The sequence below is a fragment of the Culex pipiens genome, chromosome 1 (assembly GCF_016801865.2).
Source record: "Culex pipiens pallens isolate TS chromosome 1, TS_CPP_V2, whole genome shotgun sequence".
Lineage (NCBI taxonomy): Eukaryota > Metazoa > Arthropoda > Insecta > Diptera > Culicidae > Culex > Culex pipiens.
In genome coordinates this window covers 118,577,376-118,721,554 of record NC_068937.1, presented here as the reverse complement: position 1 = coordinate 118,721,554, position 144,179 = coordinate 118,577,376, and the positions used below count along the sequence as shown (strand labels likewise).

The 144,179-nt window shown below is 36.9% G+C and overlaps 2 protein-coding genes across 2 annotated transcripts in view; one reads left to right on the top strand and one right to left on the bottom strand.

Annotated features, from left to right (window-relative positions):
• LOC120426231 (uncharacterized) overlaps window positions 1-2,656 on the bottom strand; it is a 2,972-nt gene extending 316 nt beyond the window's left edge. Inside the window, exons 1-2 of the mRNA XM_039590965.2 lie at window positions 2,436-2,656; window positions 1-2,388 (exon numbers count right to left, since the gene is read on the bottom strand). The exon at window positions 1-2,388 is cut by the window's left edge and continues 316 nt beyond it. Coding sequence (XP_039446899.1) covers window positions 1,982-2,388; window positions 2,436-2,640 — 612 coding nt within the window. The 5' untranslated portion in view covers window positions 2,641-2,656 and the 3' untranslated portion in view covers window positions 1-1,981. The remainder of the gene's footprint in view (window positions 2,389-2,435) is intronic.
• Window positions 2,657-65,800: 63,144 nt separating this feature from the next.
• Window positions 65,801-138,264, top strand: LOC120426230 (calexcitin-2). The gene is made up of 7 exons (XM_039590964.2): window positions 65,801-66,299; window positions 112,321-112,473; window positions 117,365-117,417; window positions 117,495-117,614; window positions 132,163-132,239; window positions 135,869-136,004; window positions 137,722-138,264. The coding sequence occupies exons 2-7, from the start codon at window positions 112,416-112,418 to the stop codon at window positions 137,830-137,832; spliced, it is 555 nt and encodes a 184-aa protein (XP_039446898.1). The 5' UTR covers window positions 65,801-66,299; window positions 112,321-112,415; the 3' UTR covers window positions 137,833-138,264.
• The last annotated feature ends 5,915 nt before the right edge of the window (window positions 138,265-144,179 follow it).

Below are 144,179 nucleotides of genomic sequence, written 5' to 3'. Positions count from 1 at the left end.
AAGAGAAATGTTATTATTTTACAGTTTGGGTTTGCTTCGAACAGGAAAGTCTCCTCCCTTGGGGTGGGCGACTGATTAAATCAGATAGAAGAGTTGAGCTGGGGGTTGGTAATCCAACCAGCTTGGATTAGGAGTTTTCTGCTCGAGGAATTTGTTTTCTTTTAACCACAACCTATTGAAATTTAAGATTGCAAGGGATTTAAATATTTTCACAGCTGAAAATGATTTTTTTGTTTGCTCAGGGTATTGTTACATGACAATTCTGAAATGAAATGTGTGACGTTTATTCAAGAACCAAAAATATATTTAAAAAAAAGTCCAGACAACATAAGACGAAGCATTCAACTGGCACCATGTCCATCCAACAGTTTATAAAGATGTCTGGCAACAGCCTGTGGATTAGCTTAGTTGTTCCAACTCTTGTAGCAGCACTTTCTAAAACCTCCAGCTGGCTCCAGCGGCAAGTATTGAAGTAATCTAAGAAAGAAAAAATAACCACAACAACCCAAAAACTCTGTTTTACATTAATTTTAAAGCCTAATCATGCAACCAGTACACAGTCAAAAAATCATGGTAATATCTACACATACATCTTTTATGTCAGAAAAAATATGTAATTGTGCGTCTGTAATGTGTAATTTTACCACTTTTCTGATGTTATGTTACTTTAACAGTCTAAATTGAGGTAATTTTTAACCTTCCAAAATATCATTTTCCAAATTTACATATTTTTTTCTGTGTATGTTTTACATTTATACATGTAGTTCTTCACTCTAAGGGGACAGTCCATAAATGACTCTGAATGTTGTCTCTAGACATTGTTTTTTTTGTCTTGAATTAAATCATTATGTTTAAATAAGGTTACAGTATGAACTTCATAACCCATAGTTTAGCGATTCATAAATGACCCCTTACGATGTCCAACAACTCCTGGTGTCTGCACCTTGTTCCAGAAGAGTGAGGGAAGACCTCTTGGGCGGCTGGAACTTACAGCAAGAGTCATGGTTGACCGCCGCCGAGCCTGACTCCTGCCGGGTGTGATTATAATAATGTTTATGTTAATGCTGGAAGTAGTTGGGGGTTTCTTGCCTGATTTTCTTCGAAGGACTTGGGTATGAATAGCAATTTAAAGATGCATGAAAATACACCAAAATAATAGTTTGGAAAAGGTGCAAGAATTTTTCAAAAAAATCTAATTAATTGTGAGTCAAAAATCAATGTTTATTATGCTGAAGGCAAGGAATTGCAAAACATACGGTTTAACACGCTTGTATAGAGTACTTTTTTCCATATGCATACTAAACTAATCTAATTAAGGTTATGATGATCATGTCAGTAAAATCTTATTATCAACAAGTGCCATTGATGTCTGTACATGTGACCCCTCACTTCCTTATTCCAAGCTCCAACCCCTCGCCAAATATGTTATGCAAATTCAAACACAACAAACCATGTTCGTGCAGGATTCTTTTTTTTCCTCTCAGTATAAAAATGCCATAATCAAGCTCGCCTTTCCGTGTGCCTCGAGCAGTTTTTTTTGTTGTCCTGTAACGACGGCGAGTCTCGCGAAATGAAAGTTAGGTTAGGTTGAGTTGATGAGGAAGTACACACTTACACAAACCCACACCTACATCCATTCATGTTCACACAAATCCACCCCCAACTGGGCGATAAAAGTGCTTCTGCTGGTTACTGACTCGTCTACAGCTACTTTACATACAAACCCACGTTTACAAACTCACACTCTGATTCTGATCTAATGATTATTGTTATGGCCAATGACCACCCCCTTCCCCTCCTAAACCCCTGCACACAGTTGCTTTTCGAGCTTTTACGTCAAATTGGTAGGAAAAAAAAGTACAGAAAAGGTGATTTTCCTGGTGACTCTGGAATGCACCGACCCGAAATGGCTAGTTTGGATTTCCGGAATGAGAACTTCATTAACGGGGGATTTGGGAACTTTGTAAATTGGCCAATTTCTTCAAAACATCAACTTTAATAGTAACACAAAACAAGTTACTACAAAATAAAACGATTCACTGCTTCTACTACCACCACTTGCGCCGCATCCAAACTGGCATGACTCACACGTCATCACTTGGGAGAATCCGTCGTCCCAGCCGCGGCAGTAGTCGACACCCCCGTATCCACAGCCAGCAACGAAGAACTGCAACGTACCATTACTCACGGTAGCTGTTTGAAAGGCAATCTTCATGCACTGGAACCAGTGACGATCCGGCGTGTCCTTCGGTACCGATGGATTGACCCCAGCTATTAAACTGTGATACTTGTTGTCCCAACTCGAGCCACAAGGCAGAACTGTGGGGTTGCAGTGGTCCCAGCTGGTGCTGCTGGTGCACATGGGACAGAAGAGGACGTTTTCTGGAACTGATTTGGATGAGAATGATTTTTTTAAATCCTTTTTCGATACTTACTGAATGTATTCGTAGCTACGCTGTACGGAGTTGGTTGATTCCAGGAGTTCCAATGGTTAATCACTGGAACCGGAATAATAGGTGATCGATTTGGAGATTGGATCCCTGGACTTGGCACTGGCAATGATTTCTGGACCGTCGTGACAGGAACCCTTGCCAAACAGGCATAATATCCACCGAAAAATACCAATATACTTAAAATCATATCTGCAAGTCCCACTCTGGTAGATGTCAGCAGTAAACTGGACGAAAAAAGTGCATTCACTAGCGTGAATCTTAGGCATTTAAACACATTGGAATTAAGGAACCCCCATTGGAAGCAGTCTGATGATTCAACCAACAATGTTGACTGATCGGACTGATCATGAATCTTTGCAAGTGTTTCATGCAATACAGAAAATAAAGAATTTGAACAAATCATGTTTAGGCGTAAAAAGGCTTAAATTCTGTCTTTTCTAATAAGTCACAGACAAACAAACATACATCTTAGAACAAAAAGGCTAAACAAATCCAAACCAAAAGATATTTAATCTTGAATTCTAATCAATCAACATTTTGGCAATGAAAAGAAAGAATTGTTATGTAATGCCGCAAAGTGTAATTCCAAGTTTTATTTCGCTTTATTGAGAAGCATTTTTCTTACAAAATCAAAGCTATCATCATAATCATCATTGTTCCTACCAAATTCAGCTGTAATCCTTCAGCATGACTTTTTTGGCATTCAAAATCGCACAATTCACACGTTATCAGCTCCAACGATTCCACATTCCAGCCGTGACAATAATCGACATCTTTGTACCCACAGCCAGCAATAAACCGTGTGTTCATTGTGGAGTTCTTGAGTGCAATCTTGACACACTGGAAGCTTGCTGCATTAGGAATTGAAGGGTTTACTTTGGCCAAATATTGGTGGTACATGTATTCCGTGTTCGACGAGCACGGCATATCTTGGGCGACGCAGTGCTCCCAACTGGTGTTGCTTTCACACACTGGGCAGTAAAGGTCGGCATCTGGAGTTGAGATCAAATTAAAAAAAAAACATTTGTTTTAGCTTAATACCAGGTAATGTTTTGTGGAGACCTTAAGGAAAGCATTAATCACAGGTTCTTGAATTTTCGCAATTGAACTTTTGTGTAACACCCTTATAGCTACGCAGCATTTCTGGGTTTAGCTTTTAAAATGATCGTTGCAAAAACCTGTAACTAAGCGTAACTACGAAACCCCAGAAGGCTAGCATGATTTGGCTTGGGATGCTCATACTTGGGATTGAAGCATTGCGTATTATAAAGATTACGTCCTGTAATGAACTGTAGAATGGTCCTAGTTTGAACTACTCTAATACTTACAGTTTAATTGATGATCAGAGGGGTGTGTACTAGGTTGATTCCATGATTGAAGCCGTAAATTTGATGGAATAGCAGGACTCAATTTGAAACTTTTGGAAATCTTGAAACGTATGCCTTCCGAATTAGTACAACATTGAGTAAGAAGTAAAGCTACTAAGAGCAACCTTGACAGCTTTCTCATTTTGAAGATCGGGATAGTATTTGCACTTCTCTGTTCAAACTCCAAAGGAAACTGATAAAACTGCAAGCCAGCATGAACGAATATCGCTGCCTTAGAATTGTCGTTTGTTTATCATTAGTTCAACGGGATCGTGCTACGTTGTCGCATGTGCATTTCATTTTGTCCTTTTTGGAGAAGAACTTCGTCTTAGAACTCGTGAGGTAGCAATTCAAAATTTTTGATTATGAAAAAAAAATCCAAAATTTTGCGAAGCGAAATGAAACACCAAACAATCCAAATAACAAAATGTTTCAGGAGTTCGGGAGTCTTCATTTTGGTTTTGTAATTTTGGTTATGCATGTGACATTACAACTGCATCTTTTTTGTTATTTCTATTTTGCCACACGTAATACAAAGTAAAATTACGCCATGCCACGTAGTATTGTGTTGAGTTGGCAGTTTTTTTATTTAAGGTGAAAAATAAAAAAGAATGTGTGACAAGATGTCACGACTAGGCTAAGTTTACATTCTTATCATTAATCGTTACATTGGAACAATGGAAATTTCCGCTGAATACGTTGTATGGCTTGAATCCTTAAATAAAAATGATTGTTTTTTATGCTGGGCAAAAGTATTAAATGCTAAAAACTCAAAACAGTATTTTTAGTCAACTTGGTTGAATTTTTCACATTCAAAAAAATTATAATCAATTCACTAAAATTAAATACTTTGTATGCTGTACAAAAAGCTTCAACAAATGGAACCCAATTTTCAGTGTAAAAAGTTTACGATTCCAGAACTTCATCTGACGTGTGATTTACGAACTTCAAGCACTCAGTGCTTAAATCTGCCAGGCTGCCCATCAGCTGTCAATCAGCTTCTGTCCGTTTTAAGCGAAGGGCTAAACCCACATAACGTATTCATCACATACAAGGCAGGGCCAAATTGGGGGGCCGAAAGCTAACAGGTCCCCCGAGATTGTGCCCTTTTTGCCAGACCAAGCTTAGAGAAGTCTAGTCGAAAAAAGGTTTCTTTTGTCATTCTTCACCCAGTGTGAACAAACGAAGAAGAAAAGCTGTCATATTTTATTCAGTTTCCATTTTTTCCCTGCCAAAAAGTAAACACACACAAAGGGCTAATCCGAACTCACTGCGGACGAGAGAAAGAGTGTGATGCGCCTGGAAGGTAGGCAACGTGCCGCACCCGTTGACCCGAACGGTGCGCTGTCAATCTATTCGGAATCGCACACCCCCGGAAAACGTGACCATGTCGTCAGCTGTGTGCTATCTTGTGACATAGACCATTTTGGTCGAAAATGAGTTAATGATGACGTTTTGCTGTACTTAACAAACACTACAAGATGCTTTAACCCGATTTTGGAAACTCGCTTCCGTTTCCCGGATATCGCAATACACACTTGTGACATAGACCAATTTATCATCGAAATGATTGTGCACACTTGTGACACGTCATACATGTTGTTGGAAAATGTGGAAATTTTGTCTTGTTTTTCACAAATTTATGTTGATACACATTTTCTGAAGGCAATGCAATCTTTTGTTTTTGAAAATATACTGATTAAGTCGGTTAAACTATTGATTTAAGTCTATTTTAGTTTGTATGGAAATTCTGTGCACACTTGTGACACGTAGTACAATTTTACTTTCGAAACACACTTGTGACACGTGCTTTTCAGATTTTTGATTACATAATTTACTGTATCTTTTAACTGGTGCAACCAAATTAGTTGAAACTTGGAGCGTTTGTTAAGCGATAATATACGAACCGATTGCTTCAAAAAGTTTGGCTCTACCATTCATAGTTTTGGAAATATTTATCATCAAACTTTAAAAATCGATTTTCTCGAAAAGTACTAAATGGTCGTTGTCACAAGATAGCACACAGCTGACGATGTTCTAATATTAGATTTTCGTGCCTTTGTTTGGTGAGCCACCTGGGAAGAATACCTTGCAGGCGTAAGATTCAGCTGGTGCAACAGTTATTAGCATTTTACGTTCTTCAAAGGCGCTGCTTTCGAACAAAAAGAAAACCCCTCTTGCAGACGCTAAACCCGTGAAGAGCATCAACTTTCCGATTGAAGATTTACGACGTGTCTAACGAAATAGGCAAGCTGTACCATTTCCAGCGCCAGAAGAAAGCAAGCAACCGTTCCCGATTGCAAACCCTCAAGGCGTTTGTCAGTTGTTTTTTTTTGCTCTGTTCGATATGGAGCTCGTTTTTGTTCTCTAATCAGCGGATTTTCGATGGCGAATGAAGATTTACGAGCACGTTGACGCCCGTCGCCGACGGGAAGCTGCTGCTGCTGCTGTCAGCGGATCGATATACGCCCGTTGCAAATGATGTGCGCGATGCTACTACGCTAACCCGACCGCCATTCATCATTGCAGTTACTGTTTGTGCCGAATGGTAGCGAAAATAGAGCGAGATCTTTGGTTCTGGAGCTGTAGGGAGAGTTAAGCTGTTGGTAACCTATTTTCTGATTTTAAATTAAATTACTCGCTTAACTTAAATGTGACTTCCATTATTATAGAATAAAAAAACAGCTTTTAACTTCGATAGCAATTCTCTACGTTATCGCAAAACGACTTTTCATTCCAGTTTTGTTTTTTTTTATTAAACTTTTAATAAAACTTTCCAAATAGTTCAATCTACAACTTTGTTGAAGACACCAATTCGATCAAAAAACTATTGTAAAGATACAGATTTTCTAATATTTGGATGGCCCTCTCTATGTACAGCCCTCAAATTTATATGGAGAAAACAATGTAATGATGCAAAAATCTCCAATAAATCAGAAGACAACAAATTATAATTGACTAGAAACTTGTAAAATCGATGATAAATTATCCAAAAACATTGATTAACGCTTATTTATGCATGTTAAATCAAATAAATACTTGTTTACGACTTCTTACTATTTCTATCATTCTCGAATGACAGAACTGCCTACTTTTCTGCATAAAAAATAACAAAATCGAAAAGTAATACTTTTCGGTACAAGGACTGCTTTTTTTTAATTAACAGCATTAAAATGGATGCTATAAAGATGGACTTTTCAGCATTTGTATAGAAAAGAAATTTTGGACGTTTAGCTTTGACTCCCATTTAAAGGTTTTTTCTTACAAATTCATTGATATTTTGCAATTTTTTGAGCATAGCTGTAATGATGTTTAAAACATTTTGTGGTACTTTTATTTTCCGAATTTTGGAAATCGAGCTTAAAATTTGTAAAATTTGTTAGTTTGTAACCCCTCTCTCCCTCAACCAAGTGACGAAAACTAGCAAAAGTATAATTTGTACTAACTTAGGTTATTTGATGTGTGTAAAAAGTTTCATACACTTCTTGACTGATGTATGAATCTTTGCTCAGTAAATAAATCATGGTCATATCACTTCTGGAAAGGGGTACATCTTTTATGCCAGATAAATTTGTTATTTTACCATATTTCTGGTGTAATGTCACATTTTCAGTCTAAATCTAGGTAGAATTACATCATAAAAGAGGTATTATTCAACCTGCCGAAATTATACCTGCAAAATTTACACGTTTTTTTTTCCTGTGTAGGTAAAATATATTTTTCTGGTCAAATATAGCTTCTCTAACATCTTCCGACAGTGCACTCGTCTCGGATCGAAATTGGGTTGTTTTTATTTGCGAACATCATAAAGTTTCCATGATTTTCCACTCTGCTGCTGCTGGTTCTTTCAACAAGGGCAAGAAGACAAAGACCGAGTGACTTCTTGCGACTTTTCCCCTGTCTAGTTCTGGGGAGAAAATGGTCGTAAAACAAAAGATGAAAACGGGGAAGGTGTCGGAGTGGAATTGAAAAATATTACTGGAAATGAAGCAGAATTTATTGGGCGCGAGATAGATCCATGGTCTCCAGGGGAGGGGGGGGGGGGAGGTAGGTTGGCTGGTTAGAGGTTGTGGGAACCATTGCGATGGTTGGGATGTTAATTTAATAGTAGTTTATGCAACAAGTTGCAAAAAGAGGATTTTTTCAGCACGAGTCGTACATTTATCCAACGAGGTTCACCGAGTTGGATAAATACGACGAGTGTTGAAAAAATCAAGTTTTGCAACGAGTTCCATACAACATTTTTTGCAATTCCGAAAAACACTCATTGAGTGAAATTTTAAGTCAAATTTTCATGTATTTTTCCAATAAATCGTTTAAATAAAAAAAATGTTGAAAAGTTTTACTTTTCGAAACAAGTGCTGAAAAGTTCAACTTTTCATCACTCATTTCAGTGCTGAAAAGTAGAACTTTTCAGCATTTATTTTGAAAAGTGTTGCTATTCGATTCTGTTATTTTTGGTAGGAAAAAGTAGGCCGTTTCATTTCTTCAGAAGGACAGGAAAAGTTGACAGTTTCACAGCGGAATTGCAAAAATGATTTTTTTACACTCCATGGGTGGGGGAATTATCTATTTGAAGACTCAGAAACGAAAAAGTCTATCTCAACTAGAATTGGGGACTTGACGGTAGAGAATCAATAGAAATTATTTATTATTTAGCTTAGTGATTTAAAATATGTTGTTTTTTTAAGAAAAAAATAGTGTTTTGTTTTGTGTCCCTTTTATTTAAAGAGTTGATTTAAATTTTCTCATTTATAAATCTGTATCCATTAAGGAAGCAACCTTGTAAATTATGCATCTCACGTTTCGCATCGTTTCGTTCGCGAGTAAACCGCGATTAAGATAAAATCAAATCAGCCCATTTCTCCCTCAAACTAGAATGCCTTGATCCTTTCCTTCCTTTTTCCAGAAAACCCCCGGTGCTCGTCGTATCCCATCGAGCCACCGTGGCAGAAAAAATGGAAAAAATATGAAACCCATAATTATTATGGCTGAAACCGAGGCGTCTCTCGCGTAATTCTTGCGCCTCGTAAAATCGCGGAAGGCTCCAGAGAAAAGAAAATCTTTGTTTACCAGAAGAGCGCCTCCACGAAAGCTCACAGCTTAATGGTAATAACGAAATTAAGCCCCCATATGTAACAACTAGAAGACTTCAATACCTGCAGCATTCGCGCGAAACCGCCAACAAATTCTACTTGCCGACTACATCGTCGAATTTTTACAAGCATTGACGCCTTCTAACACGGAAGAAGAAATGACACCCTCGCAAGAGGCAGTAAGTACTATTAATAATTTAAGTATGTCTCCAAAAATTTCTTCAACGGAACAACAGAATGCGAATGAAATTCTAATTTATTGTCAGAATTTCAATCGCATGAAAAGCCCAGGCAAAATGAAGGAAATTTCTTTAAACATTCTCTCACATTCTTTCGACATTATTCTTGGAACTGAAACTAACTGGGACGAAAGCGTCCACCCTGAAGAAATTTTTGGAAACAATTATTTTGTATTCCTAGGCAATAGAAATTTAAATCTCAGTCAGAAAAAGTCAGGAGGCGGCGTCCTCTTAGCCATAAATGCCAGACTTAATCCAAAAGAAATTGTAACTGAAAAACATTTTCAATTTGAACAAGTCTGGGCCAAAGCCACTATTTCAGGCCAAGTACACATTTTTGCATCAGTATACTTTCCGCCGGACCATGCAAATAAACAGTCGTATGAACTATTCTTTAAAACAGTAGAAATCATAACATCAAAAATGGAACCGGAAGTAAAACTTCACATTTATGGCGACTTTAATCAAAGCAAAGTCGAATTTATATCTGACCAAGAAAATGAAGCAATTCTTCTCCCAGTCATTGGGGAAAATGAAACTTTGCATTTTCTCTTTGACAATATTGCAAATTATGGACTTTTCCAAATCAATCATGTAAAAAACCAAAGAAATTCATTTTTAGACCTTTTATTCACTAACTGTATTGAAGACTTTCATGTACAAGAATCTGTAACCCCCCTTTGGAAGAATGAAGTCTTCCATACAGCAATTGAATATTCTATTTATGTCCATAAAAACACTTTGCCCATTGACTGGGAATATGAAGAAGTCCTGGAATACAATAAAACAAACTTTGTAGAAGCCAAACGTAAACTACTTGCAATTGACTGGCAAAATTTATTTAATAATGAAGGAAATGTCGACGAATTAGTAGGAAAATTCTATACGGAAATTAACACTATAACATCTGAAACCGTACCTACTAGAAGAAGACGACGTAATAACACAGGCAACAAATACCCAGTGTGGTTCACTCCACAACTAAGAAATTTAAAAAATAGAAAACAAAAAGCCTACAAACTATACAGAAACAATACAAATGACACAAATCTTCTGAATTATCTGAATATTTCCGACCAATTTTTTTCGGCACTCAATTCTGCCAACGAAGAATATAATAGTAAAGTCGAATCTGAAGTCAAATCATGCCCGAAGAATTTCTTTAATTACGTAAAATCCAAATCCAAAAGTAGTAACTTCCCATCGCAAATGCAACTGGACGAAAATGTAGGCAGTAACTCAAAAGAAATTTGCAATCTTTTTTCAAATTTTTTTAAAGAAGTATACACCTCATTTTCCGAAGAAGACCGCGACCGCGACTACTTTTCATATATACCGGAATTTCCAAATGACGTCTCAGTCAATTCTTTGTCAGAAACGGAAGTACGCCAGGCATTGAAGGACTTAGACTCATCAAAAGGACCAGGACCCGACGGAATAGCACCTGCATTCCTAAAGAACCTTGCAGAAGAATTAACATATCCACTGCATCATCTTTTCAACATGTCAATAAATACTGGAAAATTCCCACAAACATGGAAAAAGTCTTTTTTGGTGCCTATTTTCAAGTCAGGCCCAAAATCAGACATACGTAATTATCGCGGAATTGCCCTTTTGTCTTGCATTCCAAAACTTTTCGAATCTATTATAAATGAAAAAATCTTTCAGCAAGTAAAAAACCGCATCACATGTAAACAGAACGGCTTTTTTAAAGGCCGCTCTACTAGCACCAACCTTTTAGAATTTGTAAATTTTACACTGAATGCAATGCATAATCGCAATTTCGTAGAAGCAATTTACACAGACTTTAGTAAGGCATTTGACAGAATCGACATACCATTATTAATCTTCAAACTGCAGAAAATTGGAATTCAACCGAACCTTTTGGAATGGCTTAAGTCATATTTGACTAAGCGCGAACAAATTGTTCGCTTCCAAAATGTACTATCGGAATCAATTCACGTCACCTCTGGGGTTCCGCAAGGATCCCATCTAGGACCTCTTCTTTTCATCTTGTATGTAAACGACATTTCCTTCATTCTTAAAAAAATTAACGTACTTGTATATGCAGACGACATGAAATTGTATATGGAAATAGGAAATGCCAATGACAGTCATGTATTCCAAAACGAAATTAATCTTTTCTACACATGGTGTAGTAAAAGCCTACTCCAATTGAATGTAAAGAAATGTAATTCCATTGCCTTCAGCAGAAAACATGAAACACCAAACATAACAGTATTATTAGGAAACCAACCAGTAGAAAAATGCAAAGTAGTACGTGATCTAGGTGTCATCCTAGACTCACAACTAACTTTTGTAGAACACTATAACACAATAATAAACAAGGCAAAAAGTACATTAGGCTTTATAAAGCGCTTTGCATTCAACTTCCAGGACCCGTATACTATTAAATTACTCTATATAACGTATGTCAGGCCACTCTTGGAATACTGTAGTATCGTCTGGAATCCATACTATGCCGTACACCAAGCACGTATTGAATCTGTCCAAAAACAATTCTTACTGTACGCACTACGTAAACTTAACTGGACTGCATTTCCTCTCCCATCGTATGAAGCACGCTGCATGCTCATAAACATACAATCATTACAAGAACGTCGTAAATTTGCCATGCTCTCTTTCATCAACGACATTATTTCTCAACGCATACAGTCAGCAGCATTATTTTCAGTAATACGCAATAGTATTCATGAACCAAGCCGTACTCTAAGACATTCACCACTTTTTAGAATAACTACATACACGACAAATTATTTAAAAAATTCGCCATTAAATCAAATGATGCGCTTTTATAATGAAAATTCACAGTACATACATTTCGACATGTCTAAACCGGAACTACGAAAAAATCTGTACAATAGAAATAATATCTAGTATGTAAGAAAATTGTAAGTAGTCTACATAAGCTTGACGAATAAACAATAAACTACCATCAGGGATGCAAAAGGCGCAATTTTTAAACTGTGATAAGATTATGAGTCGCTCACTTACAAGTCACTCATGAGTTCGCATGAGTTCACGCACGTTATCGCACAAATCTGGATTTAAAGAGTATTGTCGGAAAACTTCGCACCACTGATTTTAACTCTCAAAACAGAACATCCTTAATTGCCCTGATTCTGTTGTGAGCTTACCCATTATGGGAAACGGCCTACCGTCCCCTGGGGAAGAGAAGGAAAATTAAGGCGGTGGAACACGGTGTCGTTTGAAGCAAATTGCCTGGATATTAATTATCGCAGCAAAGGGAATCTCGGCCTCTAAGCTTTTGCAAAGATTTTAGTGGCTCATGAACATAAATTTCACGGCGCAAACGACAATATCTGACATGATTTCTGGCCCACCGGGGACAGTCTGTGAAATTTAATAGGTTGAAGCCAAAATAAAATCGCTTTAATAGGTGCTATAAATATAACGATTTTAAGATGTAAAAAGTGAAAAATGGTTAATACAAGTCTTCAAGATTAATAAGCGAAATATTGACAGATTTACCTTTTCAATGGACATTAGACAAATTACAAATTGTGACAAATTATGAGCAGAAACTTGCAACAGAGCCCACAAAAAACCCGGGGGTCGTTAAAGTGGATTGCTTTGCTTTTTTTTTAGACAAATTACTGTGACAGATGACGATTGGCAGTTCGCCATGATTTTGCTATCATGGCTATTATTTTTTTCGTAAAATCGCGATAACTCGTGATGTTTATAAGCAAACCCCTTATGTCTTTATATCAAAATTTTTGTAATTGTCTGCTCTACAACTTTGTAGAACATTGTTACACTCTAAAAAAATAACCCTGCAAAGTTAGAAAAAACACGAAATTTTAAAATGAAAAATTTTGTTCTAAATGAAAAAATGACCCTTCTGGGTCAATGTAGATTCGAAAAGTACATTAAATTTCCCATAAAATGACATGTTCCACAATTTTAAACAGTCGAGTAACGGAAAATGAGAGAATTTTTAAAACTTTTTTAGTGTTTTTTTCGATGAAAAATACGTTTTTTCGGAATTCTGAGTACGCTATCAAATTGGGCGTCTAATTTTACATAAAAGTCCCTTTGACACCAACTTGCTATCTCATCACCGTTTCAGGCTGCAAATTATTGAAAAACACCTTTTTTTTTCGCATGTTCAAAAATGGAAGGGGTCGTACCACCCCTCCGTCACGAGATATCAAAAAAACGGACCTCGGATTCGTGATCAGGGACAAAATTTACCCCTTAGGACAAAGTTTAACGCAAATCGAAGAGGGGTCGGGGCAACTGCTGTGTGAGTTGGCGGAGAATTACCCATTTAGAATTGTGCTGTGATGCGAAGCAACTATAAATATTTTCACATTACAATCCAATTTTACCCCAACATCCGTTCCCGAAAAAGGGTTTCCCCAACTCAAACAAACCATCACGACCACCAAAAGGGAAAACACGTTGCCTTTTCCGTTTCAGTAAACACAAATTTAAATGTTTAATGTGGACGTCACTTTGAAGACGACGCCGCTGGGGCGACAATGACTACATTCGGGTCGACTTCGGACGTCTCAAGGAAGGGTTCCCGGGGGGGATGTTTGCAGCAAAACCACGTCCAACAAATTTGCATAAACCCTTCCCGACTTGTTGAAAAGGTCTCCCATAAACAACGTGTTTACATCATGGGAACGAAAGCAAAACCAATTTGTCACCGTAATCGAAGCAGATATCGGACCAATTTCATCTCCCAGATTGCAATCTAATCCATCAAGTGCAAGGTTGGGACCACCCTAAGGCTGCTTCAAAAGTTGGCCGGTTCTAGGGTAGATGAGTGGTGCTGCTACATACATTAGTAATAAATTCATAAACATTTCCAATTAGGAGATAACAAAGGCATTTGAATTGATTAGGATGGCGAAGGGTTCTGGGGAGGGAGTGGCGATGAACGGAGACACACAAGTGGCACTGAATGCTAATGATTTGCGAGCTTCGACGAACTCGGTCAAGTTGGCAGCATGGCCTAGAAGCTTCTCGACCCATTAGCATTAGGTGCTATTAGTTGTGGGCTTTGGGAGGGGGGCCGGAAGAAGTATTTTGTTTACATTATTTGCTGGAGAAAGGTCGAAAAGGCTGAACTTGTTGTTGATTTTTTACGATTTATGGTTCAATGTCAGGCAGCAGCTAACCATGGTTTTCGAATGGTAAGCAAAATGTTGATTATAGCTTACAATTAAAACAATTTTTTAGTATAAATTTCTCAACTAAAACTATACATGATAGAAACATCAATTGGTTGAAAATATGCTTGCTGTAAATAATACGTTAAAAAAAACTCTCATCAGAACACTTAAGGCCCATTCCCATCACTCTAAGCGGTGGTGTCTAAATGATGCTCGATAATGTGGGGTGTTCCTTGAAATCTACTAAAACCAAGTACACCAACCAGTAGAGCAGCTTTTATGTGAACATTACTGTTTACTTTTACTTTTACCAAACAAAACAAATAAGCATGTTACAAAATATTTTTAAAGTCTAATGTCGTCAGACGAGAATGCCCTGTTGCCCACGCAATTTCTATTATCGGCCTACTTCGTTTCGTCAGCCTTCGACGAGAATAGGTAAAACGTCAAGTGACTCAGGGTGTTTGTAAGTGTAGAGAAATTGTGCCTCAAAATATAATTGATCAATAGCGCATTAATGTTGATCTCGTTGGCCAATAAATGGCATAAATTTGTATGCTTACTCGAGGCGGAACAGTTGCTGGTAAATTTATGCCCTAAACAGTTATTTTGGAGCTTTAATCGAGCAACAAACTCTACATTTGCTGAAGATATCGACAAGAATAGGTATATTTAAATCATAAAACTTATCATATTCGAATATTTCAATTAACAAATAAAACAAACATCCAGATTGAAGTCCATTATCAAAGTGACAGTCCGTAAAATGTACCACCAGCTCTTTTTAATCACATCTCAACGCTCAATATTGTACCTTTTAACAACTTTTAGCTGACGCCATCTTTCGGCCCATTGAGCCCGAAAATCAAAGGCCAAACTCCGCCAGCATTCGTTCAATCAAGGGAACTTTTAATCTTTCAACAAAGATCATAATAATCGTTTTTGCTCCCCGGAGTCACAAAGCCGCTCTCCAAGAAGCAATTAATCTTATCAACGCACTTTTCGGTGGTTTCGTTCTTATTTTTTCCGGAAGCAATTTCCAGCGAAATCTTCCGTCCGCTCGCGAGTCCTTCCTCCCGACGAATTCCGGCTAATTGTGCGGCCTTCCGGAGACAGATTTTGACTCGTGCCGAAGATTTTCCTTTTTGTGTGGAATTTCCCCTTTCAAGATTTCGTTTCAAGCTTGAAAGAAAATTGAAATTTTTTCATCTTTCTAAAGTTGCTTCCTCTTTTCTCTCGATTCTTTTTAGGTGAGATCTCACTCTTTATTCAACGTTGACAAATCTCCAGCCTCTAAACGGGAATCGCTCGAAGGGCCCACCAGGTAACGTATGCCGAAAACGCCCAAATGTATGCAAATTGCGAGAAATCGTACCGCGTCGTGTAATGACATCTGTGCGGGTAAAAATGAAGATCCACACAAAGTGTGTTCTCCTTTGTGCCTACATGTCACATCGTTATCGAAGCGGATTGTACTCTGGATGGGTTGTGACAGTCGATTGATGCTGACGAGGTCGAATTGTGTTGTGGTAAGGTTTGAAATTTGTTTTCGAAATCGAAAAAGATACCGCATCGACGACAATCTGTGTTTGCAAATGGAGAAAGAAGTGAAGTTGGCAGTGTGATTCCCACTCAGGTTGAACACCTCTTTTAGGGGAAAAGTTCACCCTCCAAAAAAAGCTTTAAATTGTTTTGCCCCAAACCGAGATGTGTCTTCAAGTACTATCAGTGTCAACGGTTCCCTTTCGACATTCTTTCTTTTGGGGGGTTCTTATTTCGAAAGGTGAGCCCCTAAATGCTTCTCGCAGCAGGCTGGTACGGTGGAGCGTCGAGATGCCACCTGACAGTTATGAGACAGTTGATGACTAGTGGCGCGAAAAACAGCACTTTAATAGCTTTGATAAGATTTTTCAAAGAGGAGCGAGTTCTTAACATTTAAGAGCAGGTGAAGTTGATGAAGTTTAATGCTAATGAGTTTTGATGGGTTAATTTGATCAGTTTTGTATTTTTTTTATCTCAAAATAATTATTTGGGAGGTTGACAGTCGAACTTAAAAATATACTTAGCACAAGCTTCCTCTCTTTTATAAAGAGAAACATTTTAGTACATTTTGCAAAACCTTAACGTCATCGTCAAGTCTAACTCGTTACCACCACAGAGTTCCAACTAGTGCACCAATCCTTTCAAAACAGTACTTCAACTCGCCTGTTGCTCCATAACTGAACGCGACACTTGGCATTCCCAGCAATCAAAAGTTTACGATAAGCACCATCAGTCGTAAACTTCCGTGTTCCAAAATCCCTTGCTCCTCGCAAGTTTCGTCAAATTAAATTTTACACCTTGTAATCTGTTCATTGCCCCCCCACACCAACTCCTCCTCAAAACTATTGTCGTAACTCAATTTGTCACTGACATTAGTAGCAATTAGGTTGCTTAATCCTCACCAGGGGGACGGGAACGTCCTTAACGAGGGCCCACAGAAAAGGACCCACAAAACTTTACGGGATTGCTCCGTCATGTACCCGAAATCACACCACGTTTCGGATTAGTCCTCGCCCACCTCATATTTAACTGTAAGCTCCGGAACGTGACCTTTTCCGGTTGCGGTTCGGGGTCAGCTATAACACCTACGACATGTGATGGGGTGTTTTAACAATCTTGTACTCGTCGGACTCGAAAATGGACTCAATTATTTCGGTCAATAACTTAAGTCGTGGTACGTTTCTGGCACGTTTCGTGACAGGGTCGTGAAAATGTTAAGGTCGGATGTTGGATTCTTGATAGTTCTTCTTTATAACTAATCTAAAATTATTTAAATTAATCTACACACAGATGCTACTCAAGTAATAACACATTACACTCAAGCAAAAGTTAATTTTGTCACTAAAAGTGACATGATGTACTTGCCAGAAAAGTTCGTTAATTTCAACTTTTTTTACTTAAATGGAAGCCGCCATACAAACTTCACTTAATTTGGTAAACATTATTTGAAATTTAAATGTTGAAGTCCGTACTTGGAATGTTCTTTGAAGATTTATTCTATTTCAGGCATTTCAACGTCTTCAAGTAAAGTTAACCGAATTTCAAACCCAAACTCAATCTACAATCCCTCCTAATCTTCCACGAAATTCTTCGCAAGCCATTTTCTCCGCAAACCAAATCGAGCGAATTTCCTCTGGAAAACCTCGATACGCCATCGAGAAATTCCTCCAATCACTGCAATTACTCTCGCAGGCGCAAGCAACGGCATCAATTTGCCCGATTATCCGCCGGATTAAACCACGTACGGGGGAGGGTTGAATTTCGGCAGACATCAGAGGTAATCAGGAAGCCGGAAGAACCGATGGAAGTTTGAGAAGAGAAAATGGGCTGAATTGAATCACCTCGGGAACGTTGGAAAATGTGAGCTTCGATATTGCGTTAAGTTCGTTTTTTTTTTTGTTTGGGAAAGTTGTCCCTTTTTTGGGGAACGCACAGGCTTTCATTAAATACCCATCATTTTATCATCATTATCATATTAATGGGACAGGCTGGATGCTCGGTTGAGATTTTTTGGCTGGGGTTACCCAATAAACGAAAATTATGAAACTTTTTGCTATGAAATGACGATAATAGAGGAAAGATAGAGTGAATTTAAATGAAATTAGGAATCAACCCATTTGAAAATAAATCGTTGTAGTTTTAAACTCGTTGCTTGTGGAAAATGTCGAACAGGACTCCAGCGAATATTTCTACTTATACAGTCCAGACTCGAACTGGGAGCGGCCGTGGCTGACTGGTTACGGTGTTTGCTTTGTAAGCAAATGGTTCTGGGTTCGATTCCCATCTGCTCCCAACGAGAAAGTTAAGAACACAGAAAATTTGAAATGATGAATATGAACGAAAAACCAAAGTCGCTCGAGGCGGGGTTCGATCCCCCGTCCTTTGGATTGGTAAGCAAAAATGCTAACCACTAGGCCATGACGACTTGGTGAGCATAGACTGGAATTAGGAATACTGTTACAACCAACCCGCAACGCCTTTCGAGGTGTATCCTAGGGTTCTACCTCTCCAACTAACATTGAGTCCAAAACCTCCCTACAAACATCTATACCACTAAGGTGACGTAGGGGTCCTTGCGCACTTTAGATAGGTGTTTACTAACGATCCTTCCCAATCCCTGAGGATAGCTTGGACCCGGCCAGGACCCCCTTATGCCCTGGGTTGTATTACACACTCATCAAAAGATGAAGACATGGTATCTCCCGTGTTGGATTATTGTTCCGGATGAGGGTCTAACACAACCACACCAAACAGTGGGATAAGCGTTGTGGAGCCTTCCGGTGGTGGGGCGTCCTCCAAATGCTAATGCTAATGCTAATGCTTATACAGTCCAGACTCGATTATCCGAAGGCCTTGGCAAAATCTCACTTCGGATAATTGAATCACGAAAAATAAAATTTTCGCTGTGTTATTTTTTATTGTTAAACTTCAATATGACCTCTAAACTGCATTAATGTCCCATATGAAAAAAAACAGCAAACTGAGAATGTACTGGATGTTATAGGGTAGCGTAATCATCAATCAGACAGTTTTGGTTTTCAACTTCCAATGATTTTTGCATTTTTTTTTATCTGCATTTTTTAATGAACTTTTTATTATTACTGCGGGCGTTAATAATTAAAGTTCACGCGCGGTGATACGACCTCAAGATAATGGTCGCATGACAGCCGCATGACAACCGCAGAACAAATTTTTGGCTGTTGTCAAAGTTTGCCTTGAGTTTTCAGCTGACTTTTTGGAAAATATTCAAAACAAACCAAGTTGACAGCCAAACCAATGCAGAATTTCAGTTCAACTTGCTGATTTTAACACTGCGGTAGTTAGGCGGCAATAATCTCCTGTCACTCACAGCTTTGGAGATACGTGATTTTATCTCGCAATAAGCAATACATTTTCTTTCTATTAAAGTGTTCTAGCATTGACCAAAATATGAGATCGATCTAATGTCTACAGCCACAGTTATTCAACTGTCTCATTGTAGACGCACTTGGCAGGAACAATGAGACACTCTATAAAAATCAAAACTTTTCGAGCTAAACATAATGTTTTAGTGTTGTAACATTGCAGGTGACTTGGCTTGAACATTTTAAAGCAATTTTGCCAACTTGAAACTTTAATTAACAAAAGTTATACTAAAAAGTATCTAAATTTTGTAAAATCCATATATTCATACCAAATAACTTTATGTTTTTGATAAAATGAAGTATAAACTCAAAAAATATGCCAAAAATCACTTTAAATTCATGTTTTGAAAGATTTCGAAAGATTTTGAAAAGTTTAATGAAGAAAAATCAAAGTGTCTCATTGTTACCCCTGGGCTGAAAAGAGTGGGGAACAATGAGACAGCCCTGGATTCTGGGTATATTCTTAATTTTGGTCAAACCTAATGAAAGGACATTGTAGTTCAACTCATTCCCTATGGAACGTCGAAAGAAATCTGAAGAAATATTAATTTTGGTGTAAATGGCATTTTACAAAAAAAATTTACCCAATAATCAAACATTTATGAATAACTTTGCAAGGGAGCGTCCATAACCATAGCCACTATTATGGCAGACGTGTATCCAGTAGACACACCTTTCCCCCAAATATAAGCCTGATTGGTTGAAACTACGACTTGTGAGAGCCATTTTATCATTGTTCCCCGTGTCTCATTGATGACTACTCTACCCTACACAGAAAAAAAAATCATGGTAATCATGTGTAATTTTACCACTTTTCTGTTGTAATGTCACTTTTTCAGTCTAAATTGAGGTAAAATTACATCATAAAAGAGGTAATATTCAACCTTCCAAAATTACACCTTCCAAATTTACACAATTTTTTTCTGTGTAGGCTCTTTAGAAAGAGCACACGATTCTGAACCAAACTGCAGCAATAACTCAAAATTAATGAAAATGCATATCGGACATTTATGCGATCATGGGCAGAAAACTACCCTAAATCGATTTTAAATCCAAGATGGCGGCAAAAATGGCGATGATGAATTATTGAAAAAATGCATTTTAATTTCACATGCAATCAACCATTCAAATTTGACTAAAATGGTGTTGCAGAACCCAAATTTGATGTTTAAGGTAAGACAATAAAAAATAAATATAAAAACATTTTTTTTTGCTCGTGATTCGATTATTCGAAACCTTCAGATAATCGAGGCTTCGGATAATCGAGTCTGGGCTGTATCGCTTCCCAAATCTCATGCACAGTTTTGTAGCTTCTGTGGTCTTATCGAACGATGATTCATCGTTTCAAACGATCCAGTTCCAGTGAGGACTAACATTCCTGACCCTTCCCCCAATATCTACCAACTGACAGGGCAGGTGCCGTTGGTGACCAACGGCAGTTGTTTGTTTTTTCTTGCCAGCGCATTCATACATCGACGTTGTCGTGCTATTTTGTCGCACGTCGTTTTTTGACGTTCCAAGAAAAAGGCGTAAACAAAACCTAGAACCGGTAATGTAAGCCATTACAAATACGTTTTGTTTGGTTGACCATTATGTGCATTGTCCCGAAGTTTGGTTGAATTTGGTTGTCGGAGTCCCGAGTTATAGTAACAAATGTTTACGGTAGTCGGGCATCAACGTGTTTCAAACGCGTTCTGACTGGAAATCCCTTTGGCCAGTTGTCACAGCAATTTTAAGGGTGTGTCAATATTGCACGACAGATTGATACTTCTTTCATATCAAGAGCGTCATCAGTTTTTATTGAATATCTCAGGATTGAAATCGAATTTTGGGGATTTGTGGAGGTCAAAAGGTGAGGCAATGAAAGTTTCACAAAATGGCGTCTTTACCTCAATAATTCGACCACACCAAAAAATATGATTGCGACCACTCTAACTTGATGCACATGTAATTTTTCGTGAAGCGTCGCAGGTTGCATTTTTCATACCTCGATTAACCCAGCTTGCAGAAATTCAGTCAGACAAGAGAAATTAATGAATCCATAAAATCCATTATCCAGCACAGATCGTCCCACGTTGGAGTTGTTACCTTTTGGTATGGAACGCTGGCCACTAGATAATGAACTACTGTTTTTAAAATGTAATTAAAGCAAATTGAATAATAATTACGCTACACAATTGAATTGTGGTGTGGCCTCGTGATCATTGATTGGCTATTACTCATAGGACCACACACTTTCGGATGTTTTAATTATGAAGCTAAAGTTGGTCAATTGGTCACTACGATGATAACTGATGAAATTTCGAACCAATAAATTAAACGAACGTTCAAAATCAAACTGATTAGAACTCAGATCACTTCCAATTAATCTTCCTTCAACAACACACCCAAATACTCCACAAGTGTCACATTTCCGCTCACATCTCATTAAATCTCCGAAACCGTAACTTTTCCCGGATCAAACAGCGTACGCTGAAGAGCCTTTTCATCAGCTTTGTCAAACCAGGTCCAGCTTTCAGCTAGCCGACCAAAGTGATAACAAGTTCGCAAACTGGTGTGTGTGCGTGAATCACCAATTCATTAAGCTTTCCTAGTGGGCACTCATTGACACGGTCTCGTCACCACCAGACACTCATGGTTCGCACTTTTCGACACGACTCCGTCGTTTCGGTTAGGAACAACAATAACAGCAAGGTTGGTTCACGTTGTTTCGGGAAGTTCCGGTGGCTGGATTAGCCCTGCAAGGGCCATATTGAGAAATTGAGAGTGCTCACCAACAGATGGCACCACAAGGTGGCACGAAAATTGCATTAAACTTTGCGTGCAATTACGCCTGAAGCTAGGCTAGCACCTATCATGATGTTGAGATGTCACTCCGGAAACGCAAGGGTTAATTCCAAGCACTCGAAAACCGCACCGAGTTTGTAAGGGGTGCGGTCATAATTTGTGCCACCGACGTTGTTGGATGGAAGCGGATTTAACGTTGATTGAATCGGACCAAAATGCGCGCGCGGGACGTGTTCCGGATTGCCCGCGTGCCATTCGTGTCGGGGTAAATGTGCTCAAGCTGAAATAAATCGTTTTGCTGGTTTGTGCAAAGTGGTTCCGGGAAGCGCGATGGAACGGAAAACGTGCCGATCTTGCACCGGGAATCGCGGAGAGTTTTGCAAACAGGTGTTTTATAACATGAGTTAGTTTTTTTGTTTGTTGGTGTTCAAACTGTTTAGCAATTTTGATGCAGATTGCAGTGGAGTTTCCGGGTGAGATCGTGCAGGACATGTTGAGCGATGTAGGGGACAGTTGGCAAACAGAAATGGATTAAAGTGGGTTTTGATTTGTGTGTTCTGAACAAAATAGTTTCCGAAGCATGAGCGATTTCATGAAAGCTGGTTGAAACAAATCACGGGTTTGTTCGGTGGCCCAATGTTAAGCATAAATTTTGAACCAATTAGAAATTTTAATCAAAGAGATATCAAATGTTTTTTAAAGAATTCGTTAACAGATAGACAGAGCTTAACAAACATTACACCCAATGTTGTATGTAATTGAAACATAAAACTTAAGTTTATTAAGAAATATTGTTGTATTTTTTTTATTTTCTAAGGGCCAAATAACAATTTTACTTACCGAAAAATACTTAAAACTGAATCCTAAACATTGACCCTTATCATTTTTCCCAAACCATCAGAAGCATGTTCTTTTATCAAGAGTGGGAAAGCATAAATACATAGTTTTGTTTTCAGCTTTAAGTTCAAAAGCCTGACATAACCTTATAAATTTAAAATTTAATTTTAAGCACTCAAAGTTTTAATCCTTCAACCAGTCAATCAACAACACAAAAGTTAGTAAAAATCAAGGGACACACTTTATGACAGTTTTAAATCTGCCAGTTACCTACCATCAGAGCACGGGTATGAATCTTTAAGCAATTTCAATATGGCGAATTGCATCAGAATAAAGTGAGTAGTGGATTTTTCCAAAACTGGGAATTCCCGAATCCCGGGATTTTGTATAATTTGTCCCGGGAATTCCCGAAAATGAAAAAAATCAAATTTTGGTCTGGAAAATTAAATTGGGTTGTGGAACTAGACGAACAGTTGAATACTTAATACCGTAAACTGGGGTGAGATTGATAGCCCGGGGTGACATTGATAGAAATTTGATTTGGCCACTAATTTTGATACATCCAATATAACATTCACATTTTTGCATTCATGTTCGATAATAAGGTAGCTCTTAGTGCTAATATACTCAAAATTCTCAAAAATGTAGAGCTATGAATTTGACGGGCATTTGAAAAACCCATCAATGTCACCCCAGTTTACGGTAATCGATACGAATTTAAAATTTGTATTCGTTATATATCAGCTTTAATTGAGATTTTTAAGGGAAAATTGTTAAAATTTTAGGTTACAGATTCGCAAAATGCCTTGCACTTTGAATATTTTCAATTAAATTTCATATTGTTTTAAAAGACTTGGAATAATATTTACGTATATTTATAATTTTAAATATGGAAAAAAAATCATATTTAAATATTTTTCATCAATCGCCGACATCTGGTCCAAATCAGGAAAAATGTAAGCCAATTTATTTGAAAATGTTTTGAATTACTTTGGTTAAAACAGGAACAGAACCAAACAATTAGTTCACCGATTTCCAAAATTTATTGTTCTTAAATTTCATGTACCTATTCAGACTATTTTCTCCAGTTGGCGGTAGTGACTTATAGATAATTTGTAAAATTTGTTTTATATGAAACATGAAATTCAAAAAGTATCTAAAATTTTATATGACTTGTATTATTTTATTTGTTGTCGTTTAATTTTTTTTGACATTTTTAAAGATTTTTTTTAAGTTTTTCTGGTCATGTGATTTAAAAAAATATAAAATAAATATATTTATGAAAAAAAAAGAAACGGAATCGACGTAACACCTTATAATGTGGCCTTCTTAAACCTTGCGGTTTCGTCAACGGATCCACAGGCGTGTATCGTTCTTTTTGCGACAAGACTCCGCCTCCCGGCTCTCCTAAGTGTGAAAGTATGGAACGGGGAGAGGGCACCGAATACCTGTATTAACACTTAGAATTTTTGCGTCTGCCTCGGGATTCGAACCGGCGACCTCTGGATTGTGAGTCCAGTGCGCGGTCCGATTGATCAACACAGGCAGACAATTTTATTTATGAAAGACTTATGTATTTAGTTTCAATCACATTAGATTGAAAAAAAAAATAGTTCACTCAAAACCCAAAGCACAACAAAGAGCAACACCAATTTATTTTTAATTTCTTTTAAGCTATTTAAAAACTGTCGTCCTTGTTAAGTGTAGATTATCACCAAGCTAATCACCTGAGCTAATTCTATGATTTTAAGCTTGAAAAACAAAACAAATATAATGAAAACATAGATTTTATGACTGTTTCAAAAAAAAATCCCGGGATCCCGGGAGTTTCCGGGATTCACAAAATATTTTTCCCGTTTCCCGGGAAATTCAAAACCCGGGAAAATTGGACGCCCTAAAAGTGAGGCATTTTCACTAGTTCTCACTGTTCTGTGTTCTGCGTGCACGTCCAACATCGACCACACACATACTTATACAAAGCGCCACCAAGAGGCAAAAGGTAATTACGAATATTTTTGGCATTTTCGTTAAAAAAAACATGCGGTTTTTCAAAAACAAATAACTAAACTAACTTTTAAGTGTAGTTTGACTATCAAACTTGTAAATTGCTGCTGATTTGTTCAAAAATTTCATATAAATAAAAAGTTTTTTGCAGCACCCCTTTTGGACGGACATTTCTGTTGCCACCTTTTGGATCAGAGGCATACACCGAAAACTTAACGCTTGCACTTTTCAAATCATTTATTGTTTCAGACTTTGTGATTTCAGCCGTAAATCTAACTGACAGATTCTCTTTCGGGATTTGTTTGCTTTACCAATTCCCCCCGCAGTAACTGGCCCAAAAACTGCCCCTAAATCAACAGTCATTTGGGGTCCGGGAAAAGTGCGCCTATAGTGCTGCATCAGTGCTTCCGGGACCTCCACACGACACCGAGAACTCATGGAAGTGAAAAGTTTTAATTGACAAGGCTTTTTTGCAGCAAACCAAGTTTGCCCTCTGGTGGTGAAGTTTCCCAGCAACGGGCGAGTTTTCCTCGGGTAAAACCTCTCTAAATGCAAATTAAATAATTTAACAGCACACACACTGTTCTGTTCTGCTCTGGCTGACAGGCAGTGTCGTTGCTGTCATTCTGGCGATGGTCTTTACTCTGAGAATGCTCTCGATAAGCTCTTGACGAGGTTGGTTGGACACGGAAGAGGTTCTATTGGGGGAAGTATTTACTCTGTACATTTCATGTGTTTTGTTTGGGAAGCAAAAGAGCACATCCGAGCGGTGAGGAACTCAGGACAATCGACCTGCTCGCTATAGGTGACTGGTTAAGGGTGCACACCTGCATCAACGTTTCAAGCAGAACGACTACCTGGTTGTCGTTCCACCTTGAACGGGCTAGGGCAGACAGGTTCAAACTTTGTTTTAATTTGAAACATTATAAATTGCAATTTATCTTACATCAAAACAATCGTTATTGTAATAGTTTCTGGTTATGGACATGAACCTTAGGACATTAGGATGATGAAATTTGAACCAACCTATCGTCCAACAACCTAGTCCCGCCCGGATCAACCGGGACAAGTGGTAGATAGTCACACCTGATGGGTCCCGTCGTCGGCGTCGTCCTTGCCAAGCCGGGCCCTCCAGTGGCCATCGACGACAAAAGGAGGACAATTAGGATCACCCCGAGGGCTTCCAGTCATAGAGGCTGCCGTGCAAGAAGTCAACCTGCTGCTTGATGTCGTCGCCGTCCCAAAGCGATTTGACAACGACTTGACTGGAGAAGACTCTTTTGCATTCCGAGAAGTAGGAGCAGTTCAAGTGGAATGGATCGAGATTGGATCAGTTTTCCGGAACGATGACGACGATGATGGGAGGTGGATTGATGGCTGAATCTAGTGGGAACTAGTGTTGGGTTTTGCATCTGAAAGTAATTCGATTATTGGGTTTCCCTGGCAGGTTCTTTAACGATTCAAACGGGTTGGAAGAGTTGCAGTTAGCGTAGGAAATTCGATTTTATGTGCTTAATATGGGGAAATCATTCTAGTTGACACATTTTTTTATAGCATTTTGCGTAGAAATTTGGCTCAACATTCAAACTCTCGATATTTTTTCTACGAGCCATTTATTTGGCACATGTGCCCAAAACTAGTTTCCCGCAAACCAGCGCAATCGATTATTGTTGGTGCGGCTATAACCTCGAAATAGTTTTGGCTCGATTATTCTTTCGTTTCTTTATTGCTTCTGGCTTCTGGTGATAGTTCCAATTAGTGTTGATTGGCTCCATAGAAAAGTGCTTCGCACATAGACAGGTGGAGGTGGGTTTTTGGAACTTGGTAAAATTTGTAGATTTATTTGGAAGTGGTTTACCAACAGTTTAATGTATCATCTTAAAATTGAGTCAAAATTTAGGCATTGTGAAAAGTTAGTTGATTATTTTTTATTTGGAACAAACTCACTTTCAGCTTAAACAAGAGTGCGTTCAAAATAATGAATTCGTACATTAAAGTGTACCTTTTCCCATGTCCCGCTGTGTTAACTTTTTTGATTCATACAGTCGGAAAACTTTCATTTCCCCGCCCTATTCCAATGGTTCATTCATATACCACCACGCAGTCACCAGAACACAAAGTTGCGATGCAAGCATGCGTGTGAAAACTTTTCGATTTGAATAACACCCGTGGCGGAAAAACTTTTTCTTCTCCTGTCGGTTCACCACCCCGCGAAAAAAAAACTCGTTTGGAATTCAAATGTTTTGCTTAATTTGTATGACTTTTTCACGCTTGGGGGGAATTTCCCCCAACCTCACAGATACAACAGACATTCCATCAGCAGATTCAGATTCTCTTCCAAACGCGGAAAAACATTCCAAAACTAAATGATAATTAAATTTATAAACCCTCCTCGCTAATTAACACTTCCGTTTCGAATAGACTTAATCCAGAAAACCGAAAATTTCGGTAGACTGCCGGGAAAATTAGCCCCCAACCGGAAAGCGCGATCTATTCTCACGTTGAGCGTAATTTTCCAACCCCCCTTCGCAATGGGAAATGGTTCGTGTGGTCCGGTTCGAATTGGTTAGTGAGTGAGTGCGTGTTTTTTGTGTGTGTCGAGCTTGGACAAAAGCGACCGATTAGTTGATTGCACGCGATTGGCATTTAGTTGGTTGGAGAGCTGGAACTAACTAAGTTGACGTGAATGAGTGTGAGTAGGTGTGTGCGTTTGCAGGTGTGATTCTAGGATATCATGGAACCCTTTTCTAATGAAATTTTGCGACTCATGGATAGGTGAACAATTGATGAAACCTCTGGAGAAATTCTTCCAAGAATGAGTGGTTTTTTTTTTGAAATTTATTTATTGATTTGGATTCATCCTTGTGAGTTCTTTTTCTGAGACCAAAGAAGTCAAAGCCAAAAAGACTATTGAAATATTCAAAAATCTGTATCTTGAGAAAGGATTTTCTGTTTGTTTTCGTGTCTTTGGCAAAGAAGCTTCGGAGTTTTTAAAAAAAGAGTTACACTCTTTAAAAATAACCTTTTTTTTATTCGACTATTTACACAAAAAAATAAGATTATGCAAAACCACATTTGGATAATCTCATTGTTGGATAAATTTTCAGATATCAAAAAATCTTTTGAGCTTGTGCCGTAGCTCTGGTCAAAATTAAATAAGCTGTGTTGCCAATTTTTCCAAATATTTTTTTATTTTCATTCTAGATTTAAAATTATATTTGCAATTGAAAAAACTTAACATAAACTTTTTCGTTTTCGAGTCATATCGACTAAAAAAATATTTTTTGTCGATGGCGTGTTTTTTTTACTTGTGAAAGTTATAACCAAACCTCACCATCCATAAAAAGAAATCTGAAAGATTATTTAGTTAAATTATAATACATTTGCTTCAAACATTCTGAAGATAAGACCAATGCCTGCTGAGATACAACCTCCATACGATAATCACACAAGAAAAAGATGTATTTCTCTACATCACTAAAATAGCGTTTATTTTTTAAACGACGATAACTTAGCATATTTGCTTCTAATTTTCAATGCCAACAATTGAAATTTTTCGATCGTTCAAATCAAAATATTTTCAAAATTTTCATGCCAACCCTGACATTTGAAAAGGCCCAGTATTTTTTTTTTTAGAAATTGTCAAATTTTTTAAACGAAAAGTTGTTTTATTAATTCAGTGGTTATTTTTTTAAAAGAGTTTTTTTTTCGAGAAGTCTTAAGCAAAAACTTACTACTTTGCCGTCAAATAAGATACAATTAAATGCGAGCAGAAATTCGTTCGCAAGATAAACAATTATTTCAATACTCTTTTTGTATGAACGGTTTCTGGATAAAAAATTACTATGTAATGACAATTCGGCATCACACAATGACATGTTGGTAAATGGTAACTTTTTACGAAATTGTTTATAATTTTCCCAAAATTAAAATTTGACGATTTCAAACAATTTGAGCTTGATTGAGTACAGCTTTTTAAGGTCACAATTTGAAAAATAGTATTTGAACTATATATTTATAAACTTTATGATTTGACATTATGATAATTTTCATGATTTTAAAATGGTTATCATTGCTGACCGCACGGCGTGGCTGTAGCAAATTATTTTAAACCGAGATAACCAAAGGTGCCTTAAACGTAGAAAGTTGTGTTTTACAGACCGGAATCAGAATCTGTATAAATAAAAATATTCTATCGGTGTAAATTGAGCTATCACAAAAAAAAAGGTTTTTTTATTTTTTTTGTACGGATGTTCAAATGATTTGCCCTGTAGGTGGATCGATTTTAAAACAATATTTGTTATAGCAGATTTGTAGGGGAAGTTCTTGCGTTTAAATCCCTTTTTAAAGTTAGCGAATTCGTTTTGATTGTGTAGATCTTTTCAGTTTTTGACGCATCGAAACAGTATCTTTAACTAGAGGTGGGCAAAACCGCTCTTTTTTAGGAGCCGCTCATTTTCGTTCGCTCTTTCGCTCTTTTTCAAAATTTTGATTAAAATGTTATTTTAAAGAATTGTGGGATTTTGCGAACTCTTTTCTAAATTCTAATTTAATCGATGAAGTCTATAAACACTGAAGTTATATCAGGCTAGAGATTTTTTTTCCATAATCTCTCAGCTATTTAGAAGGTTTTTGGTAATATTTTACAAGCTATGCAATTTTAAATGCTCAAATTTGTATTCGGATGATACTTTAATGTACGATCAGTTATATAAAGAAAAGTTTTTTCATTTTGTTTAGAAAATCATTTACTTTTGGAATTTCAAAGAAAAGTAGGAAACTGAAAATAAGTTTGAAAACTTTAGTGGTGTTTGGCAGCAATGCTATTTTGGGATTAATTTTTAAAAGCAATTATTTTTCAATTGAGAATTGCATTTTCAATTCTTAAAACAAATTTTGTGATGCAATTTGTTCGAAATTCGATAAATTATATTTATAACAAGTTTCAAAATCATTCTATCTTGGAACGGTTCTTTCAAAAGACCGGAGTTTAAAAAATGAACCGCGGTTCTTTTTTTATGAGCCATGGTTCGTTCGCTCTTTTAAGTGAACCGGCTCTTTGAGCGGCTCGCTCTTTTTTTGCCCACCTCTATCTTTAACACTTCAGCAAATATGCACAGTATAGTGTAAAGTAGTTGGCTTCATCCATAAAGTACGTAACGCTAAAATCAGCCCAAATTTACCCCCCTTTGTCGCGCTTTTCCTATACTTATAACATGCAATGTCACGCTTGCTCAGACCCCCCCCCCCCCCCCTTACCCTTCTTTAGCGTGACATACTTTAGGGATGACGCCATTTAGTCAATCTTATTTTTTTAAAGGATGGTCAAATCCATTTATTTAAAGCTTTTTTTTTTTTTTTTGAAAAAAAGAGTAGGTATGTAAATAAGCAAGTATCCACCTAATTGGATAGTCATGAAGTCATTTTCAGGGGACTGAAAGGACCGCAAAGCATGCTTCTTGAAGGGATTGATAAATTTATTGACAGCTGGAGAAATATTGATATCGAGAAGATCGATAGCCTGAGAGTCGACTGTATTACGACAATTCGCCAACTTTTTTGATGGATGTGTATTTCCTACACATTTTCAAAGTGCCGTCAAAAAGGTTTCTAAAAAGTTGAACTTTGCAGAACAATTATTATAGATCATTATACCTTTGTGTCACTTTAAAAGTACACGAATAATAAGTGGTATAAAAATGGAGTTGCAAAAGGCTATTTTACCATAGCATACTTACTTTTTGAATTTCTAAATAGTAGTTTATGCAACAAGTTGCAAAAAGAGGATTTTTTCAGCACGAGTCGTACATTTATCCAACGAGGTTCACTGAGTTGGATAAATACGAAGAGTGCTGAAAAAATTAAGTTTTGCAACGAGCTCCATACAACATTTTTTGCATTTCCGAAAAACACCCATTGAGTGAAATTTTAAGTCAAATATTCATGTATTTTGTCAATAAATCGTTTAAATCAAAAAAATTGAAAAGTGTTACTTTTCGAAACAAATGCTGAAAAGTTCAACTTTTCAGCACCCTTTTTAGTGCTGAAAAGTAGAACTTTTCAGCATTTATTTTGAAAAGTGTTGCTATTCGATTCTGTTATTTTTGGTACAGAAAAGTAGGCTATTTCGTCGTTCAAGAATGACAGGAAATATAAGTAGTTTCACGACGGAATTGCAAAAATAATGTTTTGTTTACACCCATAACAGTTATATTTAAGGATCCAAAAACACAAAACAAACCAACACTGTTTAGCTTATCTAACACCCATTGCATTGTAGATAGAGGTCATTCTGGTCAGTGTTTCCATCCCAGTATCGATAATAAGTCGACAAAAAAAGACGAACCAAGCGCTGATTCAATTTCTTGGTCGCTGGGCCAACAGCCAATGAGTTTCCATCCTGGCCTATCGATCCCCGGGGAAACATTTGCGCTTTACAACTTGTTTGCCGGCTCTTTCGAGCTTTTGTGCCTTTTGCTTTGTAGAGAAAAAAGGGTTTGTGTTGCTATTTGAAAAGTTTTCCAATGGGGTTGAATTTGAATAAAGAGTCGTTGAAATTTATCTCGGCATTATTTTGGAGCATTTTTGAACTATTTTGGTTAAAACTTTTCGATCTTCAAAGTTTTCCAGCTATCTTTCAATGAACAACTGAATTTGACCAAAAAAGGTAGAGTGATTCATTACGTTGAACAATAAAGTCATAATTCGCCATATTTCTCGATCTCGATCGATTCTCATTCCTTCATAAATCTCAAAGTTGACGATTATAACCGTCAAAGCTTTCATAATTAATCCTGCCAGCCGTCACACCTGCTAGACACACTCCCTAACCCAAACCTGAGTCCTAAACTATAGCATTTAAATCCCAACCCCACCGGTAAACTCGCTCCTACCTTCCAAATTTACTAATTTCCGGTTCTGCCAGCGACGGTAGGCCTCCCATCTGAGAGCCCCAATGTTTGTACTAGCCACCCCCTAATTAAGAATCATGACTGAAAAGGCTCACTTTTCCAACTTGCAACAGGACGAAGGACAAAAAAATAGAAAGAAAAAAACTCGTCTTGTTACTTGTTCTGAAGTTCGGTTTCGTCGAAACACGGATTTTGGTTTGTTAAAAGAGGGAGGAGAGAAACCCCTGACGACATTGTACGCCAGTTTTACGAGCTGTACACGAACCGGCTACCTTCTCCAGGAGCCGGAACATCAGAGTTCGCGTCGAGCATGGCCAACTTTCGGCAGCTTGACTTTCGACCATGTCAGGTGCACGGTCCAAAAATGTCCGTTCCTGACATTCTTGCTGAAAACGGGGGGACGGAGGGAAGAAAGGTTTTCTGCGAAGTGCACACTGAAAAAAATCTCAACAGATGTCGCTTTCTCGCGATTGACGCCAAAAGGTAGGCATAAACTCGTTGAAATTGAAACTTTTCACAGTTTCGAAATTCAAAAACGTAGCCGCTGTGGTCCACACACTACCTTTTTATTTCCTTACTGTTACACTCACTCGAAAAAAAAAACGAGGATGGGAGTTTCCAGCCAGTTCAACAATGTCGGAGCGGCAAGTTTCGCTCCAGGTGGCGCCATCTGTTCGTCAGGAGTGGAAACAGCGGCGGCATGTGGAGCGGACCGCCAGGAATATTTACATAAATTTTCATGAAGATTTTTGCACGGTGCGGATAAAATATGTGACGACGAACCGGTTTGCACACACGTGGGTCTGTGCGGGAAAGCACTCTCTGGTAGATTAAGGAAGGACAGTTGCCGAGGTATTTTTCCGCCTCATTTTTATGCCTCCGAGAATTGTGGATAGCAAAGTTTTAAAATTGGGTTTTGTTGAATACCAAAGAGATAGTGAAAAAGACAAAGGATGAGTGTTCAGGCAAAACAGTGAACATTAGTTTAATGCCGTTATTCCATGCATAAAATTAGGTTGGGAGTCATCCACAAACCACGTAGTCACTTCTGGAAAAGAGGGTTGTTTGAAGTTTCTTATTATTCAGATATATGAAATCTGAAAAGAAAAAATATTAATAATTGTTGTAATAAATCACATACCACTGCCAAACCAATATAACAACATTCAAACTCAAACTCTTCGAAAGGCAAACTTTCCACCAAAAAGCTGAACAACTCAGAGCATATCAATTTACTGCTGACCGACACTAAGCCTTCGAGAGCAATTAGTGCAATCAATCTAACAATCCCTGGAAACAGCACTCTCCTCAAGTGCAATTCCATAAAATGAATTGCTCTTTCCGGTCTTTCCCCTCAATCCAAACACCGAGCAAAGTTTTATCTTTATTAGACAAATTACATCTCAACTAGCACAAAACAACTCTAATCTCCTGAAGAGGAGGTTGCACTTGTGTGTAGCTTGCCTCCCAAAAGTTCGTTCCATCACTGCCAACTTTCGTTCAAACGTCCGGTTGTTCCGGTTCAACTTTTGGACTTCTTTTTCAAATAAAAACCAAGAAAAGCGATTTCTTTTAAACTATCTCATCTTATTTGCAAAAACTCCATTAGGAGTAACAACAGCTCCCACCGTACACTCCTTCTTTTCAAAGTCAAACCCCTTTTTCTTCGGACAAAGGGAAGCTGGGAGTGAACCAAAACATAAAATTGAGTATTTAGTTTCACTTCCTTTTAGTGAAGAACACTAATACTGAGGATACTTGCCAGGCTACGTGAAACTTCTTGAAAGCGAGTAATTTAAGAGGGCAACGAAATGCATTCACGTCAAAGACTCTGACCTGTGACGCTTTTGGGCCATCAGCTGTAAGCCGTCCAGTGAGAAGAGTAGCAAAGTGCATTTTCGGTGCTGAGTGCATTTTGGAAGTAAAAGTCAGCTCTGTATTTATTTGCTCTGCCCACGGGAATTGATGTTCATAAAAAAAAACGGGCGAACTGGGTTGACCAAACAAGGAAATGTGAAAAAGGACATAAGCATAGTGTAACGAGGCCCACATCCGGGGAACCGGAGCGACTAATTTGGTCCTTTGAGGTTAGGTTGCTTTTGGAAATTCTGAGCGACATTAAAATGAAACAGTAAATACTTTTTTTCTAAAACGCTTTGGTCAAGTTTTAGCACATAAGATTGATTTATGAAGAATTCTTAAGAATGTTTGAGAATTTAAAGGCTTGATGAACCTTTAACTACAGACAAACTGCCGTAAATTATTGAAAATTTTCATTAAAAATCCCTCCATTACTACTCAATAGCGCTCGGGTTGCTTGACTGTAAATGAGCAATGGTTTCAATTCAATTCAATTCCAATTGGCCTTGCTTCAGCACTTAATTTTAGTCCCAATTTACTCAATTTACTAATGAAATTATTACTCCAATGAAAGGTCAAACATTAACTTTTTTTAATAGGTATAACCCAAACAAAGGCAAACAAGTTTATGCTCTTGCATCTCCCCCTGAGAGAAAAGCACTCAAAAGGATTGTTTTCCTGCAGGAAAACAGCGCAGAGGATGGTTTGAAAATGTATGATCTTGGGGCAGTTTGCCAATTGATGAGCCTCAAACTCGCCAAAAAGATTAATGGGCTGTAGTCGTGGTCGTGAGCGGAATTTGGATAATGTTTTTAAAATTTGATTAATTTTTTCAATCAATCACTTTTTTTAATCCAATCTTATATAATTTTTGAACATTCAGTGCTTCACGACTAAATGACTGATTTGAATCTAGTCAAATTTTAAATAATATATTAAAATTTACTAAAATGATCAAAATCCACCTCTTCGCTCGCGAAAAAAATTGGACACGACGAAACTTGCTCTGATAAATCTCTCACTCACTCATTCGCTCTCCCTTTCATGCCCTCGCTCGTCTCTAAGCAAATCAATTCATTTAAATCACTCAGTTTTCGTTAAAACTGAACCTACTCAGAAATTAGAAAACATCGAAATAATCTGTCAAATTTAAGTGAATTACACTAAATTTGCTTAGAATTTACTCATTTGTGAGTAAGTTTTGATGAGAACTGAGTGATTTAAAATGTGCATGCATAGACACGAACGAATCGCCTCAATGTTATAGAGTTTTTGTTACTCATGATTGATTTCGGGCTGACAATTTAAGCGATTCAATCGAAACTGAATGATTCTTGAGTTAAGTGGTCTTTAAACGCAAGTAAAAAAATACAACCCAGACTCAATTATTGGATTTTATGAAGCTTTAGATATTGTAATCAAGATTTTTTTTTTCAAGCTCTAACCATCAAATTCGAATTCGGCGATCCATTTAAGTCAAATTATCTAATAGTAATCCAATATCTTTTAATCTACAGAATACAATATTTCATCGCCACCGTACCATTATGGCCGCCATCTTAGATTTGATAATTCTTTTAATCACTGTAGTGTAGTTTAGAAACCATACTTAAGCTCAAAAATTAAAAATAAGAGAACAAAAAAAATGTGATTCGATAATCCGAAGTGAAATCAAGATCTTCGGATAATCGAGTCTGAACAGTAAATCGGTTCTTTGAGCCTAAAATTATGACTTATAATTTTAATACAATATTTGTTTTAACGCAAATTCAAGGCTCAAAAAACACTCCCTTTATAATAAAAATATCATAGGATTGATCTGTTTTTTTTTTGTTTGTTTTATTCATGTTTTTTTTCATTTTGGGTTTTTTTGTTCAAATTTTCATTTGTTGGATATACGATAGTTTCAAAAATAAATTTAAGAATAAGTTTTTAAAACTTGAATCCAGCAAAAGATTAACCAAAGTCAACGATCCAAATACAAATTTGACTTCAATTCAATATCCAACCTTCAAATCTCACAAACTTAAACCAAAAGCTTTCAGCCGAACTTTTTGTGTACTTATTCAAAAGCTTCCACAGCGGCACGCTCTTGGCTGCACCCACTGGTCATGGAATCGATATACCCCATCTCCCTCCCCCAATTCCACCCACTCTCACCCAAAAAGTGTGATGTTTTATGCATGATGATGATCCAAATCAAAGCGAAAGCAAATTCCCTAAGCAGAATTTCGCTTCGTCACTCGGTTTCCTTCTTCTTAAGGTGGGTGGGCTTCTTTTCTAAGGATTGAGTTCTTGAGAAAAAACACTGCTAAAAATGTTATAACTTTTTTCGGAATTTTTTGAAAAGTGTTTTTAGAACAAATTTCGCACAATTTAGTTTTTTAATAATTAGTAAAAGTTGAGCACCATGTAAATTTTTGCACAATTTCAGGAAAATAACATCAAGTTGTATTAAATAGTAACTATTTTGAGAATACTCATTTCTTCTCTCTAAACGTATACCTCCCCGAAACGACCCGATCAAGCCCAAGTGTACTCACTTATATCGGTCCATCCCCAAGTCGTGTTACAAGCGCGATTGTGCGACGACGAAATCCGATATCGATCAAAAGACTGTCATATCACCGTTATCGAAATTAATATTCCGGAACTGATTGAATTTTGTCAGGCGCTCACGTTGACTGGGCTTTATGCGCGACCACGCAAGTGGAAGCATACTTCCAGGGGGGGGGAGGAAAAACGAGTAATACAAAAAAGAAAAGATCTGTCATCGTGTAGCGAGCTTTCGGGCGCTCCTTCTTTTCCCCAAGTCATAATTGTACTTCATGAGAGGGCGGAATGTGAGCCAGGGGGAAATAATGTGAATTTTTCCACGACGTTCTAATGAAGTGTTGTGGTTCTGGGGAGGTTTATATTTCTACAACATTCTTCTTGTGCAAATCACCGGAAGTGCCTGGGGATTTGAAGGGCCAAACTGGTGCCGTGTCCCGCCGTAGCAAAGTGTGGTCGGTCACGAAATCGTGCTGGAAATTGTATCGAATGTTTACCCAGCTGCAAGTGGCACCTAGATCTCAGCTTGCATGCAAGGTTTGACGCAAGATTAGCAAATCTCAGTAGCTCCATCTAATGACGAGCATGCTAAGGATCAAACTGTATGCATTCAGGCGTTTTTGTCTTGAATTTGGCTCTAGAATGATTAAATTTCCACTTGTTTGGTTTTACTCCATAATCAAAATGACATCAAATGCAGCTTGTTATGGCTTTTTTGCGGTGGTTGTGGTAGAATTCTATGAACGAGAGCGAACTAGCGTGTTGTGCAAATATGATTTACTGGACAAACTCATGGGAGGCACAAGGAGCATGTTTGGCATGCTGTTACGGGTTGTGGTTTCCATCGAGCAATTAAAATGAACCCTGTGGTATTGTGTTGATTTCAATGACCTGTTGCAACTGTATACATTTATTTCCCTAGATTTTGTTAACCTTGTTGGGTGAGTTCCCTTTTTTTATTGGATCAAATAAAAAAGTTTCTTTCATTCATTCTTCCAATTTTGAACCATTGTCAAAGGCCATCTTCTTTCAAAATATGCTATTTTGTCAGCCCAACTTTCCACCCGAGGAAACCAATGAAATGTCAATTGCCATATCTGCTCGCACTTTCCAAAACGTTGCACTTTTCAACAGATTTGCTCCAGTTCTATGTGCAGAGCACAAAACTCGTTGCGAAGCATCCTACAGAGTTGGAAAATTTGAATAATGTGTGTCGCAAAGGATTTGCCAATTTCTTGTTCAACTTTTTTGGCTTCTCATAACCTTCAGAAAAAGTTTCCCATTTATCACCCGGTATGGACGATTCTTTTGTTTGAGATCAAGACAGAATTATTTTCATTTCTAGTTTGAATCGAATTCGTCATTTTGAAAAGCTACTCTTGCAAAAAAATGCATAGCCCAAACGCAGTCGAGCAGAAACCGTATTGAACAGTATTAAAAATAAATAAATATTACTCAAAGCCGAAACGACACTGTAGCACTGGATTTGTCGATTTGGGAAATGGAAAATTTCCCTCGAAAGACTGTCACATAGTCAGAGTGGCGCTAATCCGCCAGCGATTTTCTTTTCGATTTTTCTACTTCCACGTTTTCCTTTGAGAAATGAATGAGAAAAATAGCGATTTATTTGTTGTTTGGAAAAAGCAGAGAATAGAATAGAAAATAAAGTCATTTTCCATCGGAAAGGAATTATTTGTTGATCACCGTGACGAGATTTGACAGTGATGCCAGCGTAGTTTTTGTTTATTTTTTTCCGTTAAATGATCTTAAAAAAAACAACAAAATAATATCCAAATGTTTTTCCTCTGTTTTGTTTCTCTCTTTTAGACTTCCACGGAGGTAACAGTAATCATCCTGTTTGGGACCATACGCTTGAAAGCATAAAACAACCAAAACAACACCAAAAATGGCCGCCATCTCGGAATTCCGCAAGAAGAAGCTGCTGTACGTGTTCCACGTGTTCTTTGGTAAGTATTGCTTCCTTAATTTGATTGATTTTCATTTTCCTGATTTAGTTTCATTTATTTAAATTCTTAACTTTACAGTTGAAATTGCCTCTAGAGAATTAAATTTGCTTCTCGAAAATGCTGACAACAAATTTTATATTCCAAGTCTCAAATATAGATATATTAAACTATCATTTTCAAAAACCCATTATCAAGGAAGTTTATCTGATTATTGTTTTAAGATAAAGACAAAAAATTAGATTTTTATTGATTTTTTTAACAAAAAACTATCAACAAAAATAGCGAAATATAAAAACACCATGAAAATTTTCTTAAATTTAATTCCTACTTAATTACTACAATCATATTGTACGATCAGTTCCTAACTCGACTCGGTCGTTGGAAATGACCGTCAGCTCAACAATCGTCAAAATAGGCGGCGGGCCAGATGCGGACATAAAAATGTCAAAACCTCTCCCCCGCTCCCCCCTCACTTCAACTCACCCTCCAGCTGCAGCTTTGTTGACAAACAAACAGAGCGCGCGGTCGCATGATGGTGGCATCGTGCCAGAATTAGGGTTGATCATGTAGTTAAAAATTAAACTTTTTTCACGAAAAATAAGATTTTTCCACAATTATTACTGATGTCAGAGAATTAATTAATGATCCAAATTTTTATCCATATTTTTTTATAGAGTTAAACTTTTTCACACCAATTGGGAACCCCTAGGTTTATTCACGACCGTTTCCAATGACCGTGAGAAGATGTGAAATCCAGCTATGAGCTGAATCGACAATATTGAATCAGAAAAAAAAACTTGACCATGTATCTATGCATTAGTGTTTGTGAGTGTTTTCTACGGTTTGAATATCAAAATAATTGTCCACTGTAATGAATACTTTCGTAAAGTTTAGATATTCTAATGACGCTTTTGATGATTCCTAAAATTTGAAAATCTGGCAACCCTGCCAAAAATGAAAACAAATCGATGACTTAATCGTATCGCAAAAATGATCAGTCCAAAGCTTTTTTTTTGCAAACAAGACATGTACCTATGGTTTTTAATATAAAAGAGACTAAAATATAATCAATTTAAAAATTGTTGTTTAATGTAAAAGCTACATTCCAAAGTTAACAAAACCTTGCAAAACCATCGTCTGACACCTTCTCACCAGAGTACTAATCAATCAACTTGCACTACACCATGTCCCTAATCAAATCCCGTATGTAAACTCATTATTCAAATCACTCAATTGTGTTACATCTCTTTCGATGTACCTACCTACTCTATCCCTATGAGCTTGCCTCAAGTACTGTGTGCGCCATGTAACAACGAAAAGTAAATTGCACCTTCAACTTGATGGGGTGGGGAAGAAAATTGAGAGAATCGAACTTGGGCCAAGAACAAACCCATCAATTCACTTATACAACGGTTTTTCGAGCGAATAATCCCGGAGCCCTGATGATGATGCTGGTTTAGGGAGGGCCAAAAAAGGAAAGTGTGCAGTAGTTCGGGAGATGATGTAGTTATTGGTTTGAAAATAGAAGAAATGTTTTATGGAAATAAATGTGATTAAAGCATGCTTTTAAGTTTTACGACCCATCACCAAATTTCCCGCTCTATCTCCGCAGTATATAATGTGTCTCATCCCGGGAAGCTTACTTTATCAGACGCCATAAATTTCCGTACCTTGAACTCCTTCCTTCATGTTGACACCCTACCACAGTTTATGTCTACACATACATCATCGTATAAATTCGCGGAAATAAGCTCCCGGCTGTGGCTCTTTCAGATATGACAAACTGGTCCCTTTTCCGGAAGGGATCAACCCGGCAGGGATAAGGAAATGCGACCAATTGTCGTAAATTCTTCCCTAACGGACTAACATTCCTTCCCGTACAGACCCGTCCCCATCCTTCACCGTTTGACAGGACAAAAATGCGAGGTTTAAATATTATTCCAGCGAGACCGTCGCCACAGATTCACTCCCAAATTCCTTTGGCAGGTGAAACTCTACCGTCCAACTAGTCCCCTCCCCTTTCGCCCGAAAGTCAGCAAAAATCAATCAAAGTCACATTTTTGTAGCACCCGCGTTTACTCCACTTCTCCGCCAGGGGGCCAATAAAATCATCATCGTGCCAAGTTATTTTACTTTTTGTTTACTTCCATGCTTTTTTTTTTGGTAACCGGAAAAACACATGTCTGAACAGGACTTTTTCGCGAGCGCGCTCAACAGCTGCTCGAACTGGTTGAAAAGATGTGATTTTCATCATTTTGCTTGTTATTTTTATATGTATTTGCATGTTTACCAAGCAGTTGAATCGGAAATTGATTGACATAAAAGTAAACACAGACTCCACTGAATTGTAAATGGATCAAAATTCGATCACAATTGGTGATGAGATGAGAATGAGATGAGAATGAGATGAGAATGAGATGAGAATGAGATGAGAATGAGATGAGAATGAGATGAGAATGAGATGAGAATGAGATGAGAATGAGATGAGAATGAGATGAGAATGAGATGAGAATGAGATGAGAATGAGATGAGAATGAGATGAGAATGAGATGAGAATGAGATGAGAATGAGATGAGAATGAGATGAGAATGAGATGAGAATGAGATGAGAATGAGATGAGAATGAGATGAGAATGAGATGAGAATGAGATGAGAATGAGATGAGAATGAGATGAGAATGAGATGAGAATGAGATGAGAATGAGATGAGAATGAGATGAGAATGAGATGAGAATGAGATGAGAATGAGATGAGAATGAGATGAGAATGAGATGAGAATGAGATGAGAATGAGATGAGAATGAGATGAGAATGAGATGAGAATGAGATGAGAATGAGATGAGAATGAGATGAGAATGAGTTGAGAATGAGATGAGAATGAGTTGAGAATGAGATGAGAATGAGATGAGAATGAATAATTTTAAGCGTTTATCTCTACAAAATAGAATAAAATACCTTGAAAACTTGACGTCTTTTTTCCTCGCAATGAAAAACCACAGGTGAGATTCTCTCACAAAACTGTCAGCCCCAGTCTCATCTGTTTGGTGGTGTGGCAGCGAGCTTGAGTTATGAGTTTGCATCATGTCATGGTCGTTTGAGGAAATAAAGTGTTGGAAAATAAAACGCTGTTTGCTGCAGGTGTGCTTCCCCGTGTTCATGTGAGGGAAAATTTGAAGTAATATTTTGGTTGTCAGATTATGGCGGTGAAGAGGAAAGTTTTTACTCGCCTTTGAAAAATGCATGTGGAAAGCTGGCGATAAATTGCCGGGGAGAAATCAGAGTAAACTCAGCTCGGAAGAGTGACAGCTGCTCCACGAGTTTTTATTTGCGTTTTTAATAAGTCTTAGATGGCACTTACTTTCGAAATGTGCTGCTACCCTTTTTATGAGTTTTTGGACAGTCAATTAACCACGAACCCAACTCTTTTTTTACAGACATCAACCAGAGCGGTGAAATTGACCGCAAGGACTTCGAGCTAGCAATCATGGTAAGTAGAGACTAAACAAACAGAGGACTTTGTTACTCGAAAAAAAAACTTCTGAAATCATCCCTTCAAAATCAACAGAAAATCTGCGAACTGCGCGGCTGGCCGGTTGGAAACGCCAAGAACAAGGAAACCCACGACTCGATGTTCAAAATTTGGGACGGCCTGCGGACGAAGGCCGACTCCGATAACGACGGTCAGGTGAGTGAAGTCAGCCGTGTAAAAAAGCTGTCTGGATGCTTACCACAGACAATGGGACGCCGTTATTTAAAATTCCATCAATCATTCATTTAACGGTCAATTTGAAATTTTGAGTGAAGTAAAAAAAAATCTTAAATAGCAATCATAAGTAAAAAAAAAACAAGTAGTATTGAGCCCTTTTCAAATGTTTTGTTCGAAACATTTATCAACCAAACAATCGAATCGTCTGATATTTTCTCCTTTTTCATTACTCAGTTTCACTCTTCCTGGCAAAGAATGAAAACCTAGTTAGAATGGGTGGGTGGTCTGGCTCGTAAAAGGAAAAGTAAATTTCGCTAACGAACCAGCTCGGTGAAATTGAGTGGTTAACCCTTATCATTGGTCATGGAGAGAAAGGGGGCAAGGGATCTCCTTCCCCAATACGGTTCGGGCCCCTCGGGGAAGAAATGGTTTGTCGAAGGGACAAATGGGTTGATTTCTTGATTTGTTGCCGATGATTGATCGTTGGGTTTCGGAAGGGGTGCGTTTCGTGGGAAGACTAAAGGTTTCACTGTGAAAATTTTCTTTAAAAATTAATGTTGGTATTGAAAAAAAATAAGTAAAATTTTATAAAAATACAAAATATTTTCAAATTTTATTTTAAAATAAAGAATTTTTAAACTCTATTTGAAAAAAATAAAATAAAGAGACTTCAAAGGAAGGAAAATTACTGTGTAAAGCTATACAAAAGGTAATTTCTTATTACTTTCCCAGGACAGAAATCGAAACCGAACTCCGGGGGTGACACTTTTTAAATTGGGTTGGGTCGATTGAGAGTTAGATAAGGTTCTGTCACGAATTGAATGTTTTGTGGGGCTAAGTTCAATTGGGAAATGGAAACAGTCTTGAATCGAATTTTTGCTCATTAACAAATCAAGGATTGTTTTCAATTAAACATAGACTAAGCTCTAAAAAGAGGAAAGAAATTTAATTAGCAATCTCCTGCTGTACTTCAGGATATTTAGCTCCCAAATAACAATACAAAAGAGTATACGAGGAACAATTGAACGGATCAAATTCACTTGGGATGATTTCAACTCTTCTCGAAATCGACGATTTAATGCTTTGTTCATGATCGAATTCTTGATAGCTCCCGCGAATCGATTGTTGTTGGACCATGAAAAAGCGCTTATTTAACTATCCAGAAGCAATGCACTCGAAAATAATATAAAAGCAAAAGAAACTTAATTAAAATTCCATGATTTATTATATTTGCCGAAGGAATTTATTTTTACCTCATGATTTTCTTAAACTCTGGAATTGTTAAAAATATATTTTCGTCTTCTCATTTACTATAATTATTATTTTTTTGTGAATAAAACTTGAGTTTTCTTAAGAAAAAAAATAAGGATATTTATGAAAAAAAAGACTGAATAAAAACTTATTCAAAAATTAAAGATGAACTTAAGAAAAAGGCCAATTCATTTCAAAAGTTCCGGTCACAACTTGCTCTCAAACAAAACCAACTAATTTAATGTCATCAGACTTAAAGACAAACATCGTTGTTTGCTCTTTCCCTCTCGGAGTCCAAGTCCAAGCCTTCCCAACCCGGAAACTTTAACCAACTTTGCCCGGCAACTTTCCGTTTGTTCCGTTCGGCGCTGCCGGCTGCTGGCGGTGACAATTTAAATTTCAGCTTCAGCACCAACTCGGCTCATAATGAGTGGAATGTTGCTTCCGGCAGCTTTCAGAAACAAACTCAACGCGCCAGAACAAAATCCGGAGGGGACGGGCTCAGAAAGACAGAAGATTTGACAAGACGCTGACTTGGCCACAGCTTGGAGCCTCCCGGGGTGGGCACTGTAAGAAGTTTACGATTGATTTATTTGAATCATTTGAATCATTTGATTCATTGTATTTATTTTAATTAATAATTTATTTGATATATTTGGTTCACTTGAATCAATTAAAACTTTTGAATCATTTGAATCATTTGAATCATTTGAATCATTTGAATCATTTGAATCATTTGAATCATTTGAATCATTTGAATCATTTGAATCATTTGAATCATTTGAATCATTTGAATCATTTGAATCATTTGAATCATTTGAATCATTTGAATCATTTGAATCATTTGAATCATTTGAATCATTTGAATCATTTGAATCATTTGAATCATTTGAATCATTTGAATCATTTGAATCATTTGAATCATTTGAATCTTGAATCATTTGAATCATTTGAATCATTTTGATCATTTTGATCATTTTGATCATTTTGATCATTTTGATCATTTTGATCATTTTGATCATTTTGATCATTTTGATCATTTTGATCATTTTGATCATTTTGATCATTTTGATCATTTTGATCATTTTGATCATTTTGATCATTTTGATCATTTTGATCATTTTGATCATTTTGATCATTTTGATCATTTTGATCATTTTGATCATTTTGATCATTTTGATCATTTTGATCATTTTGATCATTTTGATCATTTTGATCATTTTGATCATTTTGATCATTTTGATCATTTTGATCATTTTGATCATTTTGATCATTTTGATCATTTTGATCATTTTGATCATTTTGATCATTTTGATCATTTTGATCATTTTGATCATTTTGATCATTTTGATCATTTTGATCATTTTGATCATTTTGATCATTTTGATCAATTTGATCATTTTGATCATTTTGATCATTTGATTCATTTGCACCAATAAAATTATTTATAACAAGATTTCCGAATTCTTTCACAGTGCTCCCAAAATCTGCGGTTTTCACGCATTCCAAAGTGGTTAGGGTGGCGCTAAAATTAAATTTTCCCCTCATTACCATCACTCGCGCCCGTAACCGCTTCAGTTGTGGCGTGGCAGTGCAAACCGCGCCAGCAACTCTAATTTGGCGGGAAAAAGTCTAATAAAACGCGAGTCGCGAATTGCTTCACCGCTCCCGAAAAAACAAAGCCAAATTTGTGTGTTGCAGGCGAAGGAAACGAGAACGGGCTCGTAAACATTTTTGTGGCACACTTTTCGCTGGAAGCGAGTTTTTTTTCGGGGTTTATATTATTTCGAGGAGCTTAACAGTGGAAAGAAAACAAATTTTCCGGCTCACTTGCAGTGAAAACAACGCGTTAAAATAATGCTCGGATAATAAATTTCAATTGAAGGGCACGTTTTTGTGAGAATTTTATGCAAATGTTGTGGAATGATGATGCTTTTAATGACAACACTTAATTTTCATTATCGACTGTTAACATCTATATCGGGCTGCAATGTTTCAAATGTGGATGTTTTTGTATGGTTCAATCATCAGGTTCACATATGTTTGTCTGTGATTTTGCTTTTCATGTTTATTAAATCGACCGAAACCGTCAATTAATTTACTCAACTCATTTAATTGACTTGAGTAGCATGAGACCAAGATTTTTCCACCATTTGTCACGTTTCATATTTGATAGTAAAAGAGAGCTTGTTTTCCTCCGCAGTCTTCAATCTTTGGTCAACGAGAAAAGTATTTATAACGAAGTCGATTGGTCACCACGTCTGAAAGTCATAAAGCAAGCTCAGTCACTCAAGGAAAGACACGTTTTTTTGCTCTCTCCTGAAAACAGTAATAAAAATGGTCATGGTTAAAGATCTCAAAGTTGAGTGATGTTGATAAAAGATGGGGTAGCAAAGTACGTGTCCGAGGAAAATCGGAAAAGTTTTTCGGAGAAAACGGGGTGCGTACATGCCGTCGACACGCTGTTAGAAGAAGTTTTTTGGGACATTTGCTTTGGTTTTTTTGTTTTGCAATTTTGACCTTTTTTATGAGACTTTAAAGTGTATTTTATAAATCGGTATGACCACAATTTAAAACATACCTTGGCTACAAGGTTCTAAAAAAAAGAAAATAACCACAATGTCTGAGATACCAAAACCATTCCAACACAAAATAAATCCCAGCAACAGCTCCGTAAAGCACATTTACAACCCCCAGAAAGCAACTTTACACCTGAACACTCCCGGATCAACATCTCTACAACCCACCCCCCTCAAAATCCGAGATCTTTTACAAGACCATTTTAGAAACGATTCATCCTCAGTTTTATGTGCTTTCCCTTCCCAGCAAAGTAGCTGCCGAGCCGAGCCCAATTTCGAGTGACAATTCGTTACGGCCTAGCCTGGAGGAGAGCTTGAAGGTGGAGAACGTTTTGGGAAATGGTGCCATTTATCAAATCGGTGCGTGCCTTGCCCTATAAATCTACGACGACGATGACTGGGACATGTCTTCCCTCCCCACGTTTATTGCCCACCGTCGGTGCCTTCTGGGCACAAAACGTGATTATGACATTTGGTCACATAAAAACAGAAGTACAACAATGGGAACGGGACCTAAAGGAAGATTTGTCTTTTATTTTTTTTTTTTTGAAAGTTTAGCAAGAAAATTTTCAGGTGAATGGAAAAGAATTGTCGTAAAAGAATGAAAAATCTCTAAACTTTTTTTTAAAGCGACCAAAGAACCCAATGTAGACATTCAATGTATCTGCTCACTCCAAAAGATGTCGCAGCAAAGCTTGATCAGGATAAACTGAAAGTTAACATTTGGTTCTGAGGTCCTTTATCTCTAACATGTCTGAATCAAAAAAAAAATACGTTTGGGTCCAGATCTTTAAAATGTTGGGCTTGATTATACGAAGATACCACCAAAATTTTATTTCGAATGATCGAATTTTGGTTCGTTTTCCCTAATATTCCAATATGCTCGTCAGCGAATTTTTCGAATTTAGCTTACTTTGAGCCACTGTACTATAATTTGATCCTTAGTAGGTATACCATGGAGAGAACTAAATTTGATGAAAATATAAATGGATTTTTTTATTTTTTAAGCTCCAACTTTGACGACGATTGGAGATCCCTAAAAGTTTGTTTAATTAACAAATATTAATTCCAGGCATATTTCTCAAATTGTGTTGAGAATCAAACATTTACATTTGAGATAATTATTGTTAAAAACCATATCCACAAATAAATCATCGATTTGAGCTAGAGCTTATTTTGTGAGATTTGTAGAGGGCTAAAATAAGTAAAAAAAATAAAAATCTGACAACAAAATTCTGCAAGTCCCGGCGAAAACAACACTACTCGAACAACAAAAAAAAAATCCGAACGGGCCCAAAATAACACATTTTTCAAAAAATCAGAACTCCGCATCATTTCAACCAATTTTGGGCTCTCTTAGACGCAAATGAAAGGTGATCAGTTAGGCTTTTGTGGAAAATTAGTTTGATGTTTTAAAATCTAGCCTAATAATTGAAATAGTATGTAAACTTAAAATGCTGTTTTAAAGGTCTCGGGACTCAAGAATTTTTGTTTATATTGGTTTCCTTGGAAAATATCACGTCAAATATGAAAAAAAATGGTGGAGTTTCAAAAACAGCATCTGAGTTAGGATTTTTTTTTAAATAAACTATGGGTTTTTCTACTTAAGCTCAACTTAAGCGATAACCTTAACTTTTTTTAGAACTATTTTTTATTGTAATTGAATGTCGCAACTTTAAAAAAATCAGTTGAAATGGCACGGGTTTTTGATTTTTAAGTCACCCTATTGGCTAAACAAAAAATGCGAGTCTTATTATTTCGACCAAGAAACCATCACACAAATTCTGGGCCAGATCGGACAAAAGAAGGGGGAGGGGGGTTAGGTTACGGATTGTACTTTTCGAATCTGCAAAAACCCAGAAGATCCTTTTTCTTTTAGAAAAACATTTTTCAATTTAGATATACGTGTTTTGGTAACTTTGCAGGGTTTCTTTCAGAAGGTATCACTGTTCTACAATGTTGTAAAGCAGACAAAAACAATGATGAACGAACAACAGAGTTTTGCACCCTTTTTTGAAAATGTGATTATTTTGACTATTTTTGACCAGTTTGTCGAAGTTTCAACCCGTTAAACGCAATCGACTAGAGCGTCCGATTTCCCGTCCCGGGAAAAAAGTCCCAGGAATTCCCGGGATTTCCCGAAAAAATATATTTCCTGTTTCCCGGATATTTGTAAATTTCCCGGGAATAACCAAAATTTATGCGGAAGTATACTTTTCCCCAACTTTTTGGCACCAATGTTTTAAAAATTAACAAAAAAAAAAGAAATAATGCGAGAACCTAATTTGATTTTATTTATTAAAATCTTCTGTTATGGAATGAAAATAAACTTTTATTTGTAACTTTTCTTTAACAAAAATTGTTGTGATATCATTTGGAAATAAGATATTAACCCCTTTCGGCCAAGATGAAGATTGAGATTTTTTTTAACGTTTTTGTTTACCGTGACCAAATTGGATGAAAATTTAATTGATATCATTTAAGTTTTCAAAGAGGGTTGTGCAAGAAAAAAATGTTTAATAAAATTCGAGAAATTACAGCATGAAGTTAAAAATTAAAAAAGCAGAAGCGCTAAAGCTTCATAAGAGGGATTTTATGAAAAACATGTATCGTTTAATTTAAACCACTTTTTGCACTTTGAAAATTCTTTGAACCTAAGTCATTTATTAGGCTGAATACCGTGTAACAAAAACAACTTTATATCTTATCAAATAAATTTTGTTGCACTATATTAATCAGAAGCAGAATCACAATTTTTTTTGATAAATTTAAAATTTTCCCGGGATTTCCCGGGAAATTTGGCTAAAAATTTCCCGTTTCCAGGGAATTTTGTAACCCCGGGAAGTTGGACGCTCTAGACTCGACACAGCCCCTAAAACGCAATCTTAGTAAAAATCCATAAACATTAAAAGGTTCGTACAGCCACAATTTTTTTTTTTCATTTCGTGTGAGTTGGTGGAAAATTAATCACATACAAAAGGTTTTTATGTGATACACATTTGACTTAAAATAAATTGCACAATTCTTGAGAAAAATTCTTGTGTCAACACAAAAAAATAGAAGTAAAATGGGGAAAAACTGATGCTTGAGGAAAACGGTAATTATGGTGTTATTAAATGTATACTACCGGAATCGTAATTTAATGGTGTGTAAAATATCCGTTCTGTTACCAACGGAAATCTCCAGGGAGCAATGGCTGAATTTTAGAACTAAAGTCACACCAGAAGATGACTTACCCAGGTAGATCGTTAAAAAGTCGTTTCAATACAGTACCGTGTGGGGACTAATTTTGACGAATGACCAACATCATGGGAGGTCGTAAATTGGACAGTTCGTAATCGGATGAGTTCATGCTGGGAAAAGGTTGATGAAATAAACTGATTGTTTTTATGTTTATAGTTTCAAATTATTGTTTTCAATTTTTCTTCGGGATTGTAACGCGCATCAGAATAAATTACATGGGTGGTAAGATAGCATGATCACAACGATACACATCACATATTGCCCCAAAAACAAAGGAGACAAGTCTTCCTCCAAATCACACCCCATCCGTCATTAATAACACATTAACGTCAAGTTGGCAAACAAACGTTCCCTCGCTTATTCACCACATCACACCGCGTTTTCTCATCAAACAGTGTTTATCAAACAACTCTTCGCGCTACAATTTTCACTCTACTTTTCCTAAAACTCTCTTTCCCCTTTTCAAACATCCGCACAGATTTCGGTTGACGAGTGGTGCAACATGTGGGACGCGTACGCCAAGAACCCCAACTCCGTCCTCGACTGGCAAGTGAGGTGAGTATCTTTCTTTAGCGGGACTAATTCACCTATAGGTGGTAGAAATGAAAAAGTAGACATCAGCCAATCTTGAAGTACTTTAAGCAAGACGTATCTTAATAAGCAAAAAAATTCAAGTAATTTTAATCTCTTTAGAACAATGACAAAATCCTTCAAAGTTGAAAAGAGGGTGAGGATTTTCATTTTCTCAAAAGTTTTATTTTCCCAAGTTGGCATCTTCCCGCCATCGTTCTCATTCTCTGTGACTGCTAAGAGCTGGCCCACATTTTCCGTGAGCAAACATAAAACGATGAGACGTGAAATGGTTCACCTCTAAATTTTTAATTAACAATAATTAACAAAAGCGAACCGCTCGCGGTGCCCGCGGTGGCGGTGGTTTTACGGATCCGCACCTTACGTTTAAGGATCCACCAAGCACGCAGCTGAAAGGAGGTTATGTTTACTCTTTACAGCGGGGTGGAGCTCATCTGGCGCCCACGAGTTTTCATTCAACTCGAGCAGTGTAAGATGATTGTGTTTGCTTTGAATTGGTTTGTGTGCGCGGTAGAATGGAGGTTTTGTTTGATTTTTTCTAAGATAAATGAAGCAATTTTTGATCATAATATCAACTTAAACTTTTGTTCGACACATAATGTTAAAAAGTTTTAAAGATATTAAAATAAAATAAAAAAAAATTGCAAAATGAGTCCAAAAACTGCAACAATTACCCCTGCAAAAGCTCAACAGATAAGGCAAAGGTGGAAACAAACGGCAGGAAAGCTCGCCGTTCCTGCAAGAGGACGATGACGACGACGCCATTGGAATACAATAAAACAAGTTTTATTAGCTTTGCATAAATTACCGGGCGCTGAAATTAAGGGGGTGGATGCGATGCGATGCGAGCTCGAGGAGAGGAATTAAAGAAAAACACATTCCGTAATTAAGCTCAAGAGTGGGGTGAGGAGGAAGTAAAATGCTGGAAAATTGCGCACCTGAATTGCTTCGTACGGCCAAAGGAAGCATCCCCTCGCGCATGATGCCTCGAGTGAATGATTTAATCTCATGAATATAAATCGAGCAGCTGGGTAACCCTTTTTAGAAAAAGTGAATTTTAATTGCTGCGGTAAATTAGGTACAGATTTAAGTAATTTGGAAAGGTGTTTAGCGGTACTTAAAGAGTAATTACACTGACCTACAAAAATTGACAAAAAAGACTGCGCAGGCTCAACTCGATTGGAAGCATGAAGTTTGGGGTCCCCAGAAACATATACACTTTGAATTTTTCACAAAAAATTAGACAGGGTCGAATGGTTTTTCTCCAAAGTTTGTATGGAGAATTAGGGCGGTTCGTCGCTCTTGTATACAACCAAAAATTGCATGCAATATGTGAGAGTTGCGGACAGCACTAATTCTCCATACTTTGTATTCGGCCCAGTCTAAATATTTTTTAAAAATTCAAAGTGCACGTGATTCTGGGGGCCCCAAACTTCATGCTTCCCCTCGAGTTGAAACTGCGCAGAAATATTGTTGGTCAGTGTTATCAATATCGTTTTTTGCATTTCTTACAAAAGAAAGGTTTAAGGTTTGCTTATGGAAAAATGCTTTTTTCATAAATCTAAAAAAATTCGTGCACGGCGAGGATTCGTCCCAGGAAAAAATCGTATTACTAAATTGAAGGTTTAGATGCGCTCTTTCGATTGAATTTTGGCCCGAAACCCGGAACTCAAAGTCTGATTTTTGAGAGCTCTTTTTCTGAAATACATGAGCGATGTCTGTATCCGCTCTTAAAAATTTGTGTCTTCCGTCACTGGAAAACCGCTCGTAAAACCCACAATTTTTATAAGTCAGATCTGTAGCCGTAGGGTCGGAGACGAACATTTTATTTTTCGATTCACAATTTTCGACCAGTACATGTGGTCAAAGCCATTTTTAGAGGTATTTTTTGGACTATTTTACAGATAACACTATCAAATATCAAGAATTCAGTTTCAAACAAAAAGCCATTCGAAAACATGCGCCATAAACTGTTTGGGCCCAAAATTTGAAGCTTTTCCAAAATGTATTTCCAGAGATATAGCGTTTTTAGTGTTTTTCGTCTTATTTTTACCCAATTTTTTCCTATTAATTTTTTGGATTTATACAAAATCATATACTGAACATCAAATTCGAAATCCCGGCTCGTCAAGTCGAAGCTTCAACGCCAGCGCTTCTACGCTTGCGCGTTTTACGCTGTGCGTGAAAGTGTTCTTTCTGGCTTCTCATAATTGATCGACAAAGTGCAATAGCGATACATATTTTTTTAAGTTAATCATAGACTAACAATTAAGACTGAATACCCTTTATTTTTTTCTAATAATGTCAATCCAATATGATTTTCTTAGTTAAATTTAAATATATTGCGACAAATAATGTACTTCTGAAATTTAAAAAAAATGGCATTTGAGGTTTAGCCTAAAAAGATTCGAAGCTTTAGGTAAAATTCTCACTGGATGGTATAATTATGTTTCTGAAAAATTAATTGCACCAATATATATCTCGGAGTTTCATCATTTTGTAAGAAAGGCTCTATTTCACCTCTGGTGATATTAAATCGGGTTTTTTATACTTTAGTAACTTATAGTTTACCAACTACTCATACTCATACGGATTGAATGAATTATTTTTTGTTTGACAAATTAAATCGCAGGTTGTTTAATAATTGGTTGATTATTCACTTTTCTTGAAATGGAATGTTTATTTAAAATGTTAAAACCAGACCCCGGAACGATATTCCAAGTTAAAATGTCATAAAATCGAAATTTTTATTTTTAAAATATTCCAAAGGAACATCTAACAAAAAATCTACATATAAATAAATTCTATCTTTGCATCAGCCAGTTGTGAATACTCGTCATTTTAAAATAAAGATTTAAATTTAATCATGCAGTAATAGTTAACCAAGTTCCTAAAAGTGAAAAATCTAGCTAAAACGTCAGTTGATTTTTCCATCATTCAAGCTAAAAAATGATGTGGTCTTCAGACTGGCTAGAGTAGAGTGTATTTTTGTTGTAAATCTTGTTTGGTTTTTGCTCTTTTATACAGATCCCGACGAAAAATCAGACGTGGTCAACATCGACTTTAAAAATGTTCCACTGTGTTATTTTTTTAAGTTTTATGCTTTATTTTTTTTTTATATTCTAAGAACATGACAAAAAACATTGCAAGAAGAATTTTAAAATATTGTCCCATTTTTTGTATGTTACCTGTTAAATAATCTGAAGATAAACAATTTGAAGAACCATAAACTTGAATCCTAATTGATTTTTTAAAAAGATGGTTAACCAGGTTCATGGTAACATAATTGGACTGGGAAAAACTCGTCATTTTAAAATCAAAGATTTTCACAAATCCTATATAATTTTGGTCGCCAAATGTATGCAAAGGTTGAAGCTTACTCGTTAGCATTTTTTCGAACTCCAATCGGTTGAGCTTTATCTCCAAGTCTCACAGCTCGCCCAAGAATAAATCGTCCAATCACGACCAAATCTTCCTGTACTGTCTGCAGGACCTTTGTGAGAGAGAGGAAAAAACTAATTCCACCTCCCGGCTCGTAAATCCACACCTGCGATGGCATCTGCTTCTGCACCCCTAACCGTTCCAAGTTCCATTTCTTCACACAAATGGAGCCGCTTAGTGGCCCATGAATAATGTACCATCAGGTTGTTCGCTTGCCGGGTCAAGTCGGGCCAGGTGTGTGTGTGGTTCTCGCCGGGTTACATCAAGACACTGTCGACTTCAACCTTTAAGGTTAAGCTCCTGCTGCGATTGCGGTTTTTTTTTCCAGCGCGCGCTCAGCTTCAAGTGCCGCTGGTATTGAAATGGATGGCAGCGTTAGTCCCCCCATCTAACGCCGGAATATAAATACGAAAGCATAAAATCCGCACACTCTCTTAGGGGATAGAGCAACCCTTAGTGGAGGGGGAGGGGAGCTGAGAATTTTTACGAGCTGTGCAAGATTTGATTGGAGCTCGAGCGGATGGCGCCGGATATTACTAGTCGTGCGTTTGCCGATGTTGTCGATGTTGTTGTTCTGCTTCAGGAAGCGAAGAGGATCTTGCGGATCTCATGGCTCGGTTCCGTAAACACGCGTGTGAACTTTGCTCGGATGGTAGAGATAGATAAATATTGACTAGGTTGTGTGTGGTTGTACAATTCTCGATGGATTCTGCGGAAGGTCACTGTGGGCTGAGGTAACATAGAATTTACATCTGGGTAGTTCTCCACCAACTCACACAAAATCGGAAAAAGTTGCTCCGACCCCTCTTCGATTTTCGTGAAGCTTTGTCCTAAGGGGTAATTTTTGTCCTTAATTGCGAATCCGACCTTCATTTTTTGATATCTCGTGATGGAGGGGCGGTTTGACCCCTTCCATTTTTGAACAATCGAAAAAAGACGTGTTTTTCAATAATGTGCAGCCTAAAATAGTGATGGTTTGAAAACTTGGTTTCAAACTTTTATGTAAAACAAGCCTTACTCGACAATCTTCGTCCTGCCTTTTTTTCGTTTGTTGACGTTTTTTTGCTTTTTTGCTTATTCAGCCTCCTGTGATCAAAAATTGATTTTACGTAACATTCTCCATACAATTTGCCGATGCTCCGGAATCGGTTACAGAGTGGCCAAAGTGTCAATTAGTTAGCGTATAAACCTTCCTTGGGCTTATACGAACCCAACGCAACAAAGAGCACCTAAATCCGACGCTCCGTATTGAACTGATTCGCGTTCGAACAAAACCGTCGAAATTTTTTATATAGGGGAAATATACCCATTTTAATCACTCTAAGCCGTTCGACCAATTCTCATCACTTTTGCCGTTTTACGCTATTAAATCAACATTTTCAGATGTATCAACAATGGAGAGTTGCTTGCTCACTTTTATTTGAGCTATTTATTACTTTGGAACAGTCAAAAACCCTTTATGAAAGCTGTAATTCATGATCAAAGTGCTGATAGGCCGATAATAGAAATAGGCTAAGAAAGGGTATAGTTCCCCTATATAGAAAATTAGACGCCCGATTTGATGACGTACTCAGAATTTCGAAAAAACAACGTTTTTATCGAGAAAAATACAAAATAAAGTTTCAAAAATAACGCGACTTTTCGTTACTTGATTGTAAAAAAAAATATAAATTTATTTTTTGTTCGATTCTGTGAAAATAAATTCATTTAAAAATTTCGTGTTTGTTATAACTTTGCAGGATAATTTTTTTTCTTGCAAAATTTTATTAGAAGGAAATTCATGCGAATGGAATGATACGGAAGTACATTTCGTTACAATTTTTAAAATTGTTAACAATCAATTGCATTAAAAAAGTTGTACAAAATGAAAGTTTTTTTGAAAATTCAGCATTAACAAATTTTAGTAATTTGTATTTGTGTTTTTTTGCGTTTTTTATGCGATTCCATCTGGAACAAAATTACTTCTCCAATCTTTCAATAGTGTCGAAATTCCCAACTTATTGTAAAAACAAAACATAAAGAGGTGCTAAAAAATATTTTTGCAATTACGTCGTGAAACTATAGTATCTTACTTTTCCTGTCAATTAATGCCACGCAGATTTTTATCACTAACGCCAATTCCTCCTAGAAAATTATGAGCGTGCAAATCGGGAACTCATTTTTCATAACTTCATTGTTTCAGGCGTAATTTTGTTCAATGATGCACGTTCCTTGTCGAAAAATCATTGCCAGCTACTTCGAACACAAAAACCTGAAAACTGTGGATTGACTGTAAAAGAAAACACGCGTAAATTTTTCACTCGAAAAGCATTTTTCGGAATAGCAAAAAATGTCATAACCAACTCGTTGCAAAACTTGATTTTGCGTTGTGGATGCAAAATTTTCAATTCAGTCAACAATTCTTAGACACCACACGGAAAAAAAACAATTCTCGAAATCGTTAAGTTCATGAATGTGAGCTCCACGAAGGAATATATTCACGTTTAAGGCTAGTACGCAGATCGCAAGGAAAGGGGTCAAGAAACAGCTTTACGAACAGCAGAACAAAGGAGAGGGAACGATTTCTTGGGGCTTTTCTTCACCCTATCTGGCTTGCTTTCGCTGCCGCTGCTGCCCATTTGAAATTTTTCTTGACCGATTCCTTCCGAAGTGCGTTTACCGCTTTATAGTGCAAATGCACCATACTCATGAATAATTTCCTACGTGGTTCTTACATTCGTGAACTTAATTCGCTATAAGCGATTTTTTTTCTGTGCGCCTTAGTTAAAGCTCCAATTAGATGTTATTCTATTGAGCACTAAACGAGCTATTATTGAAATCACATTACGAAAACGAAATTAGAAAGGCTCAATGATTTCATCTTCCATTGAAAGTATCTGGGTAATTCAATAGTCATTTTTCGATCCTTCTTCGAGTCCTTTGATTAATTAAGCTACCGGCTTCGTTACACCGCAAACTTCAAAGCAAACAAATCTTACTCTCTCGAAAAGCGATCCTTTCAATCGAAATCATCCCATCAAAAGTCGGGAAAACTCCCCACTGAGCAGCCCACAGTCACCGGATAGCTCTAACCATTTCCAGCGACCCTTTTTTAGAAAGTTCCGCAGTCACACTTTCCTCGTTTGGGGGGCTTCGCTTTTTAATCAGATCGTGAAAATAGTTTTTAATTCAGTTAGCATACGATGTTTTTCTCCGGAAGGGGAAGGGAGAGGGGAGGGGGAGCTACTTTAGCGCAGAGATAACATCATCGTAAAGAAGAGTGAAAGACGGTGGCATCCCATTTTTAACACCCCTGTTTGCATTCGAGATGCCAAGTGGAGTAATTTGATGGCTTCTTCAGAAGGCGTAAAACAGGGTAGGATATTGCTGGTTTTGGAATGCGTTGGTTAAGATTTTGATAACCTGGGAAAAATTTATGATTTTTTTTTCAGGTTAATTCAGAACTTGAAATTGAAAGTTAAAGGCTGATACTAGTAGCTTTAATCTGTTAAATCAGAAATTTAATATTAAAATACTGAAAACAAGACAATGAAAATCGAAACAATATAAGAAAAAAAACTAATTTTAAATTGTTCCGTTCGATGAAGCAACCAACCGAAAATATGGCTAAAAACTTCATCTTGTTTGCCTACCGTTAGGAGTAAAACCTAAAATGTCGCCACTAGATGGCAGGAAGAAGAGCCACCCAACTCACCACATCGTTTTAAGCTCGTCGTGTAGCTCAGTGAAATGAAGTGATTTCACGAAGATGTAATTGGCAAATTATGCCTTCCTCTCATCCTCTCACCGCCACCCCTAAATGCAGACTACGAAAAAAAAACCCACAAGTTTGCGCTTCACGGTTGACTACATTTGGGCGATTTCCTTCCCCTCGTCCCTCTGTTTGATCGTAATGACAATTTTCTTTCCGCTTTTTTTTTGCTACAAAGCTCATCTGCTGCGGTTTGCCGCGTAGATTAAGGAGGATTGGTTTTCAAGTTCAGTAAATTAAACATGGTTCGTAATAGCTGCGGTCCACCGAGGGGTCCATAAATAATGTCACATTAGTGCACACTTGACCAAGCGGAAGCTTATTCTTCGGAGGAAATGTTTTGGGAATCGGGACAGCTGCTGGAAGCATTAACCCTCTGCCAAAGATTTAAATTGAATTTTGAGGCTTTGCATCGAGTATTTATGTTGTGTCTGGTTCGATTTATGATACCACATTATGAGGCAGAAATTTCACCCCCGGGGAGGAAAGATTAAGCTACGTTCTTAATGTGACACTTTGTTTATTTTCATTGGCGGTTTGGGATTACCAAGCGAGGTCTAATTAGTTAGGCGCTGGTGCCAACTTCAAAAAGCGATTCTCACCCTCAGGGGAGCAATGATTAAGAGGTGTGAACTAAATTGGAAGCACTGTTATTGCGGCTGGGTTTGGATTATGTTTTATTCGAAGTTAGGGTTACCTTGATAACCTTTCGATACTAAAATAATTTGCCACCCTAACCGAGTTTTCTCCTTATACTTTCCACTTTCAGATACATGAACTTTATGTTCGACCTGGAAGACGCCTCGAACGACGGCACCATCGACGCGGACGAGTTCTCGACGGTCTACTCGAGCTACGGCGTCGACAAGAACGAGTGCCAGGTGGCCTTCAAGAAGATGTCCAAGGTAAACTTTCGCAACGACACCACAATTTATACCTACCTGCATTTCAATGAATAATATGGTCAATTTCTCTCCGTAGGGTGCCACCGAGGTCAACCGGGACCAGTTTGCCGTGCTGTGGCGCGAGTACTTCTCGTCGGACGATCCGGCCGCGCCCGGAAACTTCATCTTTGGCAAGACCACCTTCTAACGTGCTGGTCCTGGATGGCAGCAGCAGCAGCTTCAGTGATTGGAAAGGAGGTGCTTCCCTCGCATGCACCAAATCGCACACATAGCTCATCATCGAAAGGCATTTAGCAAATTTTGAAACAGTTTGAGAATCGAGTAAAAATTACCAAAAATTTAAAGATTGTAAGAAAAACGCACCAAGCGTCACCATTTTTGCGAAGAAAATAAAATAAAAAAAAATATAAAGTAATAATTGTCCCGCGGAGGTTCTGCTCCCGTTTCCTGCCAATTCTACTTTCTGGAGTAAACAAACTTATTAAAATCAATTCTACAATAATGTATTAACTGTTAGTACTCGGTAGCTGTATATTTTAAAGATAATTTGCTACATAAATTTAAACTATCTTAATAAAAAAGACATCTAATGCAGTCATTTGTGATGAGATATGTAGCATATGAACCCTCTTTGCTTCCATAATGTAGTTAGTGCGAACATGCTTAGGTCGTTGTTTATGTTTTTTGTTTATATCGGTTAATGGTCATCCCAATTTTGAATTTTAAAACAGATGTTTAACAAAAGCAAAACAAGATTTAAGATGTCATCGCTATAATAAACGTGTGTATCGAATGTGAGTTGTTTTGGTTTTTTGAAAGAAATGTTCCTTGTGTACACTAACTGCTATCGTTCTGAATAATTTATATTGAGCTATATTTGAAAACAGATTGAGAAATTTGTTCCTACAAAGTGTATAATAGTCAATATTAGATTATAGACGTTCTTCTTTTCTTTTTTTTAAAGATTATGTTACTTGGATAATTTTCCGTCAACTCACACAGCAATTGCCCCGATCCCTATTCGATTTGCGTGAAACTTTATTCTGAAGGGTATTTTTGTCCCTGATTATTGTAGATTCGAAAAGTACCTACATCAAATTTCCCATAACATGACATGTCCCATTTTGTTTACAGTCGATTAAGGCTTCATCCATAAAGTACGTCACGCTAAAATCAGCCAAAATTTACCCCCCCTCCCCCCCTTTGTCACGCTTTTCCTATACTTACAACACGCAATGTCACACTTGCTCAGATCCCCCCCCCCCTCCCCCCCTAGAGCGTGACATACTTTATGGATGACGCCTAACGAAAAACAGCTGAATTTCTGAAACTATTTTTGATTTTTTTTCCGAAAAAAATACGTTTATTTCAGAATTCTGAGTACGACATCAAACCGGGCGTCCAATTTTAAAAGTCTCTTCGAAACCAAATTTCTCTCTCATCACCGTTTCATTTTGCAAACTATTGAAAAACACGTCTTTTTTCGAATTTTCAAAAATGGAAGGAGCTCGGATTCGTGATCAGGGACAAAAGTTACCCTTTAGAACAAAGTTTTGCTCAAATCGAAGAGGAGTCGTGGCCACTTTTTCCGATTTTGTGTGAATTGGCGGAGAATTATCCATTTGGAATTGCAAAAAATAATTATAAAGGGGAAATTCTCGTATGTTTGATAGTTTTAAATTTTTCAAACTCCACACTATTTTTTCTTGATTGTTCATTAACGAAGCGATGATATTATTTGTTGTAAAAAGTGAAAATCGCTTTTAAATTACCATTTATTGGACCACTCTAACATGCCGTGAGCCACACGAATGGTGTTATGAAAAATGCGGGAACACTCAGTAAAAATTTTAACCTAATCCGAGCACTTTTGTTTTGGTTTGTTTTTACACACACACACTCACACACACACACACACACACACACACACACACACACAGTATATGTTGTTTACAAGAAATTATATAACAAATATGGTTATTTAGCTCAGCTCAAAAGTTATAAACGATTTTTGACATTTGTATGTTCTATAGAAAAATTGTTGTGATGTCGGTCACAATTTCTTTCTTTGAGTGGTGATTTAGACCACTCTCGATTCTTGGTCAATCCTAGGGTCGACCTGATAAACACACATTTTTATGAATTAAAAATGAATACCTACTAACCGAGCACCATGCCTTTCTACCTAAGGTAGAAAGGCATGGTGCTCGCCATTGAGGGCACAGAAAAAAAAGTTTGATTTTGGAATGTTGAAAATTTGGTAGGTTGAATATTACCTCTTTTTGCCTTCCTCACCTCAATGAGGAAAGGCTATAAAATCACTCGAAAAATAAACTTCTTTATTCGACCTCGTAAACCCACTTCCACGTATACCTATCGACTCAGAATCAAATTCTGAACAAATGTCTGTGCGTGTGTCTGGATATGAGTCCTGGCATCGAAAAATATGCACACGATTATCTCCGGACTGGCTTAACCGATTTGGACCGTTTTGGTCTCATTCGATCCGTCTTGGGGTCCCACAAGACCCTAGTTAATATAATGAAGTTTAGAAAAGTACTTCAAAAGTTAGAAGAATAAAACCCATCATGCGTTGGTTAGCGGCTTCGGCTACCGATCCCTCCTGGGTGCTAAGGGGCCCGGGTTCGATTCCCGCCCATCTCCTCTGGGTGTTCTGTGTTTGTCCCGTTGGTTAGTAAATTCAGTCTGAAAATACGGTGTGATGTCTATTAAAATCTATCACCATTTCCTAATGAATATTACCATCATTTTTTGTCTTTGCGTGTAGTAGTGCGGTTGTCAAATCGCTACCTCTGACATTGTCACTCCGATGGATGCTGACTTTATGTTTTGGTTTTACAGCTTTAACTGAGGACACATCGGATGTCAGAGCGTCGTTTTTTGACATCCATTTCCAGAGCCTCTGATACAGTCATCCCACTTATTCCGAACACCCACAAACTCGTATCACTTTTGTGATAGTTTGTCAATAGTATGCCAAATGCAGCTTTTCTGTCGCCTTCTGTTATTAGGACCTTTATTTGAACATTCTCTTGCTATTTTACTAGTAATACACTGCCCATGTTCGCATAAATGTCCCATATGCAAAAACAGCAAGCTGAGAAAAATGCAAAACAAGTTTGCCCACACGTAAGGCTACGTGTTAAGTTTTCGCGAAAAACCCGGATTTCCTCTTCATTTCTAGAACAAAGTACTGGATGTTATAGGCTTTTCTGAAAGAGCACACGATTTTGAACCAAACTGCATAAGTATCTCAAAAGTGATGAAAATGCATATGGGACATTTATGCGATCAGGGGCAGTACAGTAATAATGTTTAAACAAAAAAACTGAATTTCAAGACTATTTTATCTAGTGCAGCAAAATACTGCATTTAAATTGCCTGTTCCATGATTGTGGGATGGGCCTCATACAAATGTGGAACACCTGATTTAAACTGATATTTTCACAAAAAGTTATCAGACCATTCATAAAACATCACTTAGATTGAGTTTCACTGGATTCAGTGTGTGAAGTCATTATCAAATAATAACTCTTTCTATCCTACACAGAAAAAAAAATGATGGTAATATTCATCAGGATATGGTGACAGATTTTGTGGCTAAAAAAATGATGAATTTTACCCCAGAAAATGATGAATTTTCATCAGTTTTTGATGAATATTCATCAGGTTCACATTTTTATACATTTTTTATGTAATATTACTCAAAAAAAGAGGTAATATTCAACCTACCAAATTTTCAACATTCCAAAATTCAACTTTTTTTTTCTGTGTATCAAACAAATCTTAATACATTTCACTTACCTTATACACTTCCTTAATCTTACTTCATCTTAGTTAATCGCTCCAATCTCACCATATTGCAATGCCCAATTTCCGGGAAAACTTTTCCAGCAAATAAATCACCTCCAATAAGTCTTCGTCCTGCTGGGGCATCATCGCGTACCAGCCAGGTGCCTGATAGCTGCTGCTACCTGGTGACTCCCAATTTCTTTTGGCAAACCGATTTCAACATCAGCCACGCCAACAGCAAAAGTCAGTCGCGCGTTACGCAGATTTGTCAGCGACACTCTCTGGTCTGGCTGGAGTCAAGCTCAAGGTTAGGCTGCTGATGCCGGTCTGGATGGTCCTTAACCTATTAAATTTGCCACTGCGCCGATACATCGGACCGGAGAGGGGGGGGTTTTGGACCAGTGCCAAGAGTCGTAGAACGGGTTCTCTGTGAAATCGTGATAAAATTGAATTGTTTGCTTTGCTAAAAATTTCATCCCAGAAGTTTTAAGATTGAATTTTAAAATAATCTGAAAAATAATATTTCTCTTTGACTATCACTTTTTCCTAAAGAATTCAGAATCATTGCTTTGAGATTATTTGGCGTCTGCTGGCGCTGGCTGCTGCGGGCATTTCGCGTGAGACCAAAACCGTAAATCTCCTGACGCAGTTCAGAGGGAAGCGAGAGAGGCTTGGACTAGCCTCCAAGGCAGCGGACGAAGTCTACTCCGGCAAGTCCCTGCGCCGCCAGTAAGCACCGATAAACGGCCATTTGGACCGGGATCAAAATTCCAAAGATGTGAAGCGCAGTGATAAGAGAGCAGCCGAAAATTCTAAATTTGTTGACTTCCGCCCCGGGAAAAAAGGGGTTCCCCATCAGTTCATAAATCCTCTTGGGGTTCACCTCGTTTGATGGCTTCCCCCAAAAACCGGCACAATTTATTATCGATTTAACCATTCACGTCCGCACCTGTGGGAAGGTTATCAAACTCTTGACGGAGAAATCCGAAGCGTACTTGTCAGAGGAAATAAATCCGATGATTAGTTGCAAGTTGGACTGATTTATGGTCCACGTGTGCGGAGAAAGTTTTCAAAGCGCGCGAAGAACTGCAGCAATGCAACGAATTATTCAGTTTGCACAAGATTGGCAGGAATTTATGTCTTTTCGGTAAAATCTGCATTTCAACACGGAAGTTTCAGGAAGTAACAGTTTGAAACGTTCGTCCAATTCCCTGGAACAGGTGTGCTAGGAGGAGTTATGCAAATGTATCTCCAACAATGTATGCTGAGTTTTTTTCTTTTTTTCAAATGAGTAACAATATGTTAGTAGATTCCTATTGAAATCAAAATGAGTTTTTATCCAGAGTATTTTGTAGCTTTTGCTTTCTTTGTACGAAACGTAAAAAAATGAAGCAAAATGAATGTTTGAGTTCTTATGTTTGAAAACATCTTTTATTTTTGGTTTTCTTTTCAGCCCTTTCATCGAAATCGATTCTGTTTTTTTATATAGAGAAAGATAGGCCGTTTCGTCGTCCACGAATGACAGGAAAAATAAGTTTTTCACGACGAAATTACCAAAATGTTCTTAAGACTAGTCAACAGCAAAAACAGGCAAAATATCTTAGGATGACATTTGGTATTTAGTATGAAATGTTTTGTTTCTAGATAGATTAAAAAAAATGAAAACGATTTTTTCATTGATATTTTGGACAATTTCTTTTATAACAAAAAAAAAACAAATTCCTAATTTTATTTATAAAGTGCACCCATCCTTTGGCATGCTTAGGGTTACTCTTGATTCATTTTTTTAGAGAATTATTCATTATGGGACCATCCAAATATCCCTCTCCCCCTCTCCTTAGGAATATTTCCATACAAAACAAATCTTTTTTGAACGAAGCGTTTTTTTAAATCATATATTCAATTTGAAATGTTAAAGACGACTCCAAAATTTTAAAAATATTGTTTTCCGAAGGATCAAGAAATTTTTACAAACGTTTCATTTGTTAACATTGAAAGAAGGACCATTAACTTCTGAGATATTGGTACGCCTAGTAACATTTAAAGTTTAAGAAGGCCATAAAAGCCTACTTAGGCTGTATGAGGGTTTTCAGAACCAAAAAAAAATTGTATTAGTTTTTCTCCATAGTATGGAGAATTAGTGCTGTTCGGTTCTCCTACATATAGCATGTATATTTCGGTTGTACGCAAGAGTGACGAACCGCCCTAATTCTCCATACAAACTTTGGAGAAAAATCATTCGGTCCTGTCTAAATATTTTTGTAAAACTCCAAGTGCACGTGTTTCTGGAGACCCCAAACTACATGCTCCCCCTCGAGTTGAGCCTGCGCAGTCATTTTTATAAATTTTGGTAGGTCAGTGTAATGTTTCGAACCTTCTTGTTTATGATTCCATATGAATTCAGAATTTGGAGAAAAAATGTTGGTCATTGTTATCAGAAGTTCTTCAAACTAATTTTGAATACAGTCATCCCTCATATTTGGAACAGTTTACAGAACGTCCAATGTTCAAAAAATAATAGAATATTAATAATTGAACATAGTGATTTGCTTTTACCTTTATTTGAAAGCTTTTCTTGTGGTCTTTCGAAAGAGTGCTCATTTTAATGTTTAATGTAATAAAATGTAGAAAACATTGACTCATGAAATCCACAACTTCGGAACACTTTTTTCTTACAGATGTAAACAAACTTGGGTTCTCTTCAGAAGTATTTTTTCAACAAAATAATGACTACAAATACTGAAACCAATAAGTTCAAAGGTCAACAATTGTTTTGTAATTGGTCTCACCATTTTTTTTTGTGGAATTTTCAGTTCAAATTAGGTCTTTCGTAATTGTGGGAGGTACAATAATATCCCAGGCAATTGGGTCCTAAAATGAAGCTTAGATTGCTGATTTCATTGTTTACAGCGATAAAGCTTATTTTTCTGAGTACAATGACCCTTTGTACGACCACAAAAAGTTTAAAATGGATTTTTAAATCAATTTTGAAAATTAACCTCGCAGTCCTTCTTGACAGAAAAGCTCCTACTTGACAGCTCGTTCCAAGTGGACCATAATGGGTCCATCGAAAAAATGTTGTCTTGTAAAATTTTTTTTTGCATTACAATGAAAAAAAAGTGATCAGAAATGGTTTTTAATCGTGTTTTTACCGTTGTGCATAAAAATTTACATAGGACTTTAGTACCCAATTTGGAGACAGTGTTTAGCTGTGCTTGATAAAATAGTCTTGAAATATGAAGTATTTTGTTCTAAAATATCAACCTTTACTTGTAAAAAGCAATAAGAGGATCGAAAGAAAAGTTGATTTTTTCATCCTATTTATTGCAGATTGCAGCGATTTTTAGACAATCGTGCAACTTGTGGAAAGCTCTATACAAAAGTGCACACCTCAAACTACAGCAGAAAAAAACTATCTAAGACACACTCCCCTGTTTGAAACTGTTCTAAAGTGTTCGAAAGCATCAAAGCTCAGTCGAGACACGCACCACTATAGGCGAGCGGGGGGGAGAAGGGGGAGGAATTCAAGTGTGCAAATATTTGGTGTGCAGATATTATTTGCAAGGGTGGAGAATTTGGTGCAAAGTTTGCAATACAAATTAAAAATAAAAATTATATTTTATTACAACACCCTGCTCGGGTCACCTCAAAAATGCATATTTACGACTCCATACACTCACCCGAATTCTGTAAAAACCCGAGGAAATAAGAACACCCACAATTTCCACCCACTGCCACTCAGAGTGCATCCAAAAGCTCTCACTTTCCCCTCCGAGAACTTCCGCTCATTCTCGAGCGCGCGGAAATGCTTCGTCCTCGTTCGCTCTCTTCTTGAAGAGAACACGAAGCTTTGTGAACGCACTCCCAAACAAAAGCGTGCGCCAAACTCTGCGAACGTGTTCGTGTTCTTTTACGCTGTGAGAGTGAAGGATGCTGGAACAGGTGTTCCATGGACCGACCCACCGAGGGTGGGGTCCGTTTTCGGCGATATCTGTCTGGGGTGCGCGCCTAAAATTTGGCCGAAAAAACCGTCGTCATCGGAATCATCATCGTCGTCGACGACGCTCGGCAGTGCAGCATCCCCCCACACACGGGGACAATTTATGCTGTCAGAAGCTATAAAAGCGTTCCTCTGGCCGGAACGGAGCTGCATTCGGTTCGCGTCTGGCTTCGTCGTTGGTGCATCTCTGCTTGCTGACCCGGATTTCGGTCGTCCCCGCCTCGAGCTTCACAATTCGGCTCCCGTGAAAGTAGGCCAAAAGTTTTGCGTGTTCCCACAAAGCGTCCCGGAACGCCGGTGTGTAAATCCTGGTTCTTCCTTCTACACCGCTGTCAAAATAGGCCAGCTGATTAACAGCCCTCCTCGCGCCACTGCATTCCGTTAAGCTGGTGTTGGTGCGGGTTTCACTTTCCAAAGTGTTCCCACCCCTGTACGGAACGTGCCCGCTGCTGCTGCGTGTGTGACACGGACGCTCTATACAACAAAAGAGGAACGAGGTTCCGGCTGGAGGACGACGACGACGACGGCAACACGAAGATACAAGTTTGACGCGGCACCGTGCGAAAGCCATTCAATCGTGGCTCGTCGAAGCGGAAGGATTGGTTTGTCCCAAGTTTGAGTTATCTCCCAGTCGTGGTCTCTTAAGTGTTGAAAGTGATAGTTTGTGGTGCAAGATTAAGTGCTAAAGAGTTCAAGATAAACGCAAAAGTTCAAAAAGCTTTCTTAAGACTTCGGTAAAAAAAAAGGATTGTGCGATCGTTCCCGGGAGGTAAAACAACGCCGGAAACAAAAACGCGGCAGTCCAAAAAGGATTTTCCGTTAGGGATTAATACGGTGAGTGGATTTGGGGCTTGTAATGCTGGGTTTTATTGTTTTTTTCGATTCTTTTTCTTTCATTTCGTGTTCAGTACATTTCTTTGGGAGAGTGGGCGAGCAAAAAAGGTGAAAGTTAATTGATTTAGTGGGATTCTTTGGGGTCGGCTTAGGGGTTTATGTGGTGAACAAGAAATCTGTGAAAAAAACTTGTTGAAACAGATATTTATTTAGAATTATTGTTTCGTTAGATATTCCATAAATATCACATTCAATACAAACATAACATCGATAATACATGAAAATTTTATAATCCGTAGTAACAGTTCAATAGGGCGAATCTGCGATTGTAAACAAGCAGTCTATCCCCCTCTTACTTGACGTGAACTGTCACTTGAGCAAAAGGGATATACTGCTTGTTTACAATCGCAGATTCGCCCTATTGAACTGTTACTACGGAAATGTTCTCGAAAAAACTTTACATACTCATATCAGATCTTCAATCTTTTGGATACGTTGGAAAGGTCTTTTTGATTAATCAATGGGTCGCATGATTGATCCGGACATCATCTCCATCGAAATATTGGAAATCCGGCTTCAAAAGAGTGATTAATTAAAACTTAAGTGATCATAACTTTTGATAGGGTTGTCAGATCTTCATTTTTGTGGACGCGTTGAATAGGTCTTGAAAAATACTGTTTTTTTTTTAATTTCTAGAAACGACCAATTTTTTTTTTCAACTGAATCGAATTTTCAATCGAAGAGTACGTAATATATTTTTAAATATATTAAACAAGCCTTACCCGACAAACTTCGTTCTGCCTTTTTTTCGTTTTTTGACGTTTTTTTGATTTTTTGCTTATTCAGCCTCCTGTGATCAAAATATGATTTTACGTAACTTTCTCCATACAATTTGCCGATGCTCCGGAATCGGTTCCAGAGTGGCCAAAGTGTCAATTAGTAAGCGTAAGAACCTTCCTTGGGCTTATACGAACCCAACGCAACAAAAAGCACCTCGATCCGACGCTCCGTATTGAACTGATTCGCGTTCGAACAAAACCGTCGAAATTTTTTATATATATAGATAGAAGATATATTAAAATTGATTGCTCAAAGAAAACACCCCGAAAAAATTGTGCACGTCTGAGAAAATTTCCTTCAATTTTCTCTCTGAGACGTTGAACTCACGATATCTTGGAAACTACTGTTTCGATTTTCAATGTTAAAAAATGAAACTTTTGTGAAATTTCTTGATCTCTCCAATTAAAATAATTTTAAAATAAAGCATAAACTTTGGAAAGGTCTGTAATTGATTACACCGACCAACAAAATTTCTGCGCATGCTCAACTCGAGGGGAAGCATGAAGTTTAGGGTCCCCAGAAACACGTGCACTTTGAGTTTTTCCAAAATATTTAGAATGGTTTTCTCCTAAGTTTGTATGGAAATTCGATTCGCAATTTAAAAAAAAAATAATTATTCATTTTTCAAAGCCTCAGAGAGAAACTTGTCGGAAATTTTGTTAGCTTTTTAAACATATTTTTTCAGGGGTTTTTCTTCATAAAGTAGGTATTTTTAAAACGAACAATTTTTAAATTACCGTAAAAATATATTGATGAATTTTTTTGACCACATTTTCGATATTTTTCAAAAACTCACTCAAAAGCTGTATTTTTGAGTCACGTAAAACATATAAAAAATCGGAAATTGAAAAATACATATTTTGGGAATCTTACCTTATGGGGGAAATATACCCATTTTAATCACTCTAAGCCGTTCGAACAATTCTCATCACTTTTTGCGCCGTTTTCCGTTATTAAATCAACATATTCAGTTGTATCAACAACGGAGAGTTGCTTGCTCACTTTTATTTGAGCTATTCATTATGTTGGAACAGTCAAAATGACTTTATGAAAGCTGTTATTCATGATCAAAGTGCTCAAAGCCGATAATAGAAATAGGCTGAAAAAGGGTATAGTGTAAAAAGTCTAATATGGGGATGGGGTATTTTATTTTAGAATTCAACTATTTTTTCTGGTTCGAAAATGATTCGAATTTTTCGATCAGAAAATCCCATCTCAAGATACAGATTTTTATATACTCACGTACCCATTTTGATTAACCAACCCGAAAATTTGTATGGAAAAACTAATAATGCAATATTGCTTGCTAAATCAAAATATACAAATTAAATAATTGCTAAATAATTTGAGAAAATTTATTGACCTACTATGTACAGCTATTTAAAAAAATGATAGCACAGATCGGAAAAAAAACTTGAAAGTTTAGAAAACGATATTTTCATGAATTCATTGACAAATTTTATCATTCATAGAAACTTTTATAATGTGATATTTTTTGCTGCAAAATTTATAAAATTTTGCTTGACATTTAAAATAAAGATATTTGTATCTCCCCTTCATAGACCATGGCCACAGAACTACATTTTTGAAAAAAACATTATTATATTATTAAATACATAATTAAATAATAAATAATTGTCAATAATAAGCCGACCTACCGTGGTCATGAGGTTACGGGTTTCGCCTTGTAAGCAGAAGATGATGGGTTATATTCCCTTTATTCTCAGCAAAGTCAGAATCCATTCAAAAAGTTTAAAATGCTCACTGGGAGTCCTGACCGGTAGGGGATGGGTTTCGACCTGCGGCGTATTGGATTTCCAATTCGGAGGTCGTGAGTTCGATTCTTGTACTGCAATAAAAAAAAATGTAAGATCAAATTTAAATTTATCTCTAACATAATATTGGCTTATCAAACCATATAATACATAGAAATTTATCCAGTGAACCAAACCCGACTGATAATCCACAAAAATGTGCTCCCAACCCATAATCACTTCATTGCAATCACCATTCCGAGACGAGAGCAGCACACAAGAACGACACACACACACATTCAAACATTCCTTCCTGCGCAATTGTGTAGGTGCACACTGCACGGCGAGCACCACTGCAAGGATAATCAGATGAACCACGCCGGAAGCGGAAGTTATAAAGTGATTGTGCACGGTTCCGCCTGGGTTAACTGGAGTAGAGGTTTGAAAATGGCTTTCATTAAGAAAATTTGAAGGATTTTTTTTTAACTTTATGGTACAAAAATATCGAGTTTTTGCTTTTGAAAAATATATGATAAACCATTTTCGAATGTTACTCTAGAGGTGCACAACCTGGAATTTTAGAATTTAACTCACGATTCCACCGAGCTGTATTACCAAAGAACCAATCGTTGTCCCCACACGGTTCAGGTGATCAGTTCAAGAGGGGTGTGGTTCGGGCAATCGAATTGGAAAAAGATTGTTCTCGAATGGTTGGTCAAATTTTGCGCACGTTTATCGCCCTAATTCAACTTAATCGACTATCAACTAAGTTCAATGGCACATGGCAAAAAGCGCTTTCGCAGCTAATTTATCTAATTATCCATTCATTATGTCAACTTTTGCGCTTTTCGATGCGACAACTGTACAAGACAAAAACACGAACCACAAAACAGTGCTCTCATCAGCAATTTGCAGCACGTTTTTGCCTTTCCCTTCAGCTAGGCTTTATGAAAATTAATAACAATCGTTGTTAGAGCTATGCGAAAGTGACGTGAAAAGTGGGTCACGTACCATTTTATTAATCCAGTCCATTAATTTTCACTAATGGACACCAGAACGAACGAAAGCAGTGCTCACTGAAACACCACAATCAGAAGCCACCAGGACCCTGCTAAACTTGAAAGGGTGAAACAGCATCCTATCTATCTGGTACAGGCCCGTAGCCAGGGGGGGGGCTACCGGGCTGCAGCCCCCCCCCCCGAAATTTTCCCATATTTTTTTTTATTATGTACTATCGAAAAAAAATAATCTAAAATCGATGATTGTGTGTTCTCTTTCATTCTCCCAGATATAGATTTTTAGATAGAGAATCTAGAATACATTGATCAAACTATGTAATTTTTGCGTCCACTGCCGGGCAAAAACTTTGTGGAATATAGATCCAATATTTAACAATTGAGCTGCATATTTGAACATCGTTTTACTTTGGTGCAAAATCTATCCTGCACTGAGACGCTGGGCTATCTTTCAAAGAAGAAAGAAGAACAAGTGTCTAAAAGAGCGCCTAGGTCAAATAATGTTCAGCCCAGCCTCGATTTCCCGCAGAACTTGCAATAATTTGACTTCGAAAAATCGAATCACGAAAAAAATGTGTGTTATTTTTGATTTTCGAGCTTAAGTACGGCACTTTTCTAAAGTGATTTTGAGAAAGCGGTCATAATGGCGGTGATTGAATTTGACTGAAATGAGGTGGCAGAAGCCGAATTTGATTTTAACATCAAGTTAATAAAAATACCATTTTTATTTTTCATGATTCGATTACTTCTTTTGGGGACCTTCAGTATATTTCCAAAAGGTTTGTTTGCAACATTTTTCAAAATATACCTTATTTTTCACAAATATTCGGATTTTGTATTGGAAATCTTGAGCATTTGATATGAAGAACATTTTATTAAATTTAGACTATAATCAGAAATACCGTCCCAATTTTCATGTTTAAAGTTTTTTTTTTAATTTTTGGTGAGTTTTATATCTGAGGCCTTCGAGTGAAATGCTTGAGAGATGTCTGTGTATTTTTTAATGTTTACCTTCTTGTGAAAGAGTATTTCTGAAACCAAAAAGAGTTCTTTTGGTCACATTTTTTAGTTTCCACCGTGGTCACTCTCCAATTTTTATTCAAAATTTCTAAAATACTTCTACTAAGTGAAGCCTTCACAGAAAGAAATCCTGTTATTCTAAATTGCCGATTTTGCCAACATTGAAATTTTTCCAAAATCTACAACATTTTTTTTCGATTTCGCTGTAAATTTTTTCAATACTGACAAGATTGTTTTTCAAAATCGAAAAAAATGTTTACGATTTTGGAAACATTTCAATGTTGACAAATTCAACAACTTAGAGTTCCGGATTAGCTTGCAGGATTTCTGTCCGTGTTAATAACAACGAAATGCGTATCAGCTTGAGGGAAAAATTTTAAATGATTAAAATATTCAAAATGGAAAAAATCATTGAATTAAAACTAAAAATTCCCAAAATATTGTTTCTATTATTTTGAATACTTTTTTAATTATTGAATTTATTATGGAGTTTATATTTGGAAAGTTTTTTATGTGATTTTTTGAATTTTCTCATTATTTAATTTCTGATTAATATTTTATTTTTATACTTTTCTGTTTTCAAACTTTAGTCTTTCTGAATTTTTGAATTTCCAGCATCTTAAGATTTATAATTTCAGAGTTTTAATTTTTAATAATAAAAAATTCTAAATATATTTTTTTAATTTCATATTTCTGTCCCTCCTGCAACTTGTCCGAAAAATCGAAGGACAAATAAAACATTTGTTTCAAATAACTTCACACCATTATGTAGAAAACAAAATGAAGTGCATTTTCTTGCGTCAAAAATACGACATGTTTTGCCTCGCTGAAAATATTTTATTTTTTCTAAAATTTCGATGTACAGTACAGAAAAAAAGTTTTCGTCACTAGCCGGATATTTTGAAAACTTTGGATGCAAAACAACTGGTACAAAATGCATTTTAAAACACATTTAAAAAAATAAAACCATATTTTATAATTTATTTTTTTTATATATTTTTTATTTGCTTTTGCCCCGCCCCCTCGACATTGGCCAGAATCGAGAGATATAAATTTAATCAAAAATATTCGCAGCGGCCTAATTTTAAATTTGAAAATTTCACAATTTAAATAATTTTATATTTCATTTTATTTATTTCAAAGTGTTTTTACTTTGTATTTTGGAACATTTGAATTTAAAAATTCTTAAATTACAGAATTTTGAAATCTCTAAATCCGCTAAATTTTAAATTTTCTATTTTTTTTAAATCCGCTAAATTTTAAATTTTCTTTTTTTTTAAATTTTGCGTTTTTTTTTTTCATTTTAAATGGACTATATTTTTATTTATTATTTTATTCTACAATTTATAAATTGGTGAGTTTTTCAGTTTTTTCCCGAAAATTAAATGATTATTTTAATGGCTTTCCCTAATCTTTAACTTCACTCTCAGTAAAAAACAAATTCTATCCTTTAAATGTTTGACTCTGCGTTTTTAGGAAATTATGTATTTTTAATATTTTTTTAACATATACAACATTTTTCAAACGTTTCTAATTTTCAGTCGCATTCAAATCAACAAACTCAAGTTATTTGATTTTTTTCATCAAAAAATATTGCACACAATTAGCGCGCGAAGAAACGTCAAACGCCACTTTTTGATTATGTTCCCTTTCAGCTGCTTACCGCCTGACAAAAATATTTTCGTGACCCTTTCGTTGTCCATTGCTTGAGCGTTTTTTATTTGGAATTTTACGTTACTACCGTGCTTCGTACTAGCATGATAGGGCAAAACTTTTTTTTTATTTCCTTTTGAATGTTAAATATGGTTCTAGTAGCAAAATGTCAGACGTAGATTAGATTTACAGGAAATATCTCATTGTTTTAAACATTCTTATGTCAAGTTTTCTTGACTTTTCATTGAACCAGATTTCGTAAATAAACAATTTCTAAATCCTAAAAATTGTAGGATTTCGTTTCCAGAGTCACGATATTATATAATTTTAAATCATTTTTATTAGTTATATGAGGGAAATGAAAAAAATATTGTGATATGTATTTTTTTTATTTTGCTAAAAAAGATTAAGAGAGCATTAGCCGTTCCTAGAACCAACTCAACCATGTTTACCAACAGTTTAGTAAAACATTCATATTGCTCCTATTTTCATGTAAAATCATATTTTCTATCAAAACTCATTTCAGATTAAAAAACAGTTCGGAGAGCAATAAAAGTAATTGAAGATTTCAATGTGTTAATCGTAATTATATGAGTTATAAAACGTCCATTGTAGAAGGGAAGATATTTCGCCAAATAAATAACACTGATGTGGTTAGTTTGACTGTCCAAAACGTTCTGATTTTATTGTAATCGAAAAGTCCCCCAGGGCCTCACACACGAGGTACTGAGGTTTTGCTTATTGAGCATTAATCGAGCTACTTGCTTTAATCGCGGCGAGGTAAACGAAGTTTAGCTTTGTTCGCAGTTTGGGTTACTGTTGTCGGCTGTGCTGACTATATTGGTGGCGTCGATCAATTATGCGGAAAGCAATTTCCGTAACTTATGTATTTATATTTTTCATCTTACAATTTTATTTTAAATTTCAAGAAGCTGTGTCTCAGGAACGAGTAGAAAAATCTTTAAATCAAATTCTCATTTGAGAACTTTGCTTAATTGTTTGTATACTATTTTCAATACATTGGATAGTGTTTATTTTAGCTTTTTTAATGAAATAGTGCTCTTTAAAGATTACTGTGAATTTAGGATTTTTGGTCAAAAATCGGAAAAGACGTATTTTTTTTAAATAAATGTTTTTTTTTATGAATTCATAGATTATTACATTGAACTATATAACTACATACAATGTTGACAGCACTCAACTATTTATTATTTGCTATAAAAAACTTTAAGAAAGGATCTGATTTATATTTTTTCAACAATTTGGAAAAATTTATCAATGCTCAAAATTCTGGAGCAATTTTTTAGCAATTTTTTTTGGTTTAATCGAGGAAATCAAACTATGATTTTAGCTTGCTTTCAATAAATAGATTTTTTTCAGCAAATATTGTGGCGTTTATATTTTTTTAGCATTTCTTAATATCTCTTTATACATTCAATTCAACCAGTAATTAAACTTTTTTTTGTTGGGAGAGGTTTCATTAGTTTAAGGAAATAAGCAAAAGCTTCAATAGCCTTAAATCAATTTAAATAAAACAGTGTTAATGTTTTTTAAAGAAAATTTCAAGAAAAGTTAAGTTATGAGTTTTATTTTATTTAAAAATCGTGCTTCATTTTTTTACAGTTCATAGTCTTTATTTATTAAATTTGTCATCAAAATATACACACAGCTAAAAATTTAAATCTAGACGGTTTTAAATTAGAAAGTAGAAATTTACCAATTTGTTCATAAGTTTTTCATCCAGATTTGTAGAAAAACGAAATTATACATAAGTGAGATAAATTAACATTCTTCGGGCATTTTTTTTTTTTATTAAAAATTTATTCAGGGTATATTTTAAATTTAACGATAACTTGCTAGCGGACAGTTTTTCTTGAAATTCGTTGAAATTTCAACAATCCAAGAAAACGTAGGAAAATCACTTTCTTTTCAAGTCCTTTTACATGAAAAAAGTGGATTTTTGATGAAGCATTTTCTTCAATTTAAATATTTTTAAACATGGATGAAGCTTTTTAAAATCTTTTTTGCATACATTATTTTACAGTTTTATAATTCGTCTCAATAATTATACCGTTCACCAGGTGAATTTAAACAAATGGTATTTCTGATTTGCTGATTTTCATATCCTTTGAATTTTTGATCCCGAGCCCCCCCCGAACAAAAATCCTGGCTACGGCCCTGATCTGGTAGAACTTTGGCAGAACAATTCAAACTTCAAATCACGTTCGGCACTGGCTCGTCTGATGGGGTGTTGGTACCACTTGCAGAAGGACTTATTTCTTGTACTAGGACATGGTGGACCAGAAGTGATTTCCAGTTGGCGAAAAGTTTTGATTATTCTGCACGACTATTGTGAACTGCTGCAGATAGACGATTTCTATGATTTGCAGCTGCCTAGAAAATAAAGGTTAATCAAAACACATCTGAATTTAAAGTAAATTAGTAAATGAAAAAAACTTCTATATTGGCAACACTGCCCTACTTTTACTACAGAGCATAATTGTTCCAAATAAATTGTCTCTTTCTCCGGCACACCAACAAATGAATCGCCTTCGAAAAAGTTGTTTGTTCTTAAAATTTCCCAGGGACCTGACCTCGGCACACTTTCACCTCATCCCCGGGGAGGGGAGCCAAAATTTATGACGTTCCATTTGGTGCGAGTATAACTTTTTGCAAAAAAAAAAACAATCTCCAAGCAGAATGATATTTTTGTCTTTGCGTATTTAGTCCAAAAATTGTCCACTTTATATTAGCAGGACGGCATGTTGACTGCCTTCCGAGAAGTCACTTGGAGGTAGAAAATTACTTCAACTCGAAGAAGGACGCACAGGGCTCCTTTTTCGGGAGGAGGAAAATTGCCTTTGTTCGACTTTCAAAAAAAAATAACAAGAAGAGCAATACGGGAAAGAATAAAGATGAAATGACCTCAGGAACGACTTCCTCCCAGCATCCCCTTTTACCTCCCAGTTGTCAAAAGAAAACTTTACTTGTTTCTTGGCTCTGAGTGTATGTGGTATGTTCTTTTGTGTTCTTGGCTTGTTTAAACTTTTACTTGCCACAGTTGGACCTGTGGGTGCAGATAGTGAGACAGACTATACTCTCGATACGTTGCTGGAATTGAAACGAGCTCGTATTAAGAGAGGGAATGTTTGATTCAGATTTTTTTTTAACTTATCAAAAAAGAATTAAAGATTTCATCTTTAGCTGCCATAAAAGTTGGAAAAATTGACATCAAGTAGACAAAAATTTGTTTTAAATTAATTAGTTATAGAATAACTTGATGATGTTGCTTTTTACTTTTTAGGAACTGTTTGTTGAAATTGGAATGTATTGACTAATTTTCTTGAAATCATAACAAACATTTTTAACCACAGTCAAGTATATCAAAATGGCAAGTGTTTAACGTGAAGGTAAAAATGCACAACTATAACACATATTTTTAGCAAAAATAATAAATTGCTCAATCACGAAGTAAACATTTAACCCTCTACAACCCAACCCCGCCTTTAGACAGGCTTCGATCTAAAAAATTGCCAAAAATCCATCCAACCAATTTTAGATCTTTAAAAAGCATTGGAAAGAAGAACTCTTAAAATTTTAGAAAATTTTAAGGTTGAAAGTTTGACTTGTTTTATGTGACCTTGCCAATGTTTTTAAAAATGTAACTTTTTAGGGGTCAACTTTGGCTGTGTTTTTGACTAACATTTTCTATATTTAAATTACAAATAAGTATGCAGTAATGTTTTTTTGTGTCCCAGATTTTGCCTCAATGCATTTTTACAATTTAATTTATAATTTATTTACACAAAAATCGAAAAATGTATGTAAAAACATAAAAAAATTAGATGGGCAAAATGTAATGATAGGAGGTAGTAGAATTGGCCAAATACTACCGAAAACAAACATAAACTAAACAAGATAAAAGTAAATTAAAACACTAAAAATAATACAAGAAAAACATATAACAAGAGAAGTGAAGTTTTTCGTAGAAAAAAAATTGCTTAAAATGACCTCCTGAACACGGAACAAATAAAAAAATCGAAAAAAATGGGCAGTAGAGAGTTAAACGAAAAAAACAATTCTGCTGAGAGCAATTAATTAATCCACCGATCTATTGATCAGACTAGGCCATTTGAGGTTAGGTTGAAAATCACCCTTTTTTGTAGTCGTGTAAATAGTTTTTTCAACAACTAAATGAAACTTTGCTGTTTTCAATACCAAGCTGTGGGACCCGAAACTGGCCCTAGTTAACCACATCCGGTCAAAATTCGTTAAGCCAAAGCCGAAGAAATCAAGTGCATCGTTCCGATCGACTGATTTAAAAAAAAACTGTAAAAAAAATACTACAAATTTGGTTCTGAAACAAACAATTTAACCAGATTATAAATCTTTCAAAAACAAATATTTGAAATTCTTAACAATAAAATTTGATTTTCCACCAAGATGCACTTAGATGCAAAAACTGCTTTTAACGTTTCCTGGAACCCTCAAAAATATTTAAAAATTTGATTTTCAAAACACTTTGATGATAGGGAGAGTTGAGTATCACAACAAAACATTATTTTTAAGCTATAATTTTTATATTCAATTTGTTGAAAATGGACGGCCACATTACCAATTAAAAAGACCTTAGTTTTGGGACTTTTAATTTTTGTTTTTAAATGAAATGTCTAGGGCAGACTAAAAAACATTTTTTTGTTTTTGCATTTTTTTTTTTAATTTCTTATTAACAACAGATTTGAGTTCTGTGACCCCATTTTAGTAAAATTTGATTGCCTAATAAATTTCCATCACTGCCATTTTTGTCGCCGTCTTGGATTTTAAAATCCTAGATCACATTACATTCAAAAATAAAACAGCAAAAAAAAACCTTCGTGTAATCGAGTCCGGACTGTACTCATTTCAATAACTTGAATAATTAAATTTTTAAACCTTTTATCGTCATTTTAAAATTTAATAACGAAATGTTGTGAGCAAGAAACAATCAAATAAAATTTAAAAGTTCTTTGAAAAGAACAAGTTCACAGCTAAAAATTATGCTTACAAAATCCAATTCTTAATTCTTGTGTCCCCAGTCCGACTTACCCCACAAACAGTTTCCAAATTGTTGGAAGATATTTGGTCAACTTTTATTTTTACGATAAAAAGAGTTTAATCAAAAATTTATCGAAAATATGTCATGTCACTCCAATAACCTTTAGTGCCATCCTTATTCCTTTAAACATTTCTCTGTAGGCTGTGACAACATAAAGACATTGCAAAATTAATTTTATGTTTTTGTCCCTCTTCAAAATTTCGCTGAAAAATCAGTGGGCAAAAAAATTATTCACAAATATTGAGAAAAAAAACTTGTCCAATTGATTTATTTTATTTTAATCAAATAAATACCCAGCCTTCAATTTTTGAATTTGGTCCCACCACAGACGAAAAAGTAAAAAAAGAACATTTTCATAAATTCTTATATATTTTGCCTTTTTTTTAAGCTGCAAAACTGTAATGTTGTATTAAGCTGGTGATACTTTTCGCCTTTGTTTTTAGATAATTAGGCATGAAATTTGAAAAATTGTTTTTTTTTGCTCTCCCCCTCGATCATGACCAGAGCCGAGGGACAAACACCTTAATTAAAATTTGTATAAACTTTGAAGAAGACTACAAACTAATCAGAAAATTCGTTCCAAAGATACAGCATTTTATAAAATTTGCAAAACATTTTTAAAAACACCGACCAACAAAATTTCTGCGCAGGCTAAACTCGAAGTTTGGAGTCCCCAGAAATACGTGCATTTTGAATTTTTCAAAAATATTTAGACTGGGCCGAATGGGGTTTCTCCAAAGTTTGTATGGAGAATTAGTGCTGTTCGCTACTCCCACATATTGCATGCAATTTTTGGATTGTATGCAAGATCGACGAACCGCCCTACTTCTCCATACAAACTTTTGAAAAAAAAACCGCTCGGCCCAGTCTAAATATTATTGAAAAATTCAAAATGCACGTGTTTCTGGGGACTCCCAACTTCATGCTTCCCCTCGAGTTGAGCCTGCGCAGTCATTTTTGTAATTTTTTGTGAGTCAGTGTAATCAGTCTGGAAAAAAGTATATGAATTTGTATTGAAAACAGAAAGTTGTGAATTTACTTCGTTTGAAAGGGTTTGAATTCACAAGGTTTCATCCAAATCCAAATATTTTTTTAAAGAAATGTGGAAATATCTTTTGTTTGCTTTTATTTGTTTGCAATAAATTTAAATTTCTAGACAACAATAATGTAAAAAATTACCGGCTCATTGAGAATTGCGCACCTTTAACTTAAATCACAGAAGACCAACAAATTACAGTTCAAAACACGGTGCGTGGGATCTAACCAAAGCGGTCTTTTTGAACCACGATGCTGCGTGTCAAAATAGCATATGTTTTGATTTAATATGCCTAGATGTGCGCGAAAAGTGCACGTATGCAAAAGTTAAACTCATAATTATGCGCGGAAATTATTCATGATGATTTTAATGCCGGCAAATTGCCTAATTGAAATAAGCTTATTTTTGCCTGGTATGCGGTTTGTGGAATGTTGAAACTGGTGGGAGGTAATTATTTTGCACTACGTTCCGGCCAGAATTATGTCGGAGTAGCTCGATGGAGTAACTGAATTTAACTGGCTTAGACGGAATTTGCATAATTGTATCTGGACCATGTAACCGGACAAATTGCTGACGTGACTGAAATCATGGGGTTTTGATTAGGTTTGCATAAAAAGACAAAATGTCGAAATTTTAAACTTAAAAGTAAAACAATTTAAAAGATACCATTTTCACAAACCATTCTGGTTCCATAACTTGATCCATTCTACTTATCCACCCAAAAACATCTCTTGGGTGAACTTCGGATCGAAAGGACCACGATAATAACGGGACGTTGCTACTGACTGGGCCGGGGGTCCTTCAAGGGGAAAAAGCCACAACCCCTTTCAAGTGGTTTTTGGGTTTGCGTCTTGGGCTTTTTTCCAGAACGTTCGCGCTGGCAACGTTTTTGCTGACAAAATTTTCATTTTTAAATGCACTGTAAAAATTGTCTTCTTGAGTTTTAAAAAATATTCTTTTTGTTTTTTTTTTAAACAAAATAGCTTCACAGAAACCAAAGTGTTCCCCCTACAATGTGAATTTAAATTCTGTACCGGGTATGTCTCCCAGAACAGGTCGACCCCCCCTTAACTTGCCCAGCCGTGTTAACTGTGCAGGGCACGTTCTCATAGCCAAGGAGGAATACCTACTTCTTATGCCAAGGAGAAAATCGTGTTCCTTTGATTCTGGCGACAACAACGTGGGGCCACCACGTGGTCGTGACCACTTTTCGGTGGGCCACAAATCGAGTGGAAGAATTTTTGGGCACTTCGAGGAAGGAATTTTCAAGTGTTGGTACGATAGTTTTTCTTTTCTTTATACGTTGGTTGGTTCTTTATGCTGGTGACATGAATCATAGTGCCGGCTGGTGTGAGGTTCAAAGGTTGCCAGGTTAACCCTCGGCAATGTCTTGCCTGAGTTGAGCACGTCTTGAAAAGCTTAACAAGCTTATTTTCGTTAAATTTTGGAAACGCAATTCGTGACAAAATTAGTTTTTAAATTAAAAAATGTTTATTTTATTTTGATCCGGTTTCAAAAAAAAAGCAGTTTATTTTTTTTCCTTTTGTCCAATGTTTTGGTTACACTCGACTTTGCATTGAGTCCTAGTTGTTACATCAACTTTAAAACTGCAAAAATGAACCAACCACGTTTTCCAGGAGAAGCCTCTCTTAGCAAAAAATTCTCGAAAATGGACGATTGACTGCAGCACTGCTGTCACACAGCTGTGTTTTACTCGTAGTGGGTGGCACTTAGGTTGTTCCCAGTTCCTGCAGAAAGCTTTACTGCTTTTTTTCAGGTGAGCCACCCCTTATCAAGGAAACTGGCACTCAGAGTGCACCGGAAAATAAGCCGATTTCGGCCATTTTCTTGCTGACAAAGCACATTTTGCGACCGTATTTTCTTGTTCACTGCAAAATTTTGCAGTAAGTAACTTAGGCTTGTTTTTTTTTTGTGTCATTTAAGGCGATTAATTGCGGAAAATGGGCTATTTGCCAAGGCCAACATATTGATTTACGGTAACGTTTTGAACTTGAAATGACCAACCCACGTTGGTCAATCAGGAACACCAAATCAGATTCCAATTTCAAAACCTAAATGGTAGTACCATTTGCCACTTTAATTAGTGTCACTAATGAAACGCACACACACACACAAACACACATTTGAAAGCTATCACTGTGAACGCAATAACCAAATACCATTTCTGTGAAATCCAATCATGGCCGTGGCGGTTTTGTCTACTTTACGCACGCAGTCCTGGTTTGGTAAATTGTGGGAAACGAAGGTCAATATTTTGCGTTTTGCGAGCTCAATCAACACTTGAAGCTCAAATTGGATCGGCTCTTCACTCTCCGTCATTGAAACGGTATTTGGTTAATTCAACAGCTGAAATTACACCTAACTTCTCACTAAACATTGAACTTTTTGATTGACTTAGTTCAAAACACGATTAATTCAAATTATCTGGAGGAAAGGAAATAATTTGCAGTCTAAAATTGTATTGGTCCTTAAATTTAGTGCCTAAGAAACCTTTATGTAAAATTGGACGCCCGATTCAATGGCGTACTCAGAATTCCGCCATTTCGTGTGAGTTGGTGGAGAATTAATCAATTTAAAACATTGTTTTCTTTAAAATGATTAAATCAAGCCTTTAGCTATCAATTTTTGTTTTCTTTTTGACGAAGAACTTCGTCTTAGGGCTCTATACAGGGTAGCAATCCAAAATTTCGCGAAGCGAAATGAAACGCTTTGGTTTCACCTCCCCTCTCGGCAAATTTCCCCTCTTCTTAGCGCACGCTGGTTGGTTGAACAAACGTTTCCCAATCAGTCAATCGAGAGACGTGAGATTGATGTATCTAAAATCACCCCCACTCTACCTCATAATTTTCGGATCGTCGACGGGCAACAAGCGAATAAGGAGGTATAGGAGAATGGGTGCAAAAAGGCGGGGCATACGTCCCCGACCTAAATCAACAAAAAGCGGCTCGGTCAGTCCCGAAAATTCATTCTGCTGCTGGACGTCGACGAGTCAACATCGGGAGCAGATGGCCTGGAGGCCCGGTAGCAGACGGCTTGGAGGCCCGGGAGCAGATAGCCTGGAGGCATAGACATGCCAGCCGGCATTAGCGGGAGGCAACCACCTGGAGTGGCCGGAGGCCCCGGGGATGTTCCGATATGGGGACATTTGCGGAACCATAAGAGTTGGGGCAATATGGGTATCAAACTTTAGGGATTTTGATACTGGACATGAAATTTGACATTTTGGCAGTAGTGGCCACCACCTGGAGTGCCCGGAGGCCCCGGGGATGTTCCGATAAGGGGACATTTGCGGAACCATAAGCGTTGGGGCAATATGGGTATCAAACTTTAGGGATTTTGATACTGGACATGAAATTTGGCATTTTGGCAGTAGTGGCCACCACCTGGAGTGGCCGGAGGCCACGGGGATGTTCCGATAAGGGGACATTTGCGGAACCATAAGCGTTGGGGCAATATGGGTATCAAACTTTAGGGATTTTGATACTGGACATGAAATTTGACATTTTGGCAGTAGTGGCCACCACCTGGAGTGGCCGGAGGCCACGGGGATGTTCCGATAAGGGGACATTTGCGGAACCATAAGCGTTGGGGCAATATGGGTATCAAAATTTAGGGATTTTGATACTGGACATGAAATTTGACATTTTGGCAGTAGTGGCCACCACCTGGAGTGGCCGGAGGCCCCGGGGATGTTCCGATAAGGGGACATTTGCGGAACCATAAGCGTTGGGGCAATATGGGTATCAAAATTTAGGGATTTTGATACTGGACATGAAATTTGACATTTTGGCAGTAGTGGCCACCACCTGGAGTGGCCGGAGGCCCCGGGGATGTTCCGATAAGGGGACATTTGCGGAACCATAAGCGTTGGGGCAATATGGGTATCAAACTTTAGGGATTTTGATACTGGACATGAAATTTGACATTTTGGCAGTAGTGGCCACCACCTGGAGTGGCCGGAGGCCCCGGGGATGTTCCGATAAGGGGACATTTGCGGAACCATAAGCGTTGGGGCAATATGGGTATCAAACTTTAGGAATTTTGATACTGGACATGAAATTTGACATTTTGGCAGTAGTGGCCACCACCTGGAGTGGCCGGAGGCCCCGGGGATGTTCCGATAAGGGGACATTTGCGGAACCATAAGCGTTGGGGCAATATGGGTATCCAAATTTAGGGATTTTGATACTGGACATGAAATTTGACATTTTGGCAGTAGTGGCCACCACCTGGAGTGGCCGGAGGCCCCGGGGATGTTCCGATAAGGGGACATTTGCGGAACCATAAGCGTTGGGGCAATATGGGTATCAAACTTTAGGGATTTTGATACTGGACATGAAATTTGACATTTTGGCAGTAGTGGCCACCACCTGGAGTGGCCGGAGGCCCCGGGGATGTTCCGATAAGGGGACATTTGCGGAACCATAAGAGTTGGGTTGATATGGGTATCAAACTTTAGGGATTTTGATACTGGACATGAAATTTGACATTTTGGCAGTAGTGGCCACCACCTGGAGTGGCCGGAGGCTCCGGGGATGTTCCGATATGGGGACATTTGCGGAACCATAAGCGTTGGGGCAATATGGGTATCAAACTTTAGGGATTTTGATACTGGACATGAAATTTGACATTTTGGCAGTAGTGGCCACCACCTGGAGTGGCCGGAGGCCCCGGGGATGTTCCGATAAGGGGACATTTGCGGAACCATAAGCGTTGGGGCAATATGGGTATCAAACTTTAGGGATTTTGATACTGGACATGAAATTTGACATTTTGGCAGTAGTGGCCACCACCTGGAGTGGCCGGAGGCCCCGGGGATGTTCCGATAAGGGGACATTTGCGGAACCATAAGCGTTGGGGCAATATGGGTATCAAAATTTAGGGATTTTGATACTGGACATGAAATTTGACATTTTGGCAGTAGTGGCCACCACCTGGAGTGGCCGGAGGCCCCGGGGATGTTCCGATAAGGGGACATTTGCGGAACCATAAGCGTTGGGGCAATATGGGTATCAAAATTTAGGGATTTTGATACTGGACATGAAATTTGACATTTTGGCAGTAGTGGCCACCACCTGGAGTGGCCGGAGGCCCCGGGGATGTTCCGATAAGGGGACATTTGCGGAACCATAAGCGTTGGGGCAATATGGGTATCAAACTTTAGGGATTTTGATACTGGACATGAAATTTGACATTTTGGCAGTAGTGGCCACCACCTGGAGTGGCCGGAGGCCCCGGGGATGTTCCGATAAGGGGACATTTGCGGAACCATAAGCGTTGGGGCAATATGGGTATCAAACTTTAGGGATTTTGATACTGGACATGAAATTTGACATTTTGGCAGTAGTGGCCACCACCTGGAGTGGCCGGAGGCCCCGGGGATGTTCCGATAAGGGGACATTTGCGGAACCATAAGCGTTGGGGCAATATGGGTATCAAACTTTAGGGATTTTGATACTGGACATGAAATTTGACATTTTGGCAGTAGTGGCCACTACCTGGAGTGGCCGGAGGCCCCGGGGATGTTCCGATAAGGGGACATTTGCGGAACCATAAGCGTTGGGGCAATATGGGTATCAAAATTTAGGGATTTTGATACTGGACATGAAATTTGACATTTTGGCAGTAGTGGCCACCACCTGGAGTGGCCGGAGGCCCCGGGGATGTTTCGATAAGGGGACATTTGCGGAACCATAAGCGTTGGGGCAATATGGGTATCAAACTTTAGGGATTTTGATACTGGACATGAAATTTGACATTTTGGCAGTAGTGGCCACCACCTGGAGTGGCCGGAGGCCCCGGGGATGTTCCGATAAGGGGACATTTGCGGAACCATAAGAGTTGGGTTGATATGGGTATCAAAATTTAGGGATTTTGATACTGGACATGAAATTTGACATTTTGGCAGTAGTGGCCACCACCTGGAGTGGCCGGAGGCCCCGGGGATGTTCCGATAAGGGGACATTTGCGGAACCATAAGCGTTGGGGCAATATGGGTATCAATCTTTAGGGATTTTGATACTGGACATGAAATTTGACATTTTGGCAGTAGTGGCCACCACCTGGAGTGGCCGGAGGCCCCGGGGATGTTCCGATAAGGGGACATTTGCGGAACCATAAGAGTTGGGGCAATATGGGTATCAAACTTTAGGGATTTTGATACTGGACATGAAATTTGACATTTTGGCAGTAGTGGCCACCACCTGGAGTGGCCGGAGGCCCCGGGAATGTTCCGATAAGGGGACATTTGCGGAACCATAAGAGTTGGGGCAATATGGGTATCAAACTTTAGGGATTTTGATACTGGACATGAAATTTGACATTTTGGCAGTAGTGGCCACCACCTGGAGTGGCCGGAGGCCCCGGGGATGTTCCGATAAGGGGACATTTGCGGAACCATAAGAGTTGGGGCAATATGGGTATCAAACTTTAGGGATTTTGATACTTGACATGAAATTTGACATTTTGGCAGTAGTGGCCACCACCTGGAGTGGCCGGAGGCCCCGGGGATGTTGCGATAAGGGGACATTTGCGGAACCATAAGAGTTGGGGCAATATGGGTATCAAACTTTAGGGATTTTGATACTGGACATGAAATTTGACATTTTGGCAGTAGTGGCCACCACCTGGAGTGGCCGGAGGCCCCGGGGATGTTCCGATAAGGGGACATTTGCGGAACCATAAGAGTTGGGGCAATATGGGTATCAAACTTTAGGGATTTTGATACTGGACATGAAATTTGACATTTTGGCAGTAGTGGCCACCACCTGGAGTGGCCGGAGGCCCCGGGGATGTTCCGATAAGGGGACATTTGCGGAACCATAAGAGTTGGGGCAATATGGGTATCAAACTTTAGGGATTTTGATACTGGACATGAAATTTGACATTTTGGCAGTAGTGGCCACCACCTGGAGTGGCCGGAGGCCCCGGGGATGTTCCGATAAGGGGACATTTGCGGAACCATAAGAGTTGGGGCAAAATGGGTATCAAACTTTAGGGATTTTGATACTGGACATGAAATTTGACATTTTGGCAGTAGTGGCCACCACCTGGAGTGGCCGGAGGCCCCGGGGATGTTCCGATAAGGGGACACTTGCGGAACCATAAGTGTTGGGGCAATATGGGTATCAAACTTTAGGGATTTTGATACTGGACATGAAATTTGACATTTTGGCAGTAGTGGCCACCACCTGGAGTGGCCGGAGGCCCCGGGGATGTTCCGATAAGGGGACATTTGCGGAACCATAAGCGTTTGGTTGATATGGGTATCAAACTTTAGGGATTTTGATACTAGACATGAAATTTGACATTTTGGCAGTAGTGGCCACCACCTGGAGTGGCCGGAGGCCCCGGGGATGTTCCGATAAGGGGACATTTGCGGAACCATAAGAGTTGGGTTGATATGGGTATCAAACTTTAGGGATTTTGATACTGGACATGAAATTTGACATTTTGGCAGTAGTGGCCACCACCTGGAGTGGCCGGAGGCCCCGGGGATGTTCCGATAAGGGGACATTTGCGGAACCATAAGAGTTGGGGCGATATGGGTATCAAACTTTAGGGATTTTGATACTGGACATGAAATTTGACATTTTGGCAGTAGTGGCCACCACCTGGAGTGGCCGGAGGCCCGGGGATGTTCCGATAAGGGGACATTTGGGGAACCATAAGCGTTGGGGCAATATGGGTATCAATCTTTAGGGATTTTGATACTGGACATGAAATTTGACATTTTGGCAGTAGTGGCCACCACCTGGAGTGGCCGGAGGCCCCGGGGATGTTCCGATAAGGGGACATTGGCAGAACCATAAAATTTGGGGCAATATGGGTATCAAACTCTAGGGTTTGTGTGTTGTGTCTTTAACACATGGTTCAGAATGACTCTTTGTAATAAATTTTATTGTTTGCAAAATATTACTTGAAAATTGTTCAATGCCGAAAGTTTAACAGAGAATTGATGCAATGATTTCATATCAACTGGCCCGAAAATTTTGCCATTACGATTAGCTGAAGAAGCGTTTGAAAGTTTTAAACGTTATCAAACGTCAAAATACCATGAGACCATCTTTGAGCAAAAATAAATAGATCTTACGTAATAACTATTTCGTGATTGATTTTGTGGCAAAGAAACGCAAAAAATTAAAAACTATAAAAATTTCATTTACTTTTGTGTCCGAAGTTCTTCGTCATGATGGTTATGCCTGTAGGATTACCACTGCACCTTTTTTACTATCAATTTTAAATACAGTACTTCGCAACACAGTTAGCCAAAAGTTCGCGCTTTCATTCCCTCAATTAAATTAAAGCACAGGTTTGCCTTCTGCTTGAAAACAAAAATCACCAGACAGCATCACGAAATTGAGAAAACAATTTCCGCCATTCTCACGGCTGACAGGCCACCTTGTTGTGCGTATGGGAAAATTAAATTATTCACTTGGCAGCGTCGCCGGTTCCGGGGCAAAAGTTCTCGTCGAAATTGTTCGCATGCCGTTCGGCGAAGCTGACAGATTTATTCTTTTACCGAATCAATGTGACGCTGGCGTTATAGTTGAGGACTTGTCTTGGAAATTATTTTTGTGCAGTGAATTTTATAAATTAAAATAATATTCATAATTTTTTTCAAATTGTTCAACCATCAAACTGCACTTCCAAACTAGTTTCATATTACAACCAATCCCTCAGACAACCTAAAACCATAAAAAATCATCTTAATCAGAGCAAATCCTACCTCCTACTACCCATTTGCCACAAGCGCAACCCTTAACAGTGTGGACGAGCTGTCCGTTTGATTCAATCATACGCCATTCCCTGCCATGTAAAGTTGTGATGCCATGAAAGGCACTTTCCCTCGAGAGTAGAGGCTTCACGTAACGGAATGGATGCTGGTTATAGAAATTAATATCTTCTGCATAGGCCTGAGCGAGGAAGTGCAGAAGGAGAAGGCTGGCACTTCCTTACCCTCCCGGGAAATGCAACGATGGCTTGGTAAAACATGCTGTTGATGGTGGTCATCGCATCGCAGTGCTGCTCTGTCAGGTATGGCGAACACTCGTTTGCATCACAACCCTGCGAGCATCGCGAGGGAAGTCAAAGCCATCGATGCAAACGATATTTACATGAATATTTTTGCACAGTTTGTAGCATCTAACTTTTTAATTGCAATTGAATTTGTGAGATCGAAATTCCTTTCGAAAACATTGAAATTTATACATGAACCATCATTTTATGGACATGAGGGTTCCCTCGCGAGGCGAATCTTTTCCATGCCTGCCTTCTACTCACGATGATGATGACGATGATGATGACGGTGATTATGAGTGTTGGTTGTACTAAACTCAGAGCAGTGTTCCGGGCTCTCATCCATCTGCTAGAATTACACCGTTACACACATTTGCTTCGGTGAGGCTCAAACATGCACACATACACAAATATGACACTGGCGATATGTTTATGAGTGGTCGGACACGGTCATCATCGCATGGGATGAAATCCTGCTGTAAAATGGGGTTGCAGCGATGCAGGGGTTGTTTGCATACGGTCAGTGCTTTGGAATGAGGAACAGAAGCTGGAATGGTTGAGCTTCTATGGAAACCTGACGGAGATGGATACAGTACATGAAATGGTATGAATTATTACGACTAACATCAATCGAATCAATTTTTAAAATTAATACTTTGATGTTGTACAAGCATCCAGTTACAAAGTTCATTGAAATTCACAAAACTTTTTCAAAAGCTCGAACTCTACTGAAAAGCTTCAAAGCCCAACGAGCAGAAAAAAGCTGGAATTTCCTGAATCAAATCTGCTCTACATCATGCTCGTACCCATCCAGCAATGACTTGTACAAATTCCCCCATCGATCCGCACAGACAGCAGCAGAAGCCACACTTAACCTGCTGGCTTACCTCTAGCTCTCTCTCTCTGTGGCGAGATATGACTGCGAGGGATGCTTCAGAAGAACTCCTGCTGTTTGACTTTGGCAATGGCAGCGGAAAGTGCAAACAGCTGCCATTGTTAGAATTGTGTGAACACTCACTCACACACAATCTCATACACACACGTTTACGCTTACCAGAGTTAGTCGTGCAATAACTTCCGAACAATAAAGCTCTTGGAGAAACGTTATCGCAAACGCTCACAAGTGTGTGTGAATTATTGCCTCCGTTCAGGATGAGGCCTCGGAAGATAACTTCATGTTTGAGGGAAAATTTATGCTTTATGATTTGTATCCAAATTTTCGCAATTCGGTGCGAAAGCTTAAGAACAAATTTTGTAAAAGTGGATAAAAACAAGATAATATTTAACAGCATAAGCTAACTTGATCAATCGATGTGACTGGTGCCTTTCTTTCTCTTAATCAAAAAATCGTATAATGATCATAAACTCATATATTAATTTAAAAAAAAACTTTCTTAATCTGCCCTTAAAATTGACCCAAATTGTCAAGATATCAATTTTTGTTCATATTTCAGGTTTATATGATAATTTTATGTAGAAACTCAAAATTTGACCAAAAATCGATATTTTGACACTATGGCTCAATTTTCAGGGCAAATTAAGCTTCAGCGGGCAAAATAACATGGGAAAACATATAGTTGACCAATTTTTAAATTTCGTTAGGGTGGTCTCATACACTTTTCCCTTGAAAATTAGAAATATTCAAATGAAGATATCTCGAGTTTAAAGACAGAGAGATTTTTTTCAGCAGTTGCTAGATCTCCCCTTTCGAAATAAACCTGGTACTTAAAATTTAACCTGTGATTTTTCGATATATTTACGTTTTAAATTTGCATCTTTTTAACCTTAAAATGGCTGTAACTTTTGATCCTTAAGTTTTTAAGTTTTGCTGGTCAAAAAATAAAAATGTTTGTTTTTTAGAGCTCTAAAAGTGTCCCAAACATCAGTTTTCTCTAAAACTTACCCATTTTTTATTTTTGAAGGTTTGCGTAGATTGCGAGATAAAATTATATTTTTTTTTTGCTTTTTGAGTGTTTTTGACTACCTCTGACTCAAGGCGGTTGCAAAAACACCCAAAAAATGTTTATTCAACCTTTAAAAAAAATCAAGATTTGAGCTATCGAGCTATGACTGATGGCCAAGTTTCATTTTAAAATATTTAGTAGGGATTTTTGAAAAGTTTCGAAAAAACACCTTAAAAATACTATTGTTAAATCTTCCTCTGCCAAAAATATGTTCAAATAGCTAGATTGTTTTTACCATTTTGTTAACAATGTTGATCAGACCTTTGTGTTGCCTTTCAAAGAATTAAAATTAACATAAAACTCATATTTATGTCTCCAAGTGCTCATTCAATTGACAATATCTTGGAAACTATTGATTCGATTTATGTACAACTAATCTTTTTGGAACAAATATTTTAGGAAATTCAAAATCACGACGAGATTTATGAAAAAAAGTAAATAAAATGTTTCAAGCCCGAGCTTCGAGTGTTTTTTCGAAACTTTTTAAAAATCCCTTTTTTCGTTAAATCACAACTGGCCGGTATAAAAAAAATCCCTCATGCACTTAAGATCCAAAATTGGCACTGCAGGTTCTCTAAACACATAAAAATGAGCAAAAAAAAGTTGGTTCAATGTTAGTTTGTTTTTTTTTTCAACATGTTTCCAAAAACTCAGTTAAAAAATATGGTTATAAATAGAAATTTTCAAGGAAAATATTTCTAGAATCGAAAGTAAACAATTCAGAATACCTACTAGGTTTACTATGAGTACTATGACTTTTTGCTGAATATCAATTTTTGGAGACCCACAGATCGGAAAACGATTGATTATCCTTATCCCGCAAAAACATGCAACACTGAAAACAAACATCTTTACAGAGGAGCTGGCTGTGCTCACCATTGCAATTCAATATTAATGGCGTACGTCTGATTATTGCCAAACTGTGATGGATTCCTTGACGACGACTTGTGAAATCAAAGTTGAGCAATTCTCTACCAAAACCGGAAATGGATTTTATTTGTATTTTTTTATTTGGCTCAAACTTTGTGGGGGCCTTCCCTTTGGCCAAATAAGCTATTTTGAGTCATTGGTTCACCCATACAAGTCTCCTTACAATTTTGGCTTCTGTCCATACAAAAATGGTATGTAAATATTCAAACAGCTGTAACTTTTGAGTGAATTTTTTGATCAATTTGGTGTCTTCGGCAAAGTTGTAGGTGTTGTTGAGGACTATTGAGAAAAAAATAGGCACACGGATTTTTTTTTGCATATTTTTTAATCAACTTTTATTTCACAAAAACTCAATTTCCTAAAATACGTATTTTTTTTTTATTTTCGTGATTTTTTGATATGTTTTAGGGGACAAAAAATCCGAAACTTTTGAGCCATAGAGAAACATGGTCAAAAAATCTGCCGCCGAGTTATAAATTTTTGAAAAAATAGTGATTTTTGGAAAAAATCAAAATTTCATGCAAAAACAAATTTGCCGATATTTTTTAATGCAAAATTGAATTTGCAATCAAAAACTACTTTATAGTTTTTTTGATAAAGGGCTCCGTTTTCAAGAATAGCCACCGAAAGTTTGATTTTAGCGAAATATTTGCAGTTTATCGATTTTAAAAAACAGTGACCATGAGTGAACATCTCTAAAAATATTTTTTTTTGAAATGTTCAGAAAATTTGCTATAAAATTGACTAAGAGACAATGAAGATTGGACCTCGGGTTGCTGAGATACAGCCGCTTTAAGAAAAAGAAACACGAAAATTGAAGTTTTCTAAGTCTCACCAAAACAACCCAACATTTTCTTATGTCAATATCTCAGCAACTAATGGTCCGATTTTCAATGTGAAAACATGAAACATTCGTGGAATTTTCCGATATTTTCAAAAAAAAAAATAGTTTGAAAAAATAAATAAATCAAGACTAGCATTTCAAATAAGCGTAATATGTAATGTTCGTCTCGATTTAAAAAATTTCAAAGTATTTTTTTCGAAATTTTACTAGATATTTTTTCAGGAAAATACTTTAAAAATTACAGAAAGCACAAAAAGTAATAAAAAAAACGTTAATACTTTCAGTGCTTCAACAATCCTGCTACCACATGTAAACAAATCGAATCCCTTTGATTTGATTTGTCCCACGCCATTCCTTCAGTTTAACTCAACCGTCTTACAATCTGCAATCCACTTTGGTAACACACACGTTACCACATGAAGCTTCAACGAGCAAAAAAAATCATTCTGGAATGTGTGACTTTGCGAAAGCAAACTTTTCAGTAGCGAGGTTAAAAATAAATAAAGCGAGCGAATTTAAAGCAAATATTGTGTTAAACCTCCTCCAACTGAGAGAAGGAGAGTTACTTTCTGAAAAGGAGTGTTGACATTGGGCAAAAAAAAGTTTAATTTGCGGAGTGTTATTTTTGGATTCATTAATCACGATAAATATTGGCTCCATTCATTATGGCAGTGTGCACTGCAGTGCGTGACATTTGCTAATGAATTGATTACCATCATCTGGGGTGAAATGGGACACATGGGGCGAATTGGGACAGCTGTTTTAGCCTTGTTACTGTACAATATTTTGATATTTTTGATTGGTTTCGGATAGAACAGACACAGAACATCTGAAATAGTGCAACGTTCACCAAATGTCAAGCTTTTAAGTGCTCTAAAAACTGCTGTCCCTTCAGACTGCAGTCCCGATTCGCCCAAGATGATGGTACCTATTTGTGTTCTGTTGAAGAAATAAACTTCAGGTTTTTTTAATTGTTGTTTTTGATTTTTTTTAGAAAAATGTTCAAGTAAAATGAATTTGATTTACTTTATGATACCCTTTGAAAAACATTGAAGTCTTTTTCTCCTGAAATTGTTTCTATTCTATCTCCACGACTTCAAACTGTTGCCACATTTTAGCAAATCCTTTCCACCGGTCATCGCTTGAAGAGCCTTTCACCTAGGTAACCCTACAAATCCCTCTTCTACTACTATCTGCCGAGGAGATTTTCCTGTGCCAGGTGGGAAGCAAATCGGATTTAAGGGACATAATCTCCCCCTTTTGCTTGACGTGTCATTCTCAGCAAAAAAAAAAGAACTGAAAACTTCCACTTCTGTGTAAGATGAATTGGAGCAAACACACGTTTTTGGCCTGGCTGGCTTTGGTTATGAATTTGTGTTTAAGTTTTTCCTGCCCTTTTTTCACCACTGCCAGGAAAAGTAGGTATGAATGGTTTCAGGACAAATATTTTACATTTTGTCGCAGCCGCAGCACAAAAGTGGACGAACGTTTTAGTGAGGAAAAGTGCTCCTGCAACTTTGCATACTTTTCCGACGGGGGATGTCCAAAAGTGGGAGTCTTGTCTCTACTACTCTTGGCAAAGGGGACCGACCCAGGTTGGGGAAATGTGGGAATGGAAATGTTTTAATTTGTCATAATTTATTTGCATACACACGGCAAACATAGTGTCATAATTCAAGCCAGGAGAGGAGAAAAGCTCTGTTATGAATATTAAATTGTGTGTTGGGGATTGCCGCTCTCCCTCAGAAACGTCGTCCGTGGTTGAGAGGGTGCACCCTACCCTGGGTTTAGCAGGGCAACGAGGCTGTTGCCACGTGCTTCGGTTTTGTGTGGGCTTAGTGGTGAATCCCTTTGTTGACAAGCTTTATTGATTCTGGAAGGAGGAACGAGAGCATTAAAATAAAAAAAGTTGGTGAAAATATAAAAAATGCCAACACTGCCCTCAACTTTTTTGACCACAAAAAATACAAAATTCTGCAGAAATGCTGACTGCAAACTCTCAACATCAGCATGGTTAAGTTTTGCTTGAAATAGTTATGGTTCAACTTGTACCCTCCTGGAACGCAAACTAATCCTAAACTTTCCCCGAGATGCTGATGCCAGTTTAGTGCCAGCTTAGAAGCAACCCAGCAACATTCGGCGCCACACACCCTTCCCGGAAGAAGAATCTGGGCCTGCAGAATTAACAACTTGTGCGCAAAGGCGTCTGATTTGCAATGCAAATTGAATACATATCTTTTGCTCTGAAAGATTGATTTATTTGCATGCGTTCGGCAAGAAGCGGGATTTAATTAGAAAAGCCCTGAGCAATTTTCATAATTTAAAGATGAAACGAGCGAGAATCGATGCTTAAGAACATTTCATAATAGAATTTGAAACAAAAGCTCGGAGGCTTGAAGCTGTAGACAAAACTTTTAAAACTTGTTTAAATTACTTTTAAAATTCTAAGAATGCTATACCCAGAGGGTTTTAAAACATGAAAAAGATTAAATTGGCTTTAGTAAATAAAAAACTAAGCAATACAACTTAAAGCAAACGTTTTACAGCCTAGAAAAATGAAGAAGACCTCAATAAAAACCGCTTCTAAATTGACCCCCCAGGAAAATCCGCAAAGCAGTCTCATAACAATAACAATAATCATAATATCGGAATTTTCCGCACAGCACACACCTTTCGGAAACCCACAAACGATACCATTTTCTACCTTGAATGGGATGGGATGGGTGGTTTGCTGGCACAAAGCGATAAAATTTATTCAAAATATGGCAACGACTTTAAGATTTTCCGTGCACACCGAAAAGGGTGGTTGGATTTTTGTTCAGTATGCGATCGATCTATGAAGGAAATCTGCAGAATTATTATATATTAACTAAGAAAAAATCGCTGAGAATTTGTAACTACCCTTACAAATAACTCAAAATTCAATTTAAATACAGAAAATGAATTTAAGGGTAAACATCAACCAGGAGAGTTGTTGTCTTCTTCTTTTTTTTGCATTTTGAAACCCTCTCTTAAAACCATGTGTTTGTTGACATAATTCACTTTCTACTTCAAAGGTTGGATCAAAAATTATATCGAATGCTCTCCTTGATATGTACCGTCGATGGTTATTTAAACAAGGATAAAAACTTTCATTTCAGCTTGAAAAACACATTTCAATGAAAAATAAAAAGAGCTAGCTGTCATAAAATGCTGTATTCCGTGGAAATTGATGCATATGTTCGTGCCACCCCATACGCATCTCCAGGATTGAGGTATATCATTGTCACTCAACTCTTCAAATTATTTATTAAAGCACTTCCTTCCCCTTTTGCTCGATATTGAGCACGCAAAATGGGTCATACCTGGCCGCATAATGTCAATCAATAAATGTGTCTTTTGCCAATCAAATATTTAAAATATATTAAATATATTGATTTTTTTTCAATTTGATCCAAAATGAAAATGATGAAAGTCTTAACAGTGTAAATGCACACACATCACATCACATCAGATAGTTTTTTTTTTAAAGAATTTTTATAATTTGAGCATGCTTTATACAAAAGATCCAATGCCATAAGGTCGAATGGACAGAAGGTTGAAAATGGGACATTTCCCCTTCAGTCAATTCACCGAATGGAAATGACCAGTTCTTTGAAAATGAATTGTTGATTCGTTAATAAACAAATTGGTTTTCCAAAAAAAAAATATTTCTAACATTCACAACAAAACAAAACATGACCAGCTTTTGAAAAATTTTAAGAAATATTTTATTTATTTCTGCGAGCTTTTGTACACCCAAACGAAAAATATATCTCAAAATCTGCAACAGTGGATTTGCTGCAGAAAATGTCACATTTTATAACATTTTTTGCAGCAAGCCCGTAGATCATTTTTGCCCGCGTGTAAACATTTCAGCGATCTGCAGTTCTCTCCAACACATATAAAGCTGGCCCGTCCCCGAGCAACACTCCAAAGAGAAGAATATGTTGGTGCTCTTTCACCCACATTTCATCAAGCGTCCGTGGCGCGGTGGTAGCGTGTCGGATCAATAACCAAGAAGTTGGTGGTTCAATCCTCAATCTGTTAAAGTTTTTTTTTTGTGAAATACAACCAAAAAGCCGTCGGTAATGTCGATAATTATCGGTAACGGGCAAAAATGTCATACCCCTATATCGCAAAAAATGCATGAGGACAGATTTCATGCAAATTCTGATATACTTTCATGCCGCCATGCATCACAATCATGCGACCGCCGGTTGGGTGTATTGTTTTCAAAATAGTCAGTTCTGTGAAGATAATTTATTTTTACAAGCTCTGTTTATTTGTGATTTATTTTCAGATATAACAAGTTATTTCAAAATAAATTGGTCTTGAAAAAAACTATCAATGAGTGTTCAAATTCTATTTAACATGCCTACTTCTTTGAAAATAGATAGGTTTTACAAAACTTATTTCTGTAGTTTTTGCCTTTTTTTAAACAAAAGCAGTTCTATAAAAAAAATAGGCTTAAAAAATAATATTTTTTTTTGTATTTTTTTAAACATACACAATTTTGCAGAGAATTTTAAGAGTAGATGGTTTTAGATTTATTTTTGAATGTTTTTGATATTTTTTTGGCATGAAAAAAATTAATAAATAAAGAAAAACAGCATGAAAACGGTTTTGAAGTTTTTCTTAAGTTTTTTTTGCACTTTATAAAACATAAAAAGTTTTTGAAAAACATTAACTTTTTTTATCTGAAAAGCATTTTCTACAATAGTACTATTGATAAGTTAAGCCATATTTTAAGTTATTTCTAGAAGGTTTTGTTTTGCATATAACAATCACGAGGTACAGCTAGAATATTCAGCAAAAAAAATATGACGATTTGTGTCATCCATTGGATAAAAGTTATAATTTAATGCATGTTAAAAAAAAACTTTCTTCTTTGTGAAGCACAAACTGCCAGCTGTCATACCATATCCAGTCCGTGGGAACCATTGCAGTTTTTTTACGCAGTGCAAATAAAGTACCACGTATCGTGGGAATTCTGTAGAGTGTCTGAATTAGATATAGTCTCTCTTAATATGTTTTAATTATTCAAAAGCATTGTTCTTCACTTAAAAAAAAAAACCATGTCCAATTTTCGATTCAGAGTCAAATTTCATTATTGTTCCTGATATTGTAATGAATTGTTTAGTTATTTCAGCAAAATTACGACCTTTAAGCTGAATATGAAAGAATGACCACAACCCTAAGCAAAAGCTGCCACAGCTCAGCTACATTCTACCGCAAAGCTTCTGTGGCAGCTCATCTCGGCAGGGGATCTCTCTTCCCGGGATCCCAGCAGGGCATTTCCGGAACTATGGAGGACGCCTCTAATGTTATTTATTTGCCGTTTCCACCACAGAGTTCTAGGAATAGGAAAATTGTCAACGACATTCGACTGCGAGTTTGATTTATTTTATTTAGGGCTGGAAGAATTTCATACCGACGTGTTATTTATTGCTGGGAGATTAATTGCACTGGGAAATGATCCAAATTTATGGGACCGGATGCTTCCAGGTTCAACATCTATAATTAGCAGTTTATGTCTTCCTTAAGTGGTACGTCTTTGGGATTAATCAATATTTGAATTTTTAAATTTAATTCTTAAATCGCGATAAGTTGTTTGTGGAACTTTAACATGAACCAGCTTAAGTGACTAATTATTCCAGTGAATTCGTTCCTGATGCTGGCAATAAATTCTTCCTTAATCACTGGCAAAAAGTTCCACTTGTAGCATTTAGGGCGACTTGTACTAAATGAAGTTGAAAAACTTGTCTACCGTCAATAATTGTTACTTTAAATTTTTGTCAATATTGGTGATTCTAAAAAAATAACTTGAAACAAGTACAATGTTACACCATCTGACGGTATCCCCAAAAGTTTTCCCAAAGTTGAAAAGGTGTTGACGGGTCGATTAAACCTGGCTGATCTTTTTCCTCTCCATTCATCCTCCTTTCGTACACACCCGGCTAGTCCCTTGGAAGTCGTTCTAAGTAGGGCTTTAGACCTTCAAATGAGAAAAAAAAACGAAAAGTAAGAGGTTATAATGAGGGTTTGTTGGAAAATAAAAAATAAAAACAACAGCCAGGCTTCGTTGGGACTTTGGCGTGGGTGGGCTTCGGCTTTCCATTGTACCTGAATGACTTAGCAGCTGTTGTTTTTTTTATCTTTTTCAACTGCTTAAAATGGCTCCCCAGGGGGTGAATGGGAGAGGCAAAAGTGAGATATTTTATAATAGCATTCCTAGAAAGGTTCAAGTCATGAGGATTCTTTGTCATCAATTTTGATGAAATATTATCCTATTGATGTTAGATTTCATTAACCGATTCTCATCTCATTGTCATCTCATTCTCATCTCATTCTCATCTCATTCTCATCTCATTCTCATCTCATTCTCATCTCATTCTCATCTCATTCTCATCTCATTCTCATCTCATTCTCATCTCATTCTCATCTCATTCTCATCTCATTCTCATCTCATTCTCATCTCATTCTCATCTCATTCTCATCTCATTCTCATCTCATTCTCATCTCATTCTCATCTCATTCTCATCTCATTCTCATCTCATTCTCATCTCATTCTCATCTCATTCTCATCTCATTCTCATCTCATTCTCATCTCATTCTCATCTCATTCTCATCTCATTCTCATCTCATTCTCATCTCATTCTCATCTCATTCTCATCTCATTCTCATCTCATTCTCATCTCATTCTCATCTCATTCTCATCTCATTCTCATCTCATTCTCATCTCATTCTCATCTCATTCTCATCTCATTCTCATCTCATTCTCATCTCATTCTCACCTCATTCTCATCTCATTCTCATCTCATTCTCATTCTCATCTCATACTCATCTCATTCTCATCTCATTCTCATCTCATATTCTTTGCATTCAGTTAAAAAGTCAGGCAATTTTCCCTTTTCCTTGACTTTCCAAAACGGATGTGATGCCAACGGTTGTCATTTCTTGAAGTGTCCTTCTCATGACTCTCCTGCTGGAAACTCTTCTCGAATCAAGAAGTGCTCGAACACTAGAACAAACCCCGGGTGTGCGAGCAACGGAAGTTATAAATTCAACTGCTCTTCTCCGGTGAAAGCGACTGTCGTCGTGCCAACCTCTCCAGGTTGAGCTAGAAAGCACCATTAAATGCAGGCTGGTTTAAATCTTCAACTTTTAGTGGTGTGACAGTCGGTGAGAAGTTGAGACTAGCTAGGTTGATATGGGAGGATCTTGAAAGCTGCTTTATGAGCTTCATTGGAATACACTTATTTGTGGTTGTTCAGGATAAATTTTTTCACCGCTTCTTTTAATTTACCAAAAAAAATCCTCCGTCAATTAGCCACAAATTTCAACCTAAATTAGTCCCCAACAATCTGACCCTCGACCAAGTACCAATCCCAGCCAGAATGCTAATTTTCTCGATGACAAACGATTTGTCTTTCCGACGTTTCTATCGCTTTTTTGTCAAATTCAGTTGCAGACAGGGGAAAAAAATGCCCGAAAGTCCTCGTCGTGTGCCGCGGTAGCTGTCACTGCCAAAAACTGACTTCCGGAACAAGCCGTGAAACAATAAAGCTTTTTCCTTTTTCGAGGGAGAGGGGAAGGGAAAGAATTCCTCTACCTTTCTTCAGGGTCGAAAGGAAAAAGAAAGGCTTTGCTTTCCTATCACACTGGACGGCTATTAATTTTCCCACGTTTTTCTTTCTCATCAAGTTTAGGGTGACCTGAAAGTTTTTTTTTTGGTAATATTTTGGTTTTGGTTTTTTCCGTTAAATTACTTTCGTCGATTTTTTCTATTATCTTCTTTTTCTATTTTTTTAATTATTCCCATATTGTTTTGGTCACCGAGCCACCCTATCTAGACTTGCACTGGCGTGCCGTGACTTGTCGCCCTTTTTGATTGATGTCAGTCGTGCCCTCTAGAGGCGTTTGACGTGGTTTTATTTAATTTTTACCTTACGGCTGGGCTAACTGTATGTCTCTTTGATACGGAAATTAAGGACAAAAATGGCTTTTTATTTTAGTTAGTCCTCAAATTTCCGAATGCAAAAAAATAATAATTTTAGTCTGGCTGACAAAAATTATGCATCATTTTCACAAGAAGGAATATATCAAAGCAATTCTGATAGCAATTCTAATAGAATTACAGCAATCAACTACATGGCATATTGAATTCCAGAAAATGTCCTTCCAGCTTTTTCCTGTCGTTGTACTGTTTGTGTGGACTGATTGGGCCTTTGTGAGTTTGGAGCTTGTGTATGAAAAAAATGCATTATTACTTGCATTATTATAAAGCTATGTCAACTGAAAACAATTTAAAACGCATTTTTCTGTATTGATAATCATATTAAGCTTGTTTGGGCTGGATTAAAAATATTTTGAATTTTCATGAAATTCCAATGTACCAATGTTTCTTGCTAAAAAATAAATGTTAGTCAATTCTTAGGAACTTTTGAAACTAATGATTGCAAAACAACTGGATTGGTGTATAATGCACTTTTAAACACTTTTTTCAATCAAATGTTAAAACTGTGGCTCTTAAATTCAATATTTAAACCATTTTTTTTTTTGCTGAAAAGTACTCATGTGCTGAAAAGTTCAATTTTTTTGCTCTTGTATCAAAAAGTAATAATTTTCGATACTGTTTTGGAGTTTGACACATTTCCTTCGCTTCGCTTCGCTTCGCTAGGAGACGGTGATTTTAGCGGATTGCAGACTGGATTTTCGCCATGTGATGTGATGATTGTCTAAGCCCAAGTTGCCTAGGAATCGATAATTGGGAATAGAACCAATTCCACCTGAACCAGATTCTCACCACCATGGCAGCTGTCCATTGCCGGCCGCTCCCATCTCCACCGCGCACCAGGGACAAGGAAAGGGAATTGGAAGACGGGAAGTGTTGATGCTCCACTTTTTTAAGAGTATTAAGGGAAAATCTCCACGGTATCCTCAAGTAAGTTTCGCTTGGAGTTGGACGGTTTTTGGGAAGGTGAATGGTCTGAGGAGCCACCCTAGGCGAGTGGTAACGACCGTTGGCATTGTTGTTCGAATTCTTCGTGTGTTCTCATTTCTAATGGGAATGCTTTCAATTCTTCTCATCTCTTATTGGATGAATTCTATCAGTCGCCCAGGCTATTTATAGCGAGGTAATGTAGGTTCATTTCAAATGCGCCTGCATGCATGCAATGCAATGCATTCTTGTATGTTCTGATATTCAACTTGCATTCAACTTTATTCTCGTCCGTTTCTTGGATTCAACTATATCAGTCTAAGTCCTACTAAAGCTACTAATGCTCCACGGTAAAGTGGAAAGCATTTTGCTTGCCAATCCTAAGGACAGGGGATCGAACCCCGCCGTGAGCTGAAGTTTTTTCATTTATTCCAAATTCAATGAGTCCAGAACTTTCTCGTTGGGAGTGTTTTGGAGTTTGACACATTTCCTGATGGCAAACAACATTCAAGCGCGGAATTCAACCACTTTAGCCATCCAAGAAAAAAAAGTTAAATTAGTTTTTGTGTATATAAATCAGGAAAATATATATTTGAATTTGTTTTATTGATTTTACGAGTTAAAGAAATTCTTTGAACAATTTGCAAAAAAATAGTGGAAGATCTGCACATGACAAATGTTTTTTTTTTATTAAAAAAGAGTCTCAATAATTTGTAAATGTCTAAGTTCACAATACCTTAATCTTTTTACTTTCTAGGATATTCTTCTTCCAGGTGTCATAAAACCATTTCGCCATAGCTTGTTGTTCTGCCCTTCTAGTTTCGTGCCCTTTTTGCTTTACGGACTGGGGTGCGCATTCTGATTAGATTTCCATTTTCATTTCCACCGGCTAGAGCCATTGTGGCCGGGGTGGCAAACTCGCACTAAGGAGAACGAGCCAAAGCTCGTTATGATTCAATCAAAGTGAAATTAAGCTTGCTTCATTTTTGGCACCACCACCGGCACCGTCCTCTTCGTTTGCGTTTGCACGAAAATGAAATTAGAAATGGTATACACGGATAATGTCCAACTTCTTAAGGAAGGGGAGCAGGAAAACAGGATAAATTATCCCATTTCTAATTTATGTTCTCGACGGACGTGCTGGTGTTTTTCCTGTTTTGGGCTTGGTTGCATCGAATGCTAGTTTGCTTTTTCCGGTGCTTGGTGTTGGCAAATTCAATTAAAACTTGGCAACGGTTCTCAATTTTGGACCTAGTGATAATGACTATACTCTCCAATGAGAGATTGCTAAAAGTGGAACGAGATACTGACGAAGCAGATTATTAATGGTCATGGTCGAAATAATTTCATTATTTTTAATTTATGTTGATTGATTTCTTACGCAATCGGTCATCGATCAGTTTTCAATTAATATCCTGAGGACTTTTTAATGTTACCGAATGAAGACATTTTCTTAAATTATAATTTTCAATAAGTAACGATTCCAATTAGTTTATTACTACCGCCAATAGATCACCAAATTTATAATTGCAGAGTGCACCCTGCACAGAAATGCAATAAAATGTCTTCCTTCCATCCTCCACCTCGAAAGACCTCTATGTTCCCGAGTGCACTTTGCAGCCTGCAATCTGCCGTTATTATGCACACACCAAGTCCATTAAATTCAGTTTAAAACCTTCTGTGGGTAGCATCCTTTTTCCTGGCGTGACCGAACGAGCAGAGGATGCACCAGTTTGGGGGAATAACTTTTAAAAAGGGCATTTTTGTCAATGATGGAACAAATGATCAACACCATTTTTGAATAAATAAACAAACTATTTAAATCAGGGGTGCTCAAAGTTTTTGGAGGCCGGGCCAAATTTGAAGCTCAAATAAGCTTGCGGGCCAAATAAGATATTTATAAAAAAAAAATACGTTATTTTAATTTATAAGACTAGAAAAAAAATCTATCAGCAGAAGTTTTTTTTTTTAATTTCTATCATTTTTCAACATTTTTTTAATTAAAAATAATGAAAGACACAAAAGCTTTTAGCTGAATGTACTTGTGCTCTCCGTGAAATTTTACAGTTTTTTTTTATATTTTGAAAACGGTGACATGTAATCTGCCTAATTTAGTATGGGCGTAATTTTATCTTAAAATCAAGTGTGACTAATTAAATATCGTAATTTTATCTTTGAATTACGTGTGACTAATAAGAAATCTTTGAGAGCAAGAAATTTAACAATTCCATGAAACAATTTTTAGAAAATGTTTTAAGCACCCGTAAAGATGAATTGTAAATGTAAACATTTTAGCAAAAAAAAATTATTCATCTAATTTTTTTATGATCCAGAACATGCTCAAAATGATTTTAAACGCAAAGGATTGCATTTGTGCTAATTGCACTTAAATTTCTATCGATATTTTGAAGTTTTTTTATTGAATTAAATTTGCCCGTGAGCCAATTTGTAATAATGGGAGGAGGGGAGGGTTCTCGAAAAAACTATGTAAAATACTTGCAACAGCCTTACTCCTCCGATTTCAACATTTAATCTGCCTTAATCCTGAAAGCCTGAATTTTCAAAAAATGTTCGATGAATATTTACTAGTTTCACTCACATTGAAACTTGTGAAACTGTGTCCTAAAATAGGGATCAAAACATTAATAAATCATTAGTATTTTTATCAGCAAAAAAAAAATTAGCATAAAACTTAGAATAAACCTTACTTTTGAAAAAGTAAAAAATCACTTTACAAGTGATCATCGGGCCATTATACATGATTATTCAAAATGGGTCCGCGGGCCACAAAAAATCACCTCGCGGGCCACGTTTGGCCCGCGGGCCATACTTTGGTCACCCCTGATTTAAATCAACAATTTTAAGGAAAAATTAGGTAATCAGAATATTCTGATGTTAAACCCTTTAAGAATGTTTTTGAAAACAGTTAGGGTTCTGTTCCTTCCACTGCCCGTCATGCCGTTGCATCTTGTCGAACAGCTTCAGCCCATTACCAGCAGCAGCGTGTGGCAAAAATGTACCAGCACACAAACATCGAACCTTACACACATACAGCCCGTAATTTGCCTCCATGGAAAGTGTAAATTTATGCCCGCACATAGAACACACGTTATATCATCACCTCCCTCTTTTTTTTCCCCAACCAGCATCGTATTAAGTACTCGATGAAGTGTAATGTTAATCCTGCTTTGGGAGTAATGAATATTAAATTTAATGTTCCACCGAAAGGTAATCTTATTTGCATTTCCGCGCGGATTCAATCACAATCGACTCCCGCTATGCGACACGTTATTTATGAGGAAAATTTCACCCAAACCACCCCCAAGTTACCAGGTTGAGCGACAAGTTTTCCAATAAACTTCAAACTTTACAATGTGTACCTTTGCTGTAAAAGCAAACGACAACATTTTTAAAATCGAAGAAACGTGGAAGAAGTTGTGTTATGATGTTTGGCAGGGGCAACTCCATCAAAGGGAAAAGTTTTCGTCGGTTTTAATGGTAGAACAAATTCCGTTCGATGATTTACCATTTCCGGTAAATATTCCGCTATGATTGGGGAACGTTGCCTTCGATTGGGTTTTTGAAGTTTTACATATAAATTTATATTTTGTGCAATTTTGCCAATTTATAGAAACACAATGTCAACTGAATTGACAAATTTGAAGGGAATTATTAAATGAGATTTTTGAATTATCATTTTCAACAGTCATTACAGACCAAACCTGCCCACCAACGGTCTTCTGTGCGGATTCAGGTTCAAAATTGATTTATTTGTTCCTAGCTTGAAAAAAAAATCCTGTCTGATCCTATATACAGTGAAACCTCTTTTCACGTGGTGCGTTACGTTTTTCTATTTTGTCCATTTCTCTGGAACGACGCAACATTTTTGCAATATTTCAAAAGCAATTTGTAGGTTTTGATCAGACTACAGTTTTCCAAAAGTCTAAATGAAAGTTCGAGTAATCAAACCACCAGGAAAAAATGTGTTCGTTCTTTATTTATTTTTTTATTCTGAATATCATATTCGATTTCTGTGACCTCAAACTATTCAAACTATTGAGAAAACGTTTTTTTTTTAACTGATTATCTGACGTGACATTTTTGCAAGGACTTCAAGTGATCACGTCTGGATTGTAAATTGATTGCAAAGTAGAAAAAAAATTAGTTCTGCTTGGTTGAAAATGTGATCATGGTACACAGCTAAAAAAGTAGTAATCCAGCTGCGTGTAAAAGGCCTGTGTGTAAAATAAATATTGCATTATTTTATGCAATTTTATGTGATTTTACACCCTGAAATATGTAGCCCATCAGTATGGGAAACCTACTTGACCGAAATGTCATGCTCTTATATGCGATTATCCTTAGGGACCATCCATAAACCACGTGGACACTTTAGGGGGGGGGGGGGGTATGGCGATTGGCCACGCTCCATACAAAAAAGATTTTATTTGTATGGACAATTGTCCACGAGGGGGAGGGGGGGGGTCGAGATTACCAAAAAAGTGTCCACGTGGTTTATGGATGGTCCCTTACAGCATTTCATCGGTCTGATGGCCGAATGGGCTAAGACGCCAGTCCTTACTGATGGTGCTGGGTTTGAATCCCGTCGGATGCTACTTTTTTTGTGTTTGCAAAAATTGTACATGCAGTGTGTAATATTAAGTGTTTATTTTGACGAAGGTGATGTGCATGTTTTTGCATGCGATTTTACCATCGGATTTTTTGCTGTGTATGTTATCTCTCTTTTGTGTAATTTCACCAGTAAAAACGAAGTTGACTTTATAGCTGTCGGCCACCATTGCTAGTACCAACCACTAGTGTCTTCCTTTTTATCTACAAGGACTTCGCCGCCCTGGGCTCCTAAGTGTATGAAAGTATGGCACGGAGCGACGGCGCCGAATACCCATATTTACACAAAGAATTTTAGAGCGCCCACCGCGGGATTCGAACCAGCGACCTCCGGATTGTGAGTCCAGTGCGCGGTCCGAATGATCCACACGGGTGGGACGTTCAGACACCAGTGCCTGAAGTAAAATTACACATTTTTTGACACAAAACCATGTTTTGTTAAAATCATAAAATCAACAAAATGAATGTAAAAAAAGATTAAGCATAAAAATTTTATGCTTGAAATCCATAATTTTTTTACTTAGTATTTTTGTATTCTTTTACACTTAATCCCGGTGGTTGGTCACTCTTTCGTTTGACACTTTTTCAGTTTGTAACCATAGGTTGATAAAAGTCAAACAAAAAAAAGGCGAACTGTCACTTTTTACACGGCGCTCACGCACACTATCAAAACAAAGTTTGGTAGTTTGTGTGAACTCCATGTAAAAGGGGTGTCAAACTAAAAACGTGCGTTAGTTTGACAACAGTTGATGTCAAACCATCGGGGTTTGAATGTATAACCATGTTGGTAGATTCAACGGATACGGAAACCACCCAGTCAGGCTGTGCCATGCCCAACTTTCTGGTGCTGAAAAGGGAAAACTTTGAGGACTAAAATTGCCACACACACACACTATAACCCATTCTTCTCAGCACAACGGGAAAATTACTCTCAGTCACTGTGTTGGGTAATGGCTTAATGTAGTGCGCTCGTTTTGGCTCATTTCCCTCCGTGTTTTAATAAAGTAACTCGCTGAGTCGTTTTGAGAATGTCATTATTCTGAATTTTAGGATGATGAGTTAAATTTTGATAACAGTTGAATGAATGTTGAGAGAAAAGTTGTTCATCCAACTGCAAAAGATGAAAGAATTAACGCGCGGATACACCCTTTCGAAAACCTCCTCCAGAACCCGAGAAAGCACCATGAAAAGGCACAAGTCCAACCACGGGACGAGAGGACATTTCCCAAACAAACATCAATTCATTAAACCGAGTCGCGATGAGTTTTCCACCCCCTCCCTACCCCCTGGTTGCTTGTTACAATGTAATATGTGAGTGTCAGCGTGTGAGTGTATGCAAATATGTGTTCGTTGCCGAAGAAAGCAGGCTTTCTGCTTCTCCGGGAAATGTCAAGCCGTTTGAACTAATGGATCACGGTGCGCTGTGGTGGGAAATTTTCCGGTTAACCCTCTGCCGTCAGTTTTGCTTCGGAAGGAGGATCCCTGGAGGAAATTAGTTTGTCAGTTGGGCGTTTAGGACTCCAGGACGAACTTCTTGTCTGTTCAAGTGTGTTGTGCAGACATTCAAAAGATGGCGTTTCGTTAGAACAGGAAAAGGAACAGGCAAAAGTTTTAATTGGTGTAGTTGTAGAAAAGATAAATAGTCTTAGAGACTTTGAATGGAGATTGCTTTCGAAGAAAACACCTATGATGTCAGATTTTTGTTTTGTCAAAGGAATCAGATGCCGTGAGCAATATAATCTTATAAAGCTAACTTTGAACAGGTGCAAATTTGTGACAACATTCATTATAGAAGATCGATTTTATTCCAGATCAGACATTTCGATGCCAACATTTCAAAAAGCATCATGTACAAACCATCCTTTTTGAGAAAATCGCATTGAAATGTTGAGCATCCATTTTCAATTCCCATTTTAATATAAAAGCAAAATAAGATGTTCTAATGATAACAAACGATGAAAAACGTTGCTTTTATTGTTACTTGATCATCCAAATTCAATAAAACATTATTTCCGTGATTTTATTTGAGAAAATCAAACATAACTTCTTTTGAAATCACCAACGTCTATATCACCCTGCTGTCATTGAGGGGGGCGCTTTGTTATGATTCGTTTTTCTTCACCGAATGTACATGGCGCTTTTTTCATGTTGCTTTTTTTTCGTCACGAGGTTCATGTAGTCTTTTGTTTGACAGGTTGACAGGGCTTTATAAACAGGAACTGCTGATTGCAGAGATTTTGTTTATGTTACTTTATTTAAAATCATGATTAAACAGACTTTACTGAAGTAACTTTTGCTCATTTTTGGTGGAGAGGTAGCTTATTAGGAGTACTTTCAGAATATGCAATAACCCAGAAAGTGTCAAAATGTACATGATGCCTTTTGAAATGTTACCGTCGATTTTCATAGGAAACAAGATGTTGTCCTTGTCAAACGCCACCCTGCTCTTTATGTTCTACTCCCAGTTTGTTTATGTTTGCTTTCATAAGTTAGATCTGTATAATTTCCTTTTAGTCAAAATCCTTAAAGTCGTGAAGTGTTCATTTTGTCATTGTTCTGTTTAGAACACATCCAATTTCGCTCAATCATTCATTCAACAGTAAATTTCTTCGATGGTGAGGCTATTCATGTCCAGCACCGGATGGAACTCCAGTCAGCTGACAGTTTTTCCCAGTATCTTTTTTCCAATTAGCACCCACATGAATCCGGCAAACAGCGGCCAACAGCAGACACATCACTCCGGTAATTAAATGGGCAAACCTATCAGCAGCTATTCCGGAGGCAGTCGTTATTCGCACGTATGCGATCGGGACGCCCACTGCCAAGGGCACGCACCTGGCTCGTCCCAATCAGGGGACACATAAAAACACCCTCCAGGTTGTCGCTGAAAGCGTCCGGAGAATGAACTGTCACATTATCTGATTTGGTAACTGGAGTTTTTCAATTCAATTCTTGCTTTCACGATTAAATGTTTATATTACGAATGAAGTTCGCTTTTCCTAACCACATATTTTTATTCAAACTTTTTCTTAGATGTAGAACATTGTGATGTATTTTTTAAAGTAAATTAAAATTTAATTTAAATAAAATTAATTTATAAAAAAAATCTAAACATCAGATAAATCATCAATCATTAACTCTTCTATGGACCAAATAAAGACAATTACCCAAACCCATTCATGCATTCGCCGCATGATATTTTTTCCGAGATTCCTAGTGTTTTGATTCGCACGGAATAACACCCCCGGGTAGGCAGACTCAAATCCCATTACCTTGGAGACTAGTAATGATGTTGTTGAACGTTTGATATCTGTTTTTTTTTTTTCATCCAACAAAAGGCCAACAATTATATGGGAGAAACGTTTTCATAACCGGCTCTGTTGCCTGTTGAAATAACTTGAACTTTTATGTCTGCATTGGAATCGGATGCTATATTTTTTGCAATTTTGTTATGACGAAACGGCCCACATTTCATCGCCAAAAAAATCGGTACTGAAAAGTAGTTTTCAACACCCATTTGAGTGCTGAAAAATTCAAGTTTCTTTATTGTATCGAAAAGTAATTTCTTTTCTACACTGTTTTTGAGCTCGAGAAACAAACGTATCTCAGAAAAATCCTATTCAAAAGTGTTGTTCTGAACTGCCAAACAAATAAATTTGTAACTTGTTGCATAAGTCGATTTTATCATATCGACAGATGTAAAAATCCTCATTTTGCAGTTGCTGCATAGACAACTTTTTGTTGTAGCAATAAAGTCCTTCAAGCTTTATGTCCTGCTGGAAAGTTGCCTCAATAAAACTAATAGAAGAATAATTTTATTTTAAAATTTTTAAATCGACATCATTAGCCGGCATTAAATTTATCACCTTTCCTTTCACAAACATTTTCACCACCAGCTTCGCACGGAGTTATTCTTTTCACATTACTTTTCCCACCATCTTGGCAAAGCAAAAGAAAAAGCTCTCATTTTCCCCTCGCTGAAAATTGACTTCCAATCTTTCGCAAGCCGTTAGCAATCAACAAATAGAGGAAGCAAAAAGCGAAGGCTAAAGTGTGAACAAAAAAGCTCTCGTACTTTCCTCTCGGGATTAAGAAAAAAAAAGGTCGATGTGAACTTTGCGCTAACCTATTAATTATCGGAAAAGTGGCGAGAAAACTAAGCCGTTGCCGGGTGGTGTCAGCTTAACGAAATGTTATCTTTTGTTCCGCCTGCCAGGGTACTTTTTAAACCGATTTTAATTGTTTTTAATTATGGTGAAGCGGGTGCTTGGAAAATTTCCTAATTTGATTCTATAAAAGCTTATGCCAGAGCAAATTGTAGTTTGAAAAGCCTCTCCATCATGGCGAAAAATCTAGTGGGATCAACATTTTCCGAGGAAATCACTGACACTTGAAACTTTATTGATGAACTCTGCTTTTGCGATGAAAAGCCATGATTGTGAATAGCTTGAATGTGATCTGTGATGTTTCTATTGTTCGATTTCATCATTAGAGAAACCCTGTTTTCCATGGAATTTACAAGTCCTCGTACATAATTGGATTTAGACAGATTCAAAAGCTTCGATAGAATAACTTTAGACAGAGAAGATGATTGTAGATCTCGGTATGAGGCGATGCCTTTTTAAGCTTGAAAATAATGTAATTGGGTAACTTTCATCAAGAAACTTAAAAATAGTTGTTGTTATTATTTAGTATTTGCGAGATTCGTTACATTTTTCTAATTTGTCTATTTCTCTACGCAACATTTTTGCAATCTTTTAAAGGCATTTTGTAGATTTTTTTCAGATCTACAAAACGCTTATAAAGCATGCCAAAATATTGTATGGTTTAAGAGAAATCGACGAAACAATGAGCGTAACGCCACCGCGTTAAAAGAGGTTTTTTCTGTACCAGTTTATACTGTGCGAATTTTCTCTGCTCTTTAAGTTATGGAGCAACTTTTCCAGGAACTCAACCTCTCGATAAAACCGATTTCCCTCTAAATCTAGCATTCCCTATCGACCCTTTTCTCGTTTGCTCCTACCGCCTCTAATTAAGACTAATTGAGATCCAAACAATCCCCTGAATGAAAAGGTTTCAGTCTGCTGCAGAGAACCGCCGAGTGAAAGGTTCGTAATTGCTTGTTAAACTTCAGGTAAAAGGAGCCGCGGCAATTCTGTGAATTGTCGGATGGAATTTTCTTGTACTATTGTTCCATGCCAAGTGTAATCTCTGGAGAAATTCTGGTGGAGTTCAAGGAGAGTGAATGAACATCATCATTAACATCATTTAAAAGTTTGGGTAACTCCAGCTTCTCAGACAAGTGGAAGAATGATTTGTTTCACTAGTCACTACTAAATGTCACTGTTTTAGTGGCTTTGCATTGTATGCAAGTTTAAGTTCCTTTATTGCAACATTTCAATCAAAATTGAATGCGTTTTCTATATGTCAATTTTTCAGCTGATTGTCAAATTAAATAGAAAATTACATTAGCCTAAAATGTGACGCCTCAAGAAAGCCAACATCCTCTAAATTCAACCATGCGCAACATTTCGCGCACAAAACTAGGTCATTTTTCGTCCCTGTCAAAGTTGGCAATGTTAAGCCTCCAAATCTGCTAGGATGACTTTATCTTTCCTCACCATCTAGGTTGATTCTGGTACTGACAGAGAAAAAATATATTTGAAAAGATTCTTTTATGAACTGACATCTTCTGCACGAGTGGGGGGTGCCACAGGTAACAATATACCAGCAGCACAGTATACAGACACGTGTCAACGTCAACAGAAACCTCCCCACACCGCCACAAGAAAAGCAAACATGAATCTTTCGTATGCAAATCAAACCGAACCTATTTTTCAGGATTCGATACATTTTTGTTGGGTGGTGAGGATGGGAAGATTGACATGTTTGCCGTTGGGGTAAGGTGATTGATATTGGGCAATTATTTGTTTGATTTAAATTTGCCACTTGCCAAAGACACAATTCTGATAGTTTAAGAAAAAATCTCAAATGAACTGTATGTAAGATACATGACCAGCATAACAAAGTACATTGAAAATTACGATCTACAGTTGCTTGTCTACATTTTGGGTAAAGTTCGAATGATTAGGATTACTCTATCAACTTATTATGTTTGTATTCTACACAGCTCTGTGTTGCGTAAACCCAATCAATTGACATTGACTAAATTGATTGTTTAAAATTCCATGGACAATTATAAATTAATCAAATAAATGCATTTTCCGTAAAAAAAACTTAATTTGCAACCTTCGACAATCTCGTACCCCTCACATCATCTTTTTCTTGAATCCTAATTAGCAATCTAATAAAGGAAGCTCAAACTAATCGACTTCTGCACCCACTTCCGGGAATGACGGCGATACCCTATTTACCAAGAGTGGTGCAGCATTGAGGTTGATAAATCTCATTACCCAGCTGGTAAAAGCTCACGTTTCTTCAAAGGGGAAATCTCATTTCTCACATGCACTTGCCTTGCGCTCTTTGCCCCTGCCCATCCGTCCCTTTCCCGGTTTGACAAATGTAAAAAGCTTCCTCCCCATTAGCACTAAATTGCTGCCCGTCAGATTCTGTGGCATGCATAAGTTCCTGGGTGGTGATGGTGCACGTGTTAGCATACAAACACTATCACAGCATCCACGAGAAAAAAAGGACTTTTAGATTTTTTGCGATTATGTTTATGTTTGGTCTCTTTTTCATGTGTTCGCCCTTCTTTAAGTTGTTTTGTACTTTCATAAGTCAAGCAGATTTTAACTTACTTCGGTTTCTAAAATGTAATATAATCAAAATGGGGTGAAAAAGATCTTCATGAGGCAGAGTAAAAGGTCCGATTCCCATTCCATTTCCGGATGGATGAACATCCCGCCACACCCTCGGCACGTTTCCTCGATTGTTAAAGTAAGCATACGCCTTTTTTCGCGAAAAAAAGTGTGGGGGAGGGTCTGGTGAATGAATTTAGGTGGCAATTTATTTTGGCGCTGACGCGAGAGGTAGAAAATAGCTGGGCGAGGGAAAAGTTTTTCCTCTGAGAAAACCAAGCTTTTTTCGGTTTGGCTCAGTTTTGGGGAGTGGGAAATGTTACCTTAAGCGTAGATATTTGTGTACATTTCTCAGAATACGTTAATTCAATTTGATGGGTTATATGAAGATTTTGATTGTAAGATTTTCTTAACTTCTATTTAATAAAATATTTGTAAAATTATTTAATTCTCATGATTTTTTAACCTTTTTCACTTTCAGCGAGCTTTAATCCCCCGGTCCTGCTGACTGCTGTTCGCGCAGGTGTTTCTAGCCCCCCTCGCAAGACAAGCGACACACCACAAACCGCCTTAACCATGTCGATCTCCGAGTTCCGCAAGAAGAAGCTGCTGTACGTGTTCAACGTGTTTTTCGGTAAGTTTCGCAAAACTAAATCCTGGTGCTGCTGCTGCTGACAAAGATTCCAACCTGAGAAATCTGCCTTCACATTCGGGGCACCGTTGATCCCGACCAAGCAGACGGATGTACGTGTTAACGCGGGATGCATAATTTTGGGCGCTTGAAAATCTGCTTCTGCTGATGGTGGTGACATCTAGCGGGATTTTTTGAGATTTTTTGTCGAGAAAGCTCACATTATTAGTTCAACCGAAAAGTTCCGAACATGGACATTTGTGAGATCTTCTAGTCTTACGTAGTTTTGATGGTGCCATTGTCAAGGTGTTTTACGATCGTGACATCAATTTTCATGAATGTGACAGGAGACGTTTGTGTACTTTGGTCTATGACAGGCTTTCATCTCTACAAGAGATATTTTTGTGCAGAACATTATTTTTTGGAAATTCTTACGTCTGTAGAGAATATGATTGTCTAAAAAAGCTGAAATGAAAGAACACATAGCAAAACTACTAAAATATCAACTTTAAAAGCTAAAACCAGAATAATCGAATATAAAGTATAACCAAATTTGAAAAATTGGAAAGAAAACATTTGAGTATAATATAAATAAATTTAAATTTAAGGAATTTTCATGACCCGTGCTAAAAAGTTTGTTATAGCGCTTTATGAGTGCTGAATAGTTCAACTTTACATCGGATTTTTTTATGTGTCTTTCACGCACATGCTCGAACCGTCTATATCGTGGATGGGTGGACTCGACTCGACTGGAGAATTGTCTCCGCAAAATGGCCATCAGTTTTTATCACCAAAAAGTGTTTTAAGTTCTCGTTCCTTTATTTTCTTGTAAAGAAGAATCACTCATATGTTCACCCCTTTTCGCATAACGCATAAACACAAAATTGGTCCCCGAAAGTTCATAATCTGATGAAAAGTTCGAGGTTACTGCAAATAAACTTTCCCTGTGCAGAAGTGCACCCGGCCGAGAAGAAATTGTTCCACATTCTTCCACTTCCTGAGTGTGATTTTTCTCTGATATTTGCCTGGGAACAGTAGCAGTGCAGTCCAAAAATACAAAAGACAAACTTTTTCACCCCCATAATGGAGAGCATAAGTGGCGAAAGTGATGGCAAAAATAATCCACTGCAGCTTACCAAACTATTCTGATGGTGGTTAGAATAGTTGGTTGATTTAAAGTTTGGACAGTAGGCTATTAGTGTTTAAAAACATTTTGTTCAAGTCAAAACGCAATACCTTAATGTAGGGATTATGGGTTGCAGGATTGAATATGTAATAAATTATTAAATGAGTATTTATTATAAGATTGAATTACTCATAAATAAGAGTTTAGAGCGCAACAAAAAGTACACACCTTCATGAATATTGCCTTGTTAGCTGACAGATTGCGGATTGAGTGCGAAAGCGCGCTAGCGAGCTGCGAGAGAGAACAAAGAGCGAGAAAACAACGAGATGCGCGCGGCCGGCAAAAGAGAGAATGAAGATTGTCAAATCAGTTTTGTGGTTCATTTGTGTGGAATAAGACGTGTTGTTTGTTAGTTGCAAAATTCTGTGTTTTTATTATAAAAGAAAGTCCCCGATCACGACACTTACGAAACCCTAAATTAAATTCAAATGGCTCAACTGCTTGGTCGAACAATTAAGGTTGCACAGCAACCAAGTCTTCTTATTCAAAAAATGTCAAACTTACGGACCTAATCTTGCAACAATCTGATTGTATAAATAAACAAGCTTTGCTACATTTTTTTTTGTAGACAGTAATATAGGGAATGATTCAAAAATTGTATCGGTAGTTTCCGTAGTTTTGAAGATACTAAAATGTCTGTAACAAAAATCTTGGTGCAAAAGCTCTGCTTAATGTGTACCGTTAATTGCATTAATTTCAACCAGCAGAAAATGCAACCGGAAAAATTGAAATTGATGGAAACTTCACTGATCGCACTCGGTTGCACTTTTTATTGCTTCTTTTATCATCCCTAACCCGTCAGTCTTCTTTGTTCACCCAAATCCTTCGTCCTGTCATTGTCCATACGAAATCTATCCTGATTTACGGTCCTGTCCGCCTTGAAACCGATACCCGCTCTCGGACAGTAGTGAAGCGTCCTTTTTTGTACGACTCAACATTTTTTTGCTGCACTTAACTAAAGATTCACTGAAGAGGAGCAGTCCATTCGAGGACGATTGTGCAAAAACAAAGATGTGTGTGCGGTTTCTTTTGCTCATTAGAGTGTTCGTAAACTTATGGAATTGTAAGATATTTGGGCAATAGGTTTTCACTTCAAAACCAAATGCAAGAGGTTTAATACGTAAAATTAATAATAATTTAATTTGATGCAAAATCCAAAATCTGGATCCAACAATTCAGTTTAGTTGCCAAACGATTGTAAAATATTTTCCCTTTATTTTATAAGGATCAGATTTAAGCTACTGCAGGAGTCATATAAGATTTTATTCTCCAAAAATCTAACTTACTTAATGCATTCATGGTAAATAAATTTATCAATCTTGAAGTAAATAGTTTGTAGATAATATTTTTTAAATAAAACACAAGCTCTTCCCGGCAAACTTCGTCCTGCCCTTGTTTGGTTTCCTGACATTTCTTGCTTGTTTGCTAATTCAGCCTCCTGTGATCTAAGTTTGAGTTTACGCAACTTTTCCCATACAATCTGCAGCTTTTCCGGAATCGGTTCCGAAGTGGCCAAAGTTGTCACTTTTTGTCGTAAGAACCTTCCTTGGACTTATACGAACCTAACGCAACAAAGAGCACCTCAATCCGACGCTCCGTATTGAACTGATTCGCGTTCGAACAAAACCGTCGAAATTTTTTATATATATAGATAGAAGATAATATTTCTAGATTAAATTTTCAAAACAACCTATCCCTCATGGGTTTCCTATGCAGATAGGGCCTTTTGAAAATTTAATCGAGATTTCAGGTCTGTTTCCTAAATACTATTATTATTTTTTAATAAATCCAACATAAAAAGAATAAAATAAAACTGAATTTTTGTAGCTGTAACTAACTGATATTATTTTTATTAATTAAGGCCGTTGCATTGGCAAATTTTCTTAGATATTTATGATAAAAGTAATTTTTTCACACACTATTTTTACAAAGCAACGTATTTTTGGGGGAAAAAAATCAAATTTGAATTCTGCAGTATGATTATCAAAAAAATAGGAATTTATAAAAAAAAAATCTGAGACTTTCAGCGGAATTAAAATTTAAAAAAAAATCAAAATTAAAAATAAAATGCTCCAATAACAAGTGGCCTTCAAATTTGAACACACATTAATGAGATCTGGTTTCATACCTGGAATTAAGGCTGAATTTCATCAATTATGATAATTTAAAAGCTATTACTTAAAAATAAAAAAAAAACAACTTGTTTTTGGCAAAAGATATTTTGCAATACTTATTTTTTAATTTTTTAACACTTTTGAAATATCCCCTTTGTATTTTAAAAAGTTGTTATAAATGAAGGGAAGCTTGATTTTGATTTAGTAGAAAAAAAAAAGATATAATTTACTAGGTATTTCAAGTGAATTCCAAAAGTTTTTCATTTTAAGAGTTACGAAATTATTATTTTTTCTCAAATTTAGCAACTTTTAAATTTTGTATTCATTTACATGATAGGACATAAGCAAAATCAAACATTCCTCTACTAAATTTAGGAAGAAACAAGAATTTACTAATTGGAAAAATGAAAACTATAAAATACTCAAAATTTGACAACACAAATTTAATTTTCAAAACATAAAATTTTCGGGAAAAGTCGGGAATCTGGAAAAACGATTTCAGTGGCTCCCCTGTAAACTGGGAAATTATTGTAGAAGGAAGTATTTTAATGAATTTCCTTTTTTGTTTGGTCAAATTTATCGTGAGTAATCTGGATATACCCGATAGACAATAGAAAAAAGAATACCAAAATTGTGGCTGAGTTTTTGTAATGTATTACCTTGTTTCATTTTTGTTATACATTTTTTTTAAACAAAATTCTCATAAGCTTATTATAAAAATGTGAGTAAAGTTGGTTTGTTGATTCACATGAAGCAATTACTTTTTTCTGATAAAACATATACATCAGGACACCCTAATCCCGGTGCAGCCCGAGACGTATGTGATCCGTACCAATTGGTAAAACTGCACGACAGCTTACACCATTTGTTATCATCTTGGGTGGACAAGAAGCGTTATCCTTTGAAAAGAGTGAGGAGAGAAAGAATGAAAAAAAAAACCCTGTCCACAGTCGTCCACTGGCCCACACTGAAATAGATCCATGAAGCAACAATGTCTGCTCTAGTACAAATCGTACGCTGGAAAATCCCATACTTATCCCCCAAGTGGAAGGATGATTCCTTTCTTGGTTTTGAAATAGTCTTTTAGAGAAATTTGCCATAACAAAAACACAATACTTTTCTTACACTCCAAATAAGCACCCAGTAGTGGAGCTTTAAGAGCTCTTCGGACTTGAGCCGGCCATGTTACGTTAAGCCCTATTCCGCCAGCGCCGTGGAAGCAAAGTGGCTCGGATTTGTTCCCGGATTGCACTCGATGGAGGAGCGTTTAGGATTGGTATTTGAAGCAGAGCGTTGGTGGGACAAATCCCGGCCATCAGCGTGCGCTTGTTTGAAACGACCAAGACGAGCTGACGAAGTGGATGAATGTCGTCAGCCCATCGCTGCTGGCCAAAGCTGGGGACGGTAACTAATACCCGGTTTCGGTTAAAGCGGGATCAGTAGAGGAAAATGTCCGCTTTTCAGTGGAAATTGTTGCACTTTTATCTCGTTTCTGTGAGTGCAGATTCGAAGATGTTTGGATTTGTCTGTAGTTTAACTAGTATTTAGGTGTCATTTCAAAATACTAATTTTAAACATTTCTATCTATTTTCAGACGTGAACCAGAGTGGCGAAATTGATCGTAAGGATTTCGAGATGGCAGTGGAGGTAACAAACCAAACTTATGAAATTGAATTATTCTTCAATTCTGAAACATTTGTTTTCTTTTCTTTCATCTCACACAGAAAATTTGCGAACTGCGAGGCTGGCCCGTAGGCAACAGCCGGAACACGGAAACCCACGAGTCCATGTTCAAAATCTGGGAAGGGTTGCGGGCCAAAGCCGACAAGGATAACGACGGTCAGGTAGGTCAATCTTGTTTTATTTACTAATTGAGTTTTTAAATGGAATAAATTTCTAATTATTGAATATTTATCCGAATGATTACAAAACAAAAAAGCATTTAAGGAATTTACAAAATTTTTATTGGAAAAGAGGGTTCTCTTTGAGTTCTCTTCAAACTTGGCAACTCAAAAATGTGAAAAATGGTAAAAGAAAACGTTCTGGTTTGTTGTTTTTTTTTTGGAATCTTGAGTGTTTACCAAGGATATATTTCAATATAAATGTAACAATTGGAAATAAAATTGTCAGGGAAGCTTCGATATATTGAAGATTTACATCAAACTAAAAAAATGCCAGAAGTTTAACTAAAATGACAATTTTTCAAGACAATGTTGCCAGATCATGACACTTTTTAATGTTTTGTTTGTAGCAATTTGTATTGTGTTGCCAAATTGTGAATATTTGCACCTCAAATCAAATAAATTAAAAGAAAAATTCTGTGGAAACCATCTGCTCCGCAATTCAATTTAAGCTTCAGCTGGCAAATTTTCGTCAAAAATGTGTCACAGATGAAAGCCAGCAGCTGGCAGCTGCTCGGTCAAATTAATTCTCCCCACTTCATAAAACGAGTGACGCACGTGTACCTAGGGCACCGATATCCTGGAAGCAACTGGCAAAGTTTGTGCAAAACCTAATTAAAAAGCGCTTTTAATTTCTCGCTTCTGCTTAAGCGTCTCCGCAAATTAGAGCATGTGATGAAAATCTGGGATAGCTTAATCTTTTGAAATTACTGTCTGGTAAAATTGTAATAACTTGAGATCATTTAATAAGTTATTTATAATTTTTCATTTTGAGCAATCTTTTAAAATTTCTAATAAATTGAAAAGAATCATATATAACGTAAGGGAAATATATCTATTTTAAGCCTAATAAGCAGTCGTGTTTGAATGATGCTGGATAATCTTGAGTGTTCCTTGAAATTTACTAAAACCAAGTACACCAACGAGTAGAGCAACTTTTTGTGAACATTTCTGTTTATTGTCACATTTCCTACAAGTTATTCTATTCCTTTTACAAGCAATTGAAAAAAATATTTCCAAAATGTATTCTAATCAAACGAGAATGAATTGGGCAACGCCCATTTTTATATTTTCAGCTTAGTTTTTTTACTTCCAGCGCTCTTTTGGGCCTGCTTAGTGCTGCCACAAATTGATGAAACACTAAGCGAGCACTCACGAAAAGTAGCATTTATAGAGAAAATTTACTGGCATCACTGGCTCACTCCAACAGGCGCGCTGGTGGTGTTGGTAGCCACCCATTGTTCTTTATTTGCCTTCGCTTCTCGCTCGGTTTTCTTCAGCCTTCGATTAGAATGGGTATTCAAAAGTCAAACGTCAAAAGACTTTGCGCGTTTGTTTTTTTGATGGCGCTTACTAATTATTTACGTGTTTCTGGATTATTTTTCAAGTGAGTGACTAACTAATGTGCAAAAGAACATGTTGCCGAAAGTTGGGGGCAGTTTTGTATCAAAGCGCCGTGAAAAAGTAAGCGAAAGCGATAAGTTGATTTTGGCGATATTCATTAAGCGTTTGAGGGTTTCTCGCGTGTGTCACTGTGTGTGCCAACAAAATGACGAGAAATGGTCTCGCAAAATAAAAATTATGATCAGAGTGCATTAAATTTGATCTTTTTGGCCAGTAAGTAGCATACATTTGCGTGCTTACTCAAGGCGGTGCTGTTGCTGGTAAGTTTATAGCCTAAATAGTATTTTTGGAGCTTTAATCGAGCATCAAACTCTCCATATGACGAAGATAGGTGTTTGATTGGAAATGGTATATTTCCCCTACTAAGAGTTTTATGGAACTGACATTTTTACCTTAAAATTCGTTCATGTCCACCAAATGACATTATCGCTGTGCTTCTTTCTAGAAGAAATATTTATGACCACCGGAGAACAAACCCACCGGTTGCAACCGGACGTTGATGGCCGTGGGAAACGCTTCCATCTGGTTCACATTTCTGCAGGATTCTTGATGATGGTTCGTGCACGAAGCGAGTGAGAATGCATCCTGTCCAGTCACCGGAAGAGGTGTACAATGGAAAGTGTCCATCAGATGAGCTTTCAACGAGGTTTTTTCACCTGGGACAAGGGAAACAGATTTCACTGCAACGTTCCTTTTTGAGAGGATTGAAGATGAAACTCTCGTTTCTAAAAACCCGATTTAATCCCACCAGGGGTGAGATAGAGCCTTTCTTACTAAAGAATATAACTTCTTTCAATTCACAACATCGACTTGATACAAAAAATCTTATGATGAAAGCAAGGTATTATTAATGATGTGTTATCTAAAAGAAATTGAAAACGCAATTTTCACCAATAGAATATTTTTAATCGTACAAATTCTTAATCAAACAAGCGTTTATGACAAACGCTAGCATAGCTAGCTTCCAATGCGTGACGACACACACCGCGGATTTGGTTTTCTAGTTTTGGTACGAGCCCAAAAACCGAACAAAGCAGGCGCAAAGCAAAACCGAGTTATGGCCTATCTACAATCACTTTACTTAGAATAGTTAAGTTGCGTAGAACAGATAAATTGCTTAGAAAAAGTACGTAACTTACTGTCGTCATCTACAATCAACTTAGATAACTTGCTGGGCTGTTATACGTTGCTATGCAGTTGTTTGTTTACCTTTGATATAGAAACGTCAACTTGCCGTAGGTTTTGAAATTTTCCAAACCATACGTCAAGTCACCAATATGCTTACTTTATCATTGTGGAAGATCAGATTCCTTTGCATGGCTTCAAATTCCTACGCTAAGTACAATTTTCTAATTAAAGTGATTGTAGATAGGCCATTACCCGCACAGTGGGAAGCTTGCCATTCAGCGTCTACGAAAGTGAGAGAGTCAGAGATAGCTATTTTAACAATCGCACCACTACACACTCAACTTCGAGAACCTTAGGAAGATAGCCATTGGCGTTGCGAACATTGAAAACTTTGAAAACTTAGAAAGCTCCTATTGGAATCCAATGAACTCTGTTAAATTAAACTTACGAAATCACGACCAAATGAAGCCTACTTAAAGGCGATTTTAGAAGCACACGGGAAACGAATTGTTTGTAGCGGGATGAATGTCCTAAGTCAAAAAAGTTTTTGCATAAACATTGGACAGTTATGCAAAAACGGACAGAGCAAAAGAAACCGAAAAGCTACGATATCTTACAAGTTAAAGCAAACATCGGTAGACAAGCTACTACAAACGAGTATAAGTCGAACCAAATCATATGTGCGCCAGCATTCTTGCGCCAGTATTCGAAGCTCAACTTGACAACTCAACTTGACAACTCAACTTGACAACTCAACTTGACAACTCAACTTGACAACTCAACTTGACAACTCAACTTGACAACTCAACTTGACAACTCAACTTGACAACTCAACTTGACAACTCAACTTGACAACTCAACTAGACAACTCAACTTGACAACTCAACTTGACAACTCAACTTGACAACTCAACTTGACTTGGCGACGAAGCGTCGAAAATCGATGCAGTGTGATTTTTTGGCGATTTTTCGGATTAAAATTCATGCTGAATCGACATATTTACGAAGCTGGAAATGACGTCCAGCCTTAAAGTAAAACCTATACCTTTCTTTAGTAAGAAAGGCAAAAACATAATTTACTTAGTTTCGACCCATTTTCTTTGAATGGTTATATTTAGCTCACTTAAAACTAGTTCAAATTAAAAGCTGTCAAAGCCAACCGGCAAAATTGGTTGGTATACCCTACCCATCCGCGAAAATCTGACCCAAATCCATCAACAAATCTAAATCGTTCATCAAAAATCCAATCATGACACCAAACAAAACGAATATTTCAATATGTTCAACCCTCGTCACTGTCGCATCACAAGAAGCGATGAAAGCGACATGCAAATCCTTTGATCTTTTAACTCTTTTCTGAGAAAATCTATCTACTTTATTTTCAGCAGTGTGTGGTTGTGTGTGCGGAACTGAAAAGCATTGGAATTTCACATGAATATGATAAAAACTGAATAAAAAATAATGACAATTTTGAAGCTCTGTCAATTTATGTTCAAAGTCAATGCTCTGCTGACAATTTTGCAAATGAACTATTTTTGAATTATAAAACCGTATAATAATATTGATGAATGAAATACGCCAAGAATAAAAAACATTCGAATTTTCAAGATTTGACCACAAGCCTTTTAGTCGGGAATCAATCTTTTAAAGGTATTAGAATACGACCAAAAAAACAAACAAACAAACTGTGTTAGATTGCCTGCATGAAAAAGTGCGAGTTTTTTGTCGTAGTCTAATACCTCCTTAATTCAAGATAACTTAATGATAGCTTCTTAATTTGAACCCTCTTTCTGCATGATCCTTGGATTGCAGAACAGCTGTCATTCAGTGTAAGAACATGGTAGACGCATTCGATTATAGAAGAATTTGCGTTGGGTGTAACAAGACATAAATAAGGAAAGCAGTTTTTTTCTAGGAAGATTCTTCTCTTTTCAACCTCAAACATTACATCACGTCACCCTTTTCCGGATCTTGCTGAAACGTTTGACTGACTTACGAGGGTGAAGTTTGGCGGTGGCAAAAACGATTTCCGATGGCCAGGCTCAACATCTTTATGGCAGACACGGTCCTGGGGATGGTCAAAGCGACCCTTGGGCGAATGTTTTCTTCCCGGAAAAAGGATAATTCCTCCCCGGGGAGGAGGAAGCTCAAGGCAACAAAACATGTCAGATTTTTTGTTCGGGTCAAAGCTAAGGAAGGGACTTTTAGGGGTTGACTTTGCAATAGGCAGTATATTGTTGTGAGTCTTGGATCAACTTTTCTTTATAAGGGATAGTGATAGTGCTAGGGTAGGCAGACCTATTTTTGTTTGTTTTTACTATTCCAATTCTATCTTTCAATATGGAATCAAACTGCAAATGTTTCAACACATTCTCTTCAAGTTCGTGATATTGTTCCACCACCAAACTTTGATCGGGACCCTCCTCCCAGAATAGTACCCCACAGCCATCTTTAACCCGGCAGAGACACTGGCAAAGTTCGATGATGGAGTTGGGGCTGTTAAAAAGTTGGGAAAATAGTTTCTTTACGACCGTTTTCACCCACTTGGGATCGTAAAGCACCGAAATGAGGCTGAAACATAGGGTTTGCTGAGAACATTGTTACGCTGCTTGGGATGTAACTTTTGAAAAGGGCTTTGTTTTTTTTCAAGTAAAACAAACGCTTCTGGACTAGAAATTAGATTTGAAATTGATGTATATTTACAAAAAGATTAAACATTACATTGAACACAAAACAATCATCAAACAAATGATATTCTCAAGTAATGTAGCCATCTTCCATTCTAAAAAAAATGAGAATAAATAGAAGGAAAACAAACCATGACAGCAGTAGTAGCGTCCGGAATCTCATGGGCCATAAATTTCCTGGGAACGAGTTCATCGCTGGCTCGCTGATCCAGTGTTCCCAGAAGGATGAGCAGCAGCAGAAACGAAAACAAAAACTCTTAAAATTGTTCTAAAATTCATTCTAGCGAGAGCGGTCGTAACCATTGAACCAGCGCTTCAACGTTCCGTTTCCTGACCAATGGCATTTCCTCGCCGGATGGCGAAGAAACGAGAGTTAGAACATTTGAGCTAGAGAGGTTGAACCGCTGGGTCAGACTGAATACACAAAATTTGAGTTAGGGGCACGGAGCACAGGGCTGGGAGAGAAAGGTCAACATTTTTTTTAATCCCAGGAGTATCTGTTTAAACATCACGTACAGTATACAGTAGGGTGACAGTAAAAAATCAACCTCAGGGATACCCTCCGATTCGATTCCTTAGGCAAAGATAAGTAACTGTGAAAATTTTGAGCGAAATCGGTTGAGATTTAAGGCTGATATGCAGATCGGAAGGAACGCAAAACTCCATATAAAAAAACGCCCAAGAAACGGTCAAGGAAAGGGTCACGAAAAGACAGTCACTATTACTAGTACTAACCAGCAACCCTTAGGTTGTGAATTCACTGCACTGTCAGATTAATCCACCCTGGCGGGACCGAATTGAAATAAACCGGAGTGAAAATAAACTTGAGAATAATTATACAAATATTTATTTTTTTACTGCAAAATTTAATAATAATGTGATAATCGACAATATAAATGATTCAAAAATAAAATTCGAAGATAAGGAAGACTAAATATTTCTGAATTTTTTAAATAGCAAAAAATATATTAAGGAAATTCCAACCATTTTAGAATCTTTATTTTGAAAATCAAAAAAATATATGCAGGATTGAAAAAATAATAATATTAAAGTCGAGATTAAGGAATTTATACATTCAACAGCTCTAAAAATAAAAAAATCAAAACCTGAAAAATTTTAGAAATTACAAATCAAAATTTCAAAAGTTAAAAATTCGAAAACACATATGTACGAAAAACCCGAAATCCTAACATTCAAAAACTATAATTTTTCAAAAATTCAAAAAACTCAAAATTCCAGAGCAAAAAATGTGTAGTTCAGAAATTTAAAAATTTAAAAGTAAAACAAAAAACAATAAAATTTTGAAATTTAAATATTTCAAATTTAAGAATTTAAAAATTTTGCACCAGCCTTATTTCCTAACTTCCTAATTTCCTAATTTCCAAATTTCCTAATTTCCTAATTTCCAAATTTTCTAATATCCTAATTTCTTAATTTCCTGATAATCAAATTTCCTTATATTCGTATTTCCTATTTTCCTAACTTCTTAATTTCCTAATTATCAAAATTCTTAATTACCAAATTTCCCAACTTCCTAACTTCCTAATTTCATAATTTTCTGATTTCCTTATTTCCTTATATCCTAATTTCTTAATTTTCTAATTTCCTAAATTTATCTAATTTCTTGATTTCTCAATAATTCAATTTTCATTTTTTTATAATTAATAATTGTTGTTTAAAGTTTTTGAATAAACATTTTTATTCTATTTAATTTTGACTTTTGAATATTTTTCAGCTTTTTATTTTTTGCCCTAAAGAACCTCAAGCGCACACACCGTCAAACGCGCTCATAGCGAACTGTCAACTTTTCTTGGGGGGGGGGGGGGGTCACGAAAAGAACACGCAACATTTCTTGACCGCGTTCCTTCCGATCTGCATATCGTACTTTAAGGGTCGCTTTTATCGTTAAAGTTTGTGAAAACGACTTCTTTAAATCGCTAATAACTCATCAGGGTTAACTCGGATCGTTTTGCCGTCTTCGACAAAATTGTTAGTCATAACATTTTACTCAATATTCCTACTTTTGGTGGAATTTTGATTTTTTTTTTTTTGCTTTTCCTCAAAATGTTTTGTGGTTACTCCCATACAAACTTAAACGATAAAAAGCGACTCTTATACCTTGACGGATTTCGCTTAAAATTTGCACAGTTACTTATTTTTACCTTAAGACCTCTAAAAAATTTCCAAAATTTTAAAATTTCTGGTCACCCTCGTATACAGTCAAAATATCATTGTAATATTGAAATCGAGACAGACAGATTTGAGTCAGAAGCCATGGATAATATTGATAAAATTAATAATAAAAATGGAACATTGAATTTCTCATAAAACAATTTTTGACAGTTAAGGGGTTACATATATGTAAATCGGCAAAAATTTCAGAGGCTGGTTTGAGCACACACTTAAACTTCTTTCAAAATCTGTTTTCAATGAATTAAAATATACATTTTCATCTATTAACAAAACAAATTTGAAGACATTTGGTTGTATCATTGCCGAGATATAGTTATTTAAAATTAGCAGTTTCAAAAAACGGGTGCCCCGATATCTCAACATTGCTTTGACCAAAACGGCTTGAAATTTTGGTGAAGACTCGATAAACCGGTCCCGTGTGCATGACGAAGGCCGATTCTCAAAAAGTTTATTTAAAAAAAGATAAAAATACTTTACTTTACTTTACTTAACTTTACTGTTTTCATATAAAAAATCGCCAGTTTTTGATTTTTGTATTTTTTGAAAATTAAAAATTTCAAAATCGGGCTTCGTCATGCACACGGGATATGTCTTGGGAGTCTTCATCCAAAATTTTAACCAATTTGGTCCGTCCCATCTCGAGGTATCGTGGCACCCGTAAATCAACTTGGTGTTCAGAGAAAACCGCTCAGAAAGTCAGAAAGTCTCTAGTCTTTAACTCAGTTAAATCATGAAATATCTTCATGAAACTTTCGGGAGTGATTGAAAATCATCTTTTAAGTGAATTTAATAAATTTTCTGTAATATACATTTTGTGGTTTTCTACATGTATGTAACCCCTTAAGTAACGGGAAATGACAGCGTTTTTTAAACTACCATTTCAGTTTTTTTGATGAAAAATACTTTTTTCGGAATTTTGAGTACGCCATTCTATCTCTTCATCAAATAATGGACCTCGGAATCGTGATGAGGGACCAAAATGACCTCTTAGAGCAAAGTTTCACGGAAATCGAAGAAGATTTGAGGTAACCGCTGTGTGAGTTGGCGAAAAATGGCCCATTTTTTGTATGGAAATTTTGTTCCGGGGGGAGGTCGAAAATCATTTTCTACGTTACGTAATAAAAGAACGCTCCCTGAAAGGCTACAACTTGGAAACAGCGTACGATATTATATGTAAAGTAAATTTTTGTCTTATGTTTTGGACAATTGAATTTAGTTGATTTTTTAAACGTAGCTATTTTACATATCGTAAACTGGGGTGACTTTGATAGGTTTTTGGAATGCCCATCAAATTAATATCTCAACATTTCAGAAAATTTTGAGTATGTAAGCGTTAAAGGATAACTTATTATCAAACATACAGGTATACAAAACTCTGCTGAACACACCAAAATGGTGAGGATCCTTGGTAACCGAAAATGTACCCAGTTTCATCCAATCAGAAAAATACAAAACAATAATCGGTGTCCGAAGCGTCAGAGAATGTTCGTTGGTTGGCCCGTTTTATTATCAAGTTTAAATTTGCTTTAATTACCCTCTGCTGCCAACCAATCAGCCCATATTCATTGCTTCGCCATACTCATCCTTTCCAGTTCGTCTGAGCCAAAATTTAATTCAATCCAGCTGCAATTCGTCACACTGATGATGGTCACTTCTCCCACAATAGGGTAACTGTCTTTATTTTTTTCTGTTTGCAATTTTTACAGTCTTAATTGAACAGCACAGCATTTTTTGTGTTTAACACCTTTAATTTAACGAAAAATACATTTTTTAATGAGCTTCAATTTATCTGATCCGCCCAAACTAGGTCCCTCTGGCCCAATTTTTCGCCCAATTTCGTCGGCTGTGGGTTCAATTCTCGGGGCCACACAAATGCGAGAAATTATGCAAAACCCAACAATATATGTGCGCCGACGTCTGGTGTGGCCGGGTGTGTGCGAGCTGTGCAAATAGTGGCCAATTAAGATGATCTACATATTAATGAGCGGGGAACAACCCGGGTAGTGTGCCGGCCATGGGTCAGCAAAGTTTTCCCGTGCAATTTGAACTCGCTTTTTGTGGAGTTTTGGTTGGGAGAAATTCATTCGTGAGGGATTATGACTTAAATTGAAATTGAAAATGTTCGGGTTTTGTTATCTCAGCTCTAGTGAGTCTCTAATACTGAGGGATAGCTTTTCATCACGATTCTGACGTATACTATTTTTTCTCCGCATTCACGGGAAAAACAAAAAATCAAACTGAAATTTAAGTCTTCAAACCGTAATTTAAAGCATCCTCAAACTTCCCACCAGAACCGCGAAAATCGCTTCGAAACAGGTGAAAATCCTCGAACGAAGACGCAACACTTGGTGGGGAAAAGTTTTTCCCAAGATTCACCGCAGAAAGCTAAAGAGAAAAAAAGTGCAACAATTGCAAATTCCCCACCAGAGAAGGAACTTTTCCTCACAGTCAGGAAGAGCTAGGACGGTAGCTACGGACAGGATTTGCATCGTTTCCTGCCAAGGATGATGTCGGGGCTAGAGAGGATGACGATGATGAAATTCATGCGGCGTAGATGAGCGCGAAGTCTCGATAATTTTTTGCAAAGATTTGCGGAAAATGTGCCTCACGCGCGGCATCAAGTTGCTGCTGCTTGCGGAATATGATTAATGTTGGGAGGGGAAAGTTCTGAACGCAATTTTTGTTTGCTTTGCAAACGGGAAACTTGGTATTCAGAGCAAGAAAATATTGAGATTGAGATTTAAAACGCTGGTCATGTGTTTCATTACCGTAAAAATACCAGTCAGTCAAAATTTACATGTAAAGTAAAACTGCCATGCTGCACAACTCAATCACAACCGAATTCTTTCAAAAAACTTATCAACTCTACCATCACCAACCGACACAATGTAATCAACACTCTGTCAGGTCGCTCGGTTGAATCGAATCATCTTTTCAAAAGCTAATTCAATTACCCGTCTCTATGAAGTGCGCAAAATTAAATTATCCAAGACTTTCCTGCTCGTCCTTGCTCCTCTCTTCCTTTTCGATGGAAGCCGATATTCCCACCGGATGGAGAACGATCTTGCGACCTAGATTATGAGCAACAAACCCCTCTGCTGCTCCTGACCTCGCTTTCATATTGTTCCTTCAAGATGACGACGACCGTAGGGACGAGCTTAACGCTAAGAGTTTGTGCTTGCCCTAATAGACCGAATCCTTTCGGAGGGGGGGCCGACAGAACGATAAATAGCTTTCGAGAGCATATTGGAGAACGTTAAACAGCTTTTAATGGGTTTGTAGCATAGTTGTGAATTATCCCTCCGTTGAGGAGTCACTGGAAGTAGAACTACGTACCGCCATCTGGGGCAAAACGGAACACATGAGGTGAATTGGGACAGCAGATTCAGGCTTGTTTCTGCAAAATATTTTTATATTTTTGATTAGTTTCGGATAGAACATGCACTGATCAACAAAAATAGTGCACCGCTTTCCAAATTTCAAGATTTTATGTGCTCTAAAAACTGCCGTCCCTATTCAGACTATAGTCCCGATTGACCTCAGTTGACGGTAATCTAGAATCATAACATTTTGGAAACATCAACTTGAGTTTTCAACATTTGAGCTCGGCTCAAAATCGTGAGGAAACCCTCCCGAATCGAGTGTGAGATACTTCCATTCACGGACAGGGGAGAAATCCCTCAAGATTTTTGAGAGGGAGCTCCGCAAGCTCAAATCGAAGAAAAATCACGCACACTTTCGTATAATTAAACATGTGTTGGTAATATTTTGGTTCGGTGGCCCTTGTTAGTGTATTAGTGACTTAAGCGGTGGGTTTCTTTGTATTGGTAACATCGAGAATAAAATGGCTTCCCTTGCTTTTCTCAAAAAATACATGAAAAATAAACAAGTAATTTTCGCAGAAAAACGTTACGTTGGTGCCTTCCTCACATTTTGAGTGCAATGCTAGGTAATATCTGAGATCCGGTCTACACAAAGTTCATAAATAACTCTTAAGTACTTATAACTTTTGATAGGGTCGTCAAATCTTTAATCTACTGAACTCGTTGGAAAGGTCTTTTGATTACCTATCTAACGACAGGTCGCATGATAGATTCGGACAACGCTTTTGTCAAAATATCTGAGATCCGGCCTCTAAAAAGTTCATAATTAACTCTTAAGTGCTTATAACTTTTGATAGGGTCGTCAGATCTTTAATCTACTGAACTCGTTGGAAAGGTCTTTCGAATACCTTTCTAAAAATGTATAACATGGCGAGGTTTCTTACAAAAACCACCCTTTTTACAATCTTCCAAACTTTTGTTAAATTCGTATTTTTAGCATAACTTTTGAAGTACTTAACTAAACTTTATCATTTTCAAAAGCGACTTATGAGACCCCAAGATGGATCAAATAAGACGAAAACGGTCCAAATCGGGTCAGCCAGTGCCGAGATAACTCAGTGGAAATTTTTTCGATCAACATCCCACCACACACACAGACATTTGCTCAAAATTTGATTCTGAGTCGATAGGTATATATGAAGGTGGGTCTAGGAGGTCAAATTAAGAATTTCGTTTTTCTCGTGATTTTATAGCCTTTCCTCAGTAAGGTGAGGAAGGCAAAAAGCTTTATTAACAACATTTCAACATAAAAACTATTGTTCAATACATTTTGTACATCTCTTCTTCGGCTGGCAAGGTGCCAGCGGAAGCTGCCTCCAGCCGGGTGCGGATCACTCCATCGTGCACTTTCCGTTGTTACCGGAATCTACTTCCCGTGTTCATGGCCACGGATTGTCCGCATCATGGAAACAGCTCGACGTAACTTGGCTCGGGGGACTGCTTGGCCTTGGACGCCCCAACGAATCCTCGAACTTATCGGGTGGCTGGAAATTCAAAGTTGGTTTAACCTCACGCTAATCTTTCAAATCAATATAATTTTTCTTGATTAAACTCACCTACTTTATTCCCATAAAATTACGTCGGAAACATGATCGCAGCAAAAAAAACGCGTTTCAAGCAGAAAAAATCACAAGCGAATTCGGATCCTAATACGTGAACGTCGTACAATTCCCACAACCCATTTTTTGAAAAATTGGCTTTGTAATTGATTTATCATAACTAGGGTTAGTGAAATTTCACGATTTCGCGGAAAGCGTGAAATCCGCGAAATTTGGCTTTTTCCGCGAAATCCCGTGAAATTGCAAGTTTGTGTGAAACTGTAACGATATTTCTCAAAATAATTTATCAAACTCAAATAGGAATAAAAATAATCTTATGAATTACTGTAAAGTTAAGCGAGGTAACACCCTGGTTTAATTACTAATATAGAGTTAGTGATTTTTGACGATTTCGTAGACGGCCTTTACTTCGTCAAATTTATCAATTTTCTCAAATCATTACTTTAAATAACAAAATAATAAATATTTGAGCCACACAGACTATTTAAGTAAATATTATTAGTTTTCAATTGAATAGCTTGAAATCTAAAGCTATAAGCTATTGAACCATTTGAAGAATTGTTCAGTTTTTTAGAAATTAACTAAATTTAGTAATATTTTCAAACATTTAGCTGCTATTTTATTTGAAAGGTATTGTTTGAGTAGAATAAATAATACAGCTTTGATTTATTCAAATAAAATGAAGATTATTTTTTATCTTTAAAATCACCTTTTAGAACATTTCAGATATTTTTCTGAGTCCTGTTCAATTTTAACAATATTTGAATATTTGGGTGGATGATTCCCGTGAAAGTTCAAAAATACTCCTTTTTTTGTTTTTTCTTCTCATTTTGAATTGAAAAATTCGATTTCGTTACAAATTATATTATTTTTGTCTATTGATTTTAAATTAAGTTTTTGATAAGTTAGATGAAAACTTTAAACATTATTTTTAATGGGCTAACTGTCGCAGAAAATTCAAATTATTTTAGTCATTTTGGTTAAACAAGTTTGTTCAATCTAGCTTTGATATGAAATTAAAAAAAAATGTAAAATGATAAAACAGAAGCAAATCTGCGAAAACATTTTAGCTTTATTAGTTGAATATTAAAAAAGCAGTTCAGTAAATTAGAAAACGCATGCCCTACATTTTGTTTCGAAGATATATAGCAGGTGCAAACTTTTTTGAAAATTTTGAGATTTTTTTTGTGTCACGTTCAAAATAAGGTACTTTTTTTAGTTTATTGAAGAATAATGTATAAGCATAAAAAGTTGTTTCTGTGATTTAAATATAAGATTTTCAGAGTAATAAAAGCATAAAAAGTTGTTTCTGTGATTTAAATATAAGATTTTCAGAGTTATTCTAAAAAAATCACGTTTCGCGAAATTTGCGTGAAATTTGGTGTTTTGAAATTGAGGTCCCCGTGAAATTTGCATTTTTTGAGCGTGAAAAATCACTAAGCCTAATCATAACCAACAGGCTAATCCAAATCTGATAGCTTTTCCCCTACCAACATTCCAACCAACAAAAAAAATCAATCAATTAATAGACACTTTGGCCAAGATTTTCGATTTTATTACCCGCCTTAATCGATATCTGCTCCCTTCATCATCTGGGCACGTTTAACGACGCATTGGTTTGTTATTCTTGGGGCAAAGTTTTCGTATTAACGGAATTAAGTTTGGTCCCGCCGTTAATTTCGGCATCTTTCGACGAGGGGGTGACTTTACGACTTATTGATGAGGTTATCATCAAGTTTGGTGGCTTTTATTTCGTGCAAAAATCATCTGCTTTGGGTTAAACCATGGGAGGTTTAAGGACGGAAAAGTAGTTTGAAAATTTATTCAAAATCACATTTGAATGGCATGTTTGTCTGCTTACATTACTCAGCTTTGAGTCAACTTTTCGTGGAGAGCAAATGTGATGTTGTTATTGTAGAGTTCTGCGAGAAGTAACGCGCAAACGTTTCCACTGAGTAAACATCGCTATTTGGTGGCTCCATCAACGGATGTAAGCTTTTGCTGGCGAAACATTTCAAGAGGGAGTAATGATCTAGCTTGGCATAACCGAATCACGATGCTGCATTTTCCGGCTCCCGCTGAAAGTTTCCTGTGCCGCATGTATAACTTATCTCTCTATCTCGTTCTGGTTTTTGCAGGTCTCGGTCGAGGAGTGGTGCAAAATGTGGGACGAGTACGCCCGGGATCCGGACTCGGTTCTGGATTGGCAGCTCAGGTGAGTTTAGAAAAGGATGTGACTGACGTGCACATTGTCAAGAAGCAATTTATTTTTAATATTTCTAAATTTCGCGTCTTTTTATTCTGTCATTACTCAAAAATCCTTATTTACAATTTTTCTGCTGCGACTCTGTATCTTACTCTGACTTTAACTTTAACTCCTATTTTTCATAAAATTGTTTTTAAAAGGTCTTTTTCGGTACAGGGACCTGGTTTGAACCGAGTCGGCTATTGTAATTACATTGTTCTTAAAGCTAAGAGTAATCACAGAAGATCTTGCTTTCGTAGTCTTTTACTACTAGTCCTAATCTCCTACTCCACCTCTAAGTCCATTTTTTTTTTGTATTCGTCCTTGGAAATCTCAAAACGACTTCTATTACTCTCAGGTCGTGTTTCTTAGATAAAACTGAAAAAAGGCAACCCTGCACCAAATTCCTTACACTTAACTTCATCTCCCAGTAAACAAGTATTTGCAAAATTTAAAGCTGCTTGCTGCTGCTCCAACAAGAAGGCAACTTTTACGAGGTGCAAAATTGAATTTCCAATATCCAATCTGCTTGCTCCAGTTTTGGCGATCCGAGCGTTCCTTGTCGAGTATTTGCGGAGCCTTATTTGGAACATAGAAAATTTAATCATCTCCGACCGAACTTCAAGCAAGGTGCTTCTTTGGAGGAAGTGAAAAGTTGTTTATCTACTCCGAATGAGCTGCACTTGAACTGCGATGCCGCAACACATAATTTTGAAGCTTTAGAAGAAAGAACAGTGCCATTTGACTCATTGCCGTTTTGGAATTTGAATATCCAATCATGTATCATGTTAAACCCTTAACTGTTTCACACTACAAACCTCAAATAGCAGGCATCAGAAAGGAACGATATCAATTTATATGCGTGAGTAAGAGCGGTGTTATGTCAGACTGGTTAGAAGTATCGTCGTTTACCGCAGATGGCTTTGTGGTAGAATTTTACAAATATTTTAGCAGAATTTTTAAACTCAATCTTTTTATTTCACCTCTGAGCTCCATTCTATGCACATTTATTCAATTAAATCGTCTTTCATTAAATCCAACAACGTTTCACGTACTCATATTGATTTAATATTCCAGCAATTTTATCATTGGAAAACCCGCCCAAATTGATTTATTTAATAACAACACAAGCTCGGGTTTTATCGCAAAATTGTTTGTTATTCGACGTTGTTGTTACAAGCCAACCTGGAAAAGCATCCCTCGCTGATTTTTAGCAAAAGTTAACCCATCGCGATTGCGGGTTTGATTGGATTCCGGTGACTTTAGGGAAGAAACCAATAAAATCGGAAAACCATCCCTCGGCGGGGGCCAGCAATAAATGTAAACTTTTCCGGCCCGTAAATCATGCGGTTTCCTGTCCAAAAATGTGGGAGGTTTCCCACTGTGAGCGTGATACGGGTTGTTTGGAGCTCAAATATTGAGTTTGGGGGATTTTTTTTAAATAAATTTTGAACCCTTCTGTCATGTTGATTTTCTTTTAACAATTTTTAATATAAATGTTAGAAAATCTACCCAGTAAAAATAATTATTTGGATGGCTGATAATTTGGGTGGTTGAATATTACTCCTAATAGAGTTCAACAGTAATATTCATTTTTCGGCAAAATACCGAAAAATGGACCAGGGATCATAATTACCCTTTTAGGACAAAGTTTCATGCAAATCAAAGAAGGGTCGGCTTGATGCTCAAAACAGCGTCATTATGAAAAAAATGCAATCCGAGATTTTGGGATCTATCGACCTATCACACCTCTGAGCAAAAAAATAAAAACATTCGCTGAAGTAGTTTTCGAAATACAGCCCTTTTAAGATGTTACATCCGATTTTTTTCTAAGAAAATCTACAATTGCCTTACAATTTCGATATTTTAAAGGATGTACAATTCGAGGTTATTATACCATTTGCTTCTGATGACTGTTGAGTATATCTGGGCCAAGTTTCAGAAAGTTTGCTGATGTAGATTCTGAGTTTCAGATAAGTTGTTAGGAAATTGTTGATTTTTTCGAAAAAGTTGAAAATAATAGAATATACATCGGCAAGCCTTTTGAAACTCTGTCCAGTTATACTCAACAGTCATCAGAAGCAAATGGCATTATTATCTCGAATTGCATATTCTTCAAAATGTCGAAATTGTAAGGCAATTGTAGATTTTCTTAGAAAAAAAAATAGAATTTAACATCTTAAATGGGCTGTATCTCGAAAACTACATCAGAGAATGTTTTCAGAGGTGCCCTGAGGTGTAAGGAATAGATAGACCCCAAAATCTCGGATTGCATATTTTTTCATAATAACGGTATTTTTAGCTCCGTGGTCGGGCCAACTGCTATGTGAGTTGACGGATATGTATTTTTAAGCAAGCGGGATTTATCGTTTGATTCAAACTGAGACTTTCACAAATCAGAATAAGGTCGTTGCAAATATTTTTCAAAGTTTATGTCGCCCCCCTTCAAAATTGGTCTGAAAAATCAAGGGGCAAAAAATATGTTTTTGAAAAACTTCAAAATTTTAATGCAAATTTAAGTTTAACCAACTGAAAACCAGTTAAAATGCGTTTTTCCACGTTTATAATCATATTTAGCATGTTTGAACTTCTTCGAAAACATTTTAAATTTTCATGAAGTACCAATTTTTTGGGAAAAAATTTCCATCAATACCTCGATATTTTCAAAACTAATGATTGGAAAGCAACTGTACGCCTGTAAAAAGCATTTTAAAACACTTTTTTCATCCAAATATTGAAACCTAGGCTTGTAATTTCAATTTTTATATTTTTTTTATTTTTTTGCCGAGGGACATAAACTTTGAAAAATATTTGCAATGGCCTAACAGTTTATCAGATTCCATTAAATCCAATCACAGATTTATCAATTTTCAACAAGTTTATTAAAAAAATGGTGTGCCAACACCATTTCTCAAAGTTGACTTGTCAACTATAATATTTAGTTGTCAATCTTTTGCAAGACTCACCACTACTCCAATACACATGAAATAAGTTTTACGCAATCCAAATCGAATAACGGCCAAACTTTACGGTCTTTACGGTTAATGGCATGCTCTCAAGTGACGCACATGGTTATTAAAATCGCTAACGACAAGCGCTCGACAGAAACATTTTTACCAAAATTTTCTTGTTTAAACGCAAATGAATTCAGACACTTCAGTCCACCCCCAATTCTCGGGGTGGAAATTTTCTTAACAACTGTTAAAACAAAAATCTTCAACCGCAATTTTATTCCAGTTGGTGGCCTTTTCGGGCTGGCATTTCCCTCGCTTCGTTTGGTGATTCACCATAAAACTTCTTGACAGAGCAGCACACAAATGGGACTCCCTCCTGGAGCATTGAAACCAAGACAAGACATTCAATTTAAATCTGAGGTTTCGTTAGCATTTCACCCCTTTTGCTTTCCTCGAGGCCCAATCAAGTGTCAACTTCTTCATACAACACTGAGCACAAGTTCCTTTGAATTTCGTTTGCACTCCAAGGAGTCATACCTACTAAATTTTTAATATCAGACCTTTCTCGTTTCAAAGCTCAAGCTCAAAAGCTTTTATTTTTCGCCAGCTGATGATGTGCCATTTGTTTTCCTTGTTTTCTTCCAGATACATGAACTTTATGTTCGACCTCGAGGACGCCTCCAACGACGGCGGCATCGACGCCGAGGAGTTCTCGATCGTGTGCTCCAGCTACGGCCTGGACCAGCAGGAGTGCCGGGATGCGTTCGGCAAGATGGCGCAGGTGAGTTTACGCTGTTGGTTTGTTCTTTATTTGATTTGCTGTGTTTTATTATTTTATGAAGTGTTGTTTATCGGGATTCATTCCGCTAAGGAAAGCCAGTTGAAGTAGTTGTATTATCTGTTGATATTTAAAAATATCTCAAAATCCCTCCTACAATCTTGTGTGCAATCTCACCGGCTCCTGCCTTGTTTATTCGCTTACAAATCGACTTCGTCGTGCTATCTTGTCGCACCCGCCATTTGAAGTTGGTTGCCGGAGTCCCGAGTTATAATTACAAATGTTCACGGTAGTCTAACTTGTACGTGCGTCAAACCCGTTCTGACCTGAAATCCCTTTGGCCAGTTGTCGCACTTACATCAATTTTCAGGGAGTGACAAGATAGCACGACAAGATTGAAACTAATTTCACATGTAAAGTGACAAAAATGCACGAAGTTTTTTCGGATTTCGTTGAATATCTCAGGATTGAAATCAAATTTTGGGGATCTGTGTTGGTCAAAAGGTGAGGCATTGTGAGCTGCACAAAATGGCGCTCTTAACTCAATTTGGCTCAAAATGCATCTACGACAAGTTAGCACGACGGTGACGAAATCGGATAACGATTTGACCTGGATTGCGCGGAATGTGCAATGTCGTTCAAATCCGTGGTTCCATTGATCGAATCTGCCACACGCGGTGATTTGGCGTCCCATTTCAAAGCACCTTTTCGCCCTGCTCTGTGATTTCAAAGCTCCGGCTCAGGATTTGTACCCGTTTTTCCGATCACGATAAATATTTATTGAATTTTCATTAAAATAACCTGCCTCAACGCCGGGGTCTGACTCCCGGGTGCTACCTTCAAAGCGTTCCCTGTGGCCATGGCACTGTGGGCACTCGTTGAAGGACTGATGTCCACCAAATTTGTCAAGAATTCCGAAAATTTTACCATTGACTATCCCACCGTCCAGACCACAGTCAGGTCGTTTAGCTCTCGTTTAGCATTTCGCCAGCTGCATTCCACGTGGCGTCGTCCCCGGGCCACCATATAACCTGGATGTTCCACCTAGAACCGTGCCGTGCGGTGGCTGCGCCCTAGTTGGACCACTGCCAAAAGCAGCAATCCCGGGAAAAGCCAAGCCCGAACGAAGGGACACAACACGGTGCGATTTTGGCACTGTGGGTGATGCACTTGTTTTTGGAATGCCGCAGCAGTACTATAACACTACAGTAGCTGAGCCCCGGAATGGACACCCACTGGAATCTACTTGAAGTGTGGTTCTTTTTTTTTGTCTGGTTTGCTCGGCTTTAGATTGGAAAATTGTGCAAAATCAATTAAATTCCCGAATTGGGCTTTTTCACCTCAAAAGTGGTTCGCAATGGTGTGGCAAATGGAGCCATTTGCAATTCTGTAACTGGGGCTTTTACATCTTGCTTCATTTTAGGTTTCAGTTTTGTATGTATTTTGTTCAAAATTTAAATTTCGGACATGTAACCACGGAATTTAAGTTTTCAGGATGATTTGTGCTATTTGCTATTCCTTTACCAGCAAACCCCCATCACACCGCACACCGTTTGGTACGGTATGTCCACGCATCCTTCCTTCCCTGTTGATTCTTTGGATTTTGGGTCCGTCCACAGAACCTATCTTATTCGAGAATTGCAATCATTATTAAAAGACAAAGACAAAATTGGGGCATAAGATCTTTCACACTTCTTTCTGTTTTCCTTGTTCTCTCCAGGGTTCCGAGGAGGTTGACCGGGAGCAATTTTCCAAGTTGTGGCGCGAGTACTTCTCGTCGGACGATCCCGCCTCGCCCGGTAACTTCATCTTTGGCAAGACGTCGTTTTAACGCAGCTGTCGATGACACATTTACACACAACAGCAACACTACAACACAAGTTCCCGATATCACTTTCTCTAGCTGCTAGAGCAATTTGATAATATGTATTTGAACACAGGTGGTAAGGAAAGAAGGGACAAGTAAGCAGAATTTTTCAATTTATAACACAGAAAAAAAAACAATTTTATCGAAATGATTAGACATTAGTTTCGTTTTTCATTATCGTGATAAATGATCGTAATGTGCACTCAGAAAAAACGTAACATCACAAAACAGAACAAGGCATCGAGGTCCGCAAGCAATTCAGTGTCTCGCTACTTTATCAATATTTTCGCCCCACTTTTTGGTGACCCCCCCTGGGGTTTGCATCAATCACGCCAGTTGAAACACCCCTCGGGCAAATGACACCAAAGTGCCGTTGTCGTTTAAGGGTGGATTTTCATGGATTTTTTGATGACCGACATCGAAAGCGGCTTTCGATGCTCGTGGTCAGATTTGGACGAAAACGCAGTTTTTTCAATCAGGTTAAGTCACAAAATGACTGAGAATGATTTTTTAATGTATAATTAATAATACAAACAATTATTTATTGCCGGAAAGTCGCAAAAATGCGATTTTCCTACTTTTCATTTTCGATGCACGAGCATCTTAAGACGACCGACATCGAAAGCATACTCACGACCATGCTTTGCTAAAATGTCAGTGCATTGAAACTCGATGCTCTTCCAGTGCTTTTTCATGTCACAGCGGCACCCTGGACACAAACCCAAACTAACGCTTTGTAACGCTGCGAACGAGATGGGAATGAAACTTGACGAAACTTGACGATCTGTCAAAAATCTGTGTTGTCAAATAAAAACAGCTGATTTTGTTTTCGGTTGGTCGCAGTCGTCTTAGTAAAATAAAAAAAAAAGGCGGTTTGGTGCGCAAATTTTGAAAAAGGTTAGCATACACAACTTCACAGGCTAATCACAATCAGTTTTAATCAAATATTGCTTCATGATATTGCAGATTTAACCCGAGCCATGCAATGTTGGAGCTGGAAGACCTAGAAGGAAATTGGCGTGTTTGGCTAGAGGGCAGGCGGCTCCAAGAAGGATTCGATCGATGTTCGTGCTTTTCCGGCAAGAAGAAAGATTCAAACGTAACCGGAAAGGCAAAGGCTGTCAGCTACTGGCCGTGATGAGCAGCTCCAGAGTGGACAACAATACCATGCTGATCGCGCCCGCGCTGTCGTCCAGATCGTTGGCGAGAAATCACCAGGAGGTGCGGGAACAACAAGCGTTCACTACGTAAACACCCACTCCAGCTTTGCGATGAAGCAACGTTCGGGTTGGACTTGTTTACGATGCTGAAGGGAATAGGAATGTGAAGGGACCCATGCAGTGAAGGAGATCCTGCGCAACGCTCCATAAAACTAGGTTATCGTGACGTTCCTAAGTAAGTTGACGGTGGTCAATGGAAACGTCGAACAAATCGGCGAGTTCCAGGGGAATAAAACGAAGTCCATCGGAGGTGGGGCGGCCAGCCCGTTGCTGAGGAAAAGGACGGCCAACAAAGAAAGAAGATGAAATCATGACGATGAAAACGGAAAAGTAGGCCTTGAGAATGGATCAAGTTGGTGGGTCAGTCAAAAATAAAACTTTGTTTTGCCAATTTCAAAACGTTTCAACTCATTCAAAATATTGGGGAATAAGTCAAAATGGATTAACAAAGAGCATAAATCTAATAATTTAACGCTTTATAAAACATCCGAAAGTGTGCGGAGCTAGTGGAGTCGATCGGGAAGCCGGTTTTGGAATCTGAGATAAAACCCGAATGGGAAATGGGAGCTGAGGACTCTTTTTAATTACCCGGATTCTTAGATGAAGTCGTTTAATTGAGAAGGTAGAGCTGGAGTTGCATAATCTTCGGTTACTGAAGTCGAAGCCGGATTTGCTAAATTTTCAGAAGCCGGAATCAAAGTCGCATCTAAACTTGACTCCGTTGGCTTCAAAAATAGATTAGTTAGTTTATATTTTTAAAAGAAAATATAAAATTTCAATTTCTTGTTTCTAAAATGTCTAATATTTCATTCTAATAAATTTTATAAATTTTATAAATTTTATAAATTTTATAAATTTTATAAATTTTATAAATTTTATAAATTTTATAAATTTTATAAATTTTATAAATTTTATAAATTTTATAAATTTTATAAATTTTATAAATTTTATAAATTTTATAAATTTTATAAATTTTATAAATTTTATAAATTTTATAAATTTTATAAATTTTATAAATTTTATAAATTTTATAAATTTTATAAATTTTATAAATTTTATAAATTTTATAAATTTTATAAATTTTATAAATTTTATAAATTTTATAAATTTTATAAATTTTATAAATTTTATAAATTTTATAAATTTTATAAATTATATAACTTTTAAAATTTCATCAATTTTATAAATTTTAAGAAATTCATTAAATTCATAAAATGTGTAAAATTTCTCAAATTTCTCAAATTTTTTAAATTTCCTATATTTCCTATATTTCTTAAATTTCTTAAATTTCTTAAATTTCTTAAATTTCTTAAATTTCTTAAATTTCTTAAATTTCTTAAATTTCTTAAATTTCTTAAATTTCTTAAATTTCTTAAATTTCTTAAATTTCTTAAATTTTTTAAATTTCTTAAATTTCTTAAATTTCTTAAATTTCTTAAATTTCTTAAATTTCTTAAATTTCTTAAATTTCTTAAATTTCTTAAATTTCTTAAATTTCTTAAATTTCTTAAATTTCTTAAATTTCTTAAATTTCTTAAATTTCTTAAATTTCTTAAATTTCTTAAATTTCTTAAATTTCTTGAATTTCTTAAATTTCTTAAATTTCTTAAATTTCTTAAATTTCTTAAATTTCTTAAATTTCTTAAATTTCTTAAATTTCTTAAATTTCTTAAATTTCTTAAATTTCTTGAATTTCTTAAATTTCTTAAATTTCTTAAATTTCTTAAATTTCTTAAATTTCTTATATTTCTTAAATTTCTTAAATTTCTTAAATTTCTAAAATTTCTAAAATTTCTAAAATTTCTAAAATTTCTTAAATTTCTTAAATTTCTTAAATTTCTTAAATTTCTTAAATTTCTTAAATTTCTTAAATTTCTTAAATTTCTTAAATTTCTTAAATTTCTTAAATTTCTTAAATTTCTTAAATTCCTTAAATTTCTTAAATTTCTTAAATTTCTTAAATTTCTTAAATTTCTTAAATTTCTTAAATTTCTTAAATTTCTTTAATTTCTTAAATTTCTTAAATTTCTTAAATTTCTTAAATTTCTTAAATTTCTTAAATTTCTTAAATTTCTTAAATTTCTTAAATTTCTTAAATTTCTTAAATTTCTTAAATTTCTTAAATTTCTTAAATTTCTTAAATTTCTTAAATTTCTTAAATTTCTTAAATTTCTTAAATTTCTTAAATTTCTTAAATTTCTTAAATTTTTTAAATTTCTTAAATTTCTTAAATTTCTTAAATTTCTTAAATTTCTTAAATTTCTTCAATTTTTTGAATTTTTAAAATTTCTTAATTTTTTTTGGTTTTGGGGATCATAATTGAGCTATATTTTGCAAATCCCGTAACTTGTCATATTCCGGGTTTCACCGGAGTACCGAGAACCGGTCCCAAAGTTGCAAATGATGAACTTTGACATCCATATTGTCCTGTCAAAACTTGTTCAGAAATAATCCCGTAATTTGCCATATTCCGGGTTTCACCGGTGTGCCGGGAACCGGTCTCAAAGTAGCCAGATCGGCCCAAAAGTGGTTTAGGGGATCATAGATGAGCTCGATTTTGAAAATGATGAACTTTGACACCCATATTGCCATGATAGAAATAATTTTATTTCTGACCGTCCCTTGACCGGTTCCCCCGGGGTAGGGAACCTGTCCGCCCAATCCGAAACATCCCCGGTGGTTCAAAATCCATGGTCAGCACTGTCTGTGGGTAGAACAAAGATCGTAACATGAAAAATTGTATTTTTTCCAAGATTTCTGTTAACAAAATTGTGGAGGACCCAAAAATGGCAATGTTTGACCCTGTTTACCCAGTGACTCACCGGAATATCTCCGGCCACCGGAACATTTCCGGGTTCTGCGGGTCATTTTTGGAAAATAGACATTCTAACGAGTCCAACTAACAAAGAAGTAAGCAAATTGGTTGAGTTTTCGCAGAGTTATGGCCATTTTAGTGATTCTAGTCTGCTCATACGACCTTTTGAAAAAGATTTATTGGTAACATCAGTTTATTTCAAAAGTTGTGCTGGAATTCCGACCGCCGCGCAATGCTGCATTGTTTACTTTTGAATATGTCATTTTTCATCCTTCGTTAACTTGCATGCAAGTGTTCCTTATTCCGGAAAGTCGATTTTGGGTTTGTGTCCAAGCTAAGTGAAGTAACGCAAGCCATGAGCATCGAGTTGGTTCGATGCTCGTGCTCTCGATGTCGTTGCATAATCCATGAAAATCCAGCCTAAAAGTCATGAATAATGGAAACATCGCGAGAAAAAGTGCATCCGTTTATGACACAGTTTGGCAAACCCTTTTTTGGGAGGTTGGGGTGACAAAAAGGATGAATGCGAGGAACGTGATTATAATAAATGGTGTCAGCGCTGGGAATGTGATAAATCACTTCAAAAGAAAGAGGTGGAAGGCACTTTTTCGTAAGTGGTGCGATGTTGGTTTTTAGAGTGTTTCGATGTGTGGAAAATTTCTAACAAAAACACTTTTTGCTAAACTTTTGATAGCTCACTTCCTATTAAGCTTAATGTTTCTAATTTCAGTTAAAATCTCTTTTTAAAAGTTGTATTCAAACAATACTGTACCCCCCTACTTTCGGTTTCTACAGCCAACTCTCGGTCTTCTCGATATCAATATTGCTCCAGCTGTCGATAAAAATTTCAGTCCTTCAATTTTAATTTCATAGAAATAAACTTTTTTTTGTGTTTTGTTGGTAAAATTTAATTACAAAAGACAACAATTGATTCAAATAATTTTGATTGCCTTCCTTGTCTCGCACTGCGTGCATCTCTGCGCTAGTATGCAAATGCGCCAAAATGTAGGCAAACAAATGCAGTGGGCTCTGGAGCATTGAAAGATCTTCTAATAAAGAGTGGCTGATTTTTTTTTTGTCTCATCAGTATGACAAGAAATGCGACATTTTGGCTAGTTTTATTTGATTTTTTAAGTATGAAAAAAGTTGATACATTACAAAACACTTATTTAGCTTCAAATTTTGATTTTTCAAAAATAATATAACCGTAAGAAAATAATGAAAATGTGAGTGGATACATTTTAGCAGTAGGCTTTAGTCACTTCGAGTTTACTGCATACGCATAATATTCCCTCAGTATGCCTCCACAGAAAAAAATATGTGAATTTAATCGACACGGAAAAAAATAATCACATGTAAACTCAGTTGATGTAAACTTGAGATTCGAGGTAAACGGTTGAATCACACGTAAAATCATGTTTTTATGTAACGTCATGATTCGAATTCCCGGACGCTTCGAAACCCGGACACTTCATCTTGTTTTATCAATTATTTGGATATAAGTTCGTATTATGAATGTCAAAACTGTGTTATTTGATGGATTCCAACATCAACTTTCATTAAAGTTTGTTTGAACGCTGTAGTTAATGCCAAAACAATTAAATACAATAAAATTATAAGTTTACCAAAAATTCGAAACATTTCACTTGAAATATTTCATAGGCGTTCGAAGCACCTGGAAGGCAAAGCAGAAATTTATGGTTTCGATTTCTTTAAATTCTAGCAATTTTTTATATAAACTATCGATTGTTTTGATGTTAACAGCTTATTTGACACCTAAAGAATGTCACTCACTAACATTTCTGTCCAAATTTGTGCGATTCATAAGTAAAATCGAGTGTCCGGAATTCGAAGCAAAAGTGTCCGGATTTCGAATCAGATTTTATCAGTGTCCGGGATTCGAAGCACAACAAGTCATTTTAATTTTAAAATTCTGATGAAAAATTGTTAGAAAATACATATTTTGCATGCATTTTCTGGAAACTGACTGTCTATACTACATCCTGATGATATTTCTACATTTACAACTTATTACATGATTTTTTGATAGCTATAACAAAAATGATATGCTACTAAGTGTCCGGATTTCGAATCATGACTTTATAATTTGTTGCAAATTTACATCAAACTGCATGTAAATCTAAATGTTTAATGACTTACAAAAGTGTTACATCATAAATGATGTAACATTCGGAAATATTTTTTTGTGTGTAGGCTGCATACCGTATGGACTGTAATACTGGCTTCATATAAATGCAATATCAATGATTTGCCTT

Excerpts from the sequence above, each read along its gene's own strand:
- LOC120426230 (XM_039590964.2), top strand. The coding sequence starts at position 112,416 with ATGTCGATCTCCGAGTTCCGCAAGAAGAAGCTGCTGTACGTGTTCAAC. Across the intron at positions 117,615-132,162 it reads ACAAGGATAACGACGGTCAG|GTCTCGGTCGAGGAGTGGTG; the intron begins GTAGGTCAATCT and ends TGGTTTTTGCAG. Across the intron at positions 136,005-137,721 it reads CGTTCGGCAAGATGGCGCAG|GGTTCCGAGGAGGTTGACCG; the intron begins GTGAGTTTACGC and ends TGTTCTCTCCAG.